This window comes from Lathamus discolor, chromosome 16 (genome assembly GCF_037157495.1).
Source record: "Lathamus discolor isolate bLatDis1 chromosome 16, bLatDis1.hap1, whole genome shotgun sequence".
Taxonomy (NCBI): Eukaryota; Metazoa; Chordata; class Aves; order Psittaciformes; family Psittacidae; genus Lathamus; species Lathamus discolor.
In genome coordinates, this window is record NC_088899.1 from 4,593,339 (window position 1) to 4,735,837 (window position 142,499).

At 47.5% G+C, this 142,499-nt stretch overlaps 4 protein-coding genes and 1 long non-coding RNA gene across 16 annotated transcripts; all 5 read right to left on the reverse strand.

Moving 5' to 3' along the window:
* Positions 1 to 1,031: 1,031 nt before the first annotated feature.
* PIK3CD (phosphatidylinositol-4,5-bisphosphate 3-kinase catalytic subunit delta) lies at positions 1,032 to 31,876 on the reverse strand. 8 transcript variants are annotated; one of them, XM_065696780.1, is made up of 24 exons: positions 31,708 to 31,876; positions 21,119 to 21,192; positions 20,617 to 20,780; positions 19,323 to 19,551; positions 18,612 to 18,841; positions 17,633 to 17,812; positions 16,844 to 16,993; positions 16,446 to 16,535; positions 15,578 to 15,799; positions 12,349 to 12,445; positions 11,836 to 11,966; positions 11,028 to 11,090; positions 10,646 to 10,813; positions 9,799 to 9,920; positions 9,507 to 9,650; positions 8,825 to 8,924; positions 8,107 to 8,285; positions 7,807 to 7,916; positions 7,126 to 7,204; positions 6,718 to 6,885; positions 5,823 to 5,946; positions 4,159 to 4,304; positions 3,777 to 3,909; positions 1,032 to 3,244 (listed from the first exon to the last, which is right to left on the reverse strand). In XM_065696780.1, exons 3-24 carry the CDS (start codon positions 20,755 to 20,757, stop codon positions 3,107 to 3,109), a joined length of 3,144 nt encoding a protein of 1,047 aa, XP_065552852.1. In that variant the 5' UTR covers positions 20,758 to 20,780; positions 21,119 to 21,192; positions 31,708 to 31,876; the 3' UTR covers positions 1,032 to 3,106. The 8 variants fall into 8 exon arrangements, with proteins under 8 accessions (XP_065552852.1, XP_065552853.1, XP_065552851.1 ...); XM_065696781.1 differs by lacking the exon at positions 31,708 to 31,876 and adding an exon at positions 28,346 to 28,497; XM_065696779.1 differs by lacking the exon at positions 31,708 to 31,876 and adding an exon at positions 28,044 to 28,108.
* Positions 31,877 to 51,976: 20,100 nt separating this feature from the next.
* On the reverse strand, positions 51,977 to 52,609 carry LOC136022920 (forkhead box protein E3-like). Its single transcript, XM_065696838.1, has one exon. It carries the CDS (start codon positions 52,604 to 52,606, stop codon positions 51,977 to 51,979), a length of 630 nt encoding a protein of 209 aa, XP_065552910.1. The 5' UTR covers positions 52,607 to 52,609.
* Positions 52,610 to 54,532: 1,923 nt separating this feature from the next.
* On the reverse strand, positions 54,533 to 83,649 carry TMEM201 (transmembrane protein 201). The gene is made up of 11 exons (XM_065696307.1): positions 83,437 to 83,649; positions 77,523 to 77,643; positions 76,721 to 76,915; positions 74,751 to 74,927; positions 73,968 to 74,359; positions 73,319 to 73,522; positions 62,756 to 62,973; positions 61,102 to 61,173; positions 59,825 to 60,115; positions 59,211 to 59,342; positions 54,533 to 58,761 (listed from the first exon to the last, which is right to left on the reverse strand). The coding sequence occupies exons 1-11, from the start codon at positions 83,535 to 83,537 to the stop codon at positions 58,664 to 58,666; spliced, it is 2,001 nt and encodes a 666-aa protein (XP_065552379.1). The 5' UTR covers positions 83,538 to 83,649; the 3' UTR covers positions 54,533 to 58,663.
* A 3,040-nt stretch (positions 83,650 to 86,689) lies between these two features.
* On the reverse strand, positions 86,690 to 106,442 carry SLC25A33 (solute carrier family 25 member 33). Of its 5 annotated transcripts, none has more exons than XR_010616263.1 (8): positions 106,294 to 106,442; positions 97,401 to 97,580; positions 93,394 to 93,471; positions 91,997 to 92,097; positions 90,849 to 90,915; positions 89,260 to 89,543; positions 88,246 to 88,599; positions 86,690 to 86,904 (listed from the first exon to the last, which is right to left on the reverse strand). XR_010616263.1 is itself a non-coding variant. In XM_065696273.1 (8 exons), exons 3-8 carry the CDS (start codon positions 97,445 to 97,447, stop codon positions 88,397 to 88,399), a joined length of 780 nt encoding a protein of 259 aa, XP_065552345.1. In that variant the 5' UTR covers positions 97,448 to 97,580; positions 99,579 to 100,498; positions 102,394 to 102,511; the 3' UTR covers positions 88,153 to 88,396. The 5 variants fall into 5 exon arrangements, 4 of the variants coding, with proteins under 4 accessions (XP_065552344.1, XP_065552345.1, XP_065552346.1 ...); XM_065696273.1 differs by lacking the exons at positions 86,690 to 86,904; positions 106,294 to 106,442 and adding exons at positions 99,579 to 100,498; positions 102,394 to 102,511 and having other exon boundaries at positions 88,153 to 88,599; XM_065696274.1 differs by lacking the exons at positions 86,690 to 86,904; positions 106,294 to 106,442 and adding exons at positions 99,579 to 99,746; positions 100,422 to 100,488 and having other exon boundaries at positions 88,153 to 88,599.
* A 3,273-nt stretch (positions 106,443 to 109,715) lies between these two features.
* Positions 109,716 to 111,730, reverse strand: LOC136022630 (uncharacterized). The gene is made up of 3 exons (XR_010616237.1): positions 111,575 to 111,730; positions 110,560 to 110,675; positions 109,716 to 109,842 (listed from the first exon to the last, which is right to left on the reverse strand). It is a non-coding gene; the product is annotated as an uncharacterized LOC136022630 (long non-coding RNA).
* Between the last annotated feature and the right edge of the window lie 30,769 nt (positions 111,731 to 142,499).

Genomic DNA, 142,499 nt, shown 5'->3' on the forward strand with positions numbered 1-142,499 from the left:
AGGAGGAGGTCACCTCCCTGCTGAGGGAGCAGTGATTCAGGCAGGCACTGTGCTGTTCTCTCATGGCTCAGCAAGACAAGAGCTCTAAATCCTGCAGCATTTTCTAGTATCAAAACTCCTGTTAGGGCCTGAGTGTTTGGGCTTGTTTTTTACCTTTTTCCATTTCCTGTTTGGTATTTCAGGAGGATCCCACAAACCTGCCTTTAGTCCATAATTGTGGCGATTTGTAATTTTCTATCTATTCCGTTAAGTTTGGGTCTCCACAAATCTGGCTTTTAAAAAGCCCAGTGTGCAAAACAGCACCAGACTCTCTGTTGGATGGATGGCAACTTCTACATTTGATAATGGGTTGTCTTTAAGAGATAGGAATATCTTCCTACTCCTAATTTAACTTACGTCACCCAGCACCCTCTGAGCCTGTATAATCTGGCACAGGGAAAGAAAATGAGAATACTTGAAAACAGCTACAAACAAATAGTAGATCTGATAGTTTCCTCTCATAATTTGTTGCCAGTTCAGTTTCGTACTACGTACTTTAAGTAAATGCTGTGTTTCCTGCCAAGACAGTCGGTACACATTTACCCACTGCTGGTTTCCTAGTGTTAGGCTCAAATGCATAGTCACAGGGAGACATGAAGCTACCTTGGTTCTAGCTAACAAAGTGGGGTCTGAACCACAAGTGCAGCAAACCCAATTATTTACTGCAGCCGTACCTCAGTACTTACTGTTAAACAGTATGCTAAGAACTGTTACAGAATGTGGCTGTAAGTAACTTAGATCACTTGGAAGGGTACGTACTGTTGGGTGTTGAAACGTCCTGGCCACGTCCCTGTGACAAATGGCATCATGTGAAAGGTGTAGAAAAACAGGAGCTCCAAGGGTTAGAGAGTTCAAATGAGCTGTGTGTAAGGGATGCTTTAAGGTGCACAGACCAGTACAGAATAGACTTCATAGCATTAGTTTGTTATGGAAAGAAACTGTAAGCAATTGAAATCAGGATTTAAATGGCACTGTGGGAATCTGCTGGTTATGTGGGTATCTACCCGTACGTAAAGGTAATGAAGGAAGGGTTTGCTAAAGGTGTTTCATATTCCATTCACTGACCAAATCTAGCATTACTACTGTTTGTTTCTACTTAAGGTAGAAGTTACTTTAAGGCAGTGTTCACTTGCTCTTCATCAGCTGCATAGCTCAGGTACTTGACCTTGGCTTTTACAGTACAGGGGTACCTAATTTGAAGTATTAAGAAGAGCTGAAAGTCAGGAATGAGTTACAGCTGTGTGCTGGATGTGGAAACACCATCAAATCAGATTTCTCCCACAGCAGGGAACAGACCTGTTCAGTCTCTGCCCTAAACTTGCTGGTATTACGGGAATTTTAAGCCAGACATGAAGCTAGATTTACAGGAGGGAGTAGTCAGTCCATCATTAGACAGTACATGCACCTCTGCGCACTTGAGAAACAGGCTCTGAAGTGCCTGGTGGTTTTTCTCCCTATATAAGAGTTAAACAGTTGTGTGAGTAAAAGGAAATTGCTCAGCCTGGTTAAAGGAGTACAAATAAAACAGAGGCTTCAGCTTTCCCTGAAAATGAGACTATTCCTTAAAAGAGGAATGGAGCACCTCCATTGGAACCTGATGTTGGGGAAATGGGGAGAGGGAAGGAAGCCCCCCGGGTGCTGCGGAAGGAAGCAGGTACTAACCAGCTACTCCACCTATCTTCCAGCATGACCTGTAGGCTGCAGCCTGCTTGATACCCCTCGCTGTACTCATGTGAGGCAGCAGTGGCTCCTTTCATCTGTCCCTGCGTAACACCAGCGCTCAGAACTGCTCAGGTGAGGACAGTAGCTGGAGACAAACACGACACACGAGTAGAAATACATTATTGATTACAGCACCTTGTGGGAGATGGGACAGACTCTGCTTGGGAAGGAGACAGAGGCAGAACAGGAGGAGGCTGGTGTAGATGGCCTGTCCTGATCTACATACCAGCACAGGATGCTCTCTGGATGAACCCAGAGCCAGTCTAATAAAAGGAATTGTGAACTGTGGTTGAAAGGAAGGGAGAGTGTGGAAAGAATAGGGAATACATTTGTAAGAAGATGAGAACATTTGTTGCGATGGAACTTTCTGTAAGTGCTCAGTGTTAAACCCACTCATCTGGCACCCTCTGTCCCGACGCAGGAGGGCAGACTGGCCAAGTAACTTGGGAACAGAGTGGTAGCATCTGGCCCAGCTGACACTGGAATTACAGCATTATATCCCAGGGATCCTAGAGGTGAAGGCCTGTATTACTGGGAAACCAGATGGCAAACTAGCTCTAATATACCCCAACAGGAGGTATATGCGGCAACCAATACTACATTCCAATTTGTTAATTCCATCTTAACCAGAATCAGTGCAGAAACCCTGGAACTGAGGCTCAACGTAGGAAAGCAAACAAAAATACCCAACCCCTTGGCCAGCACAAGCCTGTGCTGGTGGCATCAGCTTTTTGACAGCAGTAGGTGAGTTCCAGTTCAATTTCAGAACACTTTGGCCTCTGTAGCAGAGAGAAGGCAATAACAACATGGACATTTTTACACTGTCACAACGCAGAATAAATCAATTGCTCCCAGTCAGCATCAGGGATGATTTAAGCTGACCTACCTTGGTGTACACTGAAAGTTAATGCCTCTGAAAAGAGGGGCTATAGTTTAAGAGCTACAGGGATAGTAGATTCTCAGTGTTCAGCTAATTTTTTTAGGAAACAAATATACACATTAACACGGTGGAAGGATGTTACAAGTGCCTGAACTCTTCCATTAGAAGATGTATTTGAAGCTTAATGAGTTCTGAAGTGTACAGTACCTCTACCTACCTTTCACTGTATGCAGTGATTTTATTGCCTCATGTTTCTCCCTTCTCCCCAAAGCCCTACAGCAGACACGATGATGTGGCTGGTGAAAGTCCAACACGTTTTCAGTCATGCAGCAATGGCTGATGTTGGGGCGCGCAGGTCCGGGATCTTCAGCATCCATCAGTCTTTAAGAAACCTGCCTGCAATTGCTGGCCTCAGTGCAGGGATTACATTCTCTTGGAGCATGGGTGCAGGCTGACACTGCTGCTCTACTGTCTGTTATTTTTGGACACGTTGTGTGCCAGCCAGTTCACTTTGGTTTTCCAGCTCTCCCGCAGGGCTTCGTTGAACTTTAGTCTGAAGTGCTTCAGTGCCTCCTCGTCCGTTTTCCCAAGAGCTAGGGAATCCTGAAGGGAAGAGGCAGAAATCAGCGTGGCCTCACTTGGAAGCGCAGCTGAACAGTTAACTACTAAAACGCTTACGCACTAAGAAATTACTCCATTGAAAGGAGCACTGTGTAGGAAATGAGTGGCTGTTAATTGTTTTTAATAGTTACTGTAGTAACATGGTAAATAAATACAGGCATCCTACACTTAGCACATTGTACAGAGCTCCTGTCTCAGCTGGCCAGAGCTAGGATGTTATCATTTTAAGAGGCAAGCTGGGAACAGAAAATGGTACACAACCAAAATGCTCTGCCTCCTTCCCTGCAAGCTGGTTCTACAGGGTACCCACTGCCTTTGTGCTGTGGAATCTGAGGTTACATCCTCAGCGCCAGTATCTGACATTTCTGATGGGCTGCACAGGGATGGTGGATGTCTACTCACCATTTCTGGAGCTCATTTGCTTCTCAGGGTATGTCCTTCCACACTGAACTCCTCGCTGAGCTACAGCATCAGGTGTTCAGTTTTAACTGTACCGGGGCTCTGCTTCTCTTACCTTTAGATACTGAATGTCTTTAGAGCAGCTGAGTTCTGGCAGGCCAGCAGCTTTCATCAGCGCAAACAAGTGCAGGAAGAGAAGCCCATGGCGCCTCAGAATCATGTAGGCTTTTTCACAATAACCCCTAAACCTGTTCAGAAAGGAAGGCGAGGGAAGGGGATGAACACTGCAAGCTCTACCATTTCATAAAGCAAGACTGCGTGTTAGTATGAACCCTGCTGTCTGCACTGGTGGCTGCCAAGCCCTTCCACCCTCTCTAGTGGGTAAGTAATTTATGTCCTTCCATGTGTACAGACAGCTATGGGGTACACAGAACTGGTGGAAGTAAATTCAGAAACCTGAGGGCTTCAAAAGCTGAGGTTTAACTGCTACCACTTACCTCTCAAACTTCTCATTGTTGTTAGTTTTGCCTTGCTGGATGACATGCACAAAGTCGTAGGTTAAGATGAAAGGAACTCGTTCTCTGTTAATACCAAATTTAGTCTTGAAGTTCCCCAAAAAGTGACCAAAATCAATGTGGAACAGCTATAAGGAAGGAAGAAAAGAACTGTTTTCAGAATAGCATCTGGTTTAGATGATCAGGGTTGAGCTCTCTTCACGGTTACTGTATTCAAAAGATACCACGGGATTTGGGGAGGCAGAAAAATGACCTCTCCCATGGCATTCCTTTGGGAAACGATGCAGTATTTACTTGCCAAGCTGTTTTCTAGTGTAATTAGATGTTGGATAGGACAGAAAAGCTACTTATTTCTTCAATACTTTGGTACATTTGAAGAGATGTCTGGGTTTTCTAAAGCCTTACTGTGTCACAAGTAGAAGCAAAATAAGAACTGAAACAGGCAGCACAGCATGCTGGAAAAGATGTCCAGTTTTGAACTTACTACAAAATAGCACTTGCTCACGTAAGGCTTCTTCCCCTCTTTTCATCCTTTAAATACCAAGCACAGTGAAGCCATTGCAGCACCAGTGCAGTGATGGGAAGGAGGAGCCACTGCAGAACGCTGCACATTAAGGCAATTTTGGGGAGCAGCTGTAAGCTGTAGGTAACAAAACCCAAAGCTGAGCACTGCAGGGCATCAGCTCCCCCAAGTGGATAATAAGTGAGTCTGTAACTGCCCTGCCGAGCATGTTTGAACGGAGAGAATCATAGAATCACAGAATAGTTGGGGTTGGAAAGGACCTCAGCATCATCCAGTTCCAACCCCCCTGCCATGGGCAGGGACACCTCACACTAAACCATCCCACCCAGGGCTTCATCCAACCTGGCCTTGAACACTGCCAGGGATGGAGCACTCACAACCTCACTGGGCAACCCATTCCAGTGCCTCAGCACCCTAACAGGAAAGAACTTCCTCCTTATATCCAATCTAAGAAGAGGCAGTCCTTTAGGCGTTGTGTAATTCCCAGTTAAGCAAGAAAGATGGCTTAGACTTCCCCCTTTACCAGACTATCAGTGATACAGTTTAGTACATGTCCCTTTAACAAAGGCGTCCTCGTTTTCTTTTTCCTGGTTTTGCCCTTTGTCTTCCAGACTACAAGAAAATACAAACTGGTAGCTATTGTGTAGAATAGAGAAGGAACCAGTGCAGGTGTCAGTGTGAAACTGAACCCATGCTGATCACTTGCATTCATTTAAAAAACAAAGTAGTATTTTCCTAGGAGGAAGACTACAACTATATCAGCTCAGGTAAGTAACTGAGGATTTTACCTAGCAGCTACAAGCAATATGTGACTCAGCTGGAGCCAAGTAAGTCTTCAGATTGGAAAGTGCAGTGCTTGAGCCTCCATCTGCACACGGGTCTCAATGTGGTTTCAGAGTGGGTGTTAACAGCAGCAGCTGGTGGCAGCAGTGCTTACAGAATTGGAATCCAAACTATAAAGCTGTATTTACCCTCTACTGAGAGCATTCCTCCTGTCTGCCTCTTGGCTGGAAGGTGAAGCATTCCCTTAGCATTAGGATTGCACTGGGATCTATCTGTCCATTGCTAAGCAGCATCCCTGCCCCTCTTCCAGTACTTCCACAGCAGCATCCAGCCCCCATACCTGTCCCGTTTCCCGGATCATGATGTTGTCACTGTGCCGGTCGCCGATCCCCAGCACGTACGTTGCCACGCAGTACCCAGCGCAGGACAGAGTGAACTCCTCTATGGCTTGTTCCAGCGCATCGCTAAAGAGGACAAAAAGGCTGAATAGGCACTGTACTTTGAACACCAGTGCTTCACCCCTGGGAACACAGTTTGTACAGCTTCCCCCATGCAAACCTGCAACAGGAATCATGTCTGAATTTCCATAGGGCTCTCCAGAGGCACAACTCCCATCCCTGCTTTACAAGAGCTGCGCTAGCAATGTCTAATTGGAGGGGTCCAGATAAGGTTGTATCCAAATCCTCAACAAAAAATGGCTTTGTTTCAACTCGGTTAACTCCTTTCTAGATCTCTACAGATCCAAAAGACAAAGTGGGCTCCCAGAATGATTCCTGTTGGTGCCTTGTTACCTGGGAATAGCACTGAGGTATTGCTACTGCCTATGTCTGTCTCTAAGTAAACCCCCAAGCTACACAGCTCTTGTGCTGCCTGCTTTTGTCACTTCCCGGTTTTGGCATTACTCCTTCTGCCCCTTTTCCAGCTGTCACCACATTGACTGTTTCTGGATAAAGTCACAGGACCAATGCCATGATCAACATCTGGATTTGGATCAGCCTCGGGACACTTCTACCTTAAGCTATCAAAGGCCAAAAAAGCTTGCGAACAGTAACCCAATTGCCTCCATATCTGCTCCTACATGATGCCTTCTGATATGCCAGGCAGTGCAGCAGCTGGATACTGTAGGGCAGCTTGGAAATATACGTAAGTGACAGAGAAAACTGAGCAAAGCAGGAAGTGCCTCCAGCTGGAAGGAAGCAGTGAAGCAGCCCTGAGTGCGAGGTAAGCCCACCTACCCCGGGTTCTTGGATTTCAGCCAGTTCAGCAGTGCGTCCTTGTTGAAGGCTGCCGTGGCCACCATATTGCTCTTGTTCAGCTGGATGTTGGCGATGGTGTCTGACTGCATGACTACTTCTATCAGCCCAGTCTTGTCTCCTGTGGAGAGGCAGCCATAAGGGGTCATCCTGCAGAGATGAAAGAAACCCTTCCACTGAAATCTTGCCCAGAATGGGGTTGTGTTGTCTTGTATAAGCTTTCCCTTCCCTGCCATACCTACCCTACATCTCTGCCCCTCACACAGAACCTGACCAGCTACTCCCAGAATGCTAAACAGACTCATCAGGGACAAAAGAGTTTGCAGACCAAATGGCCTTACCACATATGATATATCATTGCAGTAGGACAACTGCGTGCACATCACTCACCTCAGATCCAGGCCCTCCTGCTTCCACAGGATGTCCATCAACTGGATCATCTGCAGAGTCAGCATGTCCTGTCGAAGATCTGTGCAGCATTACAGGGGACAAAAGGGTCATGAGCACCTCCTGTTATCCCCTCCTCTTGTGCTCCATTAAGCAGCACTTGTTCTGCCCCTGAAGCAGGCTGCTGGAGGTGTGTGCTGCATTTGTCACTTGCTAGGTCTGGCTATGAAAGAACAGCAGCAGCCAGCAATGTCTACTACTGCAGTAATAGCATAAAGCCACCATTCTAGATGCCTTAACTCAGACATGATTCTACTAATGCAGGTAAACACTACTTCACTTTGCCAAAGCTCTTCCCATAGTCAGTGTACCACTTCAGAAAACATCTGTCTGGACACAACAGGGAGCAGCAGATACTCCAACCCTACACAGCTTGCCATGCAGGAGCTCTTTCAGATCCTGCATCAGGTTTCCTTTTACTGTGCAAGGGTATCCAGCTGCAGCTGGGCTAAAATCTTAAAGAGAAGGGCAGCAAATGAAGCGTACAGGGGAGTTTTTATCTCTCCAACTTACTGTCACCATTCAAAGATGCTGATGGTCCTCATTCACACAACATCATAATGGTCCCTAGCTAGGCCCACCCACCCCAATAAATATTTGGGGCTATCAGGAACACAGACTCACCATCTCCATTTTTGAATATAATTCCCACTCCACCTCCACCTGTCTCTTCGTTATTAAACACAATCCATAAAGGCTTCATTTTGGAGTCCATAAAGGTGCACTGATCCACACTAGAGCAAAGAGAAACATCACCGCTGGACCTTCCCTCTATTAAACAAGCAGCCATCCAAGCTGCAGATGCAACAGCAAATGCTCACAGTCTCCTTCCATGAGAGAGGGGGACCTGGGGGGAGCAGAAGCCCAGCGCTGCTGCTGAACAAAGCCTGCAGCACAAATGAAGAGATGCAGTAACTTCCTTACCAAACTTCAGCGAGGATAATGTTGGGGTTCAGGGGGGACTGGAGGTGGGAGAGTGCTTCAAGGTAAGTTTCCTGCTTCATGCACACGTGCATCATCTCCTTGGTTTGAGGCTTGGTGGCCTTCAGAGAACTCGCTTTAACAAAGTCATTCAGAGCTTTCATCTTGTTGAGGGCTTCCCCCTGAAACAAGGGAGGGAAGGAACAGGGGTAGCAAAGAGCAAGTTCCTGGAGAAAGCTTAAAAACTATTAAAGTCTATTGTGAAATACAAGCCTTGGGTCTATCTCTTTCCTCCTCTTCAACTTGGGGCAATTTCACACGTTGCAACAAATCGGATTTAGTAGTATCTGCTTGATAGTCCGTAATCAATAATGGTTTGATTAATACTCTTCTGGGCATAAATGCATTGCAAGGCAATGACTGCACCAGGGAAAATGGACATTATCAAGCACCAAAGGACTAGCACTGGCTAGAAAAGGGAGGATGAGTCCCTGCCCTTCAGTGCTTCTGGGTAGTTTCGGTTATGCAAAAGTGCCATTTCAAACCATTCTAGACACATAGTGTAGTTTGGGACACATGCAGCCAAGAGCTGAGTGAAGTCACATGCGATGGGGAGCACCAGGCTCAAACCCAATACAGCAGTTGTAAGGCTGTTTTAGCATTGCTGATACCATTGAACTGGAAAAGGGAAGTCAGCCTCGTGGCTAAAAGCAGGTTTTACCTGTTTCATCAGGATTTTCATGTGGTGGGTGCTGCCTCTGCAGTATGCTTCCAGGATCAGGCCAAACCTCAAGGCAACTGCAGGAACATGCATTTCTGACCTAGAGAAAGAGAGCAGAGCAATTCTGACTCACTGCAGTGAGTGACTAATTCTTCCATTCATGCCAGCACAAAGAGCAGGGGGAGAGAAGGGTGCAGAGCGTTAGCTGCTGTTTAGATTCTGTGTACTGGGGAGAGAAAAGAATGCAGCCACCCCAGTAGAAAAACCATTGCTCGAAGTGATGAGACATCCTTCTGGGTGACTACATTGCTAACCCCTCCTTTGAGAGCACTACTCAAGGACAGTTTGGAGCATATGGCTCAGAACTGGCAGGTGGCCACAGATATCCACAGTGAATTTCAACACACAGGCACCTGTATGCACATATGTATGTGTGTATATATCACAAATACATACACACACATATATACACACACACATTTTGGTAATGACAGCAAGGAGCTCCCACCAGTGCTTTGGTGAAAGACAACAGCTGAAGGATAGCCAACAGCCTTTAAATAAGTATGTTTTCATCTATACATCCAGCCCTGCTTGCTGTCCCGCTTCCCAGAGCCATGAGCAAACCAGTAAATGCTGGTTTCACCTGATTCCTGAGGAAAAGCCTACATCATTTGCTCTTTACCTCAGATGCCAGAAGAGGAAGTGGCCGATCTTGCGGTTGGATAACGCCCTGTCCAGCAGGAACTTGGTTAATTCACAGTCTAGGTAGGATTCGTACTTGAGCACCTGGACGAGCTGCAGCAGGTATTGGAACACATCGTGATCTCTGTGGGGAGAAAGGGAAAAGAACCTTACCAACACGTGTACTTGCAAGAACTGTAAAGACACGGCTGTCAGCCTTGTTCACAGTCCCCCTCAGCAGCCCTGCACAGAAATAGAAAGGGCTCTGCATATCCCTTGTGGATAACGCTTACGTCAGCTTCTTTAATGAGTTGACAGCAAAGGAGCCAACGTAACGGTCAGGAAAGCTGAAATCCAGCAGCTCCAAGGCATTCAGGACAGGCAGCTCTGGCCAGGTCTGAAGCAGGGATATCATCTGCAAGGGGAAAAATAGCAGAAAAGGAACAAGGTTTTTATGATGATAGGCAGAAATCTAAGATTCTACCGATGGAAGAGCAGCGCCTTTGCAGGGGGGTCACCATTTATAGATGCCCCAGAGCAAGTTTGCAGACACCAGGTCAGAACCCTCCAAACTTCTTAAGCAAGGCTGACAGGAAGAGCCATCAAAGTCCCCAGCAGGGTTACATTCGCTGGGGCAGTTGGTGGAATAAGCTCTTTGGGAAAAAGCACTTTTCTGCAGCATAATAATGTCGACCAGAAAAGGCTCTTTAGAAGGCCCCGTGAAAGCAAGGAGGGATGAGCAGCACAGACACCGTCCCCAGCTGATGTCTGATGCTCTCGGTGGAAGAGATTCACAGACCCCCTGAGGTAGCCAGTGCTGGTCTCTCACTGTCAGTTAAGAATGTCTAATCCAGATTCTATTTCTGCCCTGAATTAAGCAGATCTTTTCTTGCCTCCAGTTTCTAGAGGGGCTGGTACAGAGCCAAGCAGAGCCAGCCCTCAACTCAGCTGGGTACCACTCAGCATACGTTCACAGTGGTTGAGAACAGAAAACGTTCCTCTTCCTCATCCTCAGTGATGCCAAACCTACCTGCACGGGGCACTGCAAAACATCCCCTGCTAAGGTGGCCTCCAGACACAACAGAGCAATGCAGACACTGAAAGATGGACCAAAAAGGCTGCCAACCCCAGCATCCTCACCTGGGCAACATCTTCATGCTTGTTCCATTTGGTGATGATGAGCAGCTTTGCCAAAGCTTGTGGGTACTGGTCGCGGATATCGTACCTCATCTTCCACACCAGGTCTTTCTCATGCTCATAGAGTTCAGTGTGGCTCCTCCGCTCCAGGATCTCCTTCAGTTGCAGCTTCTGCTCATGAGAATCATAGGAAAGAGCTTACATGGGGCTCAGTCTCAACCCATAGGACTTGCTCAGCCTACAGACCCCTACAGGACTGGGGCATGACCCAGTTTGGTGAAAAAAACCCTGGCTGTGGGTAAGGTGGAAATGCATAAGTTGATCTGTGAACCCAGGCTTGCACATAACCCGCACATGGCTGAGAACCTGATGCCACAAGACTCACCTCCTCAGGATCTTCTGCTGCAGCACCACGGGGTTGTTCTCCATTCCTCCCCAACTCCAGCAGCTGGGACACAAACAAAGAGTCTGAGAAAGGCTCCCCATTTCCTCTGTACTTTTAGCTCACCATCACTGCAAGCATCGATGGTGTATTAGAGATCAGCCACTTGCCACCTCTGGAGAAGGGAACTGCACCTCACGGCCCAAGTGCAGGTGATGTACTCAGCAGGACCCCTCTGCTCTGATGTGTAACCTCGCTGCCCATTGACCCCCCTCCCTGGTAGTAACGAGGAGGAAGGGATGAGTCCTTTTCCCAACAGGGGCAGACCTGCACACCCATAGGGCTTGTGCACAGGGGCTCTGGGTCACTGAGCTCCAGGCTAACAGGAGCTGTTCCACATTCCTAGAACACGCGTGTGTTTGCCAAGCAGCCAGCACAGCCCAAGCCACCCTGCACACGGGCACAATCTATTAAAGCATCTGAGCCAGAACACGCACCACAGGGAAGCATCTATGTCCTTGGCACAGCAAATCTCCTTCCTTTCCTGTAACAAGCAAATTTCTTCTTCCACTTTAAGTGTCTGGCCAGTGGCAGTGACAGATGGAAAATCCCCATAGGCACGCAGCGTGTTATCACCCTGTGCTGAAAGGGAGGGAGCTCTCTGCTTTCACTCTTTCCCCCTTTATCCCCCTTCCTTCCTGCAGAGCCTAGTGCTGTCTGCAGTGTGAAGGCAGCGCAGTTAAGGGCATTTTTTGAAGAAATGCTCATCCGTGATGCTCATCTGTGCCTCCCAAAAGCCCATGCTCCTTACCTGCTCAAATGATGGGTAATACACAGGATGCGATGCAACGCTGGGGAAGCAGATGACCAAGGCTGCTGCACTTTCCGTGTTGGGGTTGCATTGTACCGTGCCCATGGGGTTCAGAAGTTCTCCTTTCTCATCTGGAAAGCAAAGTGCATAAACCCATGAGCCCAAATCTTCCGAAGCTCTGGTCGAGGAGGTAGAGCACAGACTGCTCCCAGCTCTGTCATGGGCACTGCCTGGCCCTGAGCAGCCCACTTGACCTCTCACAAGTGAAGTGTACGTGGCATCTTTAGGACAGGAGCAACCTCTTATACATGCAATACCAAGCAAACAAGGCCTTTAACTTGGCAGGGCTGTAGATGTCACCACAATATAGAGCGGCAATTGTACTGGGTCTGGTAGTGCAAACCGTTACGGGCCCTCCTACAACTGGACAGCAATACAGGATACGGGGCATCTCCCGATCTTGTGATGGAAGCTAAAGACATAAAATAACAGTAGCTCTAGCTCTTGACATACCTGGAAAAGAGGACCACATGTGCAAGCAGCACTCCCCTGTTTTCAGCTGGTCCTTGTAGTCAAAGAGCATGACATTCACCCAGGCAATAGGGCAGTCCTGCACGGCGAAGAAAGAAGCTCATTTGTGTAGCTGAAGAGTATCTGAGTTGCCTGTAAGGCCTTGCAGCTCTACTCTCCATGATATTTGAAGGAGCTATGGCATATTCTTAATGTATTTCACAGTTTGAAGGGAGAATAACCTTCATTTTGAAGCAGGGAACACAGTGTTAGCATGACTTCAGAACACTAGGCAAGGAACACCAGATACATCTGATAATGGGAAGAACAGCCTTGGCTACTCTGTACAGTAATAAACACCATCTATACAGCCCAAAGGCTCCAGCAAGTGACTAGGACATGGCTGAGAAGAGCCTGTCTCCCTGCCATCAGGGCAGACAGATATGTTCCACAAATGACCTCAGGTCTCCTGCAGCCAGGCTCCCCAAGTGGAGCAGTTTACTTCATCTAACGGTTTACTTCATGGAAGTTTCAACAACAGCAGCGATTCCCTCAGTTGCTCAGAAAACACCAAGGCTTGAGCAGACCTGAGCACAGCAACTGGCTTGCAAAGAGCTTGTGAGGCGAAACTGTAGTGAGAGGCACCCCCAAAGAGGGGAATATTTGAAGGGAACCCCAGCGACACATCCTTTTGTTCCACTGAGACATTCTACATCGTGCTTGCCCCAGAGGCTCACCAAAGGGCTCGGTGGAGGTAGCAAAGTCAGCACTTCCCTCTAATGCAACAGAATTAATCACTTCCACGCAGCCTCCCGCAAACCTCTGAGCTGATGCGATAGTGAAATCCCATTTGACATATCAGCGCCAGATCGCAGGGAAAAGCCAAACAAAACCCCACCAGCAATAACCTTTTCTCTCAGAGCGAGTGACATCGAACCACAGCACAGAGCCTGCCAAAACACAAGGCAAGATTTCTGGTGGATAAAGTCCAGCAAAGCAACGATTCAGCACTGTAAGGACAGAAATATCCCCTGCATGACTTACAGAAACACCGAGCCAACCCTCTGGGTGACATTAACCCTCTGACTCACCCCAGCCAGCCTGCAAGTGGGCCTGTTGTTGTGCTAGTGAATGATTTCGTCCCACCTATCTGCTCCACACGCAACGTGCACGTAACTAACCCTGAGTTCTGTAAGCAAAGCGAGCAAGCAGGTTCTTCACCACACACAAAAATCAGGCTGTGCTCCGGCTGCACCATCGCACCAACCGTTCCAAACGGGATCTGGCACCTCACTCATTGCTGCAGCTGCGCCCGTGGAAAAATCACAGCAAACACTGTGATTCTATATGAAGAGCTCACTAGCATTCACCCATCTTTCCCCGGTACCAGGACCCACGCGAACAAAACCCTCGTAACAGCCCAGCTAACCAGGCTGGCTGTGTTTTGTCAGTCAGAACAGCAAGATTTCCTTCTGACTGCTTCGAACCTGGAACTGGTTCCAGTGTGACCACAGAAACGCAGGCTGCGGATGAATCAGATATTCTGCTCAACAAAAGCCGCCAGCAGGAGCTGGAGCTCTGCTATTCTGAAGGGAGAAAACAACAGCAAAAGGGTTGATCCTGGTGCTGGCCTCAGAATGTTTCCCAGTCTGAAGTCTCCAACGCAGCAATCGGTTCACACAAGCAGGCCTCGTGGGTTGCCTGTTGCTCCCCAGACATTAATGCACTGTAACCCTGAGAACCCTATTGATGTGAGCACAACAAAGCTCAGTGAACCCTTCAGCAGAGAAAAGGAGCTAGCAGAACCGAGACTGAAAAGCCGTGCTCGCATTTGTCAGTGCCCCATTTCTCTGCACTCTAGGAAGGATGGCATGACTAACCCCCTCTTTAAAGCATGGAAACAGTGCTTTTGCGGCTGCAAAACCAATAATTTTCAGAGGGACAAATGGATTTATTGCTCTTGGAGAAAGCTCTTCAAGGCATCACGCTTAACACTGGGAAACCAGTGACTCAGTTACAGGCTACACTTAGGTCTACTTTTCGTTACTGAATTATTAATGAACGACAACTTTCAGAAGAGAGCCGAGGAAAGTGAGAAGTATCACTACATCTCTGGTTCAGAAGCTCAAAACAAGAGCTTCCGAAGTGATTTAACACTTTCTGTCCTCGGTATGCAGCATCTTGCTGCTGTAACCTTGAAAATTCAAGGTTAGATGCACTTTCCTTCTACCTCTCCTAAAAGCTGTGCTGTAACCAGTTTCCACATTCCTCATTTTCTTCCTCTTTCTTATCTGTTAACTTACTCCATGGGGGATGTGGCTGAAAGACCTTCCTAGAAAGAAGATGCAACACAGAAGGCGGTTTAAGCTAACTACAAAAACTAGGAAGCTGCGGAGCAGTAACAGAGACACTAACACAAGTGATTCCTCTTTATGTGCATTCAGATGCTGGGTATGTTTCTTAATGGTCTTTCTGGACAAGAAACTACATTTAAACAATCCTTCCTACAAGCAGTCACTCCTCAGTTTCCTGATCCTGTGATCCTGCCCCTCGGCTCTGCTCTTGTGAGACCTCACCTGGAGCATTGTGTGCAGTTCTGGTGTCCTCAACATAACAAGGACATGGAACTGCTGGAACAAGTCCAGAGGAGGCCACGAGGATGCTCGGGGACTGGAGCACCTCCTGTATGAAGACAGGCTGAGGAAGTTGGGGCTGCTCAGCCTGGAGAAGAGAAGGCTGCGTGGAGACCTCAGAGCAGCCTTCCAGTACCTGAAGGGGGCCTATAGGGATGCTGGGGAGGGACTCTTCGTCAGGGACTGCAGTGACAGGACAAGGGGTAACGGGTTCAAACTGAAACAGGGGAAGTTTAGATTGGATATAAGGAGGAAATTCTTTCCTGTGAGGGTGCTGAGGCACTGGAATGGGTTGCCCAGGGAGGTTGTGAGTGCTTCATCCCTGGCAGTGTTCAAGGCCAGGTTGGATGAAGCCTTGGGTGGGATGGTTTAGTGTGAGGTGTCCCTGCCCATGGCAGGGGGGTTGGAACTGGATGATCCTGAGGTCCTGTCCAACCCCAACTATTCTATGATTCTGTGATTCTAAGAAGTTACTGGCAATCACTGAGTAAGGCCTTTTATTAATGAAGTCTTATTCTGAAAGCAGAAGGCATTTGGTTCAGAATGGTGCCCTCCAGCACCGGCAAACCTGGCTCAGCCCCACGCTGGCTTTTACTTACTGCTTTCTTGGACTTCTTCTTGGTGGAACGCGCCTTCTTTGCCTTCTCAATGACAGCATAGAGGGCAAAGCAGAGCCGCGCCATGCGGGGAAGGTCACAGATGTTGATGTCAAAATCCAGCCTCTGCTGCCACACAGGCTCTGAGCACACGTTCACTTCAGAGCTTGACACCGTCTTGCACAGCATCTCATTGCCATGAAAGAGCCCTGCTTGCACCACCAGCTGAGGGAAGGAGAAAGAGGAGAACGCCATGAATCCACAGGGACCGGACTTTGCTGCAGACACATGATCAGAAGAGCTGCAAAACATGGGGCACTGGGCAGAAGAAATAACTATTTGATTGCCTGTTTCTTTGTAAAGCCTTGCCCTGCACATGTGAAACATTCTTGCCCCGTTTCCTTCCTTTCCCTATGGGCAGCCTTTCCCTTCCTCTCCTCCTCATTCACCCGCTTCCCCTTCAGGGCAGACATCCTCAAATCCCAGCGCTTTACTGCCTCAGCCTCCCCTGGGAGAACCTCTCCCATCATTCTCTCAGAGCCGAACTTCCCCTCCCCTGCCCCTTGCAGGCCCCCCTGCCCCTCCACGCCACTGGCAAGCAAGGCTCCCACAGGCCAGCGGCTCTGTTTGCTGCTCCCCTTTAGGCAGGGGAGCGTTGGAAGAAGGCACTGCTGGGCTGCTGGCTCGCAACCTCCCTTCCCCTTCCTGTTGTGCGGCAGTTCAGAAACTGCCCAAAGGCTGAATGAAGCACAAGGGAGGATCACGTGAGACCGAGCTGCGGGCCCCTGCTTCCCTCACCACTCGAACAAGGGGTGCAGCTGGGAAAGCCGAAGGACACAAAACCAAACCTCCGAGGTGAGCGGGTACCTACCTTCATCCCCTCATCCGCATTGACCTTGCTGCCTTGCACCAGCTGGATGTAGAAAGACTGCTCCAAGGACCACAGAGAACCATAGTTTGGCTGGGAAGAGAAAAGGGTTCCTCCAGTCAGGAATAAGTGCAATAAAGACTCCTCAAGCCAGCACCAGACCTCATCTCTCATCACGTGCTCTTTGCTCCAACAGAAGACAGCACTGCATTGCAGGCAGGCAGCATGGGGTCTGTGGCACCCAGGGAAGCTGCAGGGGGAGGTGGAAGCATGATTGGGAATCCCTGGCTCTTAGACCCTAGTTAGGAACCCGTCCTGAGGAGGGCAGGGAGAACCAGCTGCTGCTCCCACACAAGATCAGCATCTCCATCAGGGGACGAGTTGAGGATGCCCCCTTTTACCTTTTTCTTGGGGAGCGGGGGGGGCTTGGCAGCAGTCTTGGGGGGGCTGGTGATACAGTTGGTTTGCTCATCTCTCATGGCAATGATAGTGGAGGAGTGCACCATGGTCAGATGGGGCGTCAGGCCTCGGTGCAGGCAGCTGCGAATGTACTGCAAAGAGAGGACAGAGTCAGCAGGGATGAAACGGAGCCAGGCAAGAGCAGGCAGCAAGTCAGAACTGGCTGCAGCACAAAGCAGGTGGAAGGAGTAAGGAAAGGACACAGCAATAACCAAAAATCAGTTTTAATTTATCTCCTCTTGGCTTCATCAACCTGCAACTCACTGGACTCCCGCTGCCAGAACCGAGAATATGAAGTGCCTTTTATAGCTGGCATTTCATCAACTGACTCAAATGGCTGCATTAAGGGGAAACACTGAGGAGGATTCAGCACTCCCAACAGCAGTTTGCCTTGCCAGGGGAATACAGGATACAGCATTACTTGCCCAGCTTTCAGAAAGAGAACCCCCAGCCCACCATGCAAGCAAACAGACGTTTCTAGAACCACAGTCTATAAATGCATTTACACAGCACTTGGTACGCAGGGACAGGATTAGATCGTTAGCCCCCGAAAGCATAAGGATCTGTTAAGCTGTTAGAAGTATCCCTTGCCTGAAGTAGCATCCAAGTCCTGCCATTGTGCTGCACTCCTGTAAACAGCACTACCTCCTTGGGCTGGAGGACACCAGGTCTCAATCCACCCCCCCAGCAATAGGAACAGACTCATTGACACAGCAAGGCACGAGGCTCACCTGGAACTGGTACAGGGGGTAGTTCCCGTAGAGGTATTCACATTTCCCGTTCACCTGCAGGGTGTAGTCCTCTGGCTTCTCCACTGTCTCATGGCGGAAGACAGTAGCCTGCTTCTTGATAGCGTAGCTCATTAACGTGATGGGGAACTCATTTGGGGAGATCTGGAAAGTGAAGCTCTCCTGCAATGCCAACAGCACAGCATACACTGTCAAACAACGGGCTGAAACCAGCCCAAGGAGCAGCAGTAGCTCCGCAAGCAGGTAACAACATTCCTGTTACTGACAATAAGGAGAAGGACAGGAAGGCAGAATTACCCACACACAATCAGCAAGTAAGTAGGGATATTTGTCAGACTGGGCAGGACCATCTGTCAGCAGCGCAACCCCAAGACTGGAAATCAGGAGCTTCAAGTCCAGTTTAAGCAGCATCACCGGTTCATGTGGTTGCCAGTCATTAAAAGTCATCCCACTGCCACTCCACCAGCAAAGGCAGAGGGTGGCTAAGCTCACCATGCTCAAACACACCGCTCTGGGAAGCCCTTCGCCCTTGGGGGTGACTCCTGCTTCACGCCCAGGCACAACATGCAAGGATAACACTAACCCAAGGGTAGCAGGCAAGAACAGAGACTGATGCCTGCAAGCAGCATATGCTGATCATGAGCTGAGCAGACTCTTGGGTTCAAAAGGAAAGGCATCTATTGGGTTCTATGCTCCCTTCCTACCCTAAAAGCTTTCTACCACAAGTACATGCAGCAACCTCAGCTACCAGCTAACCAGTACACCCAATGCATGCTCAGGAAGAGGAACAGCTCCCTTGGCTTTAGGCTCAGAGTCTCCCTCCCAACCATCTCCACAGGAGAATGAAGATGAACACTGACCACATGGAAACAATGTCCACGCACGCATTATTCTGCCTCCAAATGCCCAAAAGGAAGGCACGAACCAGTTAAACATGGTCATAGAAAAGACTGTGCTTTACCCCTCCAGACTGGAACTTGACGTTGACAAAAATGTTCTTGGTGGGGATATGGAGAGGGCCAGTGCCAGGGCCTTTGGCCATGGGCTCCAGCTGCAAGGGGAAGTTGTACTCCATCCAAGCTGCCCAGCTGAGCTGCTGCCGCTTCGCTGCTCTCTCCTCGCAGAACTGGCACATTTTGGCACGGAAATCATTCACCTCTGGATCCTGCACCGAGTCAAACTCATGCAAACCTATGGGGAGAGCAGAGAGAAAGGCAAAATAAGCATCTGCACCCAAGGGAAATCAAGTGTCTGTGAAAGAGGCTTCCTGAACACATGCTCAAAGTTTGGCCAAAAGAAGTCAGCCAAGCTATGAGCAACTGCTTATTTGCTATGTACAAATGCACCCGAATGGTATAGCCCTCTGCCAGCAGGACACATCACAGAATCACCGCTGTTGGAAGGGACCTCTGGAGATCATCCAGGCCAACCCCCTGCCAAGGCAGGGCCACCCAGAGCAGGGTACACAGGAACGTGTCCTGGTGGGTTTGGGATGGCTCCAGAGAGGGAGACTACAACCTCCCTGGGCAGCCTGGGCCAGGGCTCTGCCACCCTTCTTGGGCCTGCACACACTCGCTATTCTCCTCCATCAGTATTCCACAGGTAGCAAGGGTGCCTGGGATAGAACCACGTTCCAACACCCCTGCCACACTGCTGGTGATGGGGAACTGACCTTTCCCAATGAGCAGGCTGATCTGGGAGTTAATAACCTTCTTGACTCTGTCTCCTTCCCGAGCCACGAGCCGCAGCACCGGCAGGAAGGGTTGGATGTCACAAAGCCGCCGCTGCTCGTCCTCCAGCTCCTGCTGCTCTGCTGTCTGGTTGATGCACGTGAAGACATAGGCCTCAGGATCACTGAGCATATGGTACAGCGGCTCATACTGAGCATGCTTCCACACCACCTGGGCCAGAGCAACAGCAGGGTGAAACTACCGCTGCACTGCCAGAACATCACCATCCTCCTCCCCATCCTAAGGGTCTTTTCCAACCTCAATGATTCTGATCACCCCACAACCTCATTCCCTCGAGATGATACACCATTTGGTGAAGGCAATGCACAGCCAAACCTTCCCACAGCATTCCTGGAGCTGCAATCACAGGCTGCTTTTCAGCCAAGCCTGGTGGCTTCAACTCATGCTGAAGCGCTGGGTAGATTCATTTGCAAGTGCCTTTAACTGACTTCTTTTCATGCTTGCCATTTGTTTCAGGCAAAGTAAATCCTTCGACCTCAGTATATAAGTATTCCCCACCTGAATATCTCACTGTAAGCACTGGCTGACTGCTGGCCTTGTGAACTAGAGGTACTGCTCCCACTGGAAGCAAAACTCAGTTAAATAACTTGCCCCCAGTGACATGAAATCTACGACGAGACCCAAGAACCCTTCATCCTTCACTCCCAGGGGATGGCACTTCCACACCACACACTCCATTTCTTCACTCTCATCCTAAATGCCTGCTATAGGAGACAGAACTCCAGAGCAGACGGCCTCTGTTCTGGCCCAGTGCCTATTCTGGCTGTGAAACACAGACCTGTAACTTCACAGCTGGAACCAGTCAGCTCCAGTTATGGGTTTTTAGGCTGGTTTTGGTTTGGTTTTTTTACCTGAAAACTGCAGCGCAAGAAAACCTGGAATAATCTGGCACTGTGCTTCCATCCCTTGTGATCTGTGACTCATCCAGGCCAGGCTGCTGCTGCAGAGAAAACCTTTCCCACTGTTTTCCTTCACTCTCCCCTAACACAGCCCATGGAAACAAGGAAGCAGCTACATTTCATTTACACATGCTTTCAGTACAAGCTTTTTATTCCTCAAAGAAGCACTAAGTAAAATCCTCCCTATGATTCCCATTCCCAATTTTCAGTATTCATTTTCTGTGAGCCGGCATCCTGAATACTTTGAGTCAGTCCAGCATCTGCATTTGACTGTTTGGAGACTACCACAGATGAGACTGTGAAATAAGGCTGTTACCTGCTTGATGGTGCCCAAGCTGGCATTGCAGGACACAGAGAGGTTTAAATAAATGCCTGTGGGCAGCAGAAAGTCCACCTGGATGTTTTGGTTTTCCCCCTTGGACCAGAATTCCATAGGGCAGTAAATGCCTGGGGGCATCCTGCTTACTTCTTAGCTACCACCTGCAAGAAAAGGGAACAAGGGCTGTAGCTGTTGACTACACGATAACTCCTCAGATCTGGACTGGTCTCTGTAGAAAGTTAATGCGCAAAAGAACCCAAAGAAAGGAAGGTTCCGCTCAGGAAAACATGCACCTTCAGTCAACCTTCCAGTCCAGTGCCTTTAAGCTACAGAGGTGTTCTTGCTATAGCATTGGCTTCTGCCCCAGTGTAACCCTTTCCAGAGTGGGATTAACATCCACATCTGACAGAGTGAGACGTACTTTCAGTTCAGTACAAAGGCACTCATCCCAAGAAGCTCATCTACAACCCAGCAGCCAACACAAACAGTAAGTCCCTACCCCTGGCTTGGTAGGGCAGTCCTCAGGCCACATGCTCCAAGCTCCACTTTGTTTTTCCAGAGCTCAGTTCCAGTCTGCAAGGGAGAGAAAGAGATGTTGCTGGTCCTGAGGTTTGTTAATTCCATTTGCACCTTTTCACTTGGCAGGGCTCTACAATTTCACCTTAGCACATCCAAAGAACTCGAAAAGAACCTGAATGCTGTCAGGTATAGACTTGGTTTCAAACACAGGATAAGCGCATGCGTGCATGGCTAAAACAAAAGGTATTGAAGTGAAACCCATCGTACATTTGCTTTCTTACAGACATGTAACACCACAGTCAAAGCTACCCTCACACTGCATCCATCTGCCCACAAGAAAAATACTACACCTGTATAAAACTCCTCTAACTGATAACAAGCAGCAGAGTGTGGTGCTCCCATACGCAGGAAGAGCTTGGCACTGTTAGCCCCTAGCAAGAGACAGGTAAATGCTGTAACTAATTCCCTTCAACCACCCCAGCAGAGGAGCCAGCTCACCCCAATTCCCTCTCACTTACCAGCTTTTCCCCCAGCTCAGCAGAGAAACACAGCCTGGAGGGTGCTCACAGAGCCATGGTGGTAGCTGTTGAGGAAAGCAAGGCTTCAGCCTCCTGCCAGCCTGCCTCTGCTGGGGCTAAATGCAGCCCTGCACGTGCCCCGGGCAATTCTGTGTCACTGCTCCTCGCCCCGTGAAACCAGGACCAAATTTGCCCATTCACAATTCAAAACATGGCTTCAGAGCTGCTCGTGTACAAACTTAGACAGAAATGAAGAAGATGCTGCTGGAGATTTGGGGCTCCCAAATCATGAAGCCCTGCTGGCAGCCCCTCGTGAGCCAGCCCCTATGCTTGGGTACGACAAGAAGCCCAGCATCTTATCTGCTAGCGCCTGGGAGAGCAGCACTTCCCCATCAGCACTGAGCGGAGGATTCCCAGAACTCTGAGCCGTGTTTTATCTGTCCCGCTTCCTCAGCGCACACGCTGTATCACACAGAGACCGGATACAGGGACCGCAAAACCACCCATGGGCCTTAAGAAGGAGGGAAGTAAAAGGGGGAGGAGGCAGGGTTTACAAGTTTGAATAAAGCAAAACAAGCTGCTTCTGCTCAATAACAAACCCAGCAAGTTTCAAGAGATCTGCTCCCTCGGCCTTGCCCGATGGCATAAAAGCAGCAAACTACCATGACGCTACCGAGCAGCAGAGATGGGCACATGGCAGTGACTGAACTGCTTCCTCCTGGTGAGCATTTCTACCTGCTGTCACACCCCATCAGATATAAAGTACCTATCTAAGCTATCAGCACTACAATGTCGAGGTCAGGTTGTTCAATACCTTGTTTTTCCAAACTCACTGATTATCTCCTGATTTTTCCAACAGAACCCGGAGGGAATATGCCACAGGAAGGACAGCTCTGGACTCGCATGGTCTCTGATGCTTTGTTTACCACACTTTCCCCCCTCCCATTACTAAATCCAGGATGCTGCCAATGTTTAAAGGCCCCAGCATCCTCTCAGCCTTTCATCCTGGTGAATATAGATTAATACTGGAAGTCCCACATTGCGGTAGGTACCTGTAGGGCTGGCAGCCTGAGGGCCAAGTTAATCAAACCCCCGAACTAACAGAAATCCATTTACTGCACAACGTGCAGATCTCTCACAGCAAGGCAGAGACAGAAGCTTTGGTTTCAGTGGGATGCAAACCCACAGAGCCAACCTCAAGCAGGTACACAGGCTACCAAAGGCCCCTGCTTATCAACACCAGGCCACCCGTTCTCTACAAGACACCCCCACTCCTCACCCATCCTACTGCAACACACTACAAAGTATTCGTGCTAGGATACTTCCACATCCCCCCACCTATGACTTCCTATAAGACTTCTTCTTCCCCCACAAGCCTCAGCTACTCACTCCCAGTACAAGGCAGGAACACAGCTGAGTTCCAGCTCCAAGGATGCCGGGCAGCGTGGCAGGGGCTGAGCAGGAGAACAGACAACGAGAACACACAAAGCTCTTGCTCTGCAGCACATACATATACACTCCATCCAAGGCAGATGGACCTCAAGACTGGGTGGCCCAAGTCATAACGATGAGCACAGCCAAGCTGAAGACCTGGCCCTTGTGAAGGCCAAGTATGTTGTGAACTTCATTTAGCCCTAAACTGGAGGCATGCACAGCACATTTGAGGAAACCACAGAGCCTCAAAGAGCTTCTTATTCACCTCATGCAGCAGTTTTCCTCTGGGCCTGCTTGTATACGAGCCCGACCCCAAAACTGCCCCGTGGTAGGTACTTGCTTGGGCAGGACGCTCACCATCATGTGCTAAAGGCTGTCTACAAGCCATGCAGTCGTGCTGACTCCAGGAAAGGGAATTACCAGGCAGGAGCTGCAGGGGCAGTGTCTTGTGGGCAGTGCTGCTGGCGCAGCTGAGCACTTGAACGCAAGATGCAGTTTCCTCTGTCTCTCTGGACAGGCAGGGCCCCAGCTGCCCTAAAGGGAGAACCACTCTTCCCATCCCAGAGGGAGGCAGTAATGGAAGCTCTGTTCCCAAAAGCAGCAAGCACACGTGATGGGGACCTCAGATCCTGCTAAGCAAATGTGAGGAGTGACCAGCCCCAACCCAGTGGGAGAGCCCAGCAGCGGGACAAGCAGCGTGTGGACTGGCTGATGCACAGCATGGGCTGTGACTGCGGTCTGTGTGGGGCCACTACAGCTGCTGCTTTCAGCCTGCAGATAAACCAGCTCTCCAACTGCAGAGCACAGTACTGCTTTGGGCTTCTCTGAGCACACGAGGAAGAGAAATCATGCTGTCACACCACACAGGTCCCAAAGCATCAAGCACGCACCCAACAATAGGTTTCCATGGGTCCAAACACAAAGCTGTTCCCCACAATTCCCAGAGAATCCAAGTGTACTCTCCTTCCCACATGTTTTTGTAAGGGGAAAGTAAAAATCTGTGTACTACAGACTTTCTCAGGAAACTAGGAATAAAATACACATGGACCCATTCTATACTGGACCCTGCCTCTGGTGCAGCAGCAAAACCTCCTGGTAGTGGGCAACTGCTCCCTCAATAACTTTGGGATATGGAGTCATATCCTAGAGGGACCATCGGGAAAGATGAGCCCATCGGTACTAATCACTTCCTTACTGAGAGCTGTATGGACAATGAACCCATCTTACAACGCCCAGACCTGTTCATCACAGGGCAGCAAAAGCGGTGGAAGAAAACGACCACGAGGCAAAATTCCAGCTTTCAGATGAAGGCAAATCCTCAACTTCCTCTCCCTCCTTGCCTCACTACATTATCCTGCAGGAAAGCCAGACTGCTTTGCTCTCCCTAAGGTTTCCCCTGGCATTAATTAGTGTGAAGTTATTAAATGTACATCTTTAGTAAAGGGAAGAGATGGCCAAGGCAGAGTTGATATACACATGGGACTAGTCCCTGCACCAGCCTGCCAGGAGAGCACGTAAACTGCTCCTGGATGCCATGTAACAAATACAGGCACACCACCAGTAACAGGACGTACCATATGCTTTGAGTTCACACACCCTGAGGAATAAATAATTGCACAGAAAGGCAAATTTCTGCGGAGTGCAAGAGACACGTTTGAAATTACCCAGTCAGTATTTATCAAGCCAGCAGTCGACATAAACCACACCAACACAACTCTCCCCGTACAGAGTTATTAACCACAGCCCTGGTGCTTACAGCACGCAACTTCTCGAGGGGAACAAGAACGGAACTAAGCAGCAAGGTAGCGCGACCTCACACGGAGCAGCGCTCCACGAACCTCGGCGAGGCTGCAGCATCAGGCAGGCACGGAAGCTCCGACACCCACAAGCACGTTACACAATTACTAAACCCAGGACTACAAAAATACCTTTCAAGTCGGTACGAAACGAGGGGCAGGGAGCTCGCAGGTGATGTGTGCTGTGTGGGAGACAGCAGGAAGTCACCCTCCTTCCAGGCATCAGCTTAGCCGGGGGAAGAGACCACAGGAATTCTGCTGTACACGTGCCTGGCTTGTCTGAAGCACACAGTTGATACACATTTCGATCCGGATCAGCCCTCAGCTTTCGCAGGTGCAGTCCTACCTCAATGAGTGTTCTAAAAGGGTTTTAAAGTTGCTCACGGCACAAAAGAGGTCCGCTGTATGCTGGGGCAAGACATCGGAGCACTCACAGGCTGTAAAACTGACTCCCAAGAACAGACTGGAAAGCCTTCTGTAAACTGCAGACCAGTGTCTCAACTGTGCTGCGGGGCCATCACTGCTCTCGTCCAGCTCCTGTGACAGCGCTGCACCTTCAGCATAGGCCGAGTTGCACCAGAGCTCTGATTGTCTCCGGTTCCTCCTTCAAGGCATACACAACAAGCATAAAGACTTGGTAGGAAAAGAGTAAGACCTGTTGAAAAGCTATGGAGAAGCTTTCGAATACTGAACAACCCCAAAATCAATATACTGGGGGACATGGTTTAGTGCGAGGTGTCCCTGCCCATGGCAGGGGGGGTGGAACTGGATGATCTTGAGGTCCCTTCCAACCCCAACTATTCCATGATCCTATAGCTTGTATCTTCAGGCTTCATTTCCTCAAGCCCTAGTTTAGAATAATCTCCTTTGCTTGGTTTAGCATAATAAGACTTCTACCAAATACAGCACAAATAAAGGTTTTTGCATATTAACAGCTTCTATTCTGTATGTTGATCTCTCATATCCTGCCACACTGGTTCATTCAGTCACAGTAGTCAGATGTTTATCCACCTCTACATAATAGACACAGTTACATTGCTTTGATAATACCTTTTCATAGAGATTTCTAAGCCCTCCATTAGTCACCTTTACTCCCTACTTTGCTTACACACACCATTAGACTGAAGTAGACATACAATGGAATGTGCCCAGGATAACTGGGCGAGGGATGAAAACACACACGGCCAACTGCAGGCCTCTAAAGCACTACAGAGCATCCTCTGCCCTACCAGAAGGGTTAATACGAACCAGCATTTACACACCAAAATGAGCATCTTCCCTGCATCAAGATATCAGTGGGGAACCATGGATTTTAACACCTCCTAAGGAACTGCTCCAGCTATATGGAGACTACAAGGATCAGGCTTTGCACAACCACAGGACCCAAAGAATCCCTTGGCTTGTGCTTTTCCCTTTATGAAATAAAGGTACCTTTACTTTGCACATTTATGCTGCTCAGTGCCTGCCTTACACATGCAGACCCCATAAAACAGGCTCACAGAGAAAAGTAATGGGAAGCAGAAGTACGCTAATGTAATCTGAACTGGAGTTAACCTTGTTTGTGTGCAGGGCTCATGATGAAAGGGGTTGTCAGCAAGGGAAGAGATAGGAAAGCAGAACATACACGTTGTGATAAAACCAGGCTGTGCGGCTCCTGGCTCCAGAGCGACGAGAGAAAGAGCATCAGAGTGATACAACATCATCCAAGCTCAGCAGGAACCACAAGTAATAGCCAGGGAGAGGGAAAGAGGAGCTCAGGTAAAAGCAGCTCAAGAGAAATGGAAATGCAAAGCCATACCTCATTCTGGAAGCACAACAGTATCACTAGAGAGGGGCAGAGGAACCTCAGGGAGTAAGAAAAGCATCCGATGGGAGGGAGGCCTAAAGAACCTTGCTTGCTGGAAACTTTCAAGCAGGCTTTTAAGCGAGTTGAACAGTCAATCAACTGCTTTCAGTATTGGCCGAGGAAACATCTAGTGAAAATAGTGTATTTAGTGGTTAGAGCAAGAGCTTTAGCAAGGTTCCATTGCTGACACTGACAACTGTTGGATGCACGACTTCAAACAACAACTGTGTTTCTGTTTTCTCATATGCACAAGTATATCACACAAAGGATGCTGCAAGTCTTCAGCTCTGGCAAGGTGACTTGGGATCTCTGCACTTCTGCTGTTACTGCTAAGACAGGCAGGGGCTGGCAGTTGGAGGAAGCTGTGATAAATGAAAGCTTCTAGCTGCAGAGGTCACTGAAATTTGTCTCTTTCAACTGCTCCCATGAGCGGACAAGACCAGAAACCCAAGCGCATCTTGCTGATGAAAACAGAAAATAAACTGTTTCTAATGACTTCAACTTCACTTCCAGGTTCCCACCTCAAGCGCATACAACACACCACACTTAGAGATTCTCTCTGGGGAGCTCTTAAGTCTGCCTCAGGCCCTGCCAAAACAGACAATCCAAACCTAACCCACAGCAGATACACCTCTGTTAGCGACCGACCCACACAGCACAACTGCAATGTCAGAGCAGGTACGATGATGGCCAGATGTGGCCAGGCAAGCCAAACCCCTGGGTGACTCCTCACTGCAGTGCCAAGGTGCCAAGTGCCAAACCCTTCAGGTAAAGGCCAGGCAGGAAGCCCAGCAGGACAAGCCTCCCCCCGACCCCAGCAGCCCATGGGGTCGGTCAGCAGGGTGCCAGAGCGGTCACCATCCAATTCCTGGCCAAAACCAGCCACACCAGCGCCATCCACCCACCTTGGAAACGGAGAGGAGCGCTGCTGCAAGCATCTGTTCCTGCGGGAGGGGGGTCACGGCTTCAAGGACTGACCCCAGACCGGCTAACACCTACCCCGAGTCCCCGAAGGCGCCGCACTCGCACAGCCGCGCTGCTCTTCCCGAGGCACGCAGTTTGTTAAAGGAGCCGGGGCAGCCACCGGGGCTCGCCGCCGCGAGCAGCACAGACACGGGGCACAGCGGGGACCCCGCCGGTGCCGGCCAGCGGCTCCCGGGGCCGCGGCAATGGGGTGCGCTGCGCCCCGGCCCGGCGTGGGGACCGGCGGCCGCTCCCTTCGGGCCCCGCTCCTCCTCCTTCTCCTCCCCGCCGCTGAGGGCTCCCCCCCCGGCCCCAGCTTCCCCCCCCCGGCCCCGGCCCGGCGCTCACCTCCCTGCTCGCCCGCGGCGTCTCCCCGGCCCCGGCCCCGCTGCCGGCACCGCCCCGGCACCGTCTGCAATGGGCCGCGGGAGCGCGCACCGCGCCCCCCCCCCCCGCCGCCACCCGGCGAGCGCGCCCGGCCCGCCGGTACCCGCGCACCGGGTACCCCGCACTGCGCACACAGAGCCCGCACCAGCGGCCCCGCACTGCGCCCCGCTGAGCCCGCATCAGCCCCGCACTGCACACGTGGAGCCCCTGCCCCGACCGCGCACCGCCGGCTCAGCACCGGCCCCGCATCGTGCACCACTGACCCTGCGCACCGCGCAGTGCTGGCCCCGCACCGGTCCTTCTGTCCTGGGCCCTGGTAACCGTAACGGTAACACACAGTAACCCTGTGCTCCAGCACTGCAGCACTGCACAGCAGGCACCCTCTGTCATTGTCACACACAGGTCACTCCAGCTATGCGCTGCACACCAGCAACCTGCGCAGCACTGGTTTAAGCAGCCCAGAGCAATGCAACAGCCCCCAGGAGAATTTGCCTGGCAGTCAAGCACAGAAAATGGCCAAAGCTGCCACCATCCTGATGCAGCTGACGTTGTGGATGTATCAGGGACACTCTGCTGGCAGCACCAGACAACAGCTCCATTATTACCACAGTCGCAGGTCTAGCTATAGGACACCGTGTTGAAGACAGGCCCTAAATACATACATATGTATAAACGCAAACACAGAGGGGATTTTAAAAGGTTTGGGATTCACTCCTTCCCTGGAAAGGGCTCCTTTGACAACCTCGACCATGCACTTGTTTTTAATTCATCTGGGAAGTTCTGTGCAATAAATACCCTCTTTAACCTGCCCGAGGGGAGGCTGAGCTGAGCTCTTAGGCAGAAGCTCTTCCCTGTGAGGGTGCTGAGGCGCTGGCACAGGGTGCCCAGAGAAGCTGTGGCTGCCCCATCCCTGGCAGTGCTCAAGGCCAGGTTGGACACAGGGGCTTGGAGCAAGCTGCTGCAGTGGAAGGGGTCCCTGCCCGTGGCAGGGGCTGGAGCTGGAGGAGCTTTAAGGTCCCTTCAACCCAAACCATTCTATGACAAGATCCCAAATCAATGAGAGGCAAGTAATCTGGGGGACAAGGAGAAACACCTCCAAGGCAGGCGAGGTGCCCGCAGGGCCTAAGGCAGAAGCACTAGGTTGTAACACTCCTGGTGTTCTCACTAGCACCATAGGAGAGGGGAACCCAGCACAGCTTCACCTGCTGGCACACACAGGACACACAGGCAATTGAACCTTATCTTTTCCTCCTCCACCCTGACGTACAGGCTCCTTGTCTGCAGGGAACCCCCAAACCCAGCACGCAGGCACCAACCCATGGCAGAGGGCTCCATCCCACCAGTGCACCAAGGGTCAGCCACTTCTCAGTGGGGCTGCTGTCACCCTTCTGCACAGAGCATCCCTCTGACTCGTCACGGGGAATCAGCGGCGATTCCCCAAAGCAGCAGCAGATGGGGATAAGAAACGTTTCCAGTGTTCAAAGGCAGCCTCTCCTCTGTCTCATTAAATTTTCAGCAGCAATTAGGTACCCGAAGAGCATCTGAAAGCTCACTTGAAAAGATCTCTCTTTTCACACACCTCCTCTGGCACTTGAGAAGTGCCCACTGTACTTTGGGTCTCAAACAATTAGAGACTGTGAACCTGGGTTTGTGCTTTTAGGTGTTTCACTCCTGCACATGCAAACAACTGACCTTGGAACAGGACATGGTTAATGTTAGCACATTGCCCCGACTGGTCCCCCCCACATCATCATTTCCCCTAAAGTTTCTCCTGCTGAAAGCAAGAGATTAAGGTACAAACTCCATTTTTTTTTTTCCATGTTATAATCCAAAGAAAAGCTCATTCTTGCAATCTGACTCACTTTTTTGTCCCTGAACATTACTACTTGGCAACACAGACATCTTGCCTTCAGTACAAAGTGTGACTATTGAAACATTCATTCTTCAACTCCGTTTGATTCTACTATCATGTCTTAATGTGACCTTTCAAAGCTCAAACTGTCTATTTTACTTCATCAGCCCTGACATGTGCTGATGATATTTTTAAACAGACTGTTTACAGGAATTCTGGTTTCTGTTCTGCTATTTCTTTTTTCTCCTTTTCAACAGCTTTTCTGCTCATCTCCGCGTTTCACAAACAGGGCTGTACCGAACAGACAGGACATTTGCCCACCCGGCCTGTGAGAAATTGAAACCATAAGGAAGGGAAAAAGGAACGAGGAGTCAGAAAGAGAGTCGCTACCTGCTAGGTTAAAGATCCGAGACCTCCAGGAGGAGCAGAAGGAGGGCTCAGTCAGTTGGTTTTCCTCTCCTATTGACAACAAAACAGTGCCGATGCGTCTGAAGAAAACGCTGCTAAGGCGGCCAGTGGCATCCATGTGGTGTTTTTCCAAGTGCATCCAACATTAGGCTGGGCATGCCAGTTCAAAGGGACCCTCACCGCACCATGCCAAACAGGTATAAATTTACCCCCAGTCGTTCATAAAAGACTCTGTAAGGTTAATTTTGCATTCTCAGCTCTTGAGTTCTCCGGCCGTGGCATGGGCTCCATGTCACTCATCCCAGTGAATTTGCCGGAAATGCGATTCCATGCTCCTGCTGAGCCGGGGATCAGGCTTGTCCTGCTTGGCAAATGATGCAGAGCCCAACGTAGCGCTCCCAAGTGCTGCACCATGATCCGAGTTTTATGCAGAACTCGGTTATTAGGACAGCTCAAAGGAGCAAAGAATGGCCACCTCTTGCGCAATTGATGGGCAATAGGGACCAGGGGGGTTGTGAGTGCTCCATCCCCGGCAGTGTTCAAGGCCAGGTTGGACAGAGCCTTGGGTGGGATGGTTCAGTGTGAGGTGTCCCTGCCCATGGCAGGGGGGGTGGAACTGGATGAGCTTGAGGTCCTTTCCAACCCCAACTATTCTATGATTCTATGACTGTCTCTGATCTCTGCCACAGGGACATGGCAGCTCTGTCCCCCGTTCAGAGCCCTCCAATAACAAATGATAAGGCAAAGTGCAACAACTACAGCTTGACTCCAAGTAAGCACCAGGCAAAGACAACTGAGTACGTAAAACAGATATGGGCATAGCTGCTGGATAACACAAGTTGACTTTCATTTTAAAAGTTAGCTTTTGCCATGCATAAATGAATGCACTTGAAAGCAAGAAGAGATGTCCTCTCAGACTGCATCACTACCCTGTGTAGTGCATTACTGCGCTGTGGACTACCCAGGTTAACATAAAGCTGCAGAGAGAGCACAAAGACAAATGGACAGGAGGAAAGGGAGGACGAGTTTTCAAACATTCTGCATCACACAACTGCCTGCTCAGGGTACGAGTCCTTGCAGGATAAGGAGTGCCCAGAGCTCAGGGGAAGGAGGGAGAAATCCCTAGGGATGGGGATACATACCCTGCAGGGCTTGGCTGGGGCTAAGGGCTGCTGTCCATTATATATTTCTTAAAGCCAAATCTAAAGTGCAATTTTCTTCCCATCTTACGGCTGCACCCAGTCTCAACGACTACTCACATAAAACTTCCTTTTCACACCCCTTTTCTTCAACAAAAGCCACTTTTGAGCCCTTTTTCTTAATTATGAGTCTTTCATAGCTCCACCCCTTAGCATTTATCCTCACCTCTTTTTTCAGGTTGTTTCCGATCCTCACTGCTCCAGGTACACCATTCTGGTACATCCGCTCGCCACCTCAGCATCCATGTACACAGTGGGCACGGCTGGAAACATTGGCAGTACAGCTCCTAGCCATCTCCCTTCCAAAGCCCTTCTCTATACCAGTTTCCTGCATGAGAAATGCAGCCAACGTTCCTAGCCTCAATGAGACATCTGGCCAGCTCTTGGAGGAGGAAGGTACAGGGGAAGAAAGAGGAGGATGACAACAAGCAAACGCAACCACAGTGCCTTGGTATTTACAGGACTGCCCAGCAAGAACGTTTTCAACTGCCAGTGGAGCACCTGGAGAGCAAACCACCATACCTCAGGACCTCTGGGTCCTAAGCCACATAGAGGTGGGCAACCTTGGTAAATAGTAGCGCTTACGAAGCTGTATCTTGTACAGACAAGGCTAGAAGCAGCCTCTCTTACCCTGCACTTCCAGGGGGATGGGGTAAACAAGCAAACAAAACCCCACCGAACTCACCCCATCGAATTGCACCACAAAACAAACAGGAAGCCAGAGCAGTTTCAGGAGAGTTGAAACTATTTGCTCCATGCGGTTAACACTCCCCAGCAGGTGGGAAACCACGTTTCTGCTTCAGCTATGCAGTTACAGCCGGTAACTTGCTCTTCTTTTAAAGTCAAAAGAGGGCTTTTTTGGCAACAAGCTCTGAAATAGCTGCATGAAGTGTATAACCCTGATGTGCACCGGGTACCACAGAGGTGAGCAGTAGAGCTCACCCATGCAAGCACAGCTACAGGATACATCCCTTGCTGAGAAATGCCTGTGGCCAAACCAAACACTGCCTCAAGATTTGAAGATCACGGTCTCTTTTTGCATCTTACACAAAGGGCCTTTGTGCTACAGCATAATGCTGCACTGCTACAGGCTTTTCATTCTCCGTTGGGATTGCTTTAAACACACACACACACATACATACATATATACATACACATACATACACACTTGGGGAACCCAAGCTCTCTTGCAAAGCAAGTGTGCACACTGAAGGGAAGTTAGGATGTGAGGATAAACTGTATGAAGTGTCTGAACTGCACCTTACAGCCTCCAATTGCTGCCCACGTTCGTTTTCCTAGTTTGAACTTTCTAATTCTCCATCTTCAAACAGGCAGAGCTACAGCAGCCTTATCAATTACAATGAACTTCATGAACAGTTGAATATTGCTCTATTTTATAGATGTTTATTCAAGCAGGACACAACATAAAAGATGAGGGGAAGAGCTTCATCACTTAGAAAATCAGTGCTAGTGCTCTAAGGAAAGTATTGATTAACCCAAACCAGCTGCAGATCCCAAACCTCCTAAATTTCCCCGGGGAAATTAAGATATGAATTCCAGTTTTAATGTCAAGCCCCATATGATTATTCACACTATGTCCGCAGTGTGGTAGGATGTTAGAGAACACAAACTTCTCAACTAGCCAGAAGTATTACATAGTGTATGAGCCGTATAGGAGGTGATGGTGAATTATTAGGGGGTGGGATTCAAGGATCCAAGCAGACTGCTTGTTCAGATTGATTGGCCAAAAGTTGAATGGGAGAATAATGGAAAAACCAGGTTAAATCTCTGGTGTCCTTGTTAAAGGACTTGTTTTATTAGGATAATGTGAATTTACTTGTTGAACATCTAAATATTTGGTGAGGGGAAGGAGAAAGAAGAAGAAAAGTGGAAGAAATGGGGACTTCAAAAAGCAATTAGGTTCAGAATCAGAGTCATAGAATCAGAGTCATAGAATCCAAGAGGTTCAAAAGACCTTTAAGATCATGAAGTCCAGCCATTCCCCAGCACTGCCAAGTCCACCACTAAAGAAAACAAGGATACAGGGCACAGTTGCAGTCTACCTACTGTGCTGGGCTGGTACTGGGATGGTACTGGGATCCCTACTGCAAACACAGCTCAACAACAGGTCTTGCCAAGGAAAGCCCCTGTGTAAGGAGGTGAATGCAAACTCCTTCAGGTGGATTTAAACAGTTTCTCTGGATTTCCCTCACTCCACCTCAAAACAAAAGCAGAATACAAATGTCAAAGTACAGCACAACATCACTGGAACTCCATCATGCAGTCTCTGCAGAGGCAAAACCAGCACAAACACCCGGTTCGCATGGATACATGGATGGATAAACAGCCAAAATAAGACTTAACCCAATGAGGGTCAAAAGCTTACACCCCTTGGTTGTGGAGCCACAGGATTAGGTCTGAGAGGCAGCTCTGGAGAACTAACTGCCCTATTAAAATAAATAGGGATCAGGTGGACAAATCCCTGCAGCCATTTCTAAAGGCTCAGCTCAATCTCCCTCTGCTCGAGCAGTTCGAGAGGGGACTGAGCAAAGGCCATCAAGTGCAGTGGGACCCATGTCTGGTGGAAATGTAAAGAGATGATGGACAACGACCATACAGGGAAGAGCTGCAAGGAAGTTGATCCCACAGTTCCTATGGTAATGCTGGCTCCTGCCAGGGTTGAGGAAGCGAATCCCATCTCCATGCACTGCTAACTTGTGACATCCTGAAGCACACATCTGTAACCGACTCTGGAACAGATGCTGGTTTTCTCCTGTTTTCATCTATGCTCAAGCAGCCTTCCAGGGAGAAGGATCTCTCTCCAAAGAAAAATGCAGCAGTAATTCCATAGCTTGGACCTGGGGACGGCTGAATGCTCAGTGCTGAGAACATAATGGTTTTCCTTCAAGAACAAGGCCACGGTTTGCTGGTTGACAGTGCCACAAGAGAGATTCCAAGGAAGAAAACCATGACAAAGCCCCAGCACGTTTTTCTCTTTGCTTGATGGACATGCGTTCAAGCAAAAAACTCCCCAAGTGAAACCCCATGAACTGTATGGGAGGTGACGGTGAATTATTCATCACCCAATGATTCCGGTGGGATTCAAGGACCCAAGCAGCCTGTTTGTTCAAAGAGCTTCTGAAATAGCTTCAATGACAGGGAGAAGGAAAAATGATGACAAAGATACTCTGCTCTCTTGCTGAAGGCCGGAATGGCATCATTTGGTGTCCTTGCCCACACAAAAATACCTGTTTATTTGTGCGAGTACGCATTTAAAGGAAGAATATTGCAGACTTGAGAACAAGGAATTCATCTATGACTTCCTCATCAATGTTTGCAGGGTCAAAACAAGCAACAAGAACTGCCCCGAGTTAGCTGAAGCAAGCAGCTCAGATTCCTGTCTTGATCAGCAGCAACACCAAAGGATTTCTGAAGGAGAAAAATCCCTGGAGGCAGCTCTCTGTCAGAGGCTATCAAAATGAACAAGGAGCCTTCATTTGATACCTCCTTGGATGTTTCTCCATTGGATTTTCAACGTTACAACCTCTGCCTGTGCCAAAGTATCGTGTTAAGGAAAAAGCAAGTTCTCTTTACTTGTTGGTGTTGCATGCAGCACCACATCCCAGAGCACAGAGTCAAATGCTTGATAGGAGGAGATGCTACTGACCCAGTTCTGTGAGATACGTGAGCCCACAGCTGTATCAGGGATACACTTTGAGATACTGACTGCAAAAACGCAAGATAAAATGGTTTGGGGAAAACCAAACCAACACCAATAAAAATCCCCACCAAAATTACACATCCTGCTTTGAAAACCAGATGCTTTCAAGGACCGGACCTGGAGTAAGGTACTCGTGTTAAACTGCTCGTACTGGCACTGATGCCACAGCCCTTAGTAAGCTGTTTCACCTGCTTCTCTGTGTGTTCTACAGGGCATTTTGTGGAGCTTTGCTGTTTGTGCAAGTCTTTGGTGGTGCTACACGGGTTCAAAGCATCCGTGTCTCAACACAGAATATCATTGACTTATCACCCCAAAATATAATTGCACACATACACACAGCATTTCTACGCACACAAGGAGCGCCTCTCAGAACCTCACTTCTCTTGAGGATGGGGTTTGGATACAAGAGCAAAGAATGTCAGACACAAATGGACAGAAGCTGCATCCCTTTCCTCTTGGTTCTTCAGGAGGGACAAACAACTTTCCTCTGTTGCGTCACAAAACCATTTCTTAGGAGTCCTTTCTGCAGAAACCGAGTGATCTACAAGCCCACAGACTCCCATTATGAGCTGTAAGTGCCTGTTTAACCAAAACACCCTGTTTCATCTTGAAATTACTATTAGGGGATTCTGGATCCTTCCCTTTGCTACCAGAAGAGCAGCACCAGTTTTCCCACACCGAGAAGCACTGTTCAAGTTCACGAGTGCTGGGCTCCCAAGAAATAAAACCCCATTGCTCAGAGGCAAAGTCAGAGCAGTAAAACAAAGCCCCGCATCCAAGCTGAGAATTTTGGGGGGGTCCCTATTGACTGCTTCCAGTAAGCCCGGATCTCACCAACTGCAGTGTGGGTGGCTGCCTGCACCCTGAAGACCCGGCCAGATGCAGGTGCCTTCCTCCGCTAAGCATTCAGCACAGCCTCATGGGTTTGTTGTATTTGGGTGGGTTTTGTTTGTTTTGCTGTGTTTGATGTTCGAAGTGGATATTCCAAACTAAACAACATCCAGAACCCAAATACACATAAACCCCCCCCCCCAGAATGGGTCACGTTACAAAATGAGGCAGATGCCCGTGACAAATGTCTGAAGAATGCTTCAGCGGCCACCTGAAAAATCACTTAAGAGTCAGAAATAAGCAGCAGAGGCCGCGGTGAGTCAGTGACAACAAGGAGAAAAGGAATGCGAAGCGTTTGTTTCTTTGGTACTCAAATGAGAGCGGGCTTTGGGCTGAAAAGAAAACGATTGGTTTTACTGTCAGCAGGGTAAAATTTCCATCTGTGACCAGGGGAATTTCCACCTGAGGCAGAGCAATGCACATTCATTTACATAGCAGGAGGTGAAGCTACAGCCTCTACCCTGGGAACAGCACTGAAGGAAAAACAAACTCTTTTCGGTAGCAGCAAAGTGCAAAGTTTTTGTCCTCAAATCTGGGGCCAGAAATAGATAATGTTTGTTTTCATTAAGTCTTGGGAAGTTCTTACAAAGATGAGCAAGATGTATTTCACAGAAGCAAACAGTCCAGCCAGCCTAAACAGAACTAGGGCTGGGAATCTGTACCAGACAAGTATTAACTCCGCTAAGCGCTTACGCTACATGCTGCAAGGGTGAGCGTGCCTCTCGGAACAAAACAAAAGGCTTCACTGTTTATTATTGCAGCAGCATCGTTTCTAATGTGGCACCAGCCAGGATTCGAGCAAGGTCAGGTCCCCCCTCACATCAGCAGGATGCACTTAAGCAGCTACATTTGCTGCCTCAACGGAGTTTTGCAGGTCTCCCCCTGCCCCTTTCCATGCTACAAACTCCCTGCCTTAGATTCCCTTTCGGGACAGTGGAACAGTGATGTTTAGCATTGGGTCGCTTCAGAGATGAGCAGCTTTTGTTCCTCCCTGTCTTCATTGCTGTTTTTTCTCTTATCAAAAAGGGGAAAACCAGAGTACCACAAACTAGCAAAGTCTTTCAAGTCAGTCACCTAAACCCAGAGATACAGGGGACTCTGGTGGGGACGAGCCTTCCGGAAAGTTCTCCACCAGCCCAAAACCATCCCACAGTGGATATTGGCAGTAAAACACAGCCTGAGGGATAATTTCAAGCCAGTCCTTGGGACAGGTCCCCTAGCACATGGTTTGGTTGAGAAGAGCTGATCAGAGCCAAGCTGGCGTCCAGTAGCCCAATAGGTTTTACAAGGGCAGGAATGGATACCTCCAGCAAAGCACAGGAGCTCTGCAAGCCCAGCTGAGTGCAGATACACCCCTAGGAATAAACCTTCTTCCCATTAGAATGCTTAGCAGTGGCATCACCCTCCACATCCACTCTCTGACTTGGCTGAATGGGACACTTCCGATGGTGGCCAGCCATCAGCCTGACGCTGTCGCACACAGTGGAGAGGTGCTGCCTATGAGCACATGACACCTTACATGCACATACAAAACAAGAGGTGAACTACATGCAAAACAGCAAAGCAAGACACACAGAAGGCATATTTAAGATGTTATATGTCTATATATATTATATATATAATATACATATAATATATACATACAGAGATATAAATATGATATTATAACAGTGAGCTATTGACAGAAACCCCAGCTCACTCCCATGTGTGTATCATGTACCATGTCCTTTTGGGTCATCTGGGATCTTTATCCATCGTTGCAGGGTCTGCTGCTTTTCTTCCTCACAGATTGGATGCCATCACGATTTGCAGCCTGGAGTCTGCACATACAGGACATGACGCTTTTCTCTGAGCACATCCAGGTCCTCATCCCAGTGGCTGCCTTTCGAAGCCGAAGCACGGCATTCCTGGTAACTCACTTTCCCTCGACACCCATGGAAAAGTGAAACATCTTTTTTCCGTCAGGTTTCCAAGAAGACCACTCTGCTCATTTGTCAGGCTTATTGCAAGGAAAACAGAATCACAGAATCACTCGTATAACTGGCAGTTTACCTGAGTCTAGCACTGAAACAAGTCACCTGCTGCTGCACAGATAAACCTGTCCACACTGGTAAGCAACACTGAATATCGATTCAATTATTAAACCAAATGACAGCAGTTTCCACGTGCAGTCTCGGTTGCTTACCAGAAGCAAAAGAAGAGATTATTGGGCAAAGAAGAGATTATTGGGCAAAGAAGAGATTCAGAGCGGCCCTGCAGAGAAGGACTTGGGGGTGCTGGTCGATGAGAAAATGAACATGGGCCGGCAGTGTGCGCTCGTAGCCCAGAAACCAACCGTATCCTGGGCTGCATCAAAAGGAGCGTGACCAGCAGGGCGAAGGAGGTGATCCTGCCCCTCTGCTCTGCTCTTGTGAGACCTCACCTGGAGCATTGTGTGCAGTTCTGGTGTCCTCAACATAAAAAGGACATGGAACTGCTGGAACAAGTCCAGAGGAGGCCACGAGGATGCTCAGGGGCTGGAGCACCTCCCGTATGAAGACAGGCTGAGGAAGTTGGGGCTGTTCAGCCTGGAGAAGAGAAGGCTGCGTGGGGACCTCAGAGCAGCCTTCCAGTACCTGAAAGGGGCCTATAGGGATGCTGGGGAGGGACTCTTCATCAGGGACTGTAGTGACAGGACAAGGGGTAACGGGTTAAAACTGAAACAGGGGAAGTTTAGATTGGATCTAAGGAGGAAATTCTTTCCTGTTAGGGTGCTGAGGCACTGGGATGGGTTGCCCAGGGAGGTTGTGAGTGCTCCATCCCTGGCAGTGTTCAAGGCCAGGTTGGATGAAGCCTTGGGTGGGATGGTTTAGTGAGAGGTGTCCCTGCCTATAGCAGGGGGTTGGAACTGGATGATCTTGAGGCCCTTTCCAACCCTTACTATTCTATGATTCCATGATTCTAAGAGTTTGCAGTCTATCTTCACATTGTACATTTTACAGCCCTGAGTAATGAGGCTTCACCAAAGTGATTTTTCCATTTTAACAGAAGGAGAGCGAAAGGACATGAATTACCCCTCACACACCTCTGCATGTGCGACTGCTCGCTCACTCAGATGGAGAGCTGTGAGGATTTTAGCCTGAATCTGATGCAACTTTATTTCCACTTGGTCCTCAATAGCCAGGTTCTGTATTAACGAAAAGCACACAGCAACTCACAGCCCTATCTCTTCTACACAAGGAACATTTCACTCTCCTCCAGACTGCCTGGAAGTTCCTTTGCTATATGCTATAAACCTGTTCTGCACCCTCACAAAGACCTTAAGTCCAGCCTTAACCTGACACTAACAGGAATAAACCATCAAAAGCAGCCCTAAGGCACCTGCTGCTCGTGGTGCTGCCGGGGGCTCAGCAAGATAACAGCTTTGCATTGAATTTCCTATTTTATCTCCATGCTACCTGCAACAGGAAAAAACTCAACCGCTCATTTCCTTCCTCCTACCCACTTTCTGTTCAGTGTTCTGAGTGACTGATCTAAATTAGCTACAGTCAGGAGCCAGATTTTCTACCTGGTCTTCTAAAGGCCATGGGCAGAAAGACACTGAGCAAAGTCCCCTGGATAAAATGGCAGGGATGAGGCGAGGACAGTAACAGACACAAAGTTAGCAGGGCTCCCAGGCAGCAAGAAGCATGATTCCTGGATGCCTTCAGGAAGAAACCAAGTACCCACTGCTGTCAAAAGGAGACTGATTGTGCCACAGAGCTCACACACAACTTTGGCAAGGGTGATGCTTTCAGAATTAGGCTTGGAAATGTAATGGAAAAACTGAGTGAAACCTGTGCAGCCTCCTTCCATAAGCACCAGCTTCACTGGACGTGCCGTGATGTACAGTAATATTGCCAAAGCACGCTGCCAAGCCACGCTGCTTCGCACAAGTTAGAGAACAAAATGATCTGGAGTTCCCATTGGAGATACCAAGAAACACAGAAACCACTTGAAAACATAAACTGAATACAGCCATTTGCTGGAGCACCACATGAGGGCATGTAGCTTGTTTCCAATGACCTGACCATAAAACCCTGCTTCTAGAAAGAGAAGGTTTGAAAGAATTAGCAACAAGAAACAAGGGACCAGAAAAGGGAACTATTCCATTAGTGTCAGCAAAGAGTCGCTCTTTACCACCCCATTTCAAACGCGGAGCCAAAGAGCAGCTCTGCCATGACAGAGAGCAGCAGGAACCATTGCTTGCTTTGCTCTGAGAGCTCAAGAGATGTGAGATGCTTGTGGTAGGTGTTTTGCTGGGAAGCACCGACCTCAACACTGTCCAAACAGCTTACAGCACAGAGCTGTCTGCAGCACGGAGAGGGCTCTGCTCTGCAGCCGGGCAGTCCCAGCGCCATCGCTAGGGTGCAGATGCACATGGCTCACACAACTGCAGACTGCATCAGTGACTGTTCTGAGCTGTGCAGGCTGGAGAAACGGGGAGCAAAAGCACAGCAGGACCGACAGTGCCTTTGTTGTGGTTATCTGCTCGCCAGATGTGTGGCTCACCAGTGAGGTGCCCAACAGGTTCACCCCAGTGAGCACCTAATGGCAGCATTTCCTGCCTGCTTCTGTGGCCACCACCCACCACCCACCTGCTTGTGGCAGGCTCCTTTGGGACCCTCTGGGGAGCAGAGATGCTCGCTCAACTCTCTGAAGAAAAGGGGCCTCTAAAGACATTTCCTCCCCAATCCCAAAAGCCCTCAACAAAAACATAGCTATCTACTGCACGTGTGATCCCTTCGGTGGCAAAAGCAATTCACAAGCCCTTTGGCCCTAAAAATATATCCTTCTTCCTCAGACTTCTCCTTTAACAGAATCATTTCTCCTTCTGTGCCATTTCCCAGCCTGTCACACTGGTCTCTTTTGCTAACTCACACGCTGAAACCAGGCGAATGCCCTCTCACAACACTGAGCTCCTGATGATGCCATATGGGCTTTTAATGTCATGCCATTACAACCCCAGCCACAGCACCCACTTACAGGCCATTCAGTGCTAGCAGGTCATGCCCCGACTATTCCTCCATGCACATTATTTATTTACCATTCTTCTCTTCCTTCAATGCCTTATTGATTGCTGCTGCTTGCTCTCTTGAACCCTGCTTGCGCACTCCCTGTGTCGGGAGGTCAGCTGCAGCAGCAGGGGAATGGAGGTTAGCAACTGCTTCCTAAACCACCAGAGTCTTTTCCCTGTGGCCACATAAAGACCCGCACAGCAAGCGTGAGGATTGGAGTTGCTCCCTCTTTAGCAAATGATAAAGACCCAAACCAACCAACCCCTCAAAACCCACACCTCATCTTTCTTCGCTGCTGAACGGCACCAGCAAGAGCCCACAGAGATTTTGCCAAGGGAGATGCACAAGTACATACATCTGACCTCATTCCCAAAATGAGGAGCTCCTGTCCCCTATGGCTGCTATCTCTACTGAACCTTTATCCCTGGTAAGGACCCCCCAGCATGTTTGGTGGTAACAGTTCACCTGGCACTGGGAATAGCTCACAGAGCAAAGTCATCCCCTCCAGGCACTTCAGATAGCAAATGACCAGCCACAGGACAATCAAACCTTGATTAATTTTGTATCCCCTTCCTACGACCACTGTTCCCACCTCATGGCCAGATGGTTGTGCCTGCTACTTGGCTGTGCTTCAGAGACCTTGCGGCTACAAGCTGGCATGTCCTGGACTGAATGAGCCCAGTGAACAGTGCTCCCACCAGCTGGGTCCAGGGGAAAGTCATCTTCCTCCATGCTGGCAGCACCAGGAGAAGACACCAAGTGTGAATTGCCCAGCGGTACTCCCCACTTACTCCCTCGGCATCAGGCTTGGGGCAGAAAATTGAAAGCAGTCACACTGCTTCTCTTATGCTGCGACAAATAGAGGAAGAGGCCATAAAAAGAGGCAGCAGTAAGCGATGCTGAAAACAGCGTTTTCCTTTGCTCTGAATGAGGAGTCAGCAGCTCTGATTGCTCGTGTGCAAATTCCCCCAAAGTTTCCCTGCAATTTTCCACTACACACAGGCAACTGAGCTCTAGTAAAGACACCCATTAGAGGCTTATGCTGATACTTGTTTATTTACTTCGATTCAGATCTGTTAGATCTTATCACGGGTGACTGAATCACCCTCTACTACATATGTGTAGCTGACTCTCCCTGAAGGAAAGGAGCACATCAGCAGTTCTACAGCTTGCAAGTGCTCAGAAGTCATCTGGCTCCTCCCTGCAGTGCTTTCCTCCCCTTTTCAGCTGGTTGCCTTCAGTGAGGACAGAGCATCTGCTATATTCTAGATAGAGGTGCCCGCAGACTTGTCATGGGAAACAAATCCGGGAGAATAATGGCCCTAGGAACTGATCCAGAAGGCAGGAACAGGCATCACTGTGAAATCACCAATGACAGAGTTACACTGGGCACACGGCAGAGCCTCGCTGTTAAACCTTTTTCACTACATCCTTGCATCGCAGCAGACAGCTCTGCCCACAGATCAGAGACCACAGCGTTACAGTGCAAAAATCATTCATGTGCTTGCTGGTGGCTCTGGATGGGAACTGTAAAATGAAGGAGAAACCTGAATCCTAATGGAAGCCTGTTCCTGCCATCTGGGGACCTGGATTGAGCAGCATTCCAGCTGGTACCGATTTACAGCCCTGGTACCGATCCATATACCGGAAAAAACCCCAGGCAATCCTTCTCCATAACCATTTGCAGAGGCTGTTCTTGCCTCTCCTTGTATCACTGGTCATAGCTGGTACCACTGGGAACGTCTGTGGAAAAGGCACAAAAACGGCATTTAAACTATAGGAGCCCTTGGTGGAAGCCAAGAGTGGGCAACTTCAATGAGGAGATGTCCCCTCCCTCCTTGCCCTAATGTGCATATGCAAAGCTCATACATTAATTTTTCATCTCTCTCCCCAGCCACTGAATAAAGGGGTGCTTTACCCAATTCCCCTTCCTTTCCTGTCTCTAGTGAAGCCTTACCCATCCACGCTTTGGCAGCTGTTTTGCTTCTCCTCCCTGCCCATTTGCCTGCTGTTGTCTTGCTAATTATTTTTACAAGGCTTAATAATTGATGCAATCTTTCCCATTTTTCATCTCCTTCCTACAGCACTGTCTGGCAAGAAGGAGCTTCCAGGAGCAGCTGTGCTCAGTTGGCTGCCCATCCGCCTCCTGCAGAGAGGGACCATTGCCAGAACAAGACATTGCAACCTAATCCTCTATTTACCTTCCTCTGGACCCTGCCACTGTTACCCAGAGGAGCAGCTTTTGAAGTTATTCAGCAAACCAAGGCTCTGATGTCACCAACAAAAACAGCATCTCAGAAACACCCATTTGTCTCGTGCCTTGAGCCACAGTTATCTATATCCATCCAGCTCCATTCCTCAAATATTTGCTTTGAGAGAATGCATCTTACTGGCAGAGAAGGCAGCAAGAGTGATTTCTGTTTAAAAATCATCTCCCATCCTGCAGCAATCGTGCTGAGTGGAGCACAGGACTTCTGCCTCTTTCTAAAGCACGTGTTGTTGAACAAGGACACAGATCAGATACTGAAGTGAACACGATACTGGTCCTACCCGGCAGAACAGCTTCCTCAACCCTGCAAGTTACTGATCCGCCAAAGGCGAGTTACAGATTTAACCTGAGTAGACTCACTCATGGCAAGTCTGTGGGAGACTGGAAAAATGTCTTCAAACAGCAGCGTTAGCAAGTCCTGTTCAGGAGAGGGCTCTGCTGCAGGTTTGACTCAAGCAGGACGCCTCATGGTGCAGATACCCCAGACATCGCTTTCTTCACATTCTGCCTTTTACTGGCGAGCAAAGAGACCATTTCCCCCTCTCAATACGGAGGGGAGAAAGCCAGCAGTAAATACCGGAATTACACTGACAGCAGAGTTCCTAATGCAATTTCTTTGTTTTCTATGACTGCTGTCAGGCATCTGAAAAACAGAAGTCACATCTCAAGATTCCTCAGTCCTTTGCGAGCTGTTAGCTCTTGGCTGAGAGTTTGGGAATCCCATCCCCGAGCAGTTCAGCCGTCTGCAGCAGGCAGCACTGGTGCTTCATCCTTCAGCATCATCCTGGCACTGACTGCCTCTGACTGATTATCACAACATGTCTAAGGACAGGAGAAACTCAAGAGCAGCTGGGGGAGACAACTGCCAAACAGGAAAACTGCAGGACAGCCCTGCTGCAAGCCTGCAGCAAGGAGCACACGCACACCACAGCAGCCCCTCCTCAGAGCCACTTCGGTAGTGCACAAAGGCAGGATCACAGCGCAGAAACAGGCAAGCATCTTTCCCAGAGCCTGCACCCGGACCTGTACCAAGCGTTGGCAGCGGCTTCTTCCAGCCCACTGCCCTCCACCCGCTGCCCTCCCTGCAGCTCGCTGTTTCGAGGGGCAGCGGCGTGAAAAAACAGGAAGCCACGGCGAGAAGAGAGAGAAGGCGGACGGAGGCCGCTCCCCACGCCCTCTTCCCTTCCAACCCCCTTACCGCGGGCCACCTCCGCGCTGAGAAACGCTCTCCGTGCTCTGACGGGAAACCGCTTAGGGAGCTGCATGGCCAGCGAGCCACCGAGCGAGGGGAAGCCCAGCAGCATGGGGGGAAATGCACCTCACCCGGCTCCGCCGGGCTTGGAGGCGGAGGGGGAAGAGGTGGGAGTGCGGTTGATGTTACGAGAGCCAGACCAAACCCGCAGGTATCAGCGGTTCCTGGAGTGCCTGCTATACTCTGCTACCGGCACAAGTCCTAGCACACGCTGCCTGCGTGTGCGGGGTGGAAAAAGCAGGACTGAGAGCAAAGAGCTCCCATTATAGAATCATAGAATGGTTGGGGTTGGAAAGGACCGCAAGATCATCCAGTTGCAACGCCCCTGCCATGGGCAGGGACACCTCACACTAAACCATCTCTGCTTCAGAAGGCTGTGCTGACGGGGACCCCGCAGTGGCAAAGGGCCTGTTCTAGATCTGTGTGTGGTCTGCAGCCTCCCTGCCATGCTCACAAAGATGCCAAACCGACTGCAGCCAGCATCTGCCTTCCAATACAGAGAATGACAACCAAGGGACATCAGGGAGGGGAAAACACACTGGAAAGGGTGCAGCGCACTTCTGGGGCAATGGGACCTGTTCCTTACCTCCCTCCAGACAGTGCCTGAAGCATCATTTCCCATACATTCCCCTCTTAGAGCCTTGCTCCGAGAACTGGGATTGCTCCTTGCCTCCCCTTCTCCTGCGTTACTAACCCCTTGCTGGCCCTTCCACCACCACCGTTAGCCACCACTTTGAGTTCAGATTTGCAGCTTCAAATACCTACTGAGGACCATTCTACGAACTATTTGAGCTTCATCTGTGACCTCCTGCATCAAAACAGCTCTTAGCATCATTTTTACACCCATATATAACCTGGTTAAGGAATAAGGATTCTGAGTCACGTCTCTATTGAAGAGCTTGCCTACAGCTCTCAGCATTCACAGCTCTCCCAATTCACAGCCTGTTGGCAACTTCTGACAGAAAGGTTTCTATTTTGCAGGAGTCTTCACTGCTTTCACCCTTATCTTTGCAGTCTTCTACATTAGGCTGAGACATTAAAAGGCTGGAGATAAGGAAACAACAGTTAAGGGCGAAAACACTCAGAAAACAGAAAGTCCCAGCAAACCACGGACAAACAAGAAAAGACCCTTGCTTCCATCTCATATAAAGTAACTCCAGCTTTGTATCTGCAGGTAACCACATCCGTGTTTACGCCAGCCAAGTAACTGGATAAAACAAAAGGAAAAGAGGCAGTGTCACAGGAACCCTGGTGATGCTGAAAACAAGGAAAAAAGCCAAACACAAAACACAACCCGGTTAGTGCTTCTGGAGACCAGGGCTCAAGGTTTGAAGTGAATGCAGGTGGGATAAGCATGCATAACCTGAGCCACAGTGGGTAACTATGCACTACATGAAGCTGCAAAATGACCTAGCACATCCCATTGTAACAGCTCAGGATCAGTTATAGGCCAGCTCCCTCCACCATTCTTAGCTTGGATTTTGCCAAAAGTCCTTTACATCCAACTCCACACCATGCACAGGCAAACTGGCCTTTTCTACTGTTAACAACACATAAACCCATTATTTTACTTGCTAAAACCAAAGGGGGAAGGAGTGCAGACAGATGCGAGGCAACAACAGAAAAGAATTAAACAGTCTGATATCTACTGGTGGGAAAGGGGAGTGCAATATTTTCTTAGGCATTTTCAAAGCCTCTGCACGGCTTGCAGAGGGAGATGCTGTGCTGAGGTTTATTTATAAAACCTATAAGAATGTTGACCTAAGGCTATAACTTGAAGAAAAATAAGCAGAGGTCAAGCTTTCCGAATGCAGTCCCAAACCCAAGAGAAATAGGCTTACAGTAAACCCCTCTGCTGTGAGAGGGATGCAAAACACAGGAGAGGTCCCAGTGCTTCTGAACTGCTAAAAAAGCCACAGAGACCATGAGCAATGCCCCTGGTTTAAATGGAGCCAATACTGCAGTTTATTCCGGCCACAGAAGATGGGGAGCAGGGGACATGTGTGAGGGTGCGTGGATGAGACGGAGAGGGATTTCCAGCACCTCCCTTGGTGGGCAGAGCTGGCCAATGAGGCTTCCCAGGCTTTTAGGTTATCTGTTTTGTCTCTTTAAATACCTGATACAGGTAAATGCTCCTACAAGCAGTGATTCAGAGCAGGACCTTCATCTAAATGCTCTGAATCATTCTTTGGAAGAGACAGTTGTAAGAGCCTCTGGAGAAGGCAGACAGCTAGAAGAGATCATAGAATCATAGAATAGTTGGGGTTGGACAGGACCTCAAGATCATCCAGTTCCAACCCCCCTGCCATGGGCAGGGACACCTCACACTAAACCATCCCACACAAGGCTTCATCCAACCTGGCCTTGAACACTGCCAGGGATGGAGCACTCACAACCTCCCTGGGCAGCCCATTCCAGTGCCTCAGCACCCTAACAGGAAAGAATTTCCTCCTTAGATCCAATCTAAACTTCCCCTGTTTAAGTTTTAACCCGTTACCCCTTGTCCTGTCACTACAGTCCCTGATGAAGAGTCCCTCCCCAGTATCCCTATAGGCCCCCTTCAGGTACTGGAAGCTGCTCTGAGGTCTCCACGCAGCCTTCTCTTCTCCAGGCTGAACAGCCCCAACTTCCTCAGCCTGTCTTCATACGGGAGGTGCTCCAGCCCCTGAGCATCCTCGTGGCCTCCTCTGGACTTGTTCCAGAGATGATTAACTTCCGTGGCGTTCACATCAAGATACCCATGTCAGAGACATTAACTGTTTGCTATTGACACTATGGCTCATCATCCAAACCTGCTCAGGAAAAGGACAAAGCAGTTGCAATAAGGAGCATAAGAGAAAGAACAAGACCCCTTACAACGTGGTCTTGCAATGCAATCATTTCCACCACAGATAATCCAACCATTCAGCCATGTGCATCCTCTTCCTACAAAGACTACAATAAATTCCACCTGTATTTCACTGGACCTGCCTATAGGTCCCCATCACCTTAAGAAGAATTAATCAAGCCCAGCACGATGCTGTGAAGGCGCACGTAGGAGAAATCACAGCAGGTGAAAAGGCAATTGAACTCATATTCCCAACTCCCAGTGCTGAGGCGCTGGCACAGGGTGCCCAGAGAAGCTGTGGCTGCCCCATCCCTGGCAGTGCTCAAGGCCAGGTTGGACACAGGGGCTTGGAGCAAGCTGCTCCAGTGCAAGGTGTCCCTGTGTGTGGCAGAGGATTGGAACTGGATGAATTTAAAGGTCCCTTCCAATACAAAGCACTCTGTGAATCTATGATCTCAATTTCCAGACCTTTAGAATTCCCCTGACATTGGTCTAACGCGTATTTATTGTTTCATTTTCCCCAGGAGATGAAGATGCCAAGGTCTTTCGAGATCCATTTCAGCCTCATTAATAACGGTCCCTACCGCTGGTACGCTGGTACAAACACACCATCTAGTGGCAGTCACAAAGGGAAAAGCCGTGGAACCAAGAAAGTGCTGGCAAATAAATCCCTCATACCAATTTCAACAGGCTGCTAACATAGAATCATAGAGTAGTTAGGGTTTGAAAGGACCTCAAGATCATCCAGTTCCAACCCCCTGCCATGGGCAGGGACACCTCACACTAAACCATCCCACCCAAGGCTTCATCCAACCTGGCCTTGAACACTGCCAGGGATGGAGCACTCACAACCTCCCTGGGCAACCCATTCCAGTGCCTCAGCACCCTCACAGGAAAGAATTTCCTCCTTAGATCCAATCTAAACTTCCCCTGTTTCAGTTTGAACCCGTTACCCCTTGTCCTGTCACTGCAGTCCCTGATGAAGAGTCCCTCCCCAGCATCCCTATAGGCCCCGTTCAGGTACTGGAAGGCTGCTCTGAGGTCTCCACGCAGCCTTCTCTTCTCCAGGCTGAGCAGCCCCAGCTTCCTCAGCCTGTCTTCATACGGGAGGTGCTCCAGTCCCTGATCATCCTCGTGGCCTCCTCTGGACTTGTTCCAGCAGTTCCATGTCCTTTTTATGTTGAGGACACCAGAACTGCACACAATGCTCCAGGTGAGGTCTCACAAGAGCAGAGCAGAGGGGCAGGATCACCTCCTTCGCCCTGCTGGTCATGCTCCTTTTGATGCAGCCCAGGATACGGTTGGTTTCTGGGCTGCGAGCGCACACTGCCGGCTCATGTTCATTTTCTCATCGACCAGCACCCCCAAGTCCATCTCTGCAGGGCCGCTGTGCCTGGGATTGCTCTGACTCAGGTGTAGGACCTTGCACTTGTCGTGGTTGAACTTCATAAGGTTGGCATCAGCCCACCTCACAAGCGTGTCAAGGTCCCTCTGGATGGCATCTCTTCCCTCCAGCGTATCAACTGGACCAAAAATGCCTTAATTTCAAGGATAATAACAGGGACAGGAGCAGTCTTCACCTAAATTCACATAAAAGTAGCTTTACCCATGCATTTGGTGCGGGTACACACAAGAGAACACCCACACGCGGTGTTACCCGGTGGTAACAGCAGGTCACCGGATAGAAGCCATCACCGGCCCCTCAGGGGCTCCCCACTTGGCAGCTCCTCACTGGAGATGGTTTTCAACTCAAAACCACCAAAAAGCTCCCTTTTGGGTCTCGCTTTGCAGCTTGAGCTGCATTTGCACAGGAGGGCACGATTAGCACAATGAAAGTGAGCCAGGCACCTGCAGGCCAACGGGGCATCAACCCCATAAGAAGCACCCAGGAATCCCTATGCACGTAACCAACCTCCTGCACCTCTTGGTCCTTCCTCAAAGGAACTGGGATGGACTGAGCACAACTCTTAGCAACAAGGGAAATCGGGACTAGGAAGTAGCATAAGGGTTCAGTTTAAACTGAGCTTGGGAGGAAAGGCATTTCCCTAAGTCTTTATGGGCTTCCTTCCCCAGCACCTAAATCACAAGCACAAGTTGTAGTTGCTGGCTATAAGTTAAAGTTCCCTAAGTCAAGACTGGTTTGCCTGCATCAGGGCTGCCTGGCACCCAGGGCCATGGCCCACCACAGGGTTCCGAGGAGAACCCACGCATTGGACCTTTATCTGGGAAATAGGAAATCCCATTTTTCATAGGGATGGGATGGAGCCAGAGCCATAGAGAAAACCCTGAGCAAGTCTCCTCCAAGACTTGGTTTCTTTCTACTTTTAGCTCTAGAGATCCATGCATGAAAGAGCACACACGCAAAAAGACGCTTTCCCCCATTCACAAGGTATCTACACAATAGAGTAGAAGATCAGGGTCCAGGTCCACCGAAGACCAACTACACCACACTCTGAAAGCAGGATGGCACCATTAGTTTATACCCGAGGGCATATTGAGTCCAGCATGAGCTGAAAGCTCACGCACACCCACACAACTGGTTCACGTATGAGGGCAAAGTCAGTTTACACACGTGCAAAACATCATTTAATACCTGGACACACGATTAGTTAATGCAGGAGTGCACAAGGAGTGCGCGTGTGACTGTGGAGGTTCTTACTCTTTACACATCACCTACAATGGAGTAGGATAAAGAAATACCACAAGGAGAAAATCTGGGTCTATTTGTACTAACACGAGCCATGCCATGTCCTGAAGGCATGTGAACCACAGCAATTATCCAAGAAACTGATCTGATCTTCCTATTGTTTTAGATTAAAACGGGAGTCCTTTAGAAGAAAACGGTTATTGCTCTTCCAAGCTCCAAAGAGCAAGGTCTGTTTTACAGACACCAGCTGAAACATCATCAGACTCAATAACCTGCACTCGGCGCTCAGCTGATGAAACAACCTGGGAAGCACACGGAAAGACCTTCCGAAACAGTGCCTATTCCCCTAATTCTGCACACAGCGGAGTTAATGGGAGTGCAGAGGTCAACCCTAATACCCCAAATGCAGCAGCTGTAGTTTCACACATGTGCTATTCATCCACGCTCTAAACTTTAACATGGGCTTAAAAACTGTGCCAAAACACAACCGAAACAGGTTTTATTTGCAACAAAAACCTCAAAGAATTTGTTTCAGTTACACGCTCACCACCAGCCACGAAACGCAACAGTTCTTACGCGCTAATGTTCCACTCTGGGGACTGAACTGATTTGACAACGGGAGTCCAAAGAGAGCTTTTCAAAGCACAGTAAGCGGTTTGGCGTTCAAGATTAGCAGGAGCTACATCAAAAATGAGATACAAAGAGACCAAAAAGCAACCTGAAAAATCATAAACCCACAGGATCTTTCATACGTTGGCATCCCACCATAAAGTTGTCGTCGCAGTTAAATCTAACAGCATTTCCAGTGCTATTTACATCATAGCCCTAGGACTCAAAGATGACGTTCAGAACCACTTTGTGAGTATAAAATAACAACTGGAAAACTGGCTTTAAGTTGCACTTTCTGTCAGGGATGATCAAGAAAGCATCAAAACAGTTTGCATATTTTCTGAAGCCACAGCTCTTAGGGAGTTCTATTCAACAAACACATCATAAAACAGAACACAGGGCAAGTGCTGCTCTTCGCATAACAGTATTCGGCCTCTTCTCTCAAACTCAGAACATGGTTCTTATTAGAACACTGTTTTGCCTCTGAACCCTTGAGGAAAAAGCATAGAAACTGTTCCCTCTGAAATCAGAAGGGGAAAAGACCTTACATAGTAATTATAACATCGTTTATAAGAAACATGTTAACAATGAATACATATGTAAATGTATATAACAAGCAACAATACAAAATACCCCTTTACTGCACGAAAAGTACCGGAGAGATTCACGTCGAACCCACAAGATTCCCAGTATTACTCCAACGATGTTTAGGGTTTGGTGGTGTTTGTCCCACGTCCCCCCCCCCCCCAAAAAAAAATCCATAGCATATTTTTTCATAAACCTTTAAAGAAAAACCCCAAAACGAGTTTAAGGGCACTTGGAAAAACAACTCCCCTGCAGGACCCGTTTGAGGCTGAGCATCTGCAGGACCCTTCAGGTACTCGCAGGTTCGAGGACACCCGAGGCGCGGATGAAGCATCCTGCCCAAGCTCTGCAGCTGCCTGTCGGGCTCGCCCCAAAGCTCAAACATCACAGTCATAACAACACCCCCCGCACCCCACCTGGCAGAGCGCGATTCGCCCTCCTCAGAGCACAGAGGAGTGAAACAAGGCGGCCACTGCGGCCCGGATCTTCTCCGGGCGTTTCCAGCAGCGGAGCGGTTCCAGGTCTCACCCACAGCCGCGGTGCGGGCTCCAGCTCTGCCGGGCCGGGCCGGGACGGGCCGGGACGGGACGGGGGGGTCTCAATGGAAGGCGCTGCGCGGCTTCGCGCCCCGCTCGCACACGGCCCCGCACTGCGGCTCCGCGGGGCCGGGCATGGCCCAGGCGGGCAGCCCCGGGAAGCCGGGCGGGCTCCAGGCGGGCGGCTCGGGGCAGCGGCAGCCGCGGGGCAGCGCCAGCGCCGCGCAGGGACCGTGCTGGCAGGCGGGGAGCGGCGGCAGCACCGGCGGAGGCACCGGCCAGGACGCGGCGGCGGGGCCGGGCGGCGGCGGCGGTGGGGCCGGGGGCCGCGGGGGCAGGCGGCGGCGGCGGCGGCGGCGGTAGTCGCCGTCCGGGAACATGTCGTGGAAAGCGGGGTCCAGCGCCCAGTCGCCGCCGCGGCCGGGGCCGTTGGGGCCGGGGCAGCGGGGCAGGCGGCGGAAGCAGGGGTTGAGGCTGAGGTTGTGCCGGACGCTGTTCTTCCAGCCCTTGGGACAGCCGCGGTAGTAGGGGAAGCGCCCCGCGATGTAGGCGTAGATGCCGCTGAGCGGCAGGCGCTGCTCGGGGCTGGCACGGATGGCCATGGCGATCAGCGCCACGTACGTGTACGGCGGCTTCTGCGGGGTCTCCCCGAAGTCCTGGCCGGCCGCCTCCCCGCGCTCCGCTTCCCCCATGGCCGGGGCTCGCCGGTGCTCCCCGGCCCCGCCGCTGCCCCCATAAACCCTCTGCCACCCGCCCCCCCCCCCCCCCGGCCCGCTCGGGGTCGCGGCCGGGTCACGGCGTCGCTTCGGCTCCGCAAACCCAAACAGCGAGGAGCGGGGGGGGGCACACGGACAGCGGCCCCTCCCTCTCCTGGGGCAGGGAGAGGGCATCCCCGCGGCGCTCCGCGCTGCTGGGGCAGCGCCTGCAGTAAACCCGGCCGAGGGGATCGCTGCTTACCCTTCCCGTGGGGCGAGGAGCTCTGCGGCGACCTACGCGGGATGCTCCTGCCCACGGGCCCCGCGCTGCATCCCAGCAGGTACCGAGGGGAAGGGGGAGGAGAGGAGCAGAGCACTGCGATTCCCCAAATAGAATCATAGAATCCCGGACCGGTTTGGGGTGAACGGACCTTAAAGCTCACCCAGTTCCAACCCCTGCCATGGGCAGGGACCCCTTCCACTGGAGCAGCTTGCTCCAAGCCCCTGTGTCCAACCTGGCCTTGAGCACTGCCAGGGATGGGGCTTCTTCCTAACTAGACATAAGAACTTCTTCCTAATGTCTAATCTCAATCTTTCCTCTCTCAGTTTAAAGCCATTCCCCCTTGTCCTGTCATTACACGCCCTTGTTCCTGTACCAGTATAGTTAACAGGTCAGTAAATACCCCTGGTAAAAACACTTGTGGCAAGAGATATGTGAACTCACAGAAGAAAAACCTTGTCTCCAGATAGTTCAAAAAACTACCCCAAACTAGTTCAAAATACATCCTTGTGGAAAGAACTGTTAGTGCGATGACACCAGTAATGTCATTAAAACACAGGTCCTCCTTGGAAAAGTGTTTCTTTGATCACCCTTAATGAATTAACCCCACCACCAACCCTTAATGAAAAGAAACGATGACTCACTAGTCTGGAAGGAATCAGCTCCTCTTTTCCAAAGGCCGTACAGAAGAACATCCGTGACTATCACGCTGCTGTTCTCAGATTACCAAAGCTACCACCAGTAGCTCAGTGCTGGGTCCAACAACGCTGCCAGGTCTCCTGGTTTAAATTAAATACTTTGGATAGAAAACTTCCACTCTAGATGGAAACAAATTATTAAGAATGGAACATCCCTACTGGTTGTAACAGGAGGAGAAGGAAGCTCGTTGCTGGAGCACAGGAAGACTCACCTGCATGCCCACAGTTTGGGTTGCTGCTAGCCCTGTGTATTGGAGAAGGAATTACATACACCACCTGTGTTGAAAATAAAAAGATCCAGGGCCAAACTGGTCCCTAACACTAAAGGAACAGGGGGAGAAAGGAGAAGCGAAGCGTATCCCCTCCTGCACAGCAATACACAGAACTTCCCCCTGTATTTAAGACTGAACACGCTGCCAGGTTCTAAAACAAACTAGCAGCACATTTTAACAAAGTAAAATGTTAAGTCATAAAAGCAGAAATGGAGGCAAACAGCCTTTGAAGCCTGTGTCTAAAAGCTTATGCCACCCATCTTAATTTACATTACAAAATAAAACCATAAATTAAAGACCATAAAACAACACAAAAGCAAAATCTTGGAAAGACTTTCCATTTCCCAGAGGAAAAATATCCCTGAAATGCCAAATGGGCACAAATCCTACAGTCTGAAGTTCAGAACATCAGTTAATGGCAGTAGCTGATTTCCCTTTTCATTGATGGAAAGCTCTCAAAGCATAACCATGTACTTCCCCTTCCATCTCTGAATCACGGTCATGAGCTCCTCCCAAGCTCACCAAGCTTTGTGCTTTCTCTTAGACCGTGCCAGCTTTAGAAGAGTGAAGAGATCAAAGTTAATTTGACCAGACACACACACACAAGCACAAATAATGTCTCACTTCCCCCCCCCCAGCCATTCAGCTCCCCAGAAACGGAATCACACCGAGGTGAAAACTCATCTGGTTTTATTTTCTAAAGAAAAATATTCCTCTTTGAACACAAAGCATCAACTAAAAACCTCCGAGGAACAGTTCCGCCCCCCCTGGAGCACAATTGAACTAAACGGTACAGTGTCAGAGCTCCCCAGACAAGTATACACACATTGACACACAGTCTGTCTTTCACAGGAAATCAGGTTTAGGACTCAGAGTTGACCTCCTCACCCTCTCTAGCTACCCAATCCATCCCCAGGTACTCTGTCCCTTTGTCCCACCACAGGTCGCAGTGATGGCAATTTCTGGAATCAAACTCTGCTAAAGAAAAGTAGGATTGGCCAAATTGTCCCTTTCTAATCTTCTAACAAATGTCTGTGAGAGAGGTTAAGACCATAGTTATTTCCAGGAATGGTGCTTGGAAGAAAAAAATATAGCAGCATCCACAGGCAACGCAAGCCCTTCATTCCAGCTGCCCTGCTTAAGGAACCCAGTCAAGTTCAGCAGTGTTTTACAGGTGTTCCCAGCACCCAAGAAGAGGGAGTGGGAATAAAACATTCACAGGCCAAATCACAGCCGAAAAGTCAGTGAATCTGGCCTACACATGCCAGCAATGAGGGATTTCCACACTGCCACACTGACCAATGGCACGTTAAAAATTTATGTAAAAGCATATGATAACCTTCAGAAATCAGCAACTTGTTCTACCAATCCTCTCTATCCCATCAAAGGGATGTGTGCATTGTACTTGTTGCATCTGCCAAACTGCCCCCATTGCAGCACTGGAACCAGACTCTAGAATCCAAATTCTTCCTACTCCAAAGAGCAGAATCATCAATAGTCTCTGCAAGGTCTCAGAACATGCCCAACAAGCTCTTATGCAAAGTACCTGGATGTTTTCAAGGGGAGGTAGGTAATGGAAAAGGTCTGGAAATGGAGCATATTTGTATCCCACACACTCATTAGTTGTTGGTATTAAGTAATGCTCAAATCTATCAGACCGTTTTGTCAGGATCTTTTCCATTCCATACACTCCAGCAGTTTTTACAGTAGGAAAGACATTAGAAAAATAAAATCTCACCCCTGACCAATCCTGTCTGAAGATCAGCATCATCAGGCACAGACTTTTACAGGGGGGCCACATAAACTTCAGTTTCCTCCAAACCAGCTTCATATAGAAAACAGCAGCAAGGTAGACACAGTATCTAAGAGCTAGATTAAGGCCAACAATATAAGACAAACATGGGCTCAGATCTTCTGAAATGATGAAACCCTCCAAATGTTTCCATACACATGCATGCACACGTGCACACACCCACACACACACACATACACACGTGTACTCGTGTGTGCTGCTCAAGCAAAGGCTTCACAACTGTGAAAGCACCACTGGAGAGTGTTCTAGCACCAGAATGAAATATAGTTGGTTGTCTTCCCTATTCAGCAATAAAATCCAAAGTCTTTATACTGCTTTGGACAAAGTCAGCCTTCCAAGAACAGTTTCAGTGAGCAGATCCAGAAGCGCAGTGACAGGTTAAAGTGTTCCTGTTCTGGAATACAAGCAAGAAGAGGTGTGTTGCGAGGCTGCAGCTCCTTGGTTGCTGGAAAGGAGGAGAACATTTGTATTGCAATCCGGTAGAGACAGAGACCAATGTGGACTCCAGGCGAGTGCGATGGTGAGGCTCAGCGCAGACTGGGAGGTGGAGGTGGGAAGTTTGCATACACAAAGTCACAGTGCACTTCCGTTGGCATAATAAAGACAAGCAAGCCCACAGCATTTTCTGGCAGGCTTGTCTCTGCATAGGAGGCCCCTGGTATGCTGGAAGTCAGGACAAGGATCCATGAATGGGATGTCGCACGCTGCACCAGGGCATCATGAAACTCAAACAGCAGAAGTCTAAATAGAAGCTTCTAAGTTGGTTGCTAGCATCTTGCCTATACACATGCTCAAATGAGCCTCCAGAAGTCTATAAGGGGACAAAATTATCTAAACTGCAGGGTTATGGGTCCAGTTTAGCTACAACAATTCATGCAGGTTACAAAAGAATTCATCATCAGCCTGCAGCACATCTTTCTGCTGCAGGTCTCTATCCTGGATCTAGGCCTTTGTACAGGAGGTGGTGGCTGCGTGGCCCTTTACCAACAGCCTAGAGAAGCCAAGAGAAAGGTGCAGGGTCAGAACTGACACCTCCACAGTGTCTCAGATCCGCACGTGTGAGCAGAGGTCTGTCCTCTGCCTGTAAGATGCAGAGCAGGAGATAAGCAGGCCTCACTAGGAAGGGAGGATGGGGAGCTGCAGCTGGAAGTGGCTGCTAAAAGAAAGTAGGAAGAAATGGAAGAGACAGGGAGATTTAATTTGTCAGTGCATGACTTACCAGCAGTAAAGCCCCATCTAATGTGTCATACAGTGTGCTGAGCAGAGTCTGGCTTTCACTCCCATGATGTACTGTGTTAGGAACTCAAAACATGCAAGAGAAACAATGAAGTGAAAGAAAGGGTGATCATCGCTCTGAGGCGTGAATTTCGGGTTCAGAACAGAGAATTACCAGCAGATACACTTTGCTTCTGTGCACATGCAAGAGTACAGTAGAGGGAACAGCAGCAGTACTGAAAGGGAGGAAAAGACACAGTAACACTGTAATTCAAGATGCAAACACAGGACAGCGAGGGAGAGGAAACAGGAGTTTGAGATAAAGGAGCCCAAAGGAAAGGACAATAAAACCCCATCTTAATAGAGTCAGCCCTGCTTCAGGAAATACACAGCTAATGGCAGTTGGCTTTCTCTCTTCACCATGTGTCCTTGACACATTGATGGATCTGCTCTCTGCACCTGGGATTTAAGAATCAAAACATCAAGACTTTCTTTGTTCCTAAGATGTACTATATGATTATGAGTACTCAGCACTATACTCTAAATGGCCCCTGAATCCTAAGCAATGCTGAAGTCTCACCCAAAAGGAGAAGTGCCCAAATGACAAATTGCTTTTGCAAATCTACGGCTACTTCCTTTGGGTTAGGAAAGAAGAATCTATCCAGAAGGCTGGATTGTCCAGAAGCAGGTTTGGCATTCCCAGCTGAGAGCACCTTGGCATTTAACTAAGTAAGAAGTATCTTCCATGGTTACTTAGCAAATCCCAATATCAGATTGAAGGTTTCTGGATAAATGTCTACAATCAGATAGCTCCTCGTGTATCTTCTAATAGAACAGATTTGTGCGATGTACAGCAAGAACACGCTGCTCCAGTGAAAGCACCAGCAGAACTGTGAGCTGAAGCCCTCTGACCATGGTGCAGATCACAGAAGGATCCTTCCTCACTACAGAATTCACTGTAACAGAATTAATGCCTCCTGGGTAAAGCAAAGCACAGGCTTCCCCCTCCCAATGCAAATCACAAACTGATGCCTGCCTGGGGTTTGTGCACTCCTACAGCGACAGTGTTGGCTGGAGGGATGCAGTTTGTGAGAACCAGCACGACCAGAATGGCAACCGGTGAAAAGCGGCCTCAGGGCACAGCTCAGGTGGAAGCACATGAACAGAGAAGATGCTAGAATATGCCACAGCAGCCAAGGTCACCCATGTGCTTAGGCAAGCTTAAGGCAACTGAAGAAAATTCACTGATAATTTAGAGGAGAGTGCCAAGGGGAAGAGAGAAGAGGAACCATTGGGCAAAGAAGCTGGGAATGCTGCTACAGTAGCCAAAGCCCAGCACCAGCTACTAAGCAACCCCTCTTCTCCAGGTCGTTTGTTCCAATTCTCCTCATTTTACCAGCACCATCAGGATGAGGTTCGTGTGTCAGAAAGAAGAGCTGGGGATAGGTTCCTATAAACACAGCTTACACATTTTCAGGCTTGTCTCTCAGGTCAGTTCCTTTGAAAGAAAGCACGAGGGCCATTTGACTGGCCCCCCACTTTGAACTGGAGCTCTCTGGGAATCCTGCCACCTCCAGGGACAATCCTGGGATATGTTCTACCTGGAAGTGATGGCAGCAGCAACTGGGTTCCTTGTCATGAGAGCTGAGTAGACGGTAGTTCACTAAAAACCAGCATGCACCAGTGGCATGGCCATTAGACATGAAGCCATGGTTGAATCCTTCTTGTCTCCTCCGAAGCGGGTGGAACCAGAAAGAAGGGGAGTGTTGGCACAAATCAACGCAGGCTCCGGTAGACATAGGCTGATGTGAAGATAGCGTTGACAGTCAGACTCAGGGCTAGCAGGCCTCGGAGAGCAGAGTTACCAAAATGACCTTAGTAGAAGAGGACAACACAAAGAAAAGGAATAGTAGAAAGAGATATTAAAGAATTGATGAGACAAATTACAGCAAACATTGCTTGTGCTCTTTTTCTCTCTTTGCCCAGCATTTTCACCATGAACACAAATTGCTGAAGCACTTCTGTCAGGACAGATTCCACTGCTCTTTTTGGTTCCATTTTCATCTCATTGCTCTTCTCAACACCCGCATCCCCACCCCTCTCCTTCTGTCTCAGTTCAGCCCTCTGTCAGTATTCTTCAGACAGTCCAAAGAGCAGGAATAGCCTTTTTAAGGCCTTAGAATAGCAGTCAGAAGAATGCATTTTGCTACTACTTGTTTATTTGATCTGAAGTTCGGATCACTACTGCAGCATAGGAAATACCTCAGTTACCCCCACAGGAATGCTCACACGTATATGAAGCACTCAAATGACTTGCACCTACCTCTCCAGCCTGCCAAATCTTCCCCTTTGGTCGTTGTGTCGACCACACAGGCAGATGAGTGTGATGAATGATCCTCCTTTTTGATGGAATTATCACTGCAAATGCTCCCTCCTTCCATAGCAGATCTTACATCTGCAAGGAAAAAAAGGTGAAAATTCAGAAGGCACCACTGGAAGCCAAAAGCAGCAGAAGTTACCAGAATAAAGCTAGAACATCAGCAGTGAATGGCTGCCTGGTAAGAGTCATGAAAGGATTGAGGACAGGGGCTGGAAACAAAAGGCATTTTCACTGCTGTGCAGCAGAAGCTGCCTGCATGTTTGTCTCATACACTGTCCATATCAGTATCACCACATCTATGGTTAAAGGAGTTATCTATACAAGGGTGAAGACAGTGGCAGTAGTACCCCTGGGGCACCAAGTGACAGAAGGACATCTGAGGCTCTCCAGGCCAGTGGATTCTTAAGGGAGCTTTGGCAGCCCAGCAGTCATCACCATCTAGGTTTCTCCTGAGGGTTTCCCACCTATTGTGTCACCTAGATGATGTGTGGCTCTGCTTGCAAGCCAACTCCTTCCTACAAATGCATTTCCGAGACAGCAGCAAGCTGCCAGCATACCATGAATTCCCCGCTCACTGAAGGTCTTCTTTGGAAAGGAGGCCAGCTCGGTGGCAAAGATGTTGCTGTCAGAGTGGGTGTGCTCCTCTGAGCTAGATGGAGTGAGCTGAGCTTCATTCTGAGATGGGAAGAGCAGCAGCTTCTGTCCTTTCAGGTTGAGGCGGGCAGGGCTGATGAGCGGCCGGCGGTACCGCAGGGAACCCGAGCTGGAGGTCACAGAGCCAGCCACTGATGGTGCTGGGGAAGGGATGCGGGAGGGAGCACAGCTGCCTGACAGCAGGGAGAAGTGCTCTGGAATGGGAACAGCCCAAAGAGAAAATGATGAGATGACAATGCCATACAACAGGCACTGTTTCCTTTAACAATTCTACAAGATGCCCCATCTCTCGCAGTGTTCAAAGCACGCTGGATGGGGCTTGGAGCAACCTGCTCTAGTGGAAGGTGTCCCTGCATGGGGTTGGAACTGGATGAGCTTTAAGGTCCCTTCCAACCCAAACCACTCTGGGATTCTATGATTCCATAAGAAAAGGGAATGGAGCTGCAAATGTCCAACATATCTTGCACTAAAATTCTTTATTCATTTGAATTCCCACATAGCAAAACATGGAGAAATTCCACATGCACTTTGGTAACTCAAGAATGACTTAGACTAGAGAAGGGTTTACCAGGACCTGAGTGAGCTTTCTCTCTGCTCAGTTGTGTCCGCTCAGTAGAGCCTGTTTTGCAGGTAAATGAACTGTTCTGGCATGTCCTTTAAAGGCTGTTAGGAAAGAGCATCAGGATGTGAGAAGGTTTGCATTAGCTCAGGCTGTGCCTGTAATTCCAGCAGCAAATGCTTAGGCAGCACAAACAGCCAAAGGATCCATCTGGGGTCAGGAGGGCAACAGACAGGTCACTGGAGGACACGGGAGCAAAAGGGCAGAGCAGACAGGGCAGCAGCTCCTCTGGCTGGGAAAGTGCAACAGAAGAGCTGCCCTAGGAACAGTTTAGTCTCCTGCCAAAGCAGTCTCAACTCAGCTGTGGAGCAGGGAAACGATCCTGGCTTTGTCTCACTGGGTTCAGTGTGAGCTCTCCCAGGACTTCCAACACACCCAGCACCTTATTTTAATGCAATCCCACTCTTAGCTGGAGCCGCCTCTGCAGCATTTCTAACAGCAAACCTGACATTTGCACTGGGATGTGAGCAGGGAGGAAAGAATTAAACTTGGATCATGTGTTTCAACCTACTCCCTGCAAATCCTGCAAAGAGAGCTGCTCTGGAAGGCCTCGTGCATTACCTGATGTAGGAGATTCCTTGGACTGAGATGACTGTGAGGCTGGGCGACTTCCACTGAACAGGTAGCCAGAATCTAAAGTGCAAAATGAAACAGTCTGAACCCAGCTGGCTCGATCTACCCCCCACCCCCCAAAATATAACTGCATCAGCTTGTCTCAGAAGGGGATGGGTAGTAAATGCAGGCAGGAAAAACATCCCTGTTTTCCTGGGTAAGCTACATGCCAGCATCAGAATAATCCACTTTTCCCAGCTGCCACAGAACTGGCTTATAATAATTTACCTAACATTGCACAGGAGTAGATGACAAATATACACGCAATTTAGTTGCTGTGAAAGCAGCAACAGAAGGATGGGGCAGCTTCCAAAGGTGGGAACTTCTTCACCTGCTCCTGGCAAAGCTGCTGGATGACTCCTGAATACCACATCAAGTTCACATTATCTACCCTGTGACTGTATCACAGCTGGCGTGCCTCTGCTTTGAAAGGAAGAACCTGAAGATATGGTTGTATCCTTCTATACTCAGCCCCAGCAGCTTTCTCCAGTCTGGCTTTGCAGTGGGCAAAAGCAAGCACAGACCTCACAAGGGTGGCTCTGCAGGCAGGGGGGATCCCAGCCATCTGGTGCATTCACACCTGCCCTTCCCATGCCAGTTTGGGAACTAGGAGGGTGCAGGCTGTGCCCAAAGCTGCTGTGCTGCTGGGCTGGTCTTTCTCTTGCTTTTTTAGAGGAGCTGGCAAAATCGCCAGCAGCATGAGCTAGAGAAATGTTAGATGAAGTAAAAAGTCCCTGCAAGATTGCTCTCTGCTGCAGTGCTATCCTACAAACTGCCCCATTTTGGCCCCTGACCTTTTGGTAATCAGTTACCTGTTTTATAACTCTCCCTGAGTTGTAGAGTCTGATTCCATGCATCAGCTACAGACACAGGAAAGCTTAGCTTTCCTTGGATGGAGAATAGCACTTGAATGCTATTTTCCATCTGTCAGTTTCTAACACAGCAAAACTGAGGGCTTACTGAGATACTGAGAGTTTTTCCTTAGGCTAGAATCTTTCCTAGATCAGAGAGCCCTTAAAAACAGGAGGAAACGGGGTCTCTACAGCAGTTTCCATAGTTGTGCTAATGCATGTCAAACACAGATTTTATGAAGAGCCTGCCTTTAGCTCTGCTCCCTTCAGCTGTAGCAAGAAAAGCAAGCTACACAAAGGAGAGAGGGGAGGAGAAATCACTCTTGCCAGATCAGTTATCCTCATGCTCCCAATCACCTCCTAACACTGCTCTTTTCCATTCCCACTTCTCACTGCTCCTTCTCTCTCTCTCCCACACACTGTAGCTTGTGCTGTAAAACCACAAATGCCTGGAGAAGCCTCTGGGTTTCAGTAAGCGCACAACAGGCAAATGCTCACTGAGACTTTGTTTCACCAGGGTGGTAAGAGTAGGCTGCATGAATTTCTTAATGCCAAAACCCAGACTACCAACGCTCTGTGCCACAGGAGCAGCAATCCCTGAACAGCACTGTAACATCATGTCCCTGCTCATGGCAAAGCGGTTGGACTAGACCTTTGTAGGTCCTTTCCAACCCAAACTATTCCATGATTCTACGTGGATACCTCCCAGGGTGTTTCCTTCTGAAGCACTGCACCATTGGGCACACACTTACCTGCTCTGGCCAAGGAGGGGATGGTACCCAGTGACAGTGCCCTGTTGAGACGACCAGGAAGAGAGGAAGGAGAAGATCTGCGTGGGGACCTGAAGAGCTGCTGGTTTGTCAGCTGGAGAATACTGGGTGGTGTTGGGACAAAGAGAGATGTAGCAGGGGAAGTGAAGCCAGTCCCAGTGCCGCTGGGGAAGAGAGTAATGGAATCCCCAGAGAGGTACCTGCAAATGACACGCATGACAGATATTTAGCAATGAGAACCTTCCAGTAACCCCTCTCTCAGTTGTACTTCTTGCATTATCAGGTTTGAACCAATTTTTCAGTGCAGGAGTGCAAGATGCAGACTGTTCAGGTGTTTATGGGAATGTTCCTACACTTCTGAAGCCAGGGAAGGAAGAACTGCTCAACCTTACTGAAGTTATTGTGCACCAGCCTGCCCCACAAGAGAGGGTGTGAAAAACGGTGGAAGAGTTTAAGAACTCAGGTGCAAACAGACATAGGACCTTGGTTCTCTCTCTGAATGAGGAAATTACCCAGAGCCCACCAGAATGCTTTACAAAGTCCAGTTACACACAGGACTAATGATGGAGTACACCTTTTGTTGTGTGCACATGCAAACAACATGCTTAGAAATGTCATGACTGGGAAGCAAGTGGCTATCTACAAGCCTTTTTGTCTTTAGAAACCAGAATCAGCATCTTACCTCTGATGCCAGTCTAGAGAAAAGTATATTTATGGGTACCTAGATCAAGCTGTAGACACAAGAGCTCTGTTTTAAAACTAACATTCAAGCCTCTTCAATACATTTGCTTTTATTATACTTCTGTGAGGTAATGAAGACTCACTGCCCTCATTTTAGATAGGAAAGAGAAGCAAAAGGAAGCTAAGTGACTTGTTGAGAGTCACATAAAACTCCTATGGTAGAAGACAGACACAAACCTGGGTTTTTCAACCCTAAATGGATACCTAGAGCATTACATTTTCCTTTCTCATATCATAATTAGCCACAAGTACGTAGTAGCATAGCCATTCACAGGGAACTGTGCTCCTGTAGCATATACTACAGGAATTGTCTTGCTTTTAGTGAGTAAAACCCAATCTCTATTTACAATAACTGGAGAAAATGTCAATTAGCAATAATCATGGCCATTGTATTTCTAGGTCTGTGAGTTGTTTTCAATGGGCTCTTTCCAAGTGCCAGAGTGGAGCTGTAGAACAGCACATCCAACTTGAGAACACAGGACCAGAGAGAACAGACAGAACGTACTAAGGGCACCTGTACCAGCCAGCTTGAAGTGCTACAGATACAAACTGGTTTCTATTCCACTGTGTGAAAGGACTTTGTATCTGAAAGTCCTCACAGTATTTCACATTCAGTTACTATACGTAAATAAACTATGCAACTTATGTCTGATACCCCACTTCCTCACCTACCTTTGTAATGGCTTAAGATTTTAAGATCAACCTAAGCTGAACCTGTCAAAAACTTACTCCCATTTTTACCTTCTTTATATTCCACCTTGCAATCATGTACTGATCTTAGTCTGTACACAAGGTTTAGCTGACTACATTGCATCAGAAATGAGGGGTCAGCTTTGCAGTCTCACTTGTGTCCATATACCATCAAAATGAGCATTTGAAGAAGGCTGAAAATATAGGAATTCTGTATTATTTTGCACAATTGAACAAAGTACAGCAAGGAAAGTCTAGAATATGAACAAGATCTCTCAGAGATCTCCTGTAAGCTTTTGTTTAGTTAGAAACAGGCAATACACTTGTCAAATAAGTCATGATGAAGTACTAACCAAGTATGAAGCATATATAATTTACAATAGATCAGGCTTTGCAGCATACAATCAAGCTGCAGCATTTGGAGGGTTAATGACACTGCTGATGAAAACAGAGACAGATGAGAGCAGCAACGTGGCTTCTCTTCTGTCAGAGGAAAGCCAGCAGTAAATGAGAGCGTGAAGGTATATATATATCTCAGCCTTGAGCTGTGAGGTGGTTTACGCACATGCCATTCTCTCTGGGAGTTTAAAGAGGTGATGCAGTGAGATTGTGCAGTGCTAGCACATCCAGAAGCAGCAGTCTAGAGTTAAGATTACATTTAAAGTATCTTATGGAACTACTTATCTGCTAGTACGAGGCAGACATCAACAATCCCGACCAGCTTAATCAGGCTGAGCAGCATCTGAGCCAACCAGCTTCCTGGTGCTTGCAAGCAGGATATGCCTTTAACAGCAGCAAGGAACTCCTCAGTCTTGCAGCAGAAACTGCCCAACCTCTTCAGGTTCCATGGGAAGGGTGTCATGCTTCTCAAACGTGCAGAAGTCTTTAGTGCACAGACATAGACACATTTGCCCCACCACACACACAGATGTAAACAGCAGAGGTACATGTGCATCTCAGCTTTGTAAGAGGAAATGAATGGGAAAGGAAATGAGAAGTGCAGCTCAGGACTGTGATGTGAATGGTATCAGAAAGAGTGATACCTACCACTCACTGGGGCATGTCTGCGAAGGGCAAAGCAGAGCATGGCCTGTGGACAACACAACTCTTTTTTCCTATCTTTGCTCTCTTTGTGTCTTTGGGCTAAGGGACAAACCACACACAGCTCCTTGCTGCAGTGGAAAATACCTTCTCTGGCTCATTGAGTTTCTCACTTACTGGGCTGGAAGACATTACAGTCATTTACCACTACAACCACTATCTTCTTCCTGGGATTTTAACTTTTTAGGATCAGAGTTCCACGAGCTCTGCTGCTCACCAGCCCCACTTCACAACGTGCAGCCAGATCCTCTGGGCAGCTGATGGCACCATCCAGAAAAGGCCTATTCCTGGTTAGCAAAGAACAGCCGAAGAGTTTTAAGCATAACGTATTAATGGCTTAGGGATTGAGTGCTGACCAGAGAATGGCTTATATATCGATCTGCTCTGAAGGGAGTAAATTCCTGCACCATGTGAAAAGTCCTGTGTACTCTACTCTTCAGTGTCCACCACTGTCATGTCAAGAGGGGTAGATGCTGCTAAGAAGCAGGGTGCTCTCATGGGAATGCACTTCATGCCCAAGAATGGTGAGCTCAACCAAAACTTCTTTGAGAAGCAGATGAAAAAGGTGAAGAGATCAAGAGGACCATAAAGCAGGATGCAGCCACATCACACTGGAATGGAGCAGTGCAGCTGTGTCTTTGCTCTCACACTACTGCCTTGCTCCAAGCCGTTTGTGCACGTGATGATAATAATGGGTCTGGTAACAGAGGGGGGAAAGTCACAAAAAAAGGAAGGGGTAAAAAAAAAAAAGGCTCTGGAGTCACAGTTTGTGGAAATAGGGCCCGGAAGCCGTTTATTTCAGAACTTGGTATTGTGAACATCAAAACTGGGGTATCTCGGTCAGTGGTTACAATGGTCACAGCGTTACTACAGTTGGGAACAACTCTGCTACACAGATACTTCAAAAATAAATAAATAGAAGGTTAAAGAAGAGTATTACATGGTATGGGACCGTACACTGTCCTGAAGAAAAACCTCCTCCCAGCAGAGCCTCCCCTCCTCTTGTCCCAATACCTCCCTCTTATCCACAGACACCACCACACGTGTGTGCCTTCTGAATTCACATTTTAACCAGAGATGCTGCATCATCTATGGGATAGAGACATGGGGGGGCCTTTTGAATTCACGTTGTAATGAGAGATGCTGCATCATCTATGGGATAGAGACATGGGGGAGCCTTTCGAATTCACATTTTAATGAGAGATGCTGCATCATCTATGGGATAGAGACATGGGGGAGCCTTTCGAATTCACATTTTAATGAGAGATGCTGCATTACTGCTGGGATACAGACATGGGAGAACATGGTTCAGGTCAGACTACAGGGCTGTAGCTGGACCCACTCCTACTATGGGATAATTCAGCACATGAAGAAAGAAGGTAAGACAGTCACAGCCAGGCAGCTTGCTGTATGTGCTGTATGTGCTCAGGTTCATCTGCCTGGAGGCAGCTAGGGAGCTGTGGGTCGGTCGTGGGTTATAATATTTGCTCTGGACTTAAGGTCCCATCATAATTTAGCTATGAGTTACCCATGTATGACTGCACCACTTTCTCCAAGCAGCACGGGCGCTGCTGCCCTGCCTGCGGAAGCAGCTCACTTAGTGCTGGCAGAGATAAGCACATTTGCGTGAGCTGACCTGCAGTCACCTATCTGGTGTGCTGCATCACATCTGTCAGGGCCATAAGCTGTGCCTCCATATGCTGACATAATCAAGGGTGAAGAGCAATATAGTGAATAAAAAACAGGGAGAGGGAAGGATCATGCTGAAAAAGGGGCACAGGTCTCAGACACATTAAGGTGACTTAGCTATAAACTTTAGCTGCCAGGACTAAGAATTCTTTTCTCCTACACACTGTGCTGCTTTGGATGCAAAAGGAGGGGTGAATTAGAGATGAACATGCTCCAGATGCCAGGTCCTGCGCTAATACCTTCTAGAGTAGACACAGATGTTTGTCATCAGTTTTGCCTTTGCTGCTAGCTGGTGGCACAAAGATAGAGGGGGGGTCCGTGTGTATGCATATCCCATGTCTACAACACTCCAGACTTGCTGGCATGACAAAAGCATTCAGAGGATCTCTTCCCTGCCTGAGCACTGGATAACTTTGGTCCCAAATGAGGCTTTGCAGGGGATGACTTCAGGACTGAGTACTGCCCCTTTCATATGAGAGCATCTGCTATGGTTCAGAGGCCCCAAGGTGACAACACACCAGGAATGAACTGGCAGGTTATATGTGACAGCACACAAGTTCAAAAGCATCTCTTTAAAAATCAAAGCAAAGCCATATACCACAGCTCCCTGCTTTCAGGAGTGGAGTCAATCTCAAGCAATCATTTGGCTATTAATTATATTAATTTTCATAAGAGTATAAATAATTTATCCACAATACATGAATACATACTTTCTATAGTATCTAAGCGTGATTATTAGCTTCACATCATCTCAGCGTACTGGAAAAATAGTCATAAAGGCAAAACAAAACACCACTACACCAGTTTTATAGTCCCATCTTGCCCTCAGCTTTTGACACACCCAAGCTCAGCTCACCAGGGCATGCAAAGCACGGATGCAGGCAAGGAGGAGTTAATACAAAGGAAAGACTGGGATATAAATATAGAGCATTTAGAGTTGTAAAGGGCCACAAAGGCGTCAGTTTGCATGCAATGATGTCAGTGAGGGCTTCAGGAAGACCAGAAGCAGCAGCAGCAGAGATGCTTGCTTGGTTGCTCTGGGTTCTCCCACAACCCCCCTGTAGTCTGCAGAGCTGCTCAGAAACTTAAAAGAGTGCAGCCCAAGTGTCCTGTTCACGGCCACACTCACTGATGGCACTTGAAGGACAAAAGCACCAGCCTGGCAGACATACAGGCACTGCTGTCCCGAGCTGCAGCTGCATCAGCCCCACTGAAGCAGAGCCACACAGTGTTGTCAAAGACCATGTCCAGGGAAAGGCACTTAATGAACTCCCATTGGCCCTTTTATATATCCAGCTCTGCTGGGCAGGGTACAAGATGCTTCTGAGTTGGCAGATCAGCCACAGCCACTCTGGGCTGGAGCACATCTGATGTAGTGATACACAAACCCTCCCCACCCCAGCTCCATTCTGCAGAACCATCCTCTGCTCCAGACACCCAGCCTGCGGCCAGTGTAAAAAGGTAGCACCTGAAATTAGAGGCTTTTGGGCTAAAAGCCTCTAATCATGTTAAGATGTTTGCATGTTCTGGCCTGCAGGGCTGGGAGAATCCTCAGGCAACAAAGCTGTATCTGGTGAGCAAAGGTTATACATTCCTTTATGGCCTGAAATAAGAGTCCAACTAAGTGAAAACAAGAAGCTCAAAGCACTGAGCTCACAGCATATCGGTTCTGGATGAGTTTTGTATCAGCCACGTTAGAAAGTTACAAGCTCTTTTTAGCTACTACCCCCCCAGCAGCAGGAAATGTGTACTCATGTGTCATACAAAATAGCACCTCAGCTGCAGGAGGCTGGGAGCACTGTGCTCACTCAGGTGTTGGACTGCCACCAAAATACGTGAGCTGGAAGCATACATTTTCTTCTGCTGGACTCACTGGGGGAAGCAACCAGGCAGGATTAGATGACAGAGCTCACTACGGAGTTATTTGCTACCTGAACCTCAAGTAAAAAATGCAGTTAGTAGAGCACCTTCCATACAGACCCTACAGACTGGCATAGGGTTTAGAACAGTCTATTTGGCATTGAAATAGTGCATCGCAGGAACAGTAAAGGCTTGTGGCAGGGGGGTGGAACTGGGTGATCTTTAAGGTCCCTTCCAACCCAAACCATTCTGTGATTTGAGGGTGCTTTAACCTTTTGTCCTCCAGAAACAGTTAACAGTGAAATACTGCCAACCTGCAACTGACCTTCAGGCCTGTCTAAGGAGATGCAATGGGTACAGATGGAATGCTAGCAGGTTATAGAAATAAAATGTCTTTCTACTCCTTTTTTCCTCCCAAAGATCAATCATCCTCTTCCATCAGCAAAAGAACGTGAGACAAAGCATGTGAGAACAGCAGAAAGAGAGGAGACTGTCAGCATTAGAGACTCTAAAAGACCACAAATCCAATCACTGCAAGTTTGCTTTTGCAGCTCTGAGGTTTTTAGTTGCTTTCAGAAGCAGCAGCACAGACATGAGGCACCGAGAAGTGGGAAAATAAGGTGACACCTGAGCAAAGGCAAAAGCTTCTTTGGCATTAGAATCGAACCACATTTCAACGCGTTTTGTTATTTTGTTAGCGATCTTTCCAATTATGAGTCCAAAAGTTGTGGACAAAGCACCACAGAGACCAGGGCATCCATTGTACAGGTTGGCCATGAAACAAGGTCCTTTTCTGATGTTCTGACATAGAATTAGTTCAACTTGTAAAAATACATCATTTGTATTAATCTGCATAAAGACAAATTTGCAGACAAATGCATTTCTTGCTTGCATGTCACAAGTAACAGATCTCCCAGAGGAAAAGATTTTAAAGGGGCACAGATTAGCACTTGCTGTGTAAACAGAGCTAAACCATTTCTTAACAGTATTAGTCAGGTTTCACAGTGTAAATCCCACAGTTCTGTCACCTGCCTGTTCCCACTGCCTAGTGTCCATCCTCCCCATCCCAGTACTGCACAGGAAAAAAAGAGAAGAGAAGAGATCAGGCACAGGAAAACAAGGTAGCACTTAACAGGGTAAAAGGCGCCAGACCGCAGAGAGCTCAAAGATGAGGCAGGTTTAAATTGAAAGGAAAAAACCCCAAAAGGTGCTGCTAAAAAGAAGGGAGGAAAATAGCAGCTCAGAAGAGACAGGAGGCCACATGAAACGGGATGAAGTGAAACTTAATACTGAAAGCCTTGACTTTCAGCTCCTGAAAGCGAAACATGTGCAGAGGCTGATGAGCATCTTTAGAGGAAGAGAGTTTCCTTTGCTACTGGGCAAGAAACTTTGGACAGATTCATTTTATTCTCATTAAAAAAGAGGATATTGCCATGAAAAAATCAGGCATGACATTACCATGACCATCCACACATTGTAATAGTCTGTCAGCTGCTCATCCCCCTCCTCCTTCTAGCAGTTTCAATATATCCTTCTAAACATGAGAGTCCTTCCATCACTTGGACATACCTGACAGGAGCAAGAGGGATTGCTCACCTCTGCCATACCAGGTATGTTCATGTGCTAGAAGCTAGCAGGAACTTCCAGTCCAGCCTGCAGTGCAGAAGACAATCCCAGCTAAATAGAAACATCAGTCTTTTCCTATGTTTATGGGGAAAACTTGAAAGCACTGAAGCAGGAAGAAGGGAGAAAGGGAAAAAAAAGGGCTAGAAGTCTTATTTCACTTAATGGACAAGGTTTCCTGGGTCTTCTGTGCAGCTTGCTTAGAGAGCAGCAGAACTGGCACTGGATTTGGTTCCAGTGCCCACTACATTGGGTGGCTTTGTCCACTAACTGGGCTACAGAACAATGGTGTTGGAAGGGCTGCTGCAATGAGTTCTTCAGGGTGAAAACATCAGAGCCATCACTGCACTGAAAGGAACGTTGAGTAGACAGTGATAGCACACCCATACACAAGATTGCATGTGTCTTCCTGTCTGTTCCCCAGCTTACTGCTGTCTTACATTGCTCCCTGCTCCAATAGGCTGACAGGTATAGAAAAAAGACTGGATTTTTAAGGAATGCTTCCTATTAAGTCTCCTAATGGGGTGCAGGAAAGAGGCACCAGAATGACTGCGAAGGTCTAACCTGGCACTGAGGACCCTGCACGCTTCTGCTGGCTTTTCTTCCTGTTTTAGTAAAATCATATGGCTTCTCACAGTATTTACTTTGAAGCACTTCTCTAAATTCAAGTGTCCTAGTGGAAAAGGGGACATAATGGTTCTAATTTAGCATTTTGAAAGTCTAAGACTGGGACAAGAAACAGTGTGTGACTGTGAGCTGGAAGACAAACCTTTTGGGTCAGGATTGATACATGATGGGAACACGGAAGAGTGGAACCAGACTTTGCAGATGCTGGATTCCTGTTGTGGATAAGTAAGTAAACAACGCACAGAGCAGCACCATTGACAAGCACCAGAATGGAGAAAGGTGTTCTCTTTGCTTGGAGGTGGGTATTGCAGTTATCTGAAGGCACTGGAAAGAAGTTCCAAAGGAGAGCACAGGTGGAAAGGAGGATTGTGCCCCCTTCCCATGCCAGTTGTTAAGTTAGAGGCACATGGACCCTCACCTGGGAGCTGAACCTTTCCATGACACCCTCAACTTGGCTGATTGTTAATGAGTCTCTACAGAGCTTTGGGGCAGTGCTACCTTTCTGCTTTCACAATGATACCGGTTTGAAGAACATGAACAATGAAAAGCTGTAAAATATCTTTTGTTTCCTTTAAAAAAGGTTCTGGAATTTTCCCAGCATCTGCAGCACTCAGTAGTGTCTGAACTGTTCAGCAGGAGATGCTTTTTAGAGTTTATATGTAGGAAGATCAAGCCACCCAATTAACTTCTGTCAGACTGCTAGCGTGGCAAGTTCCACTGTGCTGTTCTGACCAGAAGAAAATAGCACATCTGTAACAATGCTGTTTCCTCCTGAAAGATCTAAACCTGCATGAGAAACTCATGGAGTGCCTTGCAAAAACCACTGCAGGGTAATCAGACTGCTTAACCTAAGAGGCCCCAACAAGTTAATCCTACAAAAACCCAAGCAGCTGAAAGCTCCTTCCTCCCCACACGGTAACAACCACTCATCCCAGCTCTCAGTGGAGGGCTGCCAGGCACTCAACTCCAAGTCCCGATTTCCAGACCCCTTTGTTCAGCAGCATTAGCACCAATGCCAGACTTCAAATAAGAACCCCTTCAAGTAACAAGAAAACTCCGTCTCTATTGCCATGTAGCCCTGCAGCAGAGGCTCCCAACCCTTCCTATAGCACATCCTCCTAATCTGTGTTCTCAAGCATTGACTAAGTAGTGATGTACAGTGAAAGCTGACCACATGAGGTTGTTAGTCCCATATTTCTTCTCCTTCTAAGGCTACAGGAGTGGAGGAACATTCACATTTTTATCCAGTTGTGCTTTTACACACATGCTCCTCAGGGGGTGGGTTAAAATCCCACAGAAAACCAGCACTGAAAGCAACAGCCACTGAGTTTCAAATGCAAATCAACAGCCATTGATTTGAAATTTTAGCCAAGACCACCTGAACACTCTCAGATATTGAATCAAGACACCCTGAGCTACAGAACCTTTTAAAGCACCCTTTTACATAAGTCATTGAAGTTTCAGTTAAAAGCACTTAGGGATGCCTCTCCACTTAAAACAGGAGTCACAGGAGAATAGCAGAGAGAAAGCATGCAGTTAAGTGATGCTACACAGTAGAAGGCAAGAACCACCAGGTTATGGACTCCCCCCCCTCGCATGCCTGCACACCATGCAGGGTTACTACAGCACATGTTACGAGGACTTGGAATCCAGAGGCAAGTTCCCATCAGTTCAATATTAAAATGACCAGCACCATTAGAAAGGCGAAGGTGGCCTGGGCCCCATGGTGGATCAAGGCAGAGGATTCCTCTGTGACTGGCTAAGGATGGACAGGCAGTGAGAAGAACCAGAAGGAGAGGAGAAGCCAGAATCTCTTTGGCTGGAGGAGCAGAATGGGAAGGAGGCTGCATTTATGGAGCAGTTTGTGAAGCAGCTGCTGGAAGAATTGGCTTTGGGGAAGTTGGATATTTGTACTGCTGACGTGGGATTCAGGAAGAAGGGAGAATGAAGGCAGCAGGAGTAGCTTCCATGGCTAGCACCAGCAGTGGAAGTGCTCCAAGCAGCCAGCACAGTGGGAAGCAAGGATGGGAAACAAAATCATATCTAAAAAGGAAGAAAAGATCTTCACTGCTTATCTAAATAAAAAAAAAATAACAACAGCAAAAAGAAGAAACAGAGGAAGGGGAAATCAAAAGAGGAGAGAGAAGCACCAGTCGCAAAGAGTTCACAAGGCTTTTTTCCTCCTTCCCCCAGCGTCACTGCTCTGGCTCTGACCTTCGGGTCCGGTATCTCCGATGGCCCGTTGACTTCCGCGTGGCCACTGCTGCAGTGAAGCCCACCAAGCAGCACAAGGATGTGGTGCCAAATTTGGCTGTGTCCAGCCAGCTGGGTGTTTCTGTCTTCAGGTATCTCTCAGCTAAATGCAGACTCATCACTATGAACCACAAGACTGAAGCAAAGGCATCGATTCTCCGGAGCCTGCAATGCCAAAAAGAAACCAAACAAGACACAAGGTAAGAGTTTAAACACCAGTGAATCCCTTGGTCCTGAAGAAGGGAAGATGGGGAAGAGGTGGGGAGGGTTCCCAGTTTGAGGAGGTTGTGTACCATCTCTTACTATGGTTTTGCCACCTGATAGGTCAGCTCCATTTTCTACCAGATTAGAGCTGCACTGGGAGTTTTTCATTCATGGCAATTCAAGATTAAATTGAACAAATCAAGGCACAGATCCAAAACAAGCTCTGCTGTTGCCATCCAGCAGGCCAGCAACCCAAAGAATAACAAGGAGAACGGTGCTACCCAAGTACTACGTGTGCCATTCTGGCAACGTTTGCCCCCTGGCTCACCGGGGCAAGACAAGGCAGAGGACCTCCAACATAACAGAGGTGTTCTTTAAGCAAACCGTAAGAGAAGAGCCCACGCACCTGATCCGCCCAGCTAAGAACATGGCCAGCAGGCAGGTGAAGAGGCCAAGGACAGCGACTGCAACCTGGTGGTTCTTCCCATAAGCCCATGCTGCACTCATGTTCTCCACCATCTGCTCTGGGAGCAGATGGAGCAGCTCCCGCCAGCGGGCCACCGCCATGGAAGTGTCATTTTCCAAGTCTGCATGTGAGCTTGTGCCAGTCCTGTTTGGAGTGGATGCTGGACCAGAGGAGACAGGAGCAGGGAGTGCTGTGCTGGGTGAGAAGGGGTCGCCTGACCCGTACAAGGCCATCAGAACCAGGAATGCACAGCTGAGGAAGGCCAAGAACCGCAGAAGTATCACCTGAGCTGGTGTGGTTATGGAAGCAGAAGAGGTGGATGAACATAAATTCTGCAAAGAAAGGGAGAAACAGCTCATTAGAAGCTGAATTAACTCTACTAAGGGTCTAAAATTGTGCTTTATGAAACACTTTCAGACTATAGCGTTTACTGGACAGTTTTGCTCAAGCCCTTTTAAGTCTCTGTACTGACACCATAAGGTATGTCGTAGACTAGCAAAGAGGAACAACAGAGCTATAAGCAGAAGCCAAGCTCAGGCAGGGCAGTGAGGGAAGGAGGCGGTCATAATTCACTTCCCATTGTTCTTACTTGTCTTGTAATCTATAGTTTCCTGCACTGTACTCACAAATTGGCTTTCCTACCTCACCTTCTCTGCCTGTCCCACTATTTTGCTTCCAGTTCTCTCACTAACCCCTAAATTCCCCCAGCTCTCCCATATCTACCTGACTATAGGTCTTGTCTGTCTCACGGCGTTTGAAGTGGTGGCTGAGCAGCAGCGCCCGGAGCTGCCGGTTCTGATGTTTGATGTAATACTCCACAGCAGCCTGGCACGGTCGGCACAGCTTGTAGGTCTGCTCCAGGTGGTGCTTGTACACCTCAATCTCCTCATCATATTTGTTCTGGTGAGAGAACAGGAGAGGAAAAGTAGGTGAGAACTGCAGGTCCCTTAATCACTATGCTTGCTGCTGGCATGTGAGCAGGGAATGCTTCAAGTTTCCAGTTCCAGAGGAACAGCCACATGAAACCAGGCCTGAACAGTGAACAAGCTGCAAACCAGCATAAAACCAACTCTGCATACAGCTCCATGTCCCAGAAGAGAAAACAGCCCTTGAAGAAGTCTGCTCTGACCCAATTTCAGGATGCTGAATTTCTGTGGCCTGGTATCAAGACCTTATGAACTCAACACAACACAGAAGATGAGACCAAACTCTAGCATTGCTCTTGCCCTCCTCAAATGAGGGGATACATAAGACAGGTTGTCCCTTTACAGCACTGTGCTGGAGAAAGGAACAAGCTCCTTCCAAAACTTAGCCCCAGGCACAAAGGCTGTCACTGTCTGAAGGCCTTGGTGAGACCGGCTGCATAAATCATTAACAGCACTTGTAAAAACAGTGAGTCGGGTCAAAGGTACATTTTTCAGTGTCACTATAGTGGACACATCTGTTTATCACAGATACTTGTAAGGCTTTTCCATCTCCATCCCAGCCTCTCTCAAGATCCTTGTACCAAAAGCATAGAGCTGAAAGCATGCAGCTTCTTTGGGAGAGGGAAGTACAGCATTGCAGTGGCCTTTGGACTTGCTGCAGCAGCTTTACAGGCTCCATCTGCTGGAACCGAGAAGGAATCATATGGGTGAGATCAGTAGCAGCAGACTTACCCCTTACTAGACAGGCCAGCTATGCTGAGGGGCCACTGCTGTCACCGACAAACCTATCTAACAACGCTGGACAACACAGTCCTATGTTTCTGAGCTGGCACGGTCACCGCAGCTCACTAAATGACTAAAAAGGGGCCAACGGCTGGTGTTACCTGAGCAAGTGAATAGGTCTGGCAAGCAGCAGGGAATAGAGATAAAGCTGAGAAAAGGCGTTCTCATTAGGCATGATCAAATTTGAATCTGTTCCCTGAGTCACGCTGATTAAACTCATTCCAATTACACAAAGCAGACCGGATTATGCAAGCCAGAGGATGAATGCATCCCACTATTGCACAGTCTTATAACCCCAAGGCTTTACCATAGTTGAAAGTGAAGGAGTGCAGCACTGAATTCAGCGCATGAAACCCTGGGAGGCATGAAACTGTGAAGGAGAAACCCCAGTATCCTCCACACATATTAAGTAGTGGGAAGGCCAAGAAGTTGCTCAGCAGGAAATCCTGCTGTGTAACTGTGAAATCCCTTTGCCCTCCTAGGCACAAATGCCTAACCAGGGACACGATGTGGCTCCACAGGATTCCTCTCTCACTCTACTAGTAAAAGCAGAGCAGCACAGCCAAGGCCTCAGGAAAAATCTAATAAGGCTTCAAAGCGATTAGCAGGCTGTTGTGCCTCCCAGATCCTGCAAGCTCAGCTAGGGAAGTACTGGAGGTGTAAGCTGACCTCAGCAATGTGAGGGTTTAGTTTTGGGCTTAAGCTTCAACTTCCAGCGCCTATCCAGAACAGGTCGTTACATTCTGGCTTTAGAGCAGGATTAGTAAATTTGCAACACCAATCAGTAACGTTCTCTGCACTGGAGTGCCACATAGTGCTTCTGAAGACTCCCGGAGCATCATTCCACAGCACACTGATAAGTTCCTATCTCTCCTGCTTGCTAGGCTGAAGCATGGAATTAAACAGAGGAGGAATAGCAATAAACGCATTGGAATGCCTTGGACAAACATTCTCCTGTGCCACCAGCCCCTAAGGAACACCTACCTCTTCCCTCGGTGAGAATGAAGCCAGTTGTTTGATCTTTGTGGTTTGATGGTTGTTGCATTTCTTGCAAAGCAGAATTTGGCTGCTCACCCACTGCTGTGGTTTGGTAGGGTCACAGAAAGTCATAGCACCCGACACAACGTGGTTAAGGTGTTCCATGTACTGAGCAGGGATGGGCTTGTTGTAGTCTCCATTCTGGCAAAAACGCAAAGGGGGAGGCAGGAGGGAAAGCAAACATGAGATCACAAAATCAAAGCTCGGTATCCTCTGGTTGATAACAAGAATACTTAAGCTCTGTCAGGAGCTTTACACTCCATGCATTCACCTCTGTAACAAAAGAAGTAAGTTAAAGAGACAAAATGCTTCAAATCTTCTCCCTCCTCCAGTGTTCTGTACACTTATTGCAAGCAGCTGGTGGGGGTGGATTTTGGCTTAAGACCAGCTTTGTTATTTAATACCCTAAATACAGCAATTCAGCTGTTCTAACTGCAAACCCAGGGAATAATTGTTCCATGCATTAAAAGAAAAATTCTTAAGGCACTTTTTGCCCTTCGAAGCAAGAGAGAAAACCTTGTCTTTCTCATTCTGCATCAGCACATCCCAGTACAGAGGATTCTTCTGTAAATTTTATCAAGTGATCAGTTCACAAATGCTCTGCACAGATCTACCACTGTCAAACCCCTGGATATTCATCTGTACTGAGCCTGGATCACCTTAAATAAGGAGCAGGGTTTTCCCTGCAAGGCCCACTCTACAGGGCACACGCCTTCCTAGCCACCCATCAATCAATCTGTCCCCATACCTCTTGGAACCCATTGTACTGCTCACAGTTGGGGCAATCCCAGCAGTTGCGATTCCCATACGGCACTACCGTGTCCTGATTGCAGAACCAGCAGTTCACTGTCACGTGTGTGGGCTTCTTCCTGTTAGGAAAGGAAACACGCCAGGCATGAACACTGATTTCAGCTGATGTAGGGGAAAGTGATGGCTTTCAAACAGGGAAATGCAAGAGAGGCTGGAATAACAATCAATCTTCCCATTCAGCATGTTTGATGCTATGACTCAGAGTAGTCACTTAGCAATGAAAAGATGGACTGGGAAAGTAGAAATCAATTCTGCCTGATGCTCATCTCTTTGTGCCAGCACCACAGACATGCCAGACCTTTAATAACAACCTTGCGAATAACCCACTTCACTGGTTTCCAGAGGTATATTTGGGGGTGCAAGTCCTCTCCATAGCCAGCACTGTTCATATATGCAAAGGGTGCAGTAGAGCTGCTGCTTAATACACAGGATTCTGCGAAGTGGAAGTTAGGATCCACATGAACTTCGTATGATGCAGAAATCTAGGTAATGGGCTCATGGTTACAGTTCTATCCATCCCGCCTGTTAGAAATAAGGATGCCAAGTTACCCTAAGGTTCAGGCACTGTAAATAGCTGGCTCTTCAGAGCTTTAGATACATAAGGAATTGAGGAATCAACATGTCTAACCCAGTTTTTATGCACTGGAAGAGATGCAAATCTAATGACCTGGATCCATAAGTAAGCCCCTTGCTTTTTAAAAGAATCCTGTTAAAATAGCAGTCACTACAAGAGAACCGGCTGTGACTTGGCCCCATTGCAAGAGGTTGTGACAGATGTTTGAGCACAGAACTTTTGTGGCCTGACCCTTGAGCTCACCTGCTAAAGAAGGTCTGAATTGTCTTGAAACTCAGGGCAATGTCCAAGAGGAAGCTTCCTGGCAGGTTAAGGCAACACAGCCCAGCTGTCTGGGTTTATCAGAACAAACCCAATCCCAGCTCCAAGGGAGGGCAGCTGCTCAGGCAAAGCCCAGGCAGGGATTTGCTATGGCGGCTATGCAGACAGATGGACCCAGCTGCTACCACCCTTTGCTGCCCAACTCCACCAAGCTTCTGAAGTGGCAGGGAAAGCGAAGAGCAGGCTCACTGAGGGCCTGGAAAGCAAGTCACAGTAGCCAAAGTGCTTCCTGCTCTAGGAAATGTGCTCTGCTGCTATGCTGTTCTCTAGAGAAACATCTCAATGCTGCAGAGATGCTGTCTGCACCCTGCAACTCAGTGGGCATGTGGGTCTCTGCTTAAGTTAAGCTGGCTTCTCTCTCAGCCGCCATCTCTGTAGCTGGATGCCTACAACCTCGCTCCCATTTCCATAGACCATGTCTTGAAATCTGGTTCATAAAAACCAGACCCTCAGGTGATGCTTAGGCCTCCTGTTTCAGTACTAGGGATGAGGATAAGCTTGAACTGAAGCCTAAGAAGCCAGAGTGCAGAGTGGATTCCCTGCCAGATGCTGAGAGAAAATGGCTGGAGCTACTAGGGTGACAGATTCTCATCTCAAAATAGATGCACACACCCACATCCCCTCTTAAAATGAATATTCACTGCTCAACTTTCTTCATTGCCAAGAGGGCTCAAACCAGTAAGTGATCCGAGTTAAAAATACCAGTACTGAAGCTGACAGGCAAAGGAAGAGGAAGTTTGAAGCAGACAAATCAAGGCTGCTAGTCCAAGTTATCCAGGAGCTACTCCTGTCCACAGCCGTATGAAACACGGACACCTGTAATACCTGTTGGTACTGGTTTTATCTCGCTATCATAGGTATAAAAGCTATGAAAATACAACACATAGATTTCAGTATGTTGCCCACCAAAATTCAAACCCTACTGCACTGTGAGCATAGACTGTGATAGCAAACACAACCTAAACTCCATCCTCTAATGTAGGTTATTGCACAGGTCCTTGAAGGTGCCACCTTCATGTGACACCATCCTCTGGCACCCATGGAAATAAGACAGACAACACTTCAGTCCCTACCTACCACGAGGCTCTGACTTCCATGCAGAGTATGTAGAAGCACTAATTTCAAGGGTAACACAGAAGAGGAAAGCACACACCAAAAAACATAGCAAAGCATGCATGCTATAAAGCAAAGAAAGAACCAGTGTCAGACACTGTCTGAGAACTTGCTAGTATCAGAGACCAAATCCTTGGTATACTTGAGAGCTTTCAATCTTTTGCAAAGAGGATTCCATTTCCCTCTTGCTGCTGATGAAGTGCTACCGAGGGTTAAACAGCAGCCCTTTACTCTCACAATGTATGCAAAAGAAACTGCTAAGTCCTGGATTATTTAGGATAAAAAGCAATAAGCCTTTCCTTTTGTGAACTTATAATCTGTTGCCATAGAAATAGATGCAAAAAAATCAGAAGTTCCCAACCTGTTGTGTGCATCAAGATGGGAAAGAACCAACAAGGGTCATTTCAGGCAAGAACACGTAGGTAGGGTGCTAATTTTACAGTAACTGGGCATCACTTTAAAAACAAAAACCAAGTTGGAAAGACTCTCAAACAGAGATTTAATGACTACGGAACTGTATATACCTTGACTGAATTCGGGCAGCGGTTGAACAGGGTAAGTTAGAGCACACACTGCTGCTGAAGTCAGACAGACAGACAATGCAAAACTAAGCATTTACCCCTGCAAAACACCAGGCAAATCATCCCAAAGGAGTTTAGACTCTAACACTATAGACCTGAACCAGCTTCACTGGGCAAAGAACCACCCCTCAAAACAAAACCTGAGCAACAAGAAGTGCTTGAATTCCCATGTAGAAAGATTCCACTAAGAGCTGACTTGCTGCACTAGCTCAGGATGTGGCCTGCACACCCAAAGAAGCGAGAAAACATCCCCAGGTTTGGGAACACTGTTTTGCTGGCAGATCTTTGCTCAAGACAACACTGGAGGGGAACACCTGGAGTGAATCCAGTTATGAGATCAATACCTAAATGTCAGATATAAACCACTCCTTTGTGAGAGACTATCAGACTCCTTTAGTTTGGTAACAAAAATCAGACTGCAGGTATAGCCACTGACAAACACTGGTTAGCAACTAGTCTGTGCCTCTCTTGGAAGGAAGACAAGTTCCTTCTTATGTTACAACTCCCAACACTCTCCACTATTGCCACTTACACATGCCTTTAAGGTCATGCTTAAGTCCACGCTTTTAATGGATTGCCAGAACAACACTCTCCCTACTAAGTGCAAGTCTATTATTATTATTAATTATTATTATTAATCTGGATTGCTAAATAGTTTTATTTACATCTATTTCCCCCCCTCATTCTGATTCTCTTAATCATTACATTAAGATGCTTGGGTTTCCATATTCTGAAGTGGATGTGCAGCTCTTCACTGGGTTACCCTCATCCTCTGCCAAGCATTAAAAGAAAAAACAATTCTCCATTAAAAGCATCTAAAGCAACACTCTTCATTCTGGCACAACTGCATTAAAAGCAATTATACAAACAGCTATGCCAGCAAATCTTAAGTAAAAAAACCCCCACACTAGGAAAAGAAGCTCTTTTGCACAGATCAGTTTTGATCAGAGCATCGTCTGATGGTGGTTTCACACAACCAAGGTGCAGACCCAGCCCGTGGCACAGTACTGTCAGCATGGCTGAGTTAAGTTCATACACAGGGAAGCTCCTGGGTGGAAGCTCCCTGAGCTGCTGTAATTCCAGGCTGTGCCCATATCCATCACCTGTCAATAAAGAGGTTTGCCAGCAGAGGCCCGATGCTAAACCCCATTTTCCAACAGGAGAAAAACACATCGCGGGTGTCCAGATACCAGCAGGCAAAGGGTATCGGAGATGCATTAGCTCAGAACTAGCAGTTGCAGACGGGGCTGAAGATTCAACCACAGGACCAGATTCCTAGCAAGTATTTAACAGGTTATAATGCAGCCCAAGAACCAGTCTTTGTGTCTTCTAACAGGGAAAAAGGTGCCCAGCGGGCTGAGGCAGGGACACAGACCCACAGTCATAAACACCTCCTGTGCTGTCTCCCCCCAAAAACCGCCTTCATGAAACTGCAGCTTTAGCATCTTTTAATACCTGGAGAATACACTCCATCAAGACAGGATCCTCCAGAAAGGTGCCTCTTTTTGCTGTCTCTGCACCCATGAGAGGCTCTCAACTAAATGAACAGCTCCTACTGGCCTCTTAGTGCGAGTTATGGCTTGTCTTGTAGAAGGAGCATCTTTTGCCATCACTGACCCAAAGAACCCTAAGAAGGAGATGCTCTTGGGTCACTCTGTACTGGTTCTGACGGGTCAGTAGCTAAAAATCAGGAGGGGCACAAAAGATGAAGGAAACGTGGCTACCGCTGCTGGTCTGAACTCAGCAACCTGACTTCCAACTACAGATAACAAGTAATCAAGCTGTGATCTTGAAGACAGATCACAAAACACATCAATCTTCCTATCTGGTCCAAACTCATGAAGCTTTAAGGAGTTCCTGTTCACACCCGGACATCAAATCTTGATCTCCCTGATACAAAAGCACAGCCTTGGGTGCAGGCAGTTACTGAGGTGTAACTCCACACATTGACAGTTATCCCAGAACCACTTCTCTCTAGGCTGCTCTGATATATTCTGTTCCCCCTTCTCCAGGGGGTGGCAAAGGCATCTTGCTAGATCTGTAAGTGCACTCACACTGAAAATGGGGCAGACGGAAGGTTCATTTAAGTGAGGCAAAGTAAGAAATCAGGTAATATCAGAACATCGAGAAACACAAATATGCAGCCCCAAAGAATTATCAAGGTCATCTCCTGAAAACATTTGCAGCTCACTAGCAGCCTTCAAGGACTTGAGAAGAAATGCTTTCCATTCCAGAGACCTTTTGATGAACCTAGGCAAAACAAATCCAATCTCTTCCCTCAAAAGGCATCTTAGCCTCATCTGGGTCAGAGAAACACTGCCTGCTTCATTGGGGATTGCTTTAGGCCACTAGTATTTCTAGCTGCCCTAAATATGCCACAGAAATGCCAAGATGGGCTAATGCAGCACTGACCATTTAGATGCTTACATGAACAGCAAACGCTTTACAGCAAACCTTAAGTATTCTATTGTGGATGTAGAAACACGCCTCTACCTCAGTGTGTAAACCTGAAGTGAACCTTAACGCAATGAGCCCTTGGGACTGCCTTTCTCTTCTACAGAAATTAACAGATTGCTCAGGTCTGTTGTTATAAAGGCTGTAGTGCCTCCGATTCCATGTATTCCTACACACCTTCCAAGCTATGCTGGATGAAAGCCGGTCAAATTAAGCTTTACTCCTTTAACGAAATCTGTATGCTGACTCCTTATGTTTCTCAAACCTTATTCTCAATCGGTCTGTTTAAACCTGTTCTAAGGTCAGAAAGTTGCTGTGCAACTAAGAAATAACGCAGGGCTTCTGGTCACCGGTAACTGACTCCTGTCCTCTCCGGCTCTGCCCCCTTCGCAAGTTTTGCCGCTGACCCGCAAGAGCTGTCATCCCCACGGCCCCCTCCCACCGTCCCCACCGCGCTCACGCTTTCACCTCCACACCGACCACCGCGAGCACCAAAACGCTCTCCTTGCCTGCCTCCACCACGGCGGAAAACCCGCACACCGCGGGTGGAGCGGGGAAACGCTCCGAGCCCCGCCGGGGGGACCACCAGCCCCGGCACACAAAGGCTCGCAGCCGGCCCAGGCGGGCACGTTAAAACGCGCCCAGCCGCTCCCCGTACACGCTTCCGCCGCCGCGGACGACCCCGCAGGGTCCCTCCCCGAGCACGGACGCAGGGACAAGCCCGAGCCGGCCCCGCGTGGAGCCTTCCGTCCGGCGCGGCCCGCACCCGGCCACGGCCACGGCCCGCCTCCCGCCCGTCGCGGGCCTACCTCCGCGCGATGCGGTACAGCAGCAGCCCGGCGGCGGCGCAGACCGTGACGCCCAGCCCGGTGGCGGGGCCGCGGGCCAGCAGCGCCCCGGCTCCCTCCATGCGGCTCCCCCGCACGCACACACACACACGCTGTGACCCCGCCGGCGCCGCCGCCGCCGCTTTGTACGCGGCGAGGCCGCCCCGCTCCGCCCCTCCGGTCCGCCGCGGCGGGGGCGGGCGCGCCGTGAGTCACGGCGAGGGCCGGGAGGGGCCGCGGCGTGAAAGGCCGGAGTCGTGCGGCGGCGCCGTGAGTCAGCGCCGCAAAGGCCGAGATCGTGGCCGCGGGGGCGGCCGGCGGGCCCGGAGCCGTGCGGCGGGGCGGGGGGAGCCCCGGCGTGCCTGGCCCCGCGCCCCGCTCGCTGCTATATTTAGACGGGATGCGTGACCGAAGCGGCTCCAGCGCCGCCGGGTGCCGGCCCTGCCGGGGATGGAGCCAGGAACCCGGCCGGACTGGCGCTGGCACAGGCCTAAGCCTGGGGAAAGGGGGTTAAACCCACACCTGCACCGAGCGGATTTGCCCCCCCCACTTGCACAAATGAAACCAGAAACAAGCGGGTCTGCAGCAAGGCGATTAAATCTACCTTATGCTATATGTAACCGCACCATCACTTTATGATCCTGACTGCTGAGGACAAAGGATACCTGGGCAGAGAATTACGGAAACAGAACGGGCAGAGGAAGGAGAGACAGTTCCAAGAGAAGAGATGCTTTGTCAGGAGCTGCTTGGGGAGCATGGACAATCCCTCCAGTTACACCACTGTAACCTCCGCACTGATCTTAAAGCACCCTTATGCTGACCCTGATCAAGTTACCCAGCAAATCACTGCAGTAACAGCTCACATTAGCCAAGGGACGGTACGGCAAAAGGAGCTGGAACTAAAGCGCAGGGCTCTGTGGGCACGTTGTTACCTGTGAGCCAGAAGCTGGAGCCTGCAGCCCTGCACTGTCCCTCTCTAGATAAACACAGCTCTGCAGGAAGCCCTCAGCTCGCTGTGGGGAGTAGCTCCCAGGTCAGACTGTTCAGGAGGTCTCTAGAACGCAAAGTAACACCCATGCATGCTCTGCCCCTCCCAGCACGCAGGGGTGGGATTTACTGGTTCTGCAGAGCTGGAGGCAGATGGTGGTTTGACAGTCATGCTCTGGGAAGGTAAAAGGTAAAACCTCTCCAAGACACGCGACTGATCCTGCCTCCAATTGCACAGCTCTTTTCCTGGTTAAAACCAAAAGTTTCTCAGCATGATAGCCAGAACTGGTTAAAATTCAGGAGAACCAAGCTGTGCCATCATCATGTTTTTAAAAAGCCACAAATGGAAAAGCTCTGCATAGACAAATACTTGGACTGGAAGTGAGCTGTACATCTAAGCTTAACTGTGGTTGGGGTCTTAACAGTTCCGTTTCTCTCTCAACAGATTTAACCATGGAAATGAATTCTGTGTAATAACAGTGACTATTTCCTCTTGATAAATGCAAGTGGACAGATTTTTTCCATCTCTCTTCCATCGTTTAACTTGATTATTTCAGGATTGTTTTATGAGACCAAAAGATATGGAAAGGAGGAAGAACAACTCATTTAGCACATCTGGCCCTTCTGCAAGTCCTCTGAGACCTGCTGCACTTGTGAGCTTGTCTGTTTTTCCTACAGAAGTCCCTCCTTCCTATCTGTAGTATCAGTCTATCCACAGATGCATTGTTTACTAGAAGTTTCCTCCTTAAAGAAGCGAATGAGGAACTTGAGCAGAACAGCTATAAATCATGGTAAGGGGCACAATCACAGTGCAAGTGTGTATGACAGCCATCAGTAAATACAAATAATGCTGAGGGAAATCAAGGGAACCATGGATACCTAAAGGGAGGCAGTAAATCTTGTAGTGACAAGATACAGACCTGAGCCATCTTTAAATGCCCAAGAAATTTAGCTTCCAAAGCTAAACTAACCAACATGAGTAGCTCATACTATTGCAGCAACGGTGTGTTGGTAATTTCAAATTAACTGTTAATTTATGAATGGGAACAGACTCAGTCCTGACAGTGGAAACTTTGTGGTCACTTCAGATGCAACCATAGTTTCATCACCGTACTGATAACAAAGCTACAAAGGGTTTAGTAATGAACCCTAAATCTAGAGAGAAACAGCCCAGGAAATGCTAACCCGTAACAAATGGTTACCTACCTTCCATGAAACTGGCTTGCTGTGGGAGTTGGAGTGGAATGAACAGGGAAAAAGCTTTTGGTTTTTCTTTCACGACCAGAGAAAGGTTGGTTATTTTTAAATCCAGCTATCCCTTTGGAAAAAAACCGACTTCAAATTCTTCCCTCTGGTAATAGGCTTAATTCCATGCTCAGTGACATCAATGGGACTGCTCACAGAGCATCACCTAAAAATGTTAACTCTTTATGAAGTTAAGGAAGCAAGGGTTAGTGAGCTCTTAAACATCTCAGAGGAAGGAAGGAACAAGGATTCAATTATACTCATTCAGAAACTCTATTAGCTCCCAGTAGAGCTTATTAACCTCCAATCAAATTAAGACTAATTCTGTGAGGGCTGGTAGCAAAGCTTAGAGAAGAAAACAAAAAACCCAGCAGAATTCCCGATTTTCCATCACATTGGAGCAGAACAGAAATTTGTTCACTTTCTCTTTTGATTCCTCTCTTCCCAAGTCCCAAACTCCCTAAAATGGTTTGAGTTCCCTCCCCTCATTCTCAAAAGAGATCAGCAGCCTACACATTTGACTGAGATTTTAGGAGTGAGCTCCTGTACTGTAACTACAGAGGAATGCTAATTTAAGAAAGCAAATCTCAGAAAAGGTTTCAAAGTAGCAACACAAGTGTCCCAGTTCTCAGAAATAGAAGCAGCTCTGTAGGACAGTTTTGCCTCCTCCAAAGATACAGCTTTTGCTGCTCACCGTCGCCAGAAAAAAAGCCATGCCAGTTTTTAGTTACTCAACTGTTTCCTATTTTAGCTTAGGGGTAATGTGATACGTTCTTTTCAGTAAGACATAATAGAAACCAGTTATTTTTGCAGTTTTGCCTCAGAATGAGGTATACAGGCATTGTACCCTGTTTGCTCCATGCTCTTCCAGCACACTGATGTCAAATGTGACCTCAAGTACCAGTCATCAGCTAGGTCCGAAACAGAACAGTCGTGAGGATCTGAATCCAATTACAGAACCCATTATATTCCTGCAACAAAATACTAGCCTGAAAACTTGATCTTACAAAAGACTCACTACCAGGCTGTTTTTTATTGGGTTGCATGATCCTTCCAAGTCCAAAGTCTGCTGGATGTGGTCCTTGAAGTCAAAGATGTCTGTAAACTCTGGTTTATGCTCAAGAACTCAACACCTGCTCAGATCATGAGAGGCTCATTGTTCAGTTGAACAGGAGAGAAGGCTGAAGCTGGGCTCAAATGCTGCAGTGTTTGTCTCAGCTGCCAAAGCAAATGACAGTAATGAACAGGGGAGCATAATATGGTCAAAGCAAAACACAAATCTACATCTGAGTTCTCAGATAGTTTGTCCTGCACTTTCAGTAGTTATTCATATACTTTAATCACAAGGTAGTGCTGCAATACGAGTGGTAAAGAGAGTATTGAAGTTAAAAGCATACTCCAATATTTATGAAATGACTATGCAGGATATCTGATTTATAACTGATAGTTAGGACTGTACCATGACTACTGTTGAAGAATACCCCTTGGATATGGTGTCTTTGAAGCGCAAGGCAGATATCTTATCTATATGAAACATAAGAACTGTCAACAAGATGCACTAAGCTGGCAAATCCTCATTTCCTTCAGTACATATACCAAATAATGACATAAAGAAACTGTTCACGTGTGGATTTTTTTGGTGTTAACTCCAGTGACCTGTCCATGAGATAACACAGCATCTCGTGCACATCGGAAGCACTGCTCTACAAAGACGTCAGATCAAGAGGGACATATTTATCGTATTGTAAAGCAGAATCCAGAACTGCATTTATAATCTAGAGTATTTGGGACCTATCTTATCCTCTCGTCCAATCTCCAGAGCCCTAGTATTTAAATATAAGGAAAATGTCACACAAAAAAGCCCCATAGTACTAAAAAGCTGAGGTCAGGGTACATGACCAAGTTACTGAATCTCATGGACTTGCCTTCCGCAGGGGAGCCAGGCCACAGCCACGGACTGTCCTTACACTCTCAGTCCTTCACAAAATCAAGGTCTGCAAGCCAGGTCATGACAGATCCATTCCCACACACTACCATAAGTACGTACCCCAAATGCAGTGGTGCACACAGCACTGTAATTCATTTTTTGCTAGAAGCCTCCCACAATCATATTCCAGCAGTATTGCTAGTACACATGGTTTTCCTAAGACATTCTGGTGTGCATATCTCATACCCTCAAAGCAGATAAACATACTATGAATGTCCTGCTTGAACACTCCAGGATGCTCACACAGCAACAAATGATGCACCTTGAATATCCCAAAAGAACTCTCAAACTTGTTTGGGCATTAGGCTATTACAGTGCTAAACTGACATGACTCCAATGGGAAGACAACAGAGTTGCACATTTCCAAACCAGCTCTTCTCCTGTTTTACTACAGTTTTAATGAACACCAGTCCAAGAGATCACTTGATGAGGTACATTCCTTGACCACATATGGCTGTGCTTAAGGAAAAGGACAAACATAAATTAAATAGTGTAATTTAATTTAGTAACAGTTTAACTATCATTAAGTTAAAAAAAGTTATAATTAACTGTTAACATTAATGGCTCAAGACCTTTCAGAAAGCATGAATCCAAAAGGAAGTATTCAGCAGGTGGTCACAGACTTGTTCTTCCACCAGCACTGCCACCTGCATCAGTCTCTTAAAGGACTATTTGTTCAATGAAGAAATTGGTCTACAGTCTGTAACGGGAGTCTTGGCTCTGCTACTTTGCACGGTCTTCTAACAGATACACAATTAACTCGTAAGTGGACAACACAATGGCTGTGTTTGGTATCTGCCGGATGAGCTGGGCAAAGAGTCCTCTATAGAAGGCAGAATAGCCTTCTTCACGTGCTACCAGACGTGCCGTCTGAATGAAGGTCTTGTACTTAGTGCCTTCTTCTCGCAGCCGTGTCCGTATGACCTCTGCAGGAAAGTAAAACAGAGCCCAAAGTTAACAAGACTTCAACCTTCCCATTAAGAAACATCCCATCACCATGAAAGCATATGCAAAAGCCAGAGACATGAAAACCTTCCTGTACCAATTGCCTGCCAGTACTTTCAGCGATGGAATCCTGTACACATTTGGAAGAAGCAGTTAAAGATGGGTTCCCTTTCATGTGGAGCAGACAGATTATTTGCTCATTCAAGCTACTACTAAACTAAATGCTTCACTGATACTCATCATCAATATTGCTCTTTCTATGTAACATAGAATGATTACATTCACATCTCTCCAAAAAGAATAGCACTGCTCAGCCCACAAGTGTTTCTCACCACTTGATCACACAATCACAGAGGCAGTGAGTACTCAGCTAGATGAGTACTGCTATGAGTGAGAACAGAAGCATCAGGCATTCAGTTTCTTTTTGGCATTTTTCGGTGTTGCTTTTAAAATAGGAATTCCCACTTACCATCTAATGGTGGGCCCAGTGCTGAACATGCCAAAGTATATGCACACGCCACTGTAACATGCATTGGGCCATTCAAACGACTAAGAATTTTACAGCCCTAAGCCCCATCATTTGTCTTGGATTACAGGCAACAGCTGCTCTACTGGATTCATAAATGGAAAAGTTAACATACCATGTGGATAAGCAATACAAGAAGCACAGCCCTTGGAAACAGCAGCAGCAAACATCAGTCCAAAGAAGCTGGTTGAGTTCCTTTCGGTCCCGTTAGGAGGAGAAGGGGGCAGTTGCACTTCCTTTAAGTGCTTTTTTAAACTTTCATAAATAGCAAAGCAGATAATGGTCTCAGAAATCCCAGCGTAGGAAGCAGTCAGGCCCCTATAAAAGCCGCGGACACCTTCTGTCTGGTAAACGTATCTAGCACACTGCAAAGCATTCATTGGTTTTGAACCCCTGACTCTAAAAAACAAAACAGAACAAAGCATATCATGAGCCCAGGAAAAGAATTAGTGTAATAGTTAAAAAGCCCATAGCTTTTAATAGGTTTTATAACTACAGAAATGCTTCTCTACTAAGTTTGACTCCAAAAATCTTCTAGGAAAGCTGCACAGAGCAGGACTATTATGTTAACAGTGCACATTTGGCTCTGCTAATTCACCAATACATGTAATAATTCTTTCAGCTCAGTTCTGTCGAGTTTGTCACATACACCAATGTTTTAAAAGACAATAAGCACTGAAGAGACACAGCTTTGTGTTAAACTGAGAATTCCATTTAAAGCCACCTTCAGCAGGCCAAGCCACAGAGGCCTCCTACATGAGAAATGATCCTTTAAGAGGCAGCACTCAGTTCAGAGGTGTCACCCTCTGAAGTTCTGGAATTAAATCTTATAAATCATTTATAAGTTGTGGTGCCTTAAAGGATCCTTCTCATCTGACCTAAATGTGTCCTTGCAGGAACTTCCATTCTAAGCAGTCACATTATTGGCAGAGTCCCTCATTGCTTCAATATCCACCAGTGACTGTGAATCACTCAGCTAAAAGATTACTGTCAAATCCCCTCTGTCTCCAGGAGGTACTGTTAACGGCAATGCAGTGCTGAAAGAAGAACAGTAAACCACTGCAACAGATTCTTATTGCCTCTAGAATGTTTTATGTAACTTATGTGGCTTCACTACAGTTTAAAAACATCACCTTTCTGTTTACAGCCATGTACCAGCAACCTCGGGTTGCTGCAGTAACACAGTCTGTGTGATCTAGGACCAGTACAACTGAGGCTGCCAAATGGGGCAGCCTGCAACCTCACACTCAGTCTCCCACGTGAGCTCTTCTGACCTTTCCATAGCCTCTATTATTGCCGTATCAAAACATTTCAACCCTTGATACATTTATCCTTAACATCAACCCCTGAAGCACAGAAGACTCTGTAAGCAGGAATCTGAGAGAAAAAATAATGTTGTGCCCAACTTTACTTAAGATTTACAGCGAAAGCAGAAACTGAACCTAACTCAGCACTCAAGGCAACTTCCACAGCCTTCTCAATAGTAACAGTGCATCAATGTGAAGTAGGACACACGGAACCTTAACCATTAGTCTCACCAGGCAGAAGCATGGTGGCTTGAAAGCTGGAATTGCAAGTCAGGAAAACCACCAGGCAAGATCTATCAAAGTACAAAGAGCCACGAATAAAACCATGGGAGTTCAGTTTTCCAGAGGCTCCCTTAGCCACTCAGTGGCATCCAATCTCCCTCCATCAGTTACTTACTTCCTTTCAAGCTGCATTCTGGTTTTCACCATCCATATAGGATTCATGAGGGAATTTGTGATAAAGGCTGAAAAAGAGACAAGAGCACCAGAAGTACAGTTAAATCCAGGCCAGTGTATTGCCATGGCAAGCATGAACTTCACACACTGTGCAGTGACAGTTCTAGTTACCAGCTCTATCTAGACATTTCAAAAGACATGCAGGTACAGCTTACAACCTCTCCCTTGCCAAAGAACCATCTCATGTTAAACTTCAGGAGGCAATGAAAGAAATCCTTGGAATTTCTCAAAGGATTCTTCCTTTTTGCTCCTATTCTAGTATGTACTTCATGTTCTAAAGACTGCTGCAGACATGATCCCTTACTTACTGACTGGGTTTTAGAATGATAGAAAAAAGGAAACCTGCAGGGAACACACACAAGTATTAGTGTTTTGTTTTCCCCATGGCTCTAGATGGTGCCATTGAGCCACCTCATTAACAGAACCCAATCCTAATGAATGGTCACTTGGGTGACTGACCCTTGAACTAGTGGAGCTTTTCTGCGGTTATTTTTCCAACAGGAACAAACTGTTTTCCAATCCTGGTAGGAAAAATACAATGTCCTAAAACAGTACGGCTAAAACAGTATCAAAGTTTGCTGGTGTCTACTATTTCTGTTTTATATTCAGACACATTACCACAGCATCACAGCTGGAAAACAGATCATGCCAAGTTAGTGAACAACCATCTAGAAATATTACAAAGTGTTGAACAGGAAAAGAGTTCTTCTGTAGGCAAAGTAAGTCAGGAGCCAGCAAACTCCTGTTTTCTGGCATATACAACCTCACACTAAGTGTACATGTTCAGAATGCACCACATACTGACCTCTGTACTCATCCATATACCACAACTGTGCAGAGCTGAGAGCCAAGACTGGTGTGTTAGCCTAGACCCTGTACAGACAGACTCAAAGGTCAATCCTCACCTTATACTTCATTCTATTTGTTTCCTAACTATTGAGAGGGATATAAGAAGTCTTGTAGCAACAACAGCTTGTAATAAATACTTTAAAGAATTAAGGTGCATCTCGGAGGTAATGCAGATATTGCCTCTCCTGGACACTGGGGTATTGCTTGCAGACCATATGAAGAGGGATTACAAATACATACCTGCAGAACCTGCAGAACAGATGTGCACAACATTGCTGTTGGGCACAAAAATGCCATTAAATTGTTCTTTAGCTTTGGAGTAGCATGCAAAATAGACAGCTCTGTGGGAAAGAAGAAAAAGAAACAAATGAAAGAGAGAAGAAAAGCCATGTAATGCACACAATGTCCAAGCAGACACATTACTATTCTTCCCCCCACAATACAAGGTTTTCACCCCAGAGAGGACTCCACCTGACTGCTTCCTACAAGGACTCAGTGTTATTGTTGGTTTGGGTTTTTTTCTCTTACATTACAGTGCCACCACCTGACTTGAAACCCATAGGGTAGCAATATTTTACTTTCACACCAACTCTGAGACCCTACACCAGCTCTGGCATTAAACACACTCTGTAAACTTGGGAATGTTCCTTTCCCACCTGGAGCGCATGTTTTCCATAAATCTGTGCAGCACTGTGTTAGCAGCCCTTTGTGTTTTAAACACTTAACCCTGGACTGAAAACGTTTTAGACCTCTCAAATCCCTACATAATGCTGAGGAACAGAGGGAGCTCAGCTGAAATGCAGCAGTCTGTATGAGTAAGAAGCTGTCTGAACCAAATGCGTTCAGATCACACCTCCTTGAACTGCCAGAAAAAGGTAGATAATGCTGACTCCGGTTTGAGAATTTCCATAAAGCACCTTATTCCAATTTTACGGAAGAATATGAAGGAACATAAACAACAGCATGAGCTGCATAAAGAAGGAGGCAGTCCTGGTTTCAGATCCCTGTGCAGAAACAGGATTCCCACTTCCGGGGGCAAACATCCTACCTATTAGGCAGAAGGCCAAACAGGGAGTACATCAGTACTGGTTCGACGTCAAGCAGAAAGAGCTGCCAATTTCCTGACTGCTACCCAGTTCTAGCATTTGCTAGGCACAAAGATCTTCACTCTGCCAAGAAGTGGACAACTCAAATCTTTCCCCCTCAGCTGCAGTTTTTGATCTGGGAAGAATCAATTTAGGCAACCCAGGACCAGATGGGTACCTCTTCTCCCCTGGCATCCAGCTCCTGCTCAGTGTTTGGCAACTCCTTTATGTATTTGCACAGAAGTAGCAGATCACATTAGAAAAATGCAAATATTAATCCTACAGACTTTTCTGCTCTGCTTCCTCTTTTCTCACGCGTATGATATGTAGCTCTTGCACTGACCAGGAACTGAAGTGCCTTGTTCAATCTGCACCTTTCAGTGTTAGACAACTGTAAAGCAGATGCGTATTTTTTGGTAGCACAGTGCACAGATAGAGGCACAAATCTCAGTTTACAGATGGGATAATTTCATGGCCTGGTATTCTGAAATGCACAGCAACATTTGGGTTGGTATCTTAAAGGTGGCTTTTAGCAACAGTTTAACTATTTACCTTGATGGTGCAACCCCGACCAAGTTTGGACCCAGCCCTCGGAAGAGTGACCTTGGTCCTTCTTTTTCCAGAATTGACCTTAAAATAAAAACAAACAGAGAAAACCAAAAGTATTTGGGTTAAAAATTATACTTCTTGCTCTGTTCGGGCAGTCAAAAGAACTGTACATAAGCAATGAGTATTAATTGTGAAGCTATTAGCTTTTAAGCTATATAATATACTTGAAAATGAGCACAATTATACACTGCTGAATAAAAGCCACTGTACCATAAAACTTCAGTATTACAGGCAAAAGGTTTTCATATGGCACCAGGTTACAATTTCCTTTCTTCGGAAGCTGTCAGGAATTGAATTAGTTTCATGGAGAACCCAGTAAGAGTTGACTGATGAACAAGGAATATTTTTAGCATTCTCTGTATCTGAGCAATTCAACAGTTTGCTTCCTGTATATAGACACACAGAAAGATAAAGCCTTTTCCCCCTTCACAATTACCTAGTGATGAGTCTTTAACCCAGAGTGAATGTGCCAACCCTACTACAAACAGTGATTCCCCAGGTAGCTCAGGGTATGTAGTTTTGAGGGCATTCAAAAGAGTTTACATCATCTTTCCAAAGTAAACTCCAGGTACAGAGGTACTGCTGTCAATCACTTCAGGACTGGACCTCACAGAATCATAGAATGGTTTGGAAAGAGCCTTAAGGGCATCCACTTTGAGCCCCTGCCATGGACAGGGGTGCCTCACCCTAGACCATGTTGCCCAAGGCTCTGCCCAACCTGGCCTTGAACACTGCCAGGGACAGAGCATTTACCACTTCTTTGGGCAACCTGTTCCAGTGCCTCACCACTCTCACAGGAAAGAACTCCTTCCTTGTATCTACCCTGAACTTCCTCTGTTTTAGTTTAAACCCATCGCCCCTTGTCCTATCACTACAGTCCCTGAGGAAGAGTCCCTCTCCAGCATCCTCATGCTCAGGTCTAAAGCGAGATCGTGACCAAATGATGCTTTCCTGCAGCTCTGCAAAAGCCATTTCCACCCATGTCCCCTCACATCTTGGAAGGCACACTAGGCTAGGACTTCTGTGAAGAAGATAAACTGACTGGACAGCTTCCCCAGCAGCTGCCAAGTTCTCTACAACACCTTGCTGGAGTGCCTCATTAAAAAAGACTTATCATACCAATTCCTTGTACTATTACCAGCAGGCATATTTACAAGGACTAAACCAACAGCAACGCTAGTCAACAGCTAAGTATTAACCAGTGAAAGCCAGGCACGGCACAGTCCAGTCACCGGGATTTCAGCGCACAATCTGCTAGACAGCACCTCTTTTAGCTGAACTCACCCTATGAAACCCTTGCAAGGAAATCCAGGTAACACCAGGCTCCAGGGGAAGTTCACATACACCTGCTGGAACTTTCTAGATCATTAGCACTGTTGAGAACATTCCCCATGAGATTCCAGCACCAAGCTCATAAGACAGATGATGACACAGGAGGCTCTGAAACCCTTTTTCTGCAGCAGAGTTGAACTTGCTGTGTAAACTTCAGGGCTAAGTGTCTCCACGGAGACAGATCCACCAACTACTTGTTCTTTGTCACTTTAACAGTCACGACTGCAGATTCCAGCTGGGGTAACTCATCAGAATCTTAAATGGATTAGACAAAAACAGCGTGTCCTTGTGGAGTGCTTTCTGCTCAGCAGCAGGCTTAACCTGCCTTCCTGAGTACCTACTTACTTGCTATTTACAGCAGTTAAGGGGCTTTCATACTCAACATCTTTAACTCTTACAAAGCAATTTTATATGTAGGGCTCTAATTGCTGCTTCTTTTAGCCACATAATTTTCCCAAACCAGAAGGACCAAGTCATATCCAGTTTGGCAATGCATGCATACCTAGGATTAAGGAAGGGATAGAAAAGTAAAAGCAAGGGATCGAATGTCCCTTCTTTCTTCATCCATTTATATTTTAGTAGAAAGATCATGATCTGTTCTTCATAGATGCTGCCTGCAAGGGAATGAAAGCATCACTATTTTGTTCTCACTTCCTAATCCTCTGAATAAAACAGGTAGAAAATTTGGTGGTACAGACAGCTGAGTAATTCCTGAAGTTAAATGAAGTCAAGATCATAGCAATCAAATTTAATGAGCTTATTAATAACTATATTAAAAGTTGCTCCAATTTTACACCATTTCCTCTCTACCTTAAAGAAAAAAAGACAACCCCAGAAAAAGATGGGCCCCGGGGATGAATTAAGAGCGTTGTGCCTTGAAGTTTTCACTTCCTTTAGTTACAGCTGCCTACAGTCCAATGCTGCAAGGTGAAATAATAGCAAGGGAAAGGAGATGAAAAATCAAAGGCAACTGGCACTATTTTCAGTCACGAATTGTTCTAGACTCACCTCTGAATAGACAAAGCAATGTTTGGCAGGGGAAAGCAGCACTATTTACAATATAGAAACTCAAGTCCCTGAATGACTCTAGCCAGATAGCTCTGCAGAGAATGTGAATTAGCACTCTACTGTTATATAACTGTGCAGCTTCTCCCTAGGCAGCCTGCCAAGCTGCTGGCCTTACGTAAAACCATTCAGCTTGCTCTGCTAGTCATTATTTTCCTTGGCATTTCAGCTACCTGATCTAAACAGGACCTCTCACCATCACCCTGGGGTGCCCAGTGATTCAAATCAACTCAGTCCATTTGCATGAGACCTGAAAAGTGAGTTCATGGTGCTCTGATATGTAATGCAGCACTGGAGATGTGGACCTCAGAGTTGCTGGTAAAACTCTTCAGCAGTTTTAAGCTAGAACATTGCTCATTTCCTCTTCTTTATGAATGCACATCTGAAAAGGGAACAGCTGGAGCATCAACTGCTGCAGTCTGAACCACACAGAAGGCTTTTAACAGAGATCGTATGTAATACAGGTGAGAAAGGACTGATGCATAATAATTGGCAAAGACAGTATCTAATAGCAGAGGAGAGCTCAATAAGGCAGCTATTGCGGAGGAAACGACTCAAGCTTCCCAGACCCCATTAGACATTCTGTTTCAGTGAGACTGCTTTTGCAGTGTCCTTCCGCTACTCCCATAAATTTCAGTTACAGATCATCCACACCAGAGTGCAGACAAGCGTAACTCAAAATGTATGGGAACACTGAATTCTGGAGGTCATCTGATTCAGACTCACACTCAAAGCAGGGCCAGATGCAGAGAGAGATCAGGGGCCGACATGCATCACTCCGTGCAGAGAATCGAAAACTTTGGTACAATGCTGGTGAAGGATACAGCTTTTATGTGATGCCCCAAAGAGAGAACACTTCAAGACAGGAATTAAAGCTTTCCTCCATCAAACAGGTAAACAGCATGGGCAGCAACAGCACAAGTGTATCTACTACCTACTTAAAGCAGACTGGGAATGGCTCCAGGAAAAAGAAAACATACAGCATATATGGCTTATTCAGGCCTTCAACCATTTGCGAAGAACTGGCCCTAGCTAGTAAGGATTACATGTTCCAGTGCTCAAAGAAGAGTGCAAACACGATTATTCCCAGTAAGAGGCAAAGACAACACTTCCCAGTGTTGAAAAAGAGAAAACCCTTTCCTCCAGAGTACTTTCTGTGATAGTTCCCTCAAGCAAGGGCTTATCAAGAGCTCCCAGCATGTCCTGTGTATTGATCCCTACAAACTCCTACCTGCCAAAAAGCCTCAATGTGAGCAGACAACTTAAAAACAAATCCCTCCAGGCACTTATTCAAATCAATTTATTTTGGAAAATTTTGAAGTGGTGGAAGCAAATGTCTGTGGAAGTTCAAAGGAACACTCAGGAGCCCTGAATATGTATATGTTTTTATAAGAGTAAATCATCTTTCTACTGCTGAAGGCAGAAATCCAACTGACATAAATCCTTCCAGTGCAAGTCTGGAGCAAAATTTGCATTCAGTGTTTGCACAGAGGAATTGGAACTCAGCTCACTGGTGTCAAGCAGCACTGAATGAGAGCAGGAGCAGTACTCACTTGAGAACACTAAAGAGCCCAGGTGATACAGATGTTGGCCTGACCATTCCTTCACCACTGATGGTCCCCAGCTGGACTTGTGGGTAGTAGACAGCCCGGAAAGCTAGCTTTGAAGATTGGAGCCGAGTCTTTATTACCTCTAAGGGACAGGTAAAGATGGCACCAACTGTTCCTCCGCATCTGGAAAACACAATTTAAACAGAAGATAAAGTCAGGAAAACAGCTGCACAGATGTGTCAGAACACAGCATGGAGTATGAATAAAACCTGAAGATTTGTCTCCGGTTGTTCTGCATTGTGGATGAATTATTAGGAAGCAGGGCAGTAGGCAAAGGTGACTGTTCCCAAGCCCTGAGGGAGGGGAGAGGAGGTTGAGAAACTGGTACTATGATCACGTGCAGTGATGAGGCTGGTAAACACAAAGAGGATACCCAGATGATGCTAACAAAGAATCCTCAACTGACCATCTGCTGGTTGCATGTTCTGCCAGGTCGTGGAATTCTACCTGTAAAAACTTCAGAGGCATCCATGTTTCACAAGCTGTCCTAAAACAGACCTGCCCTTAGATGGACTCTTTTGTATGGGAAGCAGGAAGCTGTCAGGTGAGAACAAGTCACTGGGGATTAGGACACTATACACTGAAAACACAGCAATACAATTCTTCCCCACTTCAGTGCTTACGATTTAAACAGCTGCCTAGAGAAATATCATAACTACACTAAGCTGAGCCCTCTGAAAAACAATGCACATCAACTTTTTGGGGGTGGTGAGGGAAGGAAGCTGCAAGGATGGTGGGAAAACAGAATCACAGGACAGAAAGGCTACTAAAGAACAGAATTCCCATAGTCTGAGAACAGAAATATTATACATACTCATACATATAAAAACGATATGAGAAATAAATGAGCCTACAATCAGCATGTATTCATCTTAATGTATCAGTTCATCATCTGACTAAGCCTCACAAAAAGCACACTGGACCAAGAATAGAAGGTGCATGAGTCCTAATTGTCATTTTCATCAGTGATCTGGAAAGTGACTGGTCAAAGTATTCCTCATTCTGCTGCTGTTCCTCTCTGCTGACAGTCCCTTCTGTCCAACTTCACAATTAAACATGATGCTGAGGCTGGCTAAAAGGTACAATTCTAAACATTATTAATCAAACAGCTTGGGCTTTAGGAAGACTTAACTAAAGATTTCAGCTACTACAACTGAACTCATTGATTAGGAAATAGGTTCTTTGCTTGCACAGGTATCAAAGCATGTGATTCCTTTAAAAACCTCTGATTGCAATTTTCCTTCTAAACCATCATGAGTCAACAACTGAACTCACTTGAAATATGAGTGTGAAATTGTAATTTAAGTAGTTTTCCATAAAAAGGAGACTTAATTAAAAGCAAAATCCTATCATTTGTCTTGCACATAAAAAAGCAGCATTGCTTGCTAGAGTCAGGAGAAGCCTGCATGCACTAATTTAGGAACAGAGATCCATAAAAGGCTATTAATAAAGGTACTAATGCATGTTTTAAAGCCCCATAGGTACATGGACTATTTTAATAGGAGGATCTTTTTTTAACCACAAGGAAAAGGACAATTAAAAGAAAAGCAGAAAAATCCAGGCTGTGGATAAATGCTTTATCTGGTACAGCTTATTTTGCTTGTTGAAACAGTCTGTCTTACATCAGACAGTAACCATTCGTTGCCAAACCCCTGAAGCCTGCCCACCCTGCCTGTACAACCACAAACACTGAGGTTCTTTGTAAGGTTCAAAAGGACACCCAGGCCACATGGCTGGGGAATACAACCTCCTCACTATGGTTTTCATGTTCTGCCAGAGTCTGTCCAAGGACATGATCCCAAACACTATGTTTCTCTGATGCAAACACATGCAACAGAAGAAATAGTTTTCACAAGACCAGCAATATGATTTAACCGCATGCTGCAATGAGTTTCTCCTCCACGTTTTCGCTTCTTCCTATTCCCTGCTGAAAGGGGAAAAAGCCCTAAACTAAGGACCATCTATACATCAAACCATAAGAAAGAGCTTTGTCTTCATCCCTTTTAAACCACTTATATATGACCACTGAATTAAATCACAAAGTTGTTCATGGAACTAGGTACACAGCAGCTGAGGTTGTGTCATTTCACTAAAAAATGACAGTGTTCACAGAGACCTTACCAGGCTTCTGATTAGTTTGTATAGAACTCATTATCTTGTGTACAGAACCAGGGCTTGGACACCAGCCTTCTGCTGTGTCAATACTACTCAGGAGGACATTGCTTCAGTTTCTCCTTCTTTGTTTTGTCAGATGCATCTCATGTTGCTCCCATTTCTCTGAAATTAGATCTCGGGGGAAAAGAAACAGGTCAGGAATGGATTCGCCAGCAAAACCTCTCCTGTTCCCACAGCTCAGGGCAGGGAGTGTTTTGAGGATCCCTCTTGCAGATCCCATTGCCACACTTCTTGCTATGTATATCCAATAGAGGCACAAGTCTGTACAATTAACCCCTGACAAATCAGCATACTCAAGAGAAATTGTAAGTCTGCGGCAACTCCATGAAAAGAATTTGATTGCCTACGTTCCCAATACATTTCTCTACCAATGCTGCACCACTGTGTACTGTCTTCAGCCCTTATTTATTTCACATTTATGAACACTGAAACAGTACTTTCACAGGAACAATTCATATATTCAGGACACTAAAAGTCCATCTGCTGTTTCTTCTTGCCTTCCTAGCCCACTCCTTCCCTTTCATCCTTTTAGTCTGATAATCCAGTTCATTTATGCAGCCTTTACTATTTAAGTACTTCTGGTGATGCATATGCAATCCTCTGCTATTCAACACAATGAGTTAATATCTGCATCACAAGTTTTGACAACTCAGAGTTTATGTTGTCAGTGTGACATTTCATAACAAAGCACTCTCTAACAGAGCAATAGGCAGAATGTCAGCAGGGTGCATACATTATGTCCCAAATACAAACACGCAGCAGATAGTTCAAGTAAGGACTTTGATGTACTGGGCAGTTTTTTCAGATGAGCTGATCTTCCTCCAGATGGGAATTCTATGCATCATACCCTGGTGTTGCTCTGTTGCCTGTAAAGACAGATGAAAAGTAACACACTGTGCATAAAAGAAACACTTTGTAGGGTGTTCCAGATACCTGCCTCTGGGAAGCAAGGAGAATCAAGCAGCTTTCCTCAGCTACATAAACAGCCATGAACCCTGAAAGCTTCAGGCCATGGATATGAAGCAGAGAAATTTGATTTGGGAAAATCTTGAGCTGCAACAAAGTCAAAACCTCCAAACCTTCCTAATGATTTGAGTTTGTTGGGTTATTCTGATGCACCAGTGCAGAACCCCAGTTCCAGAGCTGTTTAAGCAGTGCTCACTGCATTATCCTCTTGCAAAAACCTCAAACGATGTCTAAATCCATCCTTAGTCAAAGGACAGAAGCCTCCCTAGAAACAAAACACTAAGGCAAAGTATCTTCAGTTGGGCACACGAGGCTCCCAGCTATGCTCTGCACTATAGATACAAAGATCTCTTCAATGTGAGACCCCCAACAATTCATCTGCTTTGGCCTGTCACTTAATGCCACAAACACAGTATTTGTACTTCAGGCTTTGAACGCCCCCTCCAATTACATGATGGGCCAGGCATGTATCACCAAAGCAGGAAAATACACTTCTCTGCTTTGTGATGTCCAAACAAAGGAACTAAGGAAACTCTAGGTCTGAGACTAATGAAACGTATTTTGTGTCTATGGAGATACACAACATACTGCAATTTAACAGCTGCAGGAAAAATATTTACTTCCATAAAAAGAAACACTTTAAAAGACATGCCAAGGATGCAAATGTCAGAATCCCAATTCCCATTTTCCTCTTGCTGCCAGCTTTCTATCTTGACAAAGTCTACCCCAATATACCAATGACTGGCATTTGAAATAAACTCTCAGCACCCATTAGCACAATTAATATAGATGGCAAGAATCTTAATTAAGATTCTTAATGACATCATCTGTCCTGGATTTCATCACCTGTGATATCCTTAAACCAGGTAACAATACACTGCTGAATGTAAAAGGAAGTTCTGCAGAGCAACAAAACCAGATCTTTCAGTAGAGCACCACTGACCTTACCAAGGCCATAAGCAACAGTGATGAGCTGCCTGGTGAGAGCAGCCATGACTTAGCCTAGCACATTTGGCTGTGTGAGCATTTGAAATTGCCTCTTTCTTCCCAAAGGAAGCAACATTCAACAGTGAATTTTTGACAGGATTCAAGCGAAACACTTGAAGAGAAGCAATAGCGCAAATAGTCTGACAACTGCGTTTAATGAGCAGCTTTAAGAACCACACTGGGAAGTACGTGTTAATTCATTCTTCATGGATGGCACCACGTACTGCTTTAAATGTGAAAATACACCTTGGGAAATCATCTGGCACTACAGCCTGGACTCCTCTGGTAGATTCAGAAGCCTGTAGAGCTACCCAGACACACCTGCAAGACTCTGTCCCACTCAATTCAGTGGCACAGCCAGGGATACAGCTCAACCACAGCACTAACAGTGCACAGCATTATTTGCTTTTCTGGTTGCTGACAGAGTCATGCCCATGAAGGCAGATAAGCAAATCCCAAAGTGAGCAGTATATTCACAGCAAGTGCGACAAGTTTTAAACCAGACTGTATTTGCAACAGGAATTTCATTCTGTTGTTCTAAAACATGCCACGTGCTCCAACACGACAAACAGCAAAGCAGATTCTAGCTTTGATATTTCGTTACGGCATTGTCAAGACTGGGAACAAAACAAGCTGTTGCATACTCAGATGCCATAAGGAAACTAAGTACTAAACCAATAGAGGCTGTTCCTCATGCCTTAATTTTGAGTTGTTAAGTATTCAGTAAGTTTCCAGCTAATAATGTTATCACCAGGTACAGATATTCCTGTAGGCACCTACTGTGTTCCTTGAGCTGATAGTGAATTACCTTCTTCACCCAAGAACCTAAACTAGGCAGAGGGCTGGAAAACAGTCGATCTCATCATCCCCTCTAGCTGTCCTGGAGCACACACAGTAGAGCAGACACATACTTCAGGTGAAGACTGCTTCCCTCCAGTTTACGAACAGAAACATCATTTCCTGAATGACTTGTCAGCATTAGCACATCGCTTAACAATTAACATGCGTGGGAGCAGTGTTCCACTCCTCCTCCCCACGACTCATTTGGTTACTAATTCAGTGAGTAACTTCGCATTAGTTCTGTGACCTGTGCTAGACACTCAGGTCAAATTCAACATTTTAAACAAGGCTCTCAGCAACCCAGTGCATCAAAAACACTTCTCAGTGTGACTGAGACAACCTGTGCCCATGGAAATGGATACGGATGTCACCTCAATTCGAAGCAGCCTGATGTCACCAATCTTCCTAAAGTACGCTCCCAACTCCTTCGCAGGTGGCTCAAGGAAGGTTTGGTATCTAAAGGTGCTTTTCAGAGCCATAGGAGCAAGGGAATTACGGTCTTAGGCCTCAATACCAAGACAGAAAAAGTCACAAACATGATTTTATTCAAACAGCCCCCCAGTTTGGTTCAAACTGCTATAGAACTCATGCCACACTGTATCTATATGAAATGAAGATAAAGTTTGTTCCCAGTTTCTGCTCTTTGCCAGTTCTATGAAGGGCACTGCAGCGTCTAAATAACAGGTTCTTAGGAAATCCCAGTAGGCATTAGTATTACTCCACCTGGGAAGAGAACACGGAGTAACCTCTGCTGCAGCCTAGTCCAAAGTTTGTCCCAAACAAAAATAAGCAACAACTGCACTGACTTCAGCAGGGAAGCAGGAACACAGACTTGTAAACATGCTCACATCTGTTGTGCAACTTAGGCATGGATGGTTCTGTTCCCTCTGAAATCTCCCCTGCCCTCAGAGTCATGTTCCCACCAAAATGCCAAGCCCCTTTGGTTTGCTCTTCCTATTGTAAGCCTTAAAAGGAACTATGAGAAACAAAAGGAAGCCAATGAGTCTGCCTGCCTATAATCAGCTAATGGAAGCCATCTCTTTCAACAAGTGGAGAACACTTCTGAGTATTCCAGTGCATTTCATCACTCCTGGCATCTGACGCAGTAAACACTTCTCATTATCTGGGGCTGCTTTTCTTGTGCACAGACACTGTATTAGATCTTCTTAAGCTGACACTGCACCCCATCCTCGCCTTCACAGGAAGCTAACCCAATAATGTCTCTGTCAAAATTCTTTCAAGTGAATGAGTTGCTCTTGCTTTACAATTCAACAAAGATTATCTTACACAACTTGGGAAGTATTCTGACCTTCCAACACTTTCTTCTGCTGGAGGGGTAATTTTATTCAAGGCCCTGGTTCTGCAAACAGCTTGAAGTCACAACACAACCCAGTTATTATGGAAGACCTCTCTGAAATAAAGTGTAAAGGTATTTGAAGGAGTGTGCAAGGACCTCTACAGAGACTATTAGCCAAGCACTAACACACTAACAATTCTTTCTAGAATTCCTTTGATGATCTAAGAGAGGTAGCAAAATATTATCACAGCTGAGCTCCTTTAATCAGATTTTATTGAGCAGACATCCTTTATCACTGCTGCTACTCAGAAGTTAATAAAGCAGACATGACACTGAGCTTCGCATCTACTACAATTTTGGTTTTTAGCTTGCCTATCAGCTGGCTGGTCCGGCATTCCTCCAAACACATCACCTATCCCCTACATTTCTTACTAGTACAGAAATGTGTTTAATATCTTGGTAACAGCTCAAAAATCATGTTCAATTTCTAGTTCCATCCAGCAAGTCCCAAGAAATGTGCATTTCTCACTTGAAAAGCAGAGATAGTCGCATTAGTAGAAATGTGCACACACAGGATATGGAAGTTGATGGTCTTGAACAGGGAACTGCTCCAAAATCAACTGTTTGGATGCTTGGGTGGGTGGGGGTGTGGTGGACCAAACACTTGAACATCAGCTGGTGCATGAAGACTAAATTTGCTGTCTCATTTTCCTTTCTGTAACACCACAACAAGATGAATGACTGACAGCTTTTCTGTGTGCCTTTAAATAACAAGATAATGCAGAACAAGAATTGGGTCCAGCAATGAACTTGTAAAGGCCCGTACACCCTAAAAGGCCACCTTTTTCCTCTGTGCTGTATTTCCATTGCTGCTTTAGAAACCACACAGTCTTATCATACCACAGTAGCCAGGGGTATATTCCCTGCTGACGTTCCATTCTTTACCTCCATGCACCCTCAAAGCCAGAGCAGAACTAGTGACTTCCTGGGCCTGCGGCAGAACATGTTTACTGGGATCCTTAGAGAATGTGAAGGATACATCAAATGAGTAAGGAAGATGCTGATCGCTCAGTGCTAGATTAAAATACTGATGAGTTTCAAATTCCTATTTATTTATAGTCTGATGAGCTATGTGAGGACACCCAGAGCTCTGGATAAGCATTGTTGCTATCCAAACAAGCTGCACGCGTATGTTCAAGCCCGATTTCTGTCCCAGGCTCCAGGTACTGTGCCAATGCAAGTGGGCGAGGCAAGGGGAAAGAGAGGATTTAACGCCTACTCAAGTCAGCAGCAGAAGGGCAGTGTCTCTGCTGGGTTCAATGTTATATTAAATGAACCTACTGCTCCAGGGACATGTCAGAGGAGACTGAAGTCTCCTGTTTAGCAACAGGAAACAACGGTCTACTATTAAACAGATTGAAACTAACAACAGATTTCATGTTGGCTTCCTAACTCCTCTCAGCTGACAAGCACTCCAAGATATTCTACAAGATAGTTTAAGCCATTAATAAAGTATTGAAAGATGATTACTGATGACAGAAGTGCGAACACCAAAACCAGCACTTCTTATCTGCGTAACGGTGATTTTTAAATAGTTAATTTACATCTTAAAACGGTATTACTGGATTACTATTAAATTTACCCTAACGAGTTAATTCTGAAGGCGTTTTGGGAGGGGTTTTGGTTGGTGGTTTGTGGGTCGGGGTGGGTTAAGCTTTTAAAACAACAAAAATAAGAAGTTTACAAAGCCTTGCAAGAACTTATGAGAAGTGGCCTGGCCAGGTCACCTGCTCTGTGGTACCAGGACCTTCTCGAACTCTCTTATCCCCCCACTCCTTTTCCCTTTTTGGAGCACTTGCCTTTCAATATAATTACACGGATCAGGCAGTTACACAGCCCCCACTATTCAACGCCTCCGCTATTAACTATCACCTCACAGAGCTTATTGAAGTGTCGCACAAATACGTTCCTTTACAAGATCAAGATATCAAAACGCATAAAGCCTTCTGTCTGGGCAATGCTTTTTGAATGACAGCCCTCAGCTCCTGCTTATTTCAGGATCTGGACTTAAAGTGTTTCATTGAACAGAGCTGCCTAGCTCTGTAAGATTCGGTAATTATATATAGCTAAATGTCAGAGCAGCCCGAGTGACTGCCCAGCGGTGACCTCAAGTCGCACCACGATCTCTTCTTGCCCTTCCTGCCCGGCTTGCTAAGGATGTATTTGCTAATTATGGAAGGGCACCGCTTGCCCGGCTGCTCTGCACGGGCACAAGGAGAAAGCCCCGCGCTTCCTGAGGTGCTCTGAGAGCGCACAGGCTCCTGCCGGGAGCAGCGAAGAAGGGCGGGCTGCGCTCGGCCACCGCAGCCGAGCAAGTTCCCTGCTACCGGCCCCTGGGCCGCGGCGCCGGGAGGTGACAGGAGCGGGGCCGCGCCGCAGCCCCCTCCACCGCCCGGCCGCCCCTCAGCACAGGCAGTGGCCGGGCACGCCGGCGGGGACACCGCGTCCCTCTCCGTGGGGCCTCCCCCGGCGGACGGGACCCCTCGCCCGGCCTGGCCCGGGCTCACTCACCCCCCGGCGAAGAGGTGCAGCAGCGTGTTCTCCTGCTGGGCGCCCGCCATGATGCTGCGGCTGCTACCGCCGCCGCTGCCGGCTCGGGTTCCGGCTCCGCCGGCGGCAGCACCAGGCGGAGGCCCGGCCCCGGCGCGCACGTGATGCGTCAAACGGCTGCGCCTGACGTCACGGCGGGCGCTGTGCCACGACGGAGCCGGCCGGGGCTCCGGGCTGCGGGCGGACCGGGGGGGCCCTGCTGTGGCCGGGGCGCTGCCGGTTCAGCCGCTCGGGGCCTGCGGTGACAGACAAGATGGCGTTGTGAGGCACGGCCTCTCCGGAGTACACTGCAGGCTGGTACCCGCTAGAGCGGGTTGCTCCAAGCCCCGTCCAGCCTGGCCTTGAGCGCTGCCGAGGAGGGGGCAGCCACAGCTTCTCAATCTCCCCTCCTTGCTTTGGGCCCGTGGTTTCAGGTGTACGCCTGCACTCAGGGATGGATGTAAACTGGCACAGGGAAAGCTTAAGTTAGTCATTTGTGGTATGGGGCGCAGCTCCATCACTGTACATCCCATCTGCTGCGGCAGCAACATCTCACTGCAGATAACACGTCCTTCCACAATAACCCCTTGGTTCCCACATGGCAAGGGTGCATGGGCTAGGCAGCTGATTTAAACTAAGCCCCTGCATGAAGAGCATAGATGTGCCAAATGGGCCAATGACATGGGGACACAGAAACATCTGGAAACCATGCTGTGTTGTAGCCTGTGCTGTGGCACAGCTGAACGGGGGCATCCAGCGAGCAGTATGGAAATGGTCCTTCTCCTTCCCTACTCCCCAGGGATTCCAAAAATGTCAAGCTCTTGTTTATGCAGATGGCTCTTCTGTTTTTATATTAATACAAAGCACAGAGGAAATATCTCAGTTATTTGACTAATCCAACAGAAAAAATATCAGAAGTGCTGTTTACATATTCAGAGTCCTTTGAATGCCCTGGGGGAAAGCTCAGACATCTGCACTGCTGGGTAAGTATCTCAGAGGGTGCTCAACAGTGACCCACAGAAGTGTTTGTACTGGAGGGACACATGACATGAGGCTTTTAAAACTTACACTCCCCTAAAGTCAGTGGAAGATGTTCAGCCCGGTGCAGTGATTTACACTCGTCTATAGGATAGATGCCATCAGTTTACATGCTGTGGGTTAATTGCACAGGCAGGACATTTACAGATGTCAGCCTTTCAACATGACAGAGTCCCGAGGAAAACATTAAAATCTACACGAGGACTCCAGGTCTGCATACATTCCATGTTTTCTATTTTCCTTGACAACAAGCTTGAACCAAACAGCGTCGTAGCTTCAATTCACAGCCACACATGAACTTTACTCCTGCCTTATGGCACAAACCAAACTTCCCTGTCCTAATGCTGCCAGGTGCTGGAGTTTGAAAACTGATTGTGCACATTTCCAGCATTTAGACTTCAGCCTACTCAGAGGAACAAATGGCTTGAGGGTAAAACTCAAGGGATGACGCCTATACCTGGGTCTACACTACAGTCGTGCTGTTTGGATGTGCCTGTCCTGGGTCCTCAGTCTCAAAGCACAGCCCTTCTAGACCTTTCTGTTTCTTTCTGAGGTCATGGTGCTATAAAGAACTGTTGCCTCTAAGTGATCATGTGTGGTGGCTGAAGCAGAATCAGTCTAATGGACAAGGGTGATGGGATCCCTCATCTACAGAGGTAGCTGAAACAAAGGAAATCAGCGTTGTTGCAAATAGGATCTGAGGCAAAGTTACAGTTCTGAATACCTGGTCCCCACACATCCTGGGATGTTGAAGACACCACACTGTCATCGAGATTCTATAAAGTTACTCTTTGTAATGATACCAGAATATGTACCAGAGATCCAGGCAGCAACGTGGATTTGCTCATTGTAAATACATCAAGGATGCTGGGCGTGTCAAGTGGTGAGATAAAAGAAGAGTTTGCTTTAAAGTGTAATCCCATCAGGTCATGCAAATGAATCTAAGAATAAAAAAATCTGGAGAGGAGGTGACTCAGAGAAGAGCTGGTACCGTTGCAGGGCTGTCAGAATGTAGATGACTCTATTAACATATCTCTTTTGTTTGCTCGAGGTATTGATTCCACCACCATGTGATCTTTGGAGGCCCACCTTGTTTATAGTGCCTCTCACCAGCCAAAAAGCATACCCACTTTATCACAATGATAAAAACTTCCAGGTAGGTATAAACATTGAGAAAACACATCTCCATCCACTGATAACATCAGCACAACCAAACTGGCTGGAGAGACCCCTTTACCAAGGCTTCCGCTGAACACAGTAATGGCACACTGCAAATCTGTAAGGATTCACATTAATACAAATATATACACAGTGAAAGCTGGGCCAAAGATTCTCATTTATACACATACATAAACTACAAATGCACACCAACAGGACTACAAGCCTTCTGTATCCACACACACAGAGCCCTGTCACACATACACACACATAGTTCCATGGGGCTTAGCCATGTGTTTTCCCATGTGTCCAAAGAAAAGCTGCCCTTACATCAAACCCAGTTTCAAGGCTCAGTCTTTATGCTCCCAGTTCCACAGAGGCAAAGCAGCCTCTCACAGTGCAACAACATGCACAAACCCAACACGAGATGCAGCAGGAGGAGGCTATTTCTAGCCCACCACCAAACTAAGGACAACATTTCCTTGATCAGATGGGTTTGTGTTACCTGGGGAGGTGCCCAGCTGTCCTTTACAGTGTGGAAACAAGAAGCTTGACCTGAGTGCCGAAGAAGGTCTGCTTCAAGCAGGGGGCAGGGGGAAGGAAGACGAAATTGGCCTTCCTGGCCAACAGCGCATGGGGTGACTGTGACACGGGAGGGCAAGAAAGAAGGTGAGATGTTTAAGCAGGAAAGATATTGGTCAGCTGGTTTAGGGCACAAAGACGTGAGGGAAGCTGATCCTGACAGGCCAGAGTTGTGCAAGCTGTATGAAAAAGGATGGGAAGTTGCTATAGCAAAGGTGAATGAGGAGAGAAGAGGCTGTGCTTTCTCGGCACAAACAAAGAGAGAAAACCTTTAACTGGAGCATATAGGGTCCTTCAGAATGGGTACGTGGGATGGATGTCCTTTCCCTTGGTTTGTTTTATTCTGTTGCCATTCCTTTGCTCTCCTTATGCTGTGCACACTGGAGGATCTCCTGCAGCTACCAGTTGGTCACTGCAGTGGGCTTTGCTGTGAGGAACAAGAGCTGCTGCCAGGCAGGAGGGAAGCGCCAGGCCCTCAGCCAGAGCAGGGTGTGCGGGAGGCGTAGGCTCCAGGCAGCCACTCATCAAACGGCTTCCCAGAAAAGCCTCTGCACAAGGGATTGAAGCAGCACTGCCTGTGAGAGGAGACCCGGGAAGGATGTGTCCAGAGCTGCTGTTTTTAAACGAGGTTATTTGGAGCCGGTTCACTGACTGGCCTGGCAGGGTTATGTGTGTAGGAGGGAGGTCGTGTTACAGCTTTCAGTGCTAAAGCTGTAGGGTGTGATTTCTGCTTTCCCTGTGTCCATGCGGGCTCTGCGGAGGCAGGACAGATGAAGGTCAGCGAACTTCATACCGCTTGGATCTTTGGCCTAGTGTACACTCTGCATGCAGTGGCCCCTCACAAAAGCAAAGATGTGCAGCAATAGAAAATAGCCATAAGGGCAGACTGCAGCTCCGCACCTCCCTGTCCAACCCGTGTGACATTTACCAGGCCTCTGGTGACTTCTTCAAATACTCAGCTCTTACAGAAGCATCTTCACTCACTTCATGCGCTTGGTACTGCCAAGCAGACATGTAGCAGCCCCTGAAGTTTGATATTTGAGCTCTCATAATTTATGTGCAAACAACTTAGGGGATGTCTTGCTGCAGGCAGCAGAACTGACTAAACTGACTCCTCAGTCATCACACCTACAGCCCAGCAGAGCAATTTAAATGTTCATAGATTTTAGTTAAATTCAATACATTGCAGCAGCTCATGTAGGTTCTTTAGGCAAATATCAAGTCTAACTGTTAACACTTCCATTTAGTTCGCTATTTGCTGTAGGGTATAAGACCACATATCCCAGTTTATCCCCACTAAGAATGTTCAGGAACAAGTTGCAAGCTATTGAGAGTTTATACAATGTCAGTAAAGTAGCTATAGGCTATTTATGGTCAGCACTGCCTCTAAAGAATACTAATGAAAGGGGAGGACTCTGCCATAACATAAAACCATATCGGTTGGAACCAAGATTTTGATTAAAACTGTACCTTTTCAGCTGAAAGCTCATCTGTACTAGAGGCAGTTCTGAACGTGAAGGTCTGTCCGCAGTGCCCTCTGGTGGAAGCACAGGAAGGTGTTGGGTTTTCTCCATCAGGTCACCATTCTGAAATAATTACATACATTAAGGTGACAAAAGTGCTTTTCCATCACCAAATCCGAGGTTGGCAAGGCCTCTGCTAGGTGATCAAGAGGATATGGCTTTCCATTTTTGCTAGGAGATCAATTATCCCAGGGAGAATTACCTTTTCCCTTATTTACCATGGCCAGCAGCAGAGTGGAAGCAGTGAAAGACTCAAATCTTTCTTGCCAAGCTCACTAAGGAGGCCGTTATAGCTGTTTCCAGCTGGGTGTCTTGACAGAGCAGCCTGAATGTGCTCCAAGCTCCATGACAGGCCTGCTTGCCTGAGGACCACTGTCACGGCAACAGAACAGCAACAGGTAACTGACTCCAGACATTTATGCATTAGCTAGAAACTTACTCTGGGAGCAGAATGTATGCAACGTCCTCTGGCCCATCAGTACAATGGGTACTGTACAATCAGTACAGTCAGTACTGATGGGCCAGAGGACGTTGTATGCATTCACTGGAGCAATGCAGAAGCTAAATTTATACACCATTACATAGCCTGTGATGGTCATCTGCCTTCTAGATTAAAGGCTACTTGCAGCTACGCTTGCCTCTACCTCTCATTGCCCAGCAGAGAGCACTGTAAGAGCACTGTTAGAAGCAGAGCTGCTTTATTGCAGTGAGGCATTGGGCATACAAATCTGATCTTTCACAGATCCTGCACATGTTCTCTGTCCATTTTTTTTCTATACAGGCCTATCATCCTCCCTGGACACTTTGAAGTTACTCTGCCTTGTGGCTTCCTCTTCACAAAACACATTTCAAAGGGGAGATCAGTTCTAAAAAGTTCAGGCGTTGCTGTTTCTGAAGCCCTGCAAACAAAGCCATAGGTACTGTTGGAGCACCTCATTTGAGCCAGACAGAAAAAGTATTACCTGTTTCCTGGCTGTCATCACCTTTAGTTTCATTTCCCTCAGCCAGGTGGAACGAGGAGGTATGCTTGCTTGTACTAACAGCTGTAGATTGGTCGGTGCAGGGGGCTGCCTCTCGTTCCTCATTGTTTTCCAGTCTTGATCTCAAACTGGGAAAAACACTGACTGTCCAACCTCCCACACTGCTTCACGTGCCCAGTGGGATACTGTTAGAAAGTCAATCTCTTTCTTGCTTCAGTCATCCATTGAATTTGAGCTCTTGGGGTACCCTACACTATGACCTGTCTGCTCTTCTATCACACAGTGCACTTCACCTATAGGACCTGCAAGAGTGAGCAATGCGGAGTGAGTCCAGGAGGTGCAGCTACAGGCGGGGAAATCAAAGAGGAAGACAGGTTTCATGGTTATGCTGTGAGTATATCAAAGCACCAGGAGAGTGGGCCAGATCTGGGAAAGCTCTATGTTCCAGACACTGTTTGCATAGCATGTTGAGGATTTCCAGGGAATTTCATGAAGATAAATATTCACAGAAGCACTGTGGCCTCCACAGATCAGACACCACAGGAGCCACATCAGGGGAAGTTCCTAAATTACTCCCTTGCCAGTACAGCATGAACCCAACCAGGAAGGGGTTGAGCTGGCTATTCCTGGGACTTGTTTTGTCTGGTGGCTTCCTACAAACTGGAGCAAGGACTCACCAACTTGTTCCACATCATTAGCGGCTGGCAGCTTCCCAACCATTACCAGTGTAGTCTGGATTTCACCCAGCAACTTGGAGATGAAAGACATTGCAGCACCACTGCACTCACTGTTTTAGGTCCCAATCCAGCTCCTACTGAAGTCAGTTACTCTTTTTCCACTGAGTACAGCTGGAGCTGGGTCTGACATTTCTGTAACACTTCTGTCTCAAGTCCTCAGCTTGCTGAAATGTTGGTAAAAGAGTCCAACGCAACAGATAGGTGCCTGCAGCTCAGCTATTTTCTGGCATTCAAATTGAAACCAGCACCACAGTCAAGCAAGAGCACGAAGAATTATGTTTCTTTCCTGCAAACACAGACGCTCTGAGCTTAGAGCAGCCAAAGCACCTGGTGAAAGGCATCCAGAAGCCTGCACTAAGCGGCTGTGTGTGGAGGCTGACACACATGTGAAGCTCTGTTCTCTTGCCCAAAGTGCATCCCTGCCAGAAGCATCATCAAAGAAATCTCTCTGGTGGTGATGAAGATACTGACAATGCTCAGCTGCCCTAAGAATGGCTGAGGTCATTGCTCAGAATCAGGGAGGAGCCCCGGGAGAAGTGTATGTCTGAAGGAGTAACCAAAGTCCAGGGTGTAGGAACATGCAGGACATAGCTGTATTTTTACACGCATAGCAAGGAGCCACCTCACCTGGCTGTTCTGTCAGCAGAGTTTTATGGAGAGCCATCCTGCGAGTGATTTAATGAACATCCTAAAGGCTGTAAAGTTTACACACATAATTTGAATTCCTTCTGTCTCATTCTGCAGTGAGCGATTATCGACTCCTCCTGGTTTACATGTGGGAAGCAGAAGCATAAAGACAAAAGGTACAAAATGAGCAAGCAGAGAAGAGGCCAGGGCAGAGACTGCCTTGCTCAAAGGTCAGCAGTTGTCTGTTCTAACATGTAGTACTTCCTGGTCAGTGGTGCTCAGGTACTACACAAGGAGGGCCTGGTTTGTTACAAGACTTGGCCTCTGTTACTACAAGCCTTGTCATTGCTAAATAGGCTTAGTTCCACTTTCAAGGCCAAGACACCAAGAAGCAGCTACCATTTTAAAGCCTGTGTCATGCAGCCACTGCAGGGCTGGCCCCGCTCTGGGAGCAGGAGGCTAGCAGCACAGGAACAAGAAGGCATTCAAGAGAATCTGAAACTGCATAAAATCAAAACTGGGAAAAAAGTGTTTTTCCACACTAACAAGGAACTGGATTCGGGGGCTTGTGGTAAGAGGATGCCACTGAAGCCAAGAACTTAGGCTTCTGGTTTTTCTTTCTAGAATAATAGGAGGTGTAATCAGTTGTAAGGAATGACTGAGGGCCCCAAGAGTCCTTGGTTGTTGGGGGACAGCCTGACTCAGTACTGACTGAGAGATGTGCCAGCCATTGACTGAAGAAGACCAGCACTGCTTCTGCTATGAGCAGCAGAAAATCCTGGTTCCTTCACACTGTGGGCAAGGATGACCTGTAGCATAATGCTGAGACACCTCAGTAGTTTTCCCTCTAAAGGATACATAAAATTCCTGGGATCTGTAAAGTACCAGGAGCCTTTTCCCAAGAGCCAACATTACTGAAATGTAGTGGGTGAGCAGAGATCTTCCCCCCCTTGGCAGTTCACTGCAAATGCAGCCAAATATAGGCAGAAAGAATCCTGCTTTCTGAAGAATGAAAAGAGGAGCAATGGAAAAGAGTAGCAGCATCCCTCTCTGTGAACCCACTCCTCTCCATCCCCATAGTAAGCTTCTCTGAAGGCAAGACTAGGATTAATAGGAAACATATGGGAGGAGAGTCTGTGATCCAGGGCTCCAGGACGAGCAGCTGAAGCACTAAGGAGCTACCTGGACCCCATTCAGGAGTGAGCTCAGGGATCAAACATCTCATGAATGGGGAGTGGGCTGGGTGGGGAATTTAAAAGGTACAGGCTGCAGTTTGGTGCTTCCCACCCTCCCAGGGCAACATGCCAGCCTGAGAGGAACATTCCAGTTCCAGCACAACAAAGCGTGAGAGTCACTAACATCTTCCGTGCAACATCTCTTTCCCTCCCTACTCAAATTTAATTGGAGCTGAACTCATATTAGTTCCATAGGGTTCCAATCCATCCAGTTTTCAAGCTCTGAAGCCTTAAGGGACTTGCATGAAGCTACATTTACAAGCAATGGACTGATACCAAAATCAAATGCCCTCAACTTTGGTGGAGCTGGAGACTGAATTAGAGGCTGTAGCTCAACCCATCTATGGAATTTGGTGGAGGCAGATTCCCCCACCTCACTGAGGACACTGCCAGGGCTCTCCACTGCTTTACAGTCTGTATGTACAAATAAACCCTTCTCCTCCTTTCTGCTCCATCTTTTTTTCACCCTTTTCCCTTCTCTGGAATTCCCTCCCTTTGTCCATCCCAAGAACAAAGCAGCCATTATCTCAAAGCTCATCACGCCACACAGATATAATCCAGCTAAATATCTGACTTAACAGGCAGGGGACAGCTGTAGAAGACCAGCTGAAAGGGTGAAAGGGTCTGTCCTGGACAGCAAAGAACTGGTCTGAAGTATCCAGGATGATTGCTTAGACGATGCAAACCAACTGTGCTGTTACAGTGTCTTACACATCAACTACGATTCTTGTCTTTGACTGAAAGAGAGGAAAAATTGCCACAACCACAGTCACTGAATCAGAGCATCCCTAAAGCTGAAGAGAGTTTGTATCCGCACCCAACCTTCCATTTTTTGCCTTTTCCATAAGGAGCATAAGCACAAATTATGCACTCACCCACCTTTGCACTGAAGTTACATAGGATTGCTTTGCTTTGTAGAAATGGCAGCTTGCTCCTGCACTGGTTCTCTTTGACATCCTGTTGTTATTAGCACTCTTTGGCCAAGCTTCTTTTCCTCTTGGGAGTCCAGGGGCTCTGGCAATCACTCTGCTCCCTCAGTGTCTCCTCATCTCAGGCCCAGTAGTGACAGGATGCTGCAATGCATGTACAAACAATGCCCCCATTGCCATTTTCAGCTGTACATTTACATCAGTACCTCAGTTCACTGTCCTTTTGGTTGGAAAACTAGTGGAGTTTGACACAGAGGGCTCAGCAAATGTCTGCCATTCCTGATCTCCCACTGACTTCTGGGAAACCTGGAAGTTTTCCAGGTGTGTTGTCTACTCCGTGTGGGATCTATTTGAAGCATGTGCTGAAGTTTAGCAAGAGGGGACACTGGTCCTTGCTGGGGTCTTAAGACAATGCAAGTAAACAATATAATTGCTATGCAGAAGAACTGGAGCTCTTACCAATTTAAACCAATTAAATTTACCGATAGATCACATTTCCAGTTTAAACTTATCCTGGTGGTGGATGGATGCATCACCTGCATGCTCTCATCACCCACCAATTGGAATTAGAGCAGGAACAAGGTGGGGAAGATTTTCAACGTGACAGTGGTTTGAGTATCTTTGTTTCCTGTGTTTGTGCTTCTCTGCAGTTTAACTACACAGTATGTGCAAGAATGAAGTGAGATATGCTTCATCTCAACAGTACTTCTCACCTCCCTGGATTTGCACATCATCGCTTTAGTCTTTCCCTTAAAAAAAACGGAGGAAAAAGCTAATTCAAGTAAGGGTGGAATGCACAGAGATGAGCTCTGTTCCCAACCACTGCTGGTTTAGTAGCTACCATCAGCCTAAAGTGCTTAGCGAATGGCTGCCCATCCCATCACATTTACTACCTTCCACATGTGCTTTTTTATTATCATTAGCTTTGCTTTAAGCAATCCTTTCCAGCCTTTCCTGTCTCTTCGTTTTTGCTGTCCTCACTCCAGAATGAAGTAACAAGCCTGTCACCAAGCATTTTCCATGCCTTACCATACAAGTTCATTGGGTTATTCCACGACTACTTCCTTTACCTCATCCCTGACAGCCTGATTCTGCCATGAGACCTGTGCACAGACCCCCTGAACTTACTGAGGCTCTAACTACAACATGAAAGCTCTGGGTGACCTCGAGATTGGTCTCAGTAAACATTTCTGTCCAGCATGGCTTTAAAAAGACTTGGTCTAATAGCGCAGGGTAGGATTAAGTTTTATGGAAATAAGAGCAATAATTGCTACAATTGGAACAGATTTTTTGTCCTGGGGTTGTTATTTTTACACGGTGGATGAGGATTTTCATTTAAATATGCTCTATAATGTTACAGTCTGGACACAGGAGCAATATACACATATGGATCTTGCCATACAGCAGTAAACCCTAACCCCCAGGATGGTTATTTAGAAAGGAAACAGTGCACACTTATTGTAACTCCCCATTTCAGCAGAGCTTTTGGGAACTAGCACAGACTGAGGTGCCCACAGCACAAAGACATCACCTGGCTCCATGTTTCAGTTCCCAGAAACCAGAATAAATGGCATGGTCATAGAAGGGGTGGGCTAGCCACTGACCACTAGCATTCTGTAGTTAGATTTATGCTGTGACTGCACAGGGCCTGGATCTCTCCTGCTCTGCCTCTCTCCTGCATGTGGTTATGAAAAGAGCAAGAGAAGGAGAAAGGAAATTAACACAACAGAGAACTTGAAATAAAAGTGTTTTACATCATCTCCTATAAAACAACCCATAAATCCCTGCCCTCCTGCTCCACCCCTCACATGGTTTTCATTTTGCTGGCAGGCTGAATAACAGAAAAGTGGAGGGTACAAAGCACATATTCTTGGTGGGAGAGGCACCCCCCTTCTCTATACACTTCCTACTCACACCTTGTCCCTGTGCCTACAGCACAGCATACTCTTCTGGTGAGTAACTGAAACATGGGGGAATTCAGCATCTGTCTGCCATGTGCATTGCTCCAGTTCCTTCCACTCGAGGATCCCTGCCCCACTGTGAGCATCCTCAGCCACCTTTGCCCAGTGCAGGGGAAAGAACAGAACTGTTGGGACTTCTCAGCCACCAGCATAAACCCCCAGATAACAGGAACAGCAGAACACCAGCAAGGCCCCCAGGCAAACCCATCTGTCATTCCAGCAATGGCACAGAAGATCACAACAGGAACCCAGAAGGGTTGAGGCAGTGTCTTTCCCATTCCACCCCTGCACCCAGAGAACCTGCAGCTCTTCAGAGCCATTCATGCTCCTTCAGCAGCCACTAAGGTTTTCTGAAGACAGCAACAGAGAATTTAGTCCTGTCTTGGAATTCCCTGGCTCATTTAAGTAGCTTTTCTGAACAGGATGTCTCTAATGCCTGAATATAATCTAAACATCCAAAGTGCTGTATAAATGTATTAGTTACTTTCAGTAGAGCTGGATAAACAGAAATGCTAATGCTTCAATTCCAGCATTAGTTTGGCCATTGGAAATAAACTGCAGCTCAAGAATTTGTTAGCTCCACCTTCTCCATAGGGTTAGAGGTCCTCTGGAGCTCTCAGGAGTTGCCATGCTGTCTGTCATTGCATTCTTTGCTAAGAAGAGAAATCACAGATGGCAACTAACCTACAACATGAAGCTAGGTCTCATTTCTCTCCTCCCACCTCCACCCCAAGCACTCCTCACCAGAAAGAATGAGCTGGTGTAATTCCAGGAGCCGAGCAAAGACAGGGCAGTGAAAACGCCAGCCTGACCTGCACAGAAACATAGGCACCTTTTTGTTTTAACAAGCTCTGGTAGGGCAAGCTCCAGGAGATGCCAAGAACATTTTGTTCAGGGGCAAGGATCTGGAGCAGGTTTATTCCCAGGGTCCTGTCCCTCTCAGGGTAGGGATATACCAGCTGACAGCCGTTTTCTCCAACCAGCTGGTGAGATACACTGTCGGTCCTGGGCTGTGTCAGACTTCACTTCCAGCCCTTCTGGGAGAGGGGCTGGGGATTGTTCCCATGGCAGTCTGGCTTGTAGCTAACCTGGTAGTGACTGTGTGTGTATAGGAGAGACACCCAGACAAATACAGTTCAGAGCAAGGTTGCATGCGGGTGGAGGGAATGTACTTTAACAGTTCACTGTACAATGGCTTTTTCATTTCCACTGCTCCCAGTGCTGCTGGGCCTCATTCTGGCTTTGGCACTGGCCTCCAAGCCAAACCATCTATCCACTACACTGTGTAAGCTGCCATGCTAACACCCAGCTTTTGCCGGCCTAGCAAGTTACAACCTGCTGGTGCTTCCCCTCAAAACCACTTACCCGTTTGCTAACTTTAGACCTTGGCATAAATGGATTCAGCACATGGATCTGCTGACAAAATGGGGGGTTCTCCAGGCTTCTCTTGGAATTCATCCAGTCACCTCCAGAAGTGGCCCTTCAGCTCATGCTTTGTTTTCCAGCATGCTGCCCATACCAATCCATAAGGGAAATGTTGTATGGACCCTAAATGCCAGCTATGATACCTTTTTAGCTATGATACCTTTTTATCTGATCCTGAGGATTCCACTGCGGTTTTAATCCCATTGTCAAGGCCTCTCTATCTAAGGGGATAAGGCAGGTAAAAGAAGGAGGATTATTCTTATTTTATGGATGTATAGAGATGCCTACAGGAGCTGGCAAGTGGCTGACTGCAGGGTGGCATCAGTGTGTGACCTTATGGTATGGTGGCTATGGTGAGAAACATACTGTTGCTAATCTATGACCCCAAGGCAAATGGCATCATTTGTTGTAGTTCGCATTTCTTTGTCATCTCTGACTGAATAAAGAAAAGCAAAGGATGAGAATGAGTTAAGAGGGAAGGGGAAGCAGCATAAGAAGACCTTAAAAAAATACATTAGTCACTGCATGCAAGGCAAACAGCAGCCTGTTGATATATCCCACCCAAAGGGGACTGAGAAAGTGACCTCATGCTGCTTGTCAATTATAATCCCATGACGACCTAATGCTACAGCTCCATCTGTCTGGAAGCGAGTCCCCACTGCACCAGGGCCAGCTTTACTATAGAGACAGAACAGTGCTAGGAACTTTTAATGACTGTGTTATACACCCTACCCTCGGCAAGGCTTTTTTCCAGTAAATATAGGAGCAGCACACAAACACCAAGTCTTGTGCTGTAACATATACGTGATGCAGACTGGTTGTGTGCTTAGGTACAAGTCATGCTATATACACTGTACAAACCCCCTTAATTTGTCATGATATTGCTTTTGTGCCTAAAGACCTTGTCATGGAGCTGGATCCTCAGCATGCCAGGTGCTGTGCAACCAAGCTAACAGGAGGATCTCTGCCTCCGTTTTGTTCTTGCTTGTGCAAAGTGCCCCTAAGTAACACAATGCAGATAGGCAGAGCAAACTGCAGCTGCCATCCAGCAGCAGCTGATGCAGCCCGTGCATCTGATGAACTGTGCAAGAACTGATCCCAGTTCTGGGCATGGAGGGCAGAGCTGCAGGAAGCCTTGGTCCCTTTTATCCAGAAGTACAGGCACAGAAGATAAGGAAGAGAGGCTGCCCCTTTCTCCACAGACTGCTGCTCTTTTCTTCCTCCCTTCCATTTCTGAGGCATCTAAAAACCCAGGGACAGCTTCCTGCTTCCCATTCAAGCCAGACTTTAATCACAGCAAAGCAAAGCAAGATGCAAGCCGTGGCTGAGCCATGCTCATAGCACCCAGGCTATTTCCATGCACAACGAAGTCACACTCGGTTCCCAGCCACTGTAATGGACCAACACGCGCAGAGTTGCAACCTGCCCTAGAGCTTTCTCTTTCTTTTGCTGTTAGTTTCAAGGATGAGCCCATAAATTAACCTACCATTGACTAAAGTCTAGCAAAGCTCTTGTGTCCAAGGGATGCAGATTGCTGCTCAGAGTCTGTAAGGATGTGCCAAGAGGCTATACTGCCTTGAGGATCTTTGGGAAACAGTCGGTGTGTAAATCTTTCCCCTTGGATGCGTTTCATGGAGCCATCCAAAGGCTCAATAAAGCCACAGACAACACAGGCAGCAGCAGGTGGCTGGATATGATGACGCAGGAGCCCACCTGAAAGGACCAGGACACCACAGTGCCTCTGCCTTGGGTACAGCTTGTCAAGAGCTCTGAGCACAGGCTGAGCTTCAGCCAATTTGGCTGCACAAGTAGCTTTTCACTGTGGATTTTATGGGGCGTCCTGGGAGCAGCGGCAGGGGCAGCCCCCCTCTGCCCCTGATGCTAAGTTATTTTACACTTATTATCTGAAGTCAGTGTTTAGCCGTTGCCCAGGTAACAGCTCAAACACGCCTCACCTCGTGGCCTCCCTGCAGCTCCGCATGGCTGCTGAAGAGCTGGGAAGCAGACTTTGTGCCAGGCGTGGAGGAAATGAGCTCTGCAGCCTCCCCAGGACATCCCAGAATATTGGAGAGCCAATCCAAAACATCCCCAGCCAGATTCCTGGGCAGGCACCTCACTGAGCACACGGTGCCTGCCACAAAATCCACAGCATCTCCCCCACCCCTCACACCCTTCGGCTTCTCCAAACACGTGCAGAGCCATGAGGCAAATGCAGCCCAGCTCACATCACTCCCATTGGTACCTCTTCCCTACCTCTCCCAACATCTCCTCTAGCAAGCGTATGTCCTCTGATACACACTTAGAGTCCTTAAAGCCAAATACATAAGCCTGCAGTACATACTGTGTCCTGCTGAGCCACAGCCTGGGCTGAGATACAGGAACTCAACACACACAGAACCTTTCAGTCCACAGAAGGGGTTAAGGAGCTGGAATGAGGCTGTGGCAGGCGCTCAGCAATCCTGTGCTGCTAACACAGGCACCTCACTCACTGAAGTCACAAGGAGTATATAATGCGCATAAAGGAGATAGTATTAAGCCTGGTGTTCCTGCTACGGCCTTTGTATCAAATGTGCTCATCTCTCAGGTCAAAACACAGTGCTGAGGCTCAACCTGCTAACAGGAAACAAAACAAACACATCTGCATGTTGCGTGGTACAGCAAGATCGAAATGGGGTGCTGCCAAAGGAGCAAATGGGACTTGTAGTGATGATGCCTTACATGTACGTCTGTCCTAACACACAAGGAAACAAAGAGCAAAGCAGGTTACAAGTACTGACATGCAAGAGTGCAAGAGGCAAGTGCTGTGCCCCTGGTGCCACAGGTCATTGCTGGAGCAGGGGTCAGGCGACAAGTAAAACAGGCAAACCAGAGCCGTTTAACACATCAGTTCCCCTGTGCCCATAAATTTGCAGAGGGCTATTTTGGTTTTGTTACCTCTGCGGCATCAGTTGCACTCCAGCTCACACTTCAGTGGTGTCTGCAAACAGACAAGCATCCTGCCCAAGTATGTAGTTACAGTTCAGTTAGGAGCTTGCTGGGTGCTTTCAAGCACCCCAAACCCCTTTATTTTTCAATGAGTGAGGGATCAGTCCCTGAGCAACTCAGAACATAACCTTTGGCACCCTTTAGACTCACTGTGAGGTTACAGGAGAGCCACACCAGCATTGGCCATCTTGCCACATTGAGACCTGCATCTTTAAGTGTGGTGGCACTTCTGCAGTAGGTCCTGTCTGATATGGGCCAGATCTCACATCGTATCAGCATCAAAAGGACCATCAGGTATTCCAGAGGCAAGTACACAGGTGACACCTTTTGTACTGAATGGGTGGAAATCTTCCGCCAGCAGAAACAGTCACTGCTTGGATGCTTGTTCCCAGCCAGACACTGGCAAAGCAATCCTTGGGAATTCTTCAATAGTTTTAAATACCGTGAGATGCCAGTGGGGTTCCAAAGTATGTCTGCTTGAACTGTTACTCAATTCCTTTTACTGTCCCCCTGCTGGGAGCCTTGATACGAGGGAATGTTTAACTCCATGAATGGCGGCAGTTTTCACATTACTGAAGAGCTGAGTGATTTTTGCCAGGACAACTGCAATCAAGTTGGAGGCTATTTCTTTGCTTTTTAAGACTAACTGCAGAGTGGTCATAGGAGGACAGTGTGGGGAGCAAGGTACCAGTATCCCCTCTAGTTTTCCATGAAAGAGATTTCTCATGCATGTCTTCGTCTTCTGTTCCCCCTTGAGAGCAAGAGAAGCGTCAAGATGAGACCTCTGTAATCCTTGCAGCTCAACCCAAAAAGATCTGGAGTTGTCAGCAAACAAAACTGATGGGGCCAGAAAGAAATCAAGTCCTGAATAACCTTCCCTAGCATCATGGCAGAGGCAGAACCTGCCCCTGTTTCCTTTTGTTGATGACCAAATGTTCATCCCCCATGGCTAAAGCAACTCTACCACCTTAGCCAGTGTCAGCAGCTGCTGTGCTGGGTGCCCCAGAGGGGAGGGTGATGCTCTCATTAGCCAGGCCCCAGCCAGTACCGAGCACCCGCTGGGTGGGACCCATGTCCTGCCCAGAGTTCTGCATCCTGACCCCATTATTCCCAAGCCTGCCCTTTCACTGTGCCTGGCTCCCTGTGCCTCTTGCCACGGGACATTCATACTTCAGCTAAGTCATCACTGACCCATTTTACTTCCTTTCTTTTTTTTCATTCAGCTTTGCCTTCTTGGGTTTGCTTAAAGCAGCTGGACCCACTTGGGGCTGGTCTGGATCCATGCAAGAGGCCAATGGGATGTGATGTAGCATAAAAGTAAGTGCTCCCAGAATGGCTGCACACTTGCTCTACCTTTCTAAAGCCTGTGGAAGCTTAACTGCATCCTATAAATCATCAGGGACTTCTCAGGGACTGACTGTCAGCTCTAGGCTCCCTGCTGCTGGGAGCCCTGTCTGCCTACATGCCGCAGCCACATGGAGACGTTCCACATTCACAGTCAAGCCACAAAAAGTCTGTCCTATTCCTTCAAGGAATGCTGTGTCCTTTGTGAATTAGAGAGGAGCAATGCTGTATAGCAGTGAGCCAGCTATGGAGTCAAGCAGGCTTCAGCATGCTGCTTCCTAAGGTTATGGTCCAGAAAGATTTCAGTTTTGGCACAAAATATGTGTACAGCCAGTGCTCTGATGTGAGATGTGACCCTCTGTTCTGTCATTCATCCATCACATAACAGCCCCACAATGTGCCAAAGGTGCTCTTAGCCTCAAACAAAACCCAGAAGTGGGAAGGAGTTCTTGTAGCTTCCCTGACATAGATACACCTTGGCCTTAAGTGGTTCACTGTCCTTAGTCGAAATATGTATTATCAATCACATGTTGCATGAGGAAAATACATCAGCTTTGCCTGTGACTCTGCATTTACCAGCAGAGGTTCGTGATGCAGCTGTATCAGCACAGCTTGAACAGACAACTAATGCTTGTTTGTTCTTCCTTTCCAACTCAGTCTTGCAGCAGTTCACCCCTTCCCCAGGACCTCAGTCTGCCTCGCCAGCCCAAACCCAGCCTCAGCTTGGATCTACCCAGAAGTGAAGGTGAGTCTGTGATGTTTTGGGCCTCTTGCACTCAATGGTGCATTGAAGCACATCAGGAAAGGATAAGGTGAGGTATTTCCTTTGGGCTAGGTGCCCAGTAGCTTTGGAGCAGGGGAGGAAGAGAGTTTCCAAGGCCCCTTCAGAAAGCAGGGCTAGTGCTACTCTGGCATGGCAGGAGGAGAAGTCTCTTGCCAAGTCATCTCTGGACCCATGATCAAACACATTGGGGCACCCCCTTTGTGCTAATAGATGAAACTGCTCCTCTCATGAACTTGGGTACCCAATGCCAAGTTTAGATACAGTCTAGACTCAGTAGCATATTTATAGCCTTGGCACATGACGTGGCAGGCAGTGGGGTATAAACAACATTCAAACACCATGAGGCGCAAAGCTATTTATACATCCAAGTGCTGAATGTAGGGTACCACAGCCCAAGGGGCAGGAGCCACAGCTTCCTGGGGATGGGAAGAAGCTGCCCTATCAGTGGGAGTGGGGGCTCTGAGAATGGGACACGACAGGAGTTAAGATCACTGTCTAATCTTCTGCAAGACACTAAACTGACCACACTTCTTCAGGAATAAATGCCATTTTATCTGTTGCCACAAGAGCTGAAAAGAGTGAGGAGCTGGCTCAGCCATTGCCCGAGGTGCAAGCAAATGTCCACTCACTCACAACAGCAAAAATGTCCATATTCAGCAGCTAGTATTCATGATGAAATTCTCCTGCCAGTTTAACACTGTCCAGTGGATTGAGTGGCAGCAACTCTCTCACAAGTCTAAGAACTATCTAATTCATGGCAGTAGCAGGAGTCAGCATCTGTACTGCATCTTGAACACAAGAGCATGAGTACTGTGAGCCTGCAGGCTGCTCAGGCTGGGAGGGAGTAAGGCATTACATACATGTATGTAATACATATAGTATAACAGTGTACAATCTCAGCAGCTCCTTGCAATTCAGTTTCTCACAACATAGATGCAGTCCACTGTCAAGCAAGGTTTGGGCAACATTGTCCTGAGCTGACAATGTCAGCTGAAGATCTAGTTGAGGAAATAGAGGAGTATCCTGGGTTCAGCTGGGTTCTGATTTGTTCCAGAATCTTAGCCTGGTTGTGGATAAAATTGATCTAGCAGAGGATTAATATTTATGGACGTCTTTGAGCTCTTGGGCTGAAAGAGGATGAAAGCACCATGTGTTTTTATTTGCCCAGGAGGCAGAGCTTTCAGCCAGTTCTCTGCTTCCTTGTGCAAACTGCACTCTTAGAGTAGGCTCACAAGACGGTTTTGATTCCGTCTTGCCGTCGATACACGAATCAGGGGTTTTCAACTGCTTTAGCTGCACCAGACAGTGTTCTGGTATGTTATTACAGTGTGGCTAAGTCATGTCCGGTGGCTATTAATGTCCCAAGCCTCTTAGACGATGGACACCCTGTGAGACAGGCTGGCTGAGACAGCCAGGCAAAGTGACAACATCAGTCAATGATAACAGGGTGAAGGAAGTCTCCTTGTCAAATCTTCCTTCAGGCCTGCAGGGAAAGGAGTGTCACATCAAGAGCTGGACATGACTGCTCTTCCCTCTTCTTTCTTCATCTTGCTACAGAGGGTTTTAGGTTACTGCCTTTAGGTGGGGAGAACCGGTTTTGCAGGTGATAGCGGGGGAGCAGAAGGGAAAGAGTAGGGTTGGACTTGTGTGACAGTGAATACCCATCTGTGACCTTTCTGTGACTTACATGTCATGGAACACCTCAACCTTCCACCCGGAAAGAAACTTCTACAGACATAATTGGCTTTAATGATAGCTTGCACCAACACACTTTCTCCTGAGAATCCCACGCACTGGGCAAACATCTGTCCTACAGACCTCTGCCCTGAGCCCAGAGATGTCACTCTCACTCAGAGATGGATTACCCAAGCAGAAAGCATACTGACCAAATGTTAGCTCATTCCAGAGGTCAGAGAAGGGTCAGAGTCAAATCCTTCCGTGCTTTCACTAGGAAGATACCCATTCGCCCTAGCAGGTTTTTGAGGAGGCTCTTCTAATCTGTGAGATTAGCTTTACGCTGCCATGAGCATTGGCCCCAAATCTGTGCTGTGCCACACTTAAACTGTGGGGCAAACATCTCCCACTTAGAGGTATAGTTTTGTGTGTCAACTTTGCAAGGGATTGCATGGATGCCAGGGAGCTCTACTTTCAAGTACCTGCTGCCTTCTCTGTAGAGTGAAAGGAGATGTCAGCCCAGAATGTTTTCTGCAACATCTAGTCTTTGGAGGAAGAAGGGCAGACAATACAGTCCAGAGTCTTGCAGATCTCAGGAGCTTTCTGGTGGAAGGCCTCATTTATCAGTCATCAGTGCTATGAATGGCAGAATGATCTCTGCCCTTTCATGCCCATCTGACCCATGAGAAATTATGTCAGCCCATGCACTTGGACTGGACTCAGAGAAAGAAGTGGGCAGTGCAGTGACCAGTTGCCCATCTCCATGGGCCAAACACCTCTTCTGACAGCCATAAATACAGCTGTGAGGGGGAAGTGTTAGTGTGAGGGTGCTGAATCATCTCATCCCAGAACAAGCCTTTGAGAGGTCACCCAGTTCATTCTCCTGCACAAAGTGGGTAACAACTACATCAGCATCCTTCCTGGCAGCTTGTGCACTGCATCCTCCCAGCTGCAAAGAGCCAAAGACTCTCCCTTCTGCTGAAAAAGTACTTGCACCCTTCTCAGGCTACTGTTGAGCACATGGGTCAAATATCTGAGTGCCCCATGCTGCTCCACAAGCTACAACCCGCCTGCACTTTGACACATGAAGGTGAGAAAGTGCTGTCCCCCTTATCCAAGACTTCCAGCATGGCATTAACCAAAGTGTTGAGACTTTCTGGGTATGAAAAATAGGAAAGAGAAATGTGTGAGAGAGGGGAGAAATGATAAAGATCAAGCTGACTCGTGCCTCATCCTCTTCCTCCCCCTTTTTCATCCTTCTCAAGCAGCTGTAGGGCATTACTTGGTTTGTGCTGGGCTGAGAGGATGCTGCCAGGTCAGCAGGATATGTTGTCCATTTAGACAAGAAGAGGATTATTTAGTCTAGAGCTTCTCAAAGGAAATATCCATTCGCACATGAAAAATCTCTAGAATTCCATTTGCTCTCTCCAGGGTCCGGGTATCTCTGCAATCTCCAAAATGCAATTGCTGCTTCCTCCATCCTCTGCAGGCTCTGGACTTCAGCTGCTCTTTGTTCAGCTGCTCTAAGCTCACAATGATTTTTTGCCCGCAGCAGGCACGTTAAATAGTAGGTTGAAAGTTTCTCCTTATCCCAAACACATTTCTTCCTAGATAATTTGCTGCCAACTGGAAGAAAAGGGAAATTGTCAAGCTTCTTTGGAAACTTCACTGCTGCTAAGGGATCTTCACCCATATAGGTGTAACTAGCTAAGGGGAAAGTAGTACCTGTATGGAGTTTTCAGGTCTGTGAGTACATTCCACTTGTTTCACAGCCAGAGACTTCAGGACATTGTACTAATTACATTGACCTCATGGTTAGAGGAGAAACTCAGGTGTAAGAAGTAGCTCAGGAACAAGGAGGAACATTGTGTTTATGGTATGTAAAACTGCTACGCAGTGCAGCACAACCTTAGCAGCAGGAAAAGATTACTATGGAAAACTTAGGATCGGGAAGGAAGGAAGTGATACAAACAAACGAGATCCGACACGCTTTCTATTGTTAAAGATTCCTAAGAAATCCATATATGCACGCAAGACAGCGCTAATTCTGCTTTAAAGAGCTCCCTTTTGTCTCCTACCATTTTTCTAGGAATTTTACATCTAAGCTTTGTACAGTTCTCATTTTCAGCTAGTAAAATACACCGTAAGGGAAGAACGCCCTTCTGCACTATGGGCAATCTATTTAGCCTGCTCCTGCGAACTTCAAAACACATATGGCCATGACATAACAGGTCAGCAATGTCCCAGCAAGACACTTGCTGACAACCTTTCACCTCATGTGCTCCCAGCCTAATTAGGGAGGGCTTCCCAAAAGGGGCAGTGTCTTGGCTCTGTGTGCTTTGGTGAAGAGCTGTGACAGCTTGTATTTAGTTCCTTTGATCTGCACAGTGTGTGGGTAGCACAAGGGTCCTTTCTCTCCTTCTGAACACATGTATACTGCTGGAGCATGGCCTCACTCAGAGGACAATGGGGTTCTTGGCAATTCACTTATTCCTGTTGCAAAAACACCACCTCTGACTTGATTCCTCCCCCTGCCTGGTGCAGAGACACCGACCGTGGCCTCGTGATAAGGGAATCATTGCAGGGGAGTTATAAATAGCTATCAGACAGGGGGTCACTAATTCTGCCTTACAGCAAACAGTCAGCCAAAGTTCTTCTATCAGGAAGCTGCGTTTCCTACCCTTGTCTGTCTCACTCTCCCCTCCCTTCCTAGAGGTGTCAGCACCATTATTAACTATCTCTCTGAGGTTTTTCCCTCTTCCATTCCTGTTCCTTTTCATTTCTGCAGTGTGGCAGGGACAGAGACATACAGACATTCACTTTAATGGTGACACTGTTCATGGGGATCCTCTTCTGTTCTGCCACCGTGGTTTGGAAAGTGCATTCTGACAAAGAATAGGGAGATGCCAAACCAATGCTGCCCTTATGACAATAATTAGTGTTATTTAAGCACTGTACTCAGTAAAGAAGCTATAGTCAGGTCATACTAGTGAGTCAGTGTAGAGAGAAGTGAATAAGGGATGGAAAGTCTCAATACTGAGGTACTCAGGACAAACTCCCCAAGCCTGGAGAAAAAACACAGCAGAGGAATCAATGAATCCACTGAGGAAAGGGCAGTGCTGCATGTGTTGAGTAGTCCTTGGTCACAGCCTATGGGAACCTCAGCTAGGAAGCCGAACTGGAGATCAGGCCATTTACAGGGATCAAAGGCTGGAAGGGTAACAATGCTGGTCCCAAAGACACAGCTGAGATGACAGAGAAATTAACATTACATAGTTCTCTTTTCTAGAGATCACGGCGCATGTAAAGAGGAGTACAAGGTTCTGTTTTCCTCTGAGGTACCTATACCAGCTATTCTCAGAAGTCACTGAGCAGAAGACTCAATTACACAAGGTCCTAATATAGCAAGTTATATGATCATGGGCTATTTTTTTAGGTTTTGACTCACCCATTTGTACACTTCTCATGGTAAAGGTCTTTACTCTGTGGAAACTCTTCCTACCAGAGCTCAAACTGACTCAAGGGAACATTTATTTTGGGAGACTGTCCTTTAGAAAGAAAAAAAACCCCATCAAACTCCAGCTCTCTTCACGTTTATTCATGTCTTGAGCAAACTGCTTCCTGTGCAGACAGAGCAGCATAAAAACTGGGTAACACCCAAACCCAGCAGCACTGTGTCTCTGTGAAGAGAGCTCTGGGCTGCAATTCAAGAGGCTGTGGCTTGATTCCTAACTACACTGGCCTTTTGACTGCCATTCAATGAGTCAATTCATTGATCCGTGCCTCAGTTTCCCTACTATGGTAACAGCAACGATACAGACATCCTTGAGGGTCTACTCCTGAACAGTCCTCGGTAACTGTTAAATACTGTTTATACTGGGCTAGCCTAATTCAGCCTGTCCCTGTTCCTAATGTGTTTACTAGGTTGCATTCTTTCTACAGGATCCTGTACTTCAAAAACTATACTAATAAGTAAACAAACCACAGCTCCATCAGCCAGGAAGAAGCAGCAAAATAATGCAGATAAAGAGACTCGCTTGGCTAGTTGACATGGTGACATTCTGCCCAGGCAGAGTCCTAACTGCCCAAGAAGCATCTTGTGAACGGAGCTCTTTTTGTGTCCTCAGGGAAGGGTGTGTTCAATTTGAGGCACAGGGAAAGATGGAAACTGCCCAGACATTAACTCCTTTGGCTGAGGAGAAGGAGAAAGGCTATGTAAAAATGACCCTAACAAGGTCACATCAGGAGGAAGCCCTCCCTTTCTCAATGCCAACCTCATGAAGACCCAGCAGAGGTTGGGCTGACTGCAGCGTGTCTCTTCTGTGTGGTTTCAAGTCCTGTCTGCCTCCTGGTCATATTGAGCAGAAGTGAAAGCCAACAGAGAGAGGGAAAAGGGAAAAAAGAGAACAACCTAAACCCAAATCTTTTTAAAGGAAGTCAAAGGCCAGATGCTCCTGGTTTCCTGTCCACCGCTGCCACAGTAGCTGTAGCCTGTGGTTGTGGTTAGTCTGTCTAGAGCTCGCATGTGAGAGACTGAAACTGTGTTTACTGGAAACTGCCCCAGCTCTGTGGCTGATGAGCTGCAGCAATACCTGACAGTGGCCTTGCAAAACCCTCCTCTCAAACAGGAGGGTTTGTTTCTGCTGGGCTCATGTTGCTCCTATTCCTCCATCAAAATGAAAGGTACATAAGCATGACTTCATTTAAAAAAAAACCAAAGAGCACTTTGGACTAGTTTTAAAAGGAATATGTGAGAAAATGGTTAATGGCTTTCTGCATGAAGTAAAGAAGTTGCTGTATTGCATCTGAGGCTTTGATATTGTAACTCCTGTGATAAGGTCATTCCATGCTTTATGCAAGAACGAAGATTGACCCTGAAATCAAAATCGACATTTTTCAGCAAATACTGACAGAGTGTCTGCTCTAATTACAGTTAATTCAATCAACCATTTTCTGCTTGTGAGTTACAAGAAACTCTTCCTTGACATCAGTGGGTGTTTGGATGGAGTCCTTTAAAAGCTACTATTCAAGTAGGGCAAGAAGAATCAACAAATCCAGTCTGGTTTTGACAAGTAGAGTAGGAGGCATAAATGGAGCAGTAGAAAAGTCATGCTTTTTAAGCATCATATACTGCTCTTCCTAATTCTACTAAGGAAGCATAGGCTAAATTAGACCAACAAAGTGTGTTTTCGCGTAGAATCTGCACAACCCTTTTGTTCTTGCTATACCATTTCTAAGTCTAAGTTCAGTTTGGATATGGCAGATGACTAGCCTGTACAAGGTGATCAAGTGCTTCATGGAATCAGGGTAAAATATTTCTAACTGGCAAGCAAAGTGAGAACACTGATTACAAGATTGTTTTAATTACTACATGGATGCTCAGTGGGTTTAGAGGATCCATCTGGGTCTTCTGGTAGGGAGTAAAATGAGAGAGTAGCAGTCCGGATACCTACACTTCTGGTCTGAGCACTCCCTCTCCACTTAGCTTAGAGCATAGGGAATCTTTACATGCCAGACTTGCAGGATGCCATGAAATGAGAAGAAAGCAGTGCACATCTCTATCTGCATTTGCACTGATCAACCAGCACACCTCACTCTGACAGTAAGTTACGGAAAGCCCTCTTGCACAATCCAGGAAATGCCCGGAACAGCACCAGTGCTATTTGCTGGTACCCACTGTGGGTGCCAACACTGTGATAGCTGTGGATGTTAGGTGTCTGCCAACTCTGCCATCTGGCCAGCACAGCAGTCTTTGCTAGAGAACACTAGCACAGAAAGATGGTAATAGCAAGCTTCATGTTGCTCCCTTTGGATCTTTACTCTGAGGAACTGGGAGGATTTGAAGACATTATACAGCAGAAAGAAAGGTGCCTTTTGGGCTCTCCCTTTGTAGGTGGCCAGTGGCTTTTACAGAGAAGTGATATTCCCCTCTCCCCCCAGATTAAGTATTTCTGGTGGGAACGAAACTGCAATAAATCCCCGCACACTGTACAGCATTCTCTTTTCTGTCTTGTTTCACTGTACCCAAGCATTCTCACTCACTTTTGTGACTGTAGGTGAATGAAAGAAGTACGTTTCAGTGAAAGAGAATACAAGTCCACATGTTTTGTTGTAGCACAGAACAACGAGGAGGTATTTCTTTAAACAGATGGGAAGCTTTCTATTGGCACAATGTCCTGCGCTAGGGAGCACTCCAGGAATTAGCAGGATGGACAGAGTCAGGCATTAAATGTTAGGGGATATTTAGTAAACACACACCATTGTATTAAATCAAGTTTCTTCACACTGCTTCTCTGTAACTGGCTGCAAATGAACCAAACAAAAAGAAATACAGTTGTCTTTACCACAGAAAAGAAACTCAGCAGGCAGAGCATGGAAAGCAAAGCAGAGAGAGCAGCTGCATGGCATATTTTGGCCACTACTGAATAGGTGGAGTGTCTAAAATGGGCCAGCACATATACACATTGCTAACAACTGCTCCCAGGTCTCCTGAGATCCGAGCACAGCCAGTAATCCAGAACAGCTTGGAGAGGCTGGACAAGTCTGCAGGAAAGTGGAACTAGAAGCAAGACTCAAACAATTCACCTAAAACATTTACAAGGCCTTGATAAATCAGATTAGTTCTTCCCCTGCATGGAGAAAACTGTATTTTTTTTTCCAGCTTGAGCTATACAGAGGGCAGCAGTTTTCTGCCTGAGATACACAGCAGTAACAGTGAAAATACATGCAATGCCTGAGGGTAAAGAGCACTGTAGCAGTATTTGTCAGTGCAGATTAGGGCCTCAGGGACCTCACGGCCATTCCTTCCCTTCCTCACACAGGGCACTCTCTCTGTGTCTTTTCTCTAATTGTGGTGTAATCCTGATTAGTCACAGCCTGTTCTTGCTGCTGCACAAAGCCATGTGGGCAGCACCGCTCGAGCTAGCCTGTCTGCTGCAGCTCTCTGAAGCGCAGCCAGAGCAGGAGGAACGAACCGCTGCACTGTCTGGCCCTCTCTCTGTCAGGAAGCTGCACTGTTCACAGCGCCGACAGAAGCCTCCGAGGTGGCTGCAGGAGGATGTCATCCTCTCCACATGTGGTGGAAAAGGAGGGGGGCAGAAGAGGGGGGCAGAGCAGGGGACCTGTGTGGGGAGGAAGAGTGTAAAGAGAGATAAAGAGGCAAGAAAGAGCAAAACCAAAGGGAGAGAGCAGCAAGCAAAGTGAATCCAGCCGTTAGTATAAATCACTTCAAAAACAGTGAGATGATCCAGTCTGAGGGACTGGATCAGTTCCATCTGTGGTATCAATACCTTGATGTCAGCAGACAGACATACCATGCAGTTGGATTTGATCACTTCAATGGAGCAAACTTTGTTCCCTTCAGAAACAGGAAGCCTTATAATGTCTTGTCTAGAAGAAGAGATTCATAGTTCCTAGAATAATTCACAGCACAAACCCTGGATTATCTCCAGTAAAGCACTGTCCCAGGAAGGGAGGAAGGAAGAAATGGGTGGTGGATGCCTGTTCACTATGAATTCAGATGGACTTCTACAAGAACCCAGAGCTGGATGACTTCCTATACATGAAACACTTGTGCTCCTCTGACATTTCTAGTGTCCCCTCTGCTCTTAAAAGCATCCTCTCTGCATAAATGTAGAACACCAGCTGCCAAGACAACACACCTCCACCGAGATTCCTGCACATTCAGCTTGCTTCCAGCAGCACTCACATATCCTCTTGCTGTGGACTTATGATGTATCTTCTGCCAGTTTATCTATGTGACCTTAAGAAGGTGATTTGCTAATTGAACATAACATTTTCAAACTATGAACTCTACTTAACCAGCAAGAACTATTCTGCTTTCAAGTGGTTTTGGCTGCAATTCTCAATAATTAGGGGGATTTTCCATTCTTCTTGTTCTCTTTTTAAAGCAACACTGATTTTTCTGTCTCTGATGCTTAGCTTGGGTGGCATTTGGCCATTAGCTATGTGCAGGAATCATATGTACATCCAGTGATCTAAACCTGGCAGAAAGAAGCAAGGAGCAAACACAGGGGTTTGAACTCTGCTGATTCTCCCCATCATTCAGCTGGTGATTTATTCATACCAGGAAGGAGCCAGTTACATTTCTGTAATCACCAGGAAGGAACCAACAGCTTTATACCAGTGTGAATGAGAGCAGCATTCCATTCAAAATCTCCCTGAGATTTTGTGCCTCGGGTCACAGTCCTCTAACATGTTGAATCATGCATCCTTATGGTCACAAGCAAAGCAGGCAAATTCTTTGGGGTCTGTGCCTTTTGCAAACTTCCTGCTCTGGCTGACTTGTGACCTGATTTGTCTCGCACACAGAAAACTGGCTGCACAGGGAAAACAATTAATCACAGACCTTTCCTCTGGTAGCGGCAAATAAATCCTGGTCAATTCCATGCCACTGGAAAGCAAAGTTTCCACTGGATGCAAGTAGCATTGTCACTTTTCCCTGCCATCTGTCTGGGGTAGAGTTGACACATGTAACAGATAATGTTCTGCCTGGCCCCAAATCAGCTGGGTAGCCACAGACAGGCCTCCTCACCTTTGTGTCCTTTATATCCAGGACTGAAACGGGCATCTCTGAACCACATGTATTTATGTAGACATTGATATGTTGCAGTTTGGCCTCAAGTTTACTGATGATGAAACATAGCTGTCATTACAATCAGCCATCACCACAATCAGTCAAGTCCTCCCCACCCTTGCCTCAATGTGCACGGTGTGAATAACATCCCCACTATGAATAAAAGCTTGGTACTAACCTTGGCAGAATAGAAACAAGCACTCAGAAGATTCAGATAACAACTGGTGCAAATCCCAGCCTGGGCTGGATACAACTGAGCTGTGCCAGATGTTTTCATCTCAAATCAGACTTTCTTTCCATGAGCAGCCTGTTTCCACTTACAGCAAGACAGGGACAGTGCAAAGTTTCCCTCTCTGAAGGGCAGGAAGGTGCAAAGCTCATTTGTGTTTTCTTCCTGCTCCATAAAGAATGCCACACAGATCTCTAGTCAGCATCTTTCTTTGACAGTGGTAACAGATGTTTAAGGAAATAATGCAAGGTAGACTACAAGCATGCTGTGAGCCTTCTTCTGGTTTACTCCCTTGCTCCCATCAATGCCAGGTTTCAGGCTTGTGACAGAAGCCTTTTCACTATTCTGATTCTTTGCGAACGTTTGCCTGTGAGGCCCAACATGCCAGGTGGAAGAAAAGGAATCAGATTTCCATGGATTTGTTTTCCAGCTTTACTACGGGCTCCCTGTGGGACCTTTTGCATCTCAGTTTCCCCAGATATATAAATGGAGGTGGTAATTCTTCCTCTACCCTTTATTATGTGCAAGAGGTCTTAGGATAGAAGGTACAATATGCACAAAGGATTGAGAACATAGATTCCTATTATGGGCTTCAGTGATGCTGAGCAACTCCAAGTCTCTGTAGCTTCATGTCATTCAATGTGCGCAGCACCTTTGAAAATCAGATCAGAAGTATGTTACACCACTGACTGCATCTGACAGGAGACAGGGAGCCAGAAGACTTAACAGCCAAGTGATGGGTGTGAATTAGCCTAAAAGTCAAATTGGTTCTCGATCTGTAACAAGCAGCAAGCAAGCAATTCTCTGTATTTACAAAGACCAGCCATGTATTACAGGTAGTTCTTAGGAACTGAACTCAGAAGGCAACTTTTCCCAGTAAAGACTATCATGAAAAGCATCTCTGCCCTTGACCAGATGCCATTTCAATAGAACGTGCAGGAACTTGATGGCTTAGGAACCTTTTCCTCTCCATTAGACTCATTTGCAATCGGCCAATAATTGTACGTGCAGACAGTCAAAGGGCCTAAATCCAGGCTAAAACAGGTGAAGTGATAAAAGCTGTGAAAATTACCCTCTCTGTAATCAAACCAATTCATCAGTTCTGGGTCACACATTGTCTTTTGAGGGACACTCACATTTCCTATCTGATACTATCAGCAATTCATTCATAACCATGACTTGTGCCCTGTTTCTGCATCACTAACTGTCTGGAGCCAATGCCATATCTCAGCATTGCACCTTTAAGCACGAATCACTCTCTGGTCCATGCCTCAGGCTTTCTACTCCCTTCTGCCATGACTCATGATGTCAGTCTTATGTAGAACTGTGGGTGGCAGCTCATAGAATAGCCCAAAAGCATTCCGTGGAGAGGAAGTTGCACTGCAGTTGCATTTGCTTTGCCGGGATTTTTTCCCTCTATGTTTTACAGAACAATGAAGAAGCTGGGAGTTATTGGTGGTGTGAAGCTCTGTGAATTGAGAGGAATGGCAGGGAAGGTTTTTACTCAAAAGTCCTCAAAATCTTTCAGTATGTGGTTTGGATTATGACCCAAAGGCCTCCAAAGCCCATGCAAACACTCACTGTTCTTTCAGTTTTCTTTGGATTGAACTTACAGGTGAGCTGAAAGGATTGTGCAGGTGGTTATTTCCAAAACCAGGGGAACAATTCAATACTGTCCTTACACAGAATGGCTCTACCAGAAGTGGTGCTAGATGCAGGACTATCTGCCAATATTTAATTCTGCTGCATGAGCCTAACAAGCAGAAAATAAGAGAAAAAGGCAGTATAAGGAAAGTGATGTGAAATACGAAGGTAGCAGAGGGCTGTTACGATGCTCTGATGTAGATCTAAAGTTGTCTCTCTCTGGCAGGAGCAGTTACAAGTTCTTTTCCAACAAAAAAGAGAATCATGTAGTTCAATGAATAGGTCTCCCCAGGACTGATTGGGAACACAGAAAAGGTGAGAGGATGTTACTTCTATTATCACAACTTGCAAAGCCACCAGACTGACTGGCAGGAAGAACTGCGGTCAGAGTGTAGAAGGGGGGAAGACAAGAACAGAATCAACCTGAACAAGTTAAAACACCAAGAAGGGAAGTCAACCCAGGTCAGGGTGGAATTGAGACACTGTATGTGCCCAGGCAAATCTTCTGGCTTCTTTGCACCTCAGTTTCCCCAGCTGTGAAATAGAGATGACAATCCTTCCCTCCTGCACAGAGGCATTGTGAGGCTGAACTCATTAGTGTTTGCCAAGCTGCTTAGAAATCCTCTGACGGAAGTTGCTGCACAGCATGAGCACAAAGTTGTTGTTTTTTGGGTTGGTTTGGGTTGGTTTTTTTCCTTTTTTTTGAAACACTAAAGAGATGAGCAACTGAAAGAGTAACCAGCATAGTTCACTGCCTCTTTGGAAATGCCTGGTGTAATCCTAGCCAGCAAGGGAAAAGGGTTTGCAAGGGAGATGAGAAGCATGCTGATGCCAAATCCAGTGAGGGGGCTCTGGCACGAGGAAGATGAAAGCCTCCATCCTCTCTGACACTTGCCTGGTGAGGAGGAAAAAGACAAAACAAAAGAAGAAAGAAAGAAAGAAAAAAGGGGAAAAGAGAGAAGGAATAAAAAGAAGATGGGACAGAGGGGGAAAATGAGAAAGAAAGAGGGAGGGAACAGCAATCCAGCGTGGTTGGAATAACTCTGCTCACTGTAGCCTGTCCAACAACAGCCCTGGCGGATCATAAAACAGCCTCTCACATCCATGTGGTTTTTGCTGCTAGGAGACAAGGTACAAAACACACAACCTCACGCCGGGCTCCATAAAACCTTATATTCCCCCTCAGACCCAGAGATCATCTGAAGAATTTGCATCACCTAATTAGAAGCAAGCCAAGTTTTAAAAGTAAACTAGAAAAAAACTGACAAGCCCCTTTCCCTTCTTTGTCCCCTTTTTTGTGATTTCAGTGACCATGGAATGTAAAAAGTACCTTCCCGACCTCTTCCCAGGAGGGTTTCCACGCAGAAGCTTTGCGGGCAGGTCTTTACCAAGCACATTTGAAGGCCAAAGTCACTTCCTTTTAGTGGTGCCCAGGGCCAGGCATACCCCATTCTCCTGCTTCCATGGTGTGGGTTGCTAGCAGCCAGCTCCTGAGAAGCACAAGGAGACCTCCGCTGCCGTTGGCATTTGCAGGGGGGGTTTTCTGCACACAGAATGAGAAGCCAGTCTCTGCTGTTACAGACAGTGATGAGTTTTCTCCTTTACTTTCATCCTTTTGATTTTTCTCTTTCACTTTCGTTCTTTTTATATCTTTCTATTCTTTTATTTTAGCTCTACATCAGGATAAAGCATCCCGTGGCACAGGTGTTTAGCGTTGTCTCTTCACAACAAAAACCTTTGCTATTTACTTAAGGAACATTACTACAGTGTATTTCCTTTGCGTGTGAATGCACAACATTTAATGCTACATGCAGCTTTACCTACACTTGCTCCCACTAACCCTGTCCAGAGCCTCCCATGACTGCGGGCCATTATACACACAAAATGCCATGGCACTTGTGTGACTGGCTGGGAAAACCAAGGTTTGGCCAACACACACTGAAGAGAGGAGCCAGGGTCATGGCTGCCCTCTGCTCTCCCGTGCTGCTCCTGATGGCTGGCCGGTGCCACGGGGAGCCGCTCCAAGCGGTGTCCTGTCAGCTGCAAAGAGTGCGAGCAGGGAGGAGCGCCTGGGAGGAGGCAGATGGATGATTCACGTGGCCTGCATCCAGGCATTACAACCAGCGGGGACCACGGGCACGGCTTGCCTGCCCTCACGGCACGCAGGGGCTTCTCAGCCGTCCTCTTCATGGAGGGTTCCTCTCGGAAGAGCTGGCAGGCTGCGCTTACTGCTCCTCTCTGAGGAGAGGCTTGGCACTGTTTGGCACCGTAGCACACACTGGTTTAGGTCTTGTATCCCGGTTGCTGTGGAAGCAGGGGAAGCACGGGCATTTCCTCCCCTCGCTGCACCACCTCACGCTGACTTGACAAGATGGCGCCTGGTGGGTTTGTGCATGGACCCGGCCCCGGCTCTCCTCAGCACCCAGAGGCAAGGTGCAGGCTACAGCACAGGCCTGGAGCCCTGGAAAGCTGTGGTGGAGAGAGGCGGTTATCCAGCAGGGATACATCCTTCTCCTTCAGACAGGCAATCCGTGTGCGTGAAGGGCGAGTGCAGGGATTTGCTCACCTGCATGCATCACCTCAGGATGACAAGATGGCGCCTGCCACTCCTCAGCCCCCAGAGGCAAGGACGGCAGGGCAGAGCTACAGCACAGGCCTGCAGCAGCGGGAAGCTGTGGTGGGGAGATGTCCTGGTTTCAGCTGGGTTTTCCAATGGCTGCCCGGCTGGGAAACAGCCCTTTCCTTCAGAGGGGCAGGCCACGAGGGCAGGAAGGAGCGGGCAGGTCATGGAAAACAGGGGGAGGTGAGTGCCACATTAACAACTGCAGGACTCTCTGGGATTCACAGCCTAGAGCAGCTTCCCCACATGACCCATCCCAGGATCTAAATAATATCTAAATAAGCCAATATCTAAAGAAGCCTCATATCTAAAGAAGCAACACTAACAGCCCTTGGCAGCATCTTGCTGACATAGCCAGGCACACGCTGTCCGCCCATCCAAGCTGTGGAGAGCGCAGTGCCTAAGAGCAGCAGCAGTGTGATCCTGGCCACAGTCCCTTAGACCCGTCCGCAGGGTGGACCAACATCCCAGTGACACAGCAGTGCTGGCGGGACTGAGGAAGCGGAGTGCTGTTACCAGCATTAATCCGGTCTGATGCAGGAGCAGCACAGTGAGGCCTGTACAGCACCAGCACAATGTGTGGAAATCTCTCAGCAGCGACCGGCCAGCACTTGTTTGCTCTGCGGGGCCTAGAATGGCACATGAACACGGTGTGCACAGAGACAGACCTGTGGTGGATGCCACAGGAATGAACACAATATCAGGACCCATCTCAGAACTTGCCAGGCCAGTGTGAAGAGCAGAGCCCGAGGCCTGTCCTTGGCTTGCTTCCCCCTTCTACCCACACTTCACTGCTTTGGCTGGGATCTCAGCAGAGGGGCTCTGAGTAGGGGACATGCAGTAAGTGTGGGTTCAGATTGTATTTTGATTACAGAGGCTGTGAGCAATGTTCATTCCTAGTGGGTGTATCACGGCTATGGCTTCCGGAGAAAGCAGCCAGTAGAACAGCAACAGATCCCTGACAGGGAGGGCCGTATCCGCTGCAGCCTGTACACTCAAGAGGATGCAGCTGTATCCTCCCCACCAGGCTTGCACTTGTATTTTCCTTCTTCAGAACTCAAGCAAACCCCAACAATAACCAGCCTTCTAAGTGTGCCTGCCCTGCACAAAGTGCTTGGTGAAAGGGAATTGAACATGTTCTCCCTCACATAGCCACTGTATCTGACAAAAGAGGAGGCGACTGGTTGAGGAATTACTATTATCTGCCCTCTGTAACCAGAGTACACTCTCAGTCTTTCCACAGCAAGGACTTAGCCTTAGAGGCACTGATGTCAAGAAGACCTGATGGACACTGTATGCGTCACTGTGACAAGTGAGAGGAAAAAGTCATCTCAGGGAGGGAGAGAGGAAAGAAAACAAGGACCCCAAGGATCACACGCTCAGAGGATGAGAGGGGAAAGAGGTCAGTTCCTGACAAGCAACTCAAAACAAACCCATTGTTCTGTATGAGACTGTATCAGCCCTCTTTTGCCAGGTGTTACCTGGAAAATCCATCTGCCCATTCCCCCTCCCTTTGCCATTCCCCTGCCCTGGCTGCTAGCAAATTGGGGAAATTCAGGAGAACTGCAACGGCACCAGCTTCCTGGCTGCTCTCGCCTCACCTTCCTAGAGGAGAATCAGCAGATCTGTCCTGGTGCCTGGAGGAGGAAGCATGCCCTGGACTGATCTGAAGAGCATCGTGGAAGCACCAGGCAGCCCTGCGTCAGGCTCTCTTTAGGGCAGAAGTGCCACAGCCCATGGTAGGACACTTACATTTCATTATTTTTGTGGTTTTTCTTGGCCTATATAGATTTGCTCTGTGTATTCACCAGCCAGACACTGCCCTGTAGTAACACATACCATGTTTAGAAACCATACCAGCCCATAGAAATGCTGCATTCTGACTACCTGCTGTCACCTTCTGGAAAGGCTAAAAGGGATGGTTTAATAAAAGAAAGAAGCACCAAGGCCTTCTAGGCCTTTGTATGTTGGAAAAGAATTCCAAATACCTCCCCCTGCCCCAGCTCCAGTGAAAAAAGTCCCTTCTGGGTCATCTCACATCCACTCCAGGGCTTATCCATAAGACATTTTTGTTCAGAACAAAGCTCTAGTCCTGGATTTTGCATCCTAAAAAAGACCATAGCCTAGGGAACTGATGCTAACACACAGTTCTCTGTAATGTCCACCACTGCACTTGCATCACAGCACCACTTTCCTGAGTGGTGCCAGAGCAGGCTCCGCAGGTACACATGGAGTACATAAGCCTTTTGCATAGAATGGTTAAAACCTCCTTGAAATCATAGTGCCAAAGAAAGGGCCCTGCAGAGGCCAGTGGTGTGTTTAAAATGAAAACATTATGCTCCCCAAAATGCTGTCATGGGGAAGGAGAACAGAGGAGAAGGGAACTTCTTGTCACAGTTGATTTACGGTTCCTTTGGCTCATGGCCAGCTTGGAATACCCCAAGCCTTTGGAGAACCTATGGAAATGAAAAGCTGAGGAAGTTGCACATCCTCTCAGAGAGTCAGCTAAAAACAAAAGGCAGGTTTCATAAACATGGCGTGTGGACACTGTTAGAAGACGCTCTTTCTGCTGGGTTTTGGCACTGTGTCTCGTACTGCTGGCCAGAAAGGCTGCTTGGGAGCAGGAATTCGGGGATTTCTTACAAATGGCAGTATTGGAAAAGTGTTGAAATGTTGAAATTTCCCACAAAAAGAGAGATCTGAATTTAGTTTCGGTCAGGAACCATCAAACTATATCATTTTGCTTCTTTTGAAATAATATCCACGTCCAATACAAGTATATGAGTCTGATTCTTCCAGTATTTAAAAGGCAACATGAAAACTGAAAACTTTCTTTGTTCTGTACCTAACTGCCTCTTTATGTGTTAAGAGAACAGCACTGGTAGTTTTTTTAAGCTTTGTGATTGCCTTTCTTTCTGCAATAAGCTCCCTTGAGGGAGAACTGATGGTAACTGGTGGTAACAGTAAAGTTAACTCAAGTGTTCTTTACAGAGGTCACCTAGGTGAGTGTTTAAATTAGAGCAGGTGCTAAAACCCCAGCTTGGCATGTTCCTGAGCTGAGGCCAAAGGCAGGCAAACACTGAGATCACTGAACCAAGCTTTGCCACTGACATCAACAGGATTTAGCATAAACCCATTCCTAATTACAATTGTCATTCAAATGGCAAGGCAAGTCCTTGTTTTTCCAATACCTAGGTGCTGTTGTATGCCCTTCATCCCTTGCTGATGTGAATGGGCTGGCTTTAAGTGTTGCTCATCTGTTTTTTATCAAGTACAACTACTCTTTCAGATCGGAAGAGAATGTGTTCTATGCACAAGTATTTGTCTCCTTCGGAGCACGGCAATTTCCACGCGGATGCCACTCTGGCTCCCGGCCCTGTCTTCCTGAGGCAAGCAATAAATAAATTCCATTCCTTCTACACAGTTTAGCAAAGGCCACGTGAGTCATCGCTGGGTGTAAGGACAATGATAAATGTTCCTTTAAAATGGTTTCAGCTTGACTATTCCTTCTTTAAGAGGCCTTTTGGGAAGATCTAATCAGGTCCCTGGAAAGAAATGCTGCCTGGGGTTGTGGCAGGTTGGATAATGCTTTCTGCTGTGAAAAACTGAAAATGTTTTTCTCCAGGTAGTGAAAGATATTGTCCTGATCCCCAGGGACATTTGTAGTTAGGCTGTTCGTTTCTTAAGCTGGTTATGGCTTGGCTGTGGTGGTAACTGCATGGATCTATTTGGGTATGTGGCTGCTTCTGCCCTAGTCAGTAACACTTGGGTGCAAACAGCAAGATAATTCCCAGTGGATGTAGCCATTACTGTCGCAGAAAGGTTTGTTCTTTCAATTCATGCTAAAGCTTTTCATGAAACTTTTGGGTGGAAGGAGATGCTACTGATAAAGATTCTGAGGACCTTAAGTGACTTAAATATTGCTTCTTACCCATAGCCCTATATGTATCTCCCCCTCTTGAAATAAAGAATATAGATTAGCTCTGTTGCCAAACAGCTAGAGAATAGAAATTTTTCATGTTGAACAGCTGAGAATGAACATGCACAAGTGTTTGTAAAAGATATGTCCCATGCATACAGATTTTCTTGCCAGGAATCTGAGTTTGCTATATGCAAC

Excerpts from the sequence above, each read along its gene's own strand:
- PIK3CD (XM_065696780.1), bottom strand. The coding sequence starts at position 20,757 with ATGCCCCCAGGCATTTACTGCCCTATGGAATTCTGGTCCAAGGGGGAA. Across the intron at positions 9,921-10,645 it reads AGCATGAAGATGTTGCCCAG|ATGATATCCCTGCTTCAGAC; the intron begins GTGAGGATGCTG and ends TTCCCCTTGCAG. Across the intron at positions 3,910-4,158 it reads AACAATGAGAAGTTTGAGAG|GTTTAGGGGTTATTGTGAAA; the intron begins GTAAGTGGTAGC and ends CTTTCTGAACAG.
- LOC136022920 (XM_065696838.1), bottom strand. The coding sequence starts at position 52,606 with ATGGGGGAAGCGGAGCGCGGGGAGGCGGCCGGCCAGGACTTCGGGGAG.
- TMEM201 (XM_065696307.1), bottom strand. The coding sequence starts at position 83,537 with ATGGAGGGAGCCGGGGCGCTGCTGGCCCGCGGCCCCGCCACCGGGCTG. Across the intron at positions 62,974-73,318 it reads CGGAGATACCGGACCCGAAG|GTACCTCTCTGGGGATTCCA; the intron begins GTCAGAGCCAGA and ends TGTCATTTGCAG. Across the intron at positions 60,116-61,101 it reads CAAGGAATCTCCTACATCAG|AGCACTTCTCCCTGCTGTCA; the intron begins GTAATGCACGAG and ends TTCCCATTCCAG.
- SLC25A33 (XM_065696272.1), bottom strand. The coding sequence starts at position 106,343 with ATGGCGGGCGCCCAGCAGGAGAACACGCTGCTGCACCTCTTCGCCGGG. Across the intron at positions 97,581-106,293 it reads CTGCACCTCTTCGCCGGGGG|ATGCGGAGGAACAGTTGGTG; the intron begins GTGAGTGAGCCC and ends TGTGTTTTCCAG. Across the intron at positions 89,544-90,848 it reads AGAATGCAGCTTGAAAGGAA|AGTCAGGGGTTCAAAACCAA; the intron begins GTAAGTAACTGA and ends TTTGTTTTTTAG.